General features: G+C 33.0%; 2 protein-coding genes across 3 annotated transcripts; both read right to left on the bottom strand.

Annotated features, from left to right (window-relative positions):
• Window positions 1-21,428: 21,428 nt before the first annotated feature.
• Window positions 21,429-87,738, bottom strand: LOC118184777 (nuclear factor NF-kappa-B p105 subunit-like). Of its 2 annotated transcripts, XM_085826130.1 has the most exons (5): window positions 87,386-87,738; window positions 77,449-77,626; window positions 56,937-57,128; window positions 33,285-33,529; window positions 21,429-22,232 (listed from the first exon to the last, which is right to left on the bottom strand). In XM_085826130.1, exons 2-5 carry the CDS (start codon window positions 77,465-77,467, stop codon window positions 21,540-21,542), a joined length of 1,149 nt encoding a protein of 382 aa, XP_085682256.1. In that variant the 5' UTR covers window positions 77,468-77,626; window positions 87,386-87,738; the 3' UTR covers window positions 21,429-21,539. The 2 variants fall into 2 exon arrangements, with proteins under 2 accessions (XP_085682256.1, XP_035210393.2); XM_035354502.2 differs by lacking the exons at window positions 56,937-57,128; window positions 77,449-77,626; window positions 87,386-87,738 and adding an exon at window positions 50,270-50,525.
• Window positions 77,510-101,613, bottom strand: LOC118191547 (zinc finger BED domain-containing protein 5-like). The gene is made up of 4 exons (XM_085825172.1): window positions 100,780-101,613; window positions 87,386-87,563; window positions 83,282-83,337; window positions 77,510-77,626 (listed from the first exon to the last, which is right to left on the bottom strand). Exons 1-4 carry the CDS (start codon window positions 101,611-101,613, stop codon window positions 77,510-77,512), a joined length of 1,185 nt encoding a protein of 394 aa, XP_085681298.1.
• Window positions 101,614-101,813: the final 200 nt, after the last annotated feature.

Raw genomic sequence — 101,813 nt, 5'->3', positions numbered from 1 at the left:
GTGGGGACAGAGCATAATCCACACAGACTATGAAAAATACAAATCTCAGCACTCACGTTTCGGGCAGCGTGGTGGAATACTATTCAAAATAACAATGTTGCTCTATCGAAACTACATGCTATCAATACCTACTGCGCTGCAAAAACGAAGTAACCTGGAACAGCTCTCATCACAGTCATTGCCCAAATAGCTAAATTACTGTTTCAGCTCCTGTATTATAAGTATTTAATTTATATATATATATATTATTTATCTTTTTTTTCTTTTCATATATGTAGTTATTTAACTCATTTGTTATAAAAATCTTTGTTCCATCGAATCAACTTCTTGACATATACAAATATTTGTACTCATCCGGTGTAATACATTGTTCATACAGTTATCTAACTTTCGTAATATAAGTGTTCATTCCAATATAGTAAATGTGCCAACCTAACACATGAAATACCAATAACAATGTTGCATAATGTCTATATATTTCTGTAGTGTAAAAATATTTCTTCCGCATTGATTGTCATCACTTTAATGTATCGCATTTGACTTATTTATACACCAAATGTTAGTATTCATTTAATGCACTGCCAAATGCATATATGTGTATACATACAATATAATTTCACTTATATACAGTATTGATTTATGTTATAAGAATGTTCATATGTAATACTGTGTTATTCAAAATATCTTGTAACAAAAGAAAATAATATGTACTGAATAGCAGGCCTTATATGCCAATGTAACTGATTTCCGCAGAAATGACGTTCAATTCCGTACGGCAAGAACAAGGACGGATGTCATCTTCGCGGTGTATAGTGTCGGCGTGGCATGGCGGCACTCTAAATAAGCGGCGAGCTTAAAGTTCTCTCGTGTGGATTGGTGGGAGGCCCCGGATCCCCCGGGGTGCTTTTCCTCAAAATTGGGGAGGGGTGGAAAATAGAAGTTCGATCTCTCTTCGGAGTAGGCTCTGGCAACTATTGTTCCATGTAATATGGACACACTTATTGGGAAATGCTCATGCTGCCATCTGTTGAGGAAAGAGTAAACTAAAAGATTGTGAGCTAGAGAAACCACTAATACTGTGGAATACATCAAGCTTAATGGAAGTTATATTTTTCTAAATACACTGCTCGACACTGAAAATGCAGCACCAAGAAGGAGTGGTCAGAAAGTGATGAAATTTGGAAAAAGACAGAGACAGCAAGCACCAATGAGTTATCTTTATTTCAAAATGATAGTCAGAATACAGAGCGAGAACGGCATCAGCTCAGTAGGATGTAGGACCACAGCGGACAGCGATGCACGAAGAAACACGTCTAAGCATAGAGTCAATAAGAGTGTCCTGAGGGATAGCTCTACATTCCCTTTCAACCATTTGCCACAGTTTGTCTTCTGAACGAGGCAAAGGCAGAGTCTGCAAATGGCATCCAATCACATCCCACACATGTTCGATTGGTGACAGGTCAGGAGAGTACGGTGGCCAGAGAAGCATCTGTATACCTTGCAGAGTATGTTGGCAGATGCGAGCACTGTGTGGTTGGGCGTGCGTTATCCTGCTGAAAAGTTGCATTAGGTAGCCCCTGAAGGTAGGGGATTGCCACCGGCCGCAGTACATTATCCAAGTATCGTTGGGCCGCCATAGTGCCCTGAATACAAACTAGAGGTGACCTGGAATCATAGGCAATAGCCCTCCAAACCATTATGCCACGTTATTGCGCGGTGAGGCGTTCCATAGTTACTGCAGGATTAGATCTGTCTCCACGTCGATGTCACACACGTATGCGGCGAGTGTCACCGGATAAACAGAAGCGTGACTCATCTGAGAACACGACGTTTCGCTATTCTGTCTTCCACATCGCTCCAGTCTGGCACCATTATAAACATTGGCATCTATGCTGTGGGGTCAGTGGCAGTCTTCTTAACGGACGCTGTGAGTGCAGGCCACGTTCAACCAATCGACGGGAGATTGTTCTGGTCGACACGGGAATATACAGGGTATCTTGCACATGCTGCAGAATCGCGGTACAAGTGACTTGCGGGACCGCCACAGCTTGTTGGCGGATGCGTCGATCCACGCGTGCTGACGTCACTCTGGCTGCACCTGCACCCCTCCTTGTTCCAACCATGTTCCCCATAGCCGATGCACCGTGCTCGCATCCATGTGGGTATCAGTTGTGATTTGATTTAGGATTTAGGATTTAGGAACAGGGAAGACGGGCACCACACCTTTACCATTTGGTTAATTGATTTAGCGCCGTCTCCCCACTACGTGATCCCAGCCGTTTATTGATAATTAGCAAACAGATACATAATTTGAAATGGATACAAAATTTGGAATGATACATTATTGAAATGAATACATAATTTGGAATGATACGTAGTTTAAAATGTAAAAAAAAAAAAAAAAAAAAAAAAAAAAAAAAAAAAAAAGTTTTTCTTCCTACAGACTGATTTAGTATTATTTTAGATGTTTAATAAAAGAAATAATTAATAGCTACTAAATTTTAAACTGTTGAAGGAAATTGCTTATTATGTTCAGATGAAAACACTTCGATTTATCTGCGTAGAACTTGTTAAGTTTTTGATATTATTCTTATAAATAACATATTCAGGCTGTAATAAAACTGTACTTTTTTAAAATATGTGATCTTAATATGAGACTTTGTGAAAATAAATAAAAGAAACAATTTAAAATAATACTTCTGATTTATGTCCCTAGATGATTGTCAACATAGATTTTCAAGCCTGAAATTGAATCGCTGATCAAGGGCAAAGAATATGTATTGACGTTCTTTGGCTGAAGGTTAAATTATAGATAACCGGGAAAAAAGGAATTAATCTGAAATTTCCGAATCTAATTTTCAGAATTTCGTTAAAGGGAATAAAATATGAAACGGAAGTTTCTATGAATATAGGAAAATTTTAAAAAATCATTTTATAACAAAACTAATCGCTAGGCGGCCAGCCTTCGTCTGGCTTTTAAACGTACCGGAAAAATGCCTAAGACACACTTGTGCCCGATGGTCACGTAAGTTCTTCCAGCTTTTTTCTCTTTGTTAAGATTCCAACCCTCCCTTGCATACGGCCCTGATGTATCTCCAGGAAAAGATATACATCTTGAATTTTTAGCAAACTGATTTGAGGTTAAGAACTTTGTTTCCTAAAAAAAATCACTCAAAACTTTTCAGTATCTTAAAAACAGTGAAATGAGCAATAAATAACATAAAAGAATACAAAAAACAAAAAATTCTGTAAAGCTAAGTATAATTAAGGATATTTTATCTTATATTTTCAAGAGAAAAAAATTACAATGAAATAAGCTATATCCCTTAATGCAAATATTATTTATCGTAATAAAAAAATCTGATGTGTACACCACATGACTTCATTGTACGGAATATTAAATTATACGCATTTTTTCTTGCGTTTCGTTTAAACTTATTCGATTGAATTAAATCTACTTCGTCGACAGCGCATAAACCACAATAAAATAATTGCATTCTTTAAAATTCACTCTATTTGTTTACCATAGCGAGACACTGGCGCTAGGTTCACTTAACAGTATTATATTTCGTTCATATTATAATTCAGAATGCACAAAATTTATATCATTTAAAGAATTATCTAATCGTTGCCACATGTTCTATTCAAATAGTATAATAAAGCTAGAACAATGTATAAAAGAAATTAAGCAAACAAAACAAAAAAGAAACAGTTTTTCACAAACAGTTCAGTATTTCTCATTCATATAATTCAGTTCTCACTTCGCGACAAGGCAAAAATACATAAAAACTCAAAATATCTGTATTAAAAATTACGAAGTAAATCTTAAACACCTATTTCTTAATTTATTCTGAAAAAATGATTTCATTCGCAATAATAAATGAAGGCATTATCTTTGTAGTTGCAAAGTTTAATCTCTTCTAGATTGGCAACAAATCTACTATTCTGCTGTTTCAAATGTAAACAAACATGTCCGCCATGTTACTTAAAGATTAGGCTTAACCGCACTTAAACAGCTTTTAAATTGTTCATTAATTCTACAAATACTCCTTGCAGATTTCCTAAATGCATACAAAATTTAACCAAAAGATAAGAACAACATAATTAAATCATTTTTAAAGCAAAAAATGTACAATTTACAAACATATAAGAGTAAAGAAACTGAGATCACTGAGTCGGGGAACAGAGGGGATACATATATAAATACATTTATATATGTTTGGCGCGGCCGATCGCAACCAAAATACGAGGTGCACATCTACATGCTATAGTAGTTCTATATACAAAATTTCAACGTTCTGAGGCTACTGGTTTTTGAGTTATGCGAGATACGTACCTACAGACGTCACAAAGAATTCTCTTCAAAATTCATTTTAAAGCAGTTTTATAATTTTTTTGCAGGAAAAGAGTCTTTTATTCTGTCCTTACGTACAGATAGCACGCAAAAACATTGTTAAATTGCATTTGAAAGCAGTCAAAATGGATATTTTCGTTGAAATATGCTGCCTGAAACTTTTCGCGATTACAATACTTCCTTTTTACTTCGTACAAGGAAGTAAAAATTAACCAACTTTCTGTTGAAGAAAAAAAATCATGCAAAACTTTTCAATATCTTACAAGCAGTGAAATAAGCAAAAAATAACATGAAAGAAACTCAAAAAACGAAAAATTCCGCACAGAATTTTTCTCTGCAAAACAACTTATCAAAAAAAAAAAAAAAAAAAAAAATCAAAAATGTATTATATATATAAAAAATCTGATGTGTACACCGCATGACTTCCTTGTACGGAATATTAAATTATATGCATTTTTTTTCTTGAATTTCATTTAAATTGATTGGATTGAATTAAATCTACTTCGTCGACAGCTCATAAACCACAATAGAATAAATGCACTCTTTAAAATTCACTATATTTGTTTACTATAACGACACTCTAAATGAACAAAATTTATATCATTTGAAGAATTATCGTTGCCACATGTTCTGTTCAAATACTATAATAAAGTTAAAACGATGTATGAAAGAAATTAAGCAAACAAAACAGAATAGAAACAGTTTTTCACACACGATTTAGTATTTCTCATTCAATTAATTCAGTTCTCACTTCGCTACAAGGCAAAAATACATAAAAACTCAAAATATCTGCATTAAAAATTACGAAGTAAATCTTAAACACTTATTTCCTCGAAAAAATTCCAGAAAGGATTAAGCATGATTTAATTCGCAATAATAAATGAACGCGTTAGTTTTGTGTTGCGAAGCTTAGTCTCTCTAGTTTGGCAAGAAATCTACAATTCTGCTGTTTCAAATGTAAACAAATATGTCCTCCATGTTATATAAAACTTAACACGCACTTAAACAGAATTTAAATTATTGATAATTGTACAAATATTGCTTCCAGAATTACGAAAGGCATAAAAACCTTAACCGGAAGATAAAAACAACATAATTCAATCATTTTTAAAGCAAAAAATGTACAATTTACAAACATATAAGAGTAAAGAAACTGAGATCACTGCGCCGGGTAACAGAGTGGATATATATATATAAATATATTTATATACGTTGGGTACGGCCGATTGCAACCAAAATACGAGGTGCACATCTACATGTTATAGCAGTCCTATATAGAAAATTTCAACGTTCTGAGGCTACTCGTTTTTGAGTTATGCGAGATACGTACGTACGTACGCACGTATGTACATACGTTCGTACAGACACCACGAAAAACTCTCGGTTAAAATGCAGTTTAGCCCACTGCTTGGCGATTGTTTTTCAATGGGCAATAAACGCGCCAACATGGCTAACCCGATGTGTTGAAGCTGTGTTGTTATTCTGTTGCCGCCACTACATGTTATCGCCCTGTGTTATATTTAAAGAAATTAAATATTGAAAAATCTGCATAAATGTTTCTCGCATTGTGATAAAACAACGGTACCTAGAGCCATCAAATTTTGAATGACATACGTTTCCAACCTAATATGGGCATCTGGAATCCCCAAACTTGGAATTTTTTTTTATTATCTGATTGATATTTTGTAAAACTTGAACGAAATTTTTATTAGCAAACTCAAAGATTTCAAAGTGAGCAACTGCAACACAGTACGGAAAAAAAAAAAAAAAAAAACCATTTGTATCTTCAGAGCGCAAAACTGTGTATCGGAAATTCTAAAGCTATGCTTATTTCAAAATTATTTTGCGATATTGCTGTTGAACTGAATTTTATGGTTTAAGTGTAAAGAACATTATATGATAAAGAAATGTAACACACAAAACGTTAAAAAAACGCCCCTTTGGGCGTAATGTAAAATCTAAAAGCTTTCATTATTATTTTTTATTTTTTTATTTATTAGTCCAAAGGGGCTTTGTCCCTGAAGGACTATTGTTTTCGTTTTGCGATTTTGCGTCGGACTCAAACGTCGGTTCACTTTTCAAACTGTTGCCACAAAATGTTAGAGTCCTGCATTATATTTGAAGAAATTAAATAATGAAAAATCTGCATAAATGATTGTCTATTTCTCGCATTGTGATAAAACAATGGTACATAGAGCCATCGAATTTTGAATGACGAAATCCTACTGCGAATATGGGCATCTGAAATCCCAAATTTAGAATTTGTTTTATTATAGATTTTATATTTTGTAAAACTTTAACGAATTTTTGATTTACAAACTCAGTGCTTTAAAAGCGAGAAATGGCAACGTTATATAGAAAAAAAATACTTTTATCTCCAGCTCGCGAGACTGTGCTTATATTAAGATATGCTTAATTTAACATTATTTTGCGATATTGCTCTTGAACTGAATTTTATGGTTTAAGTGCAAAGAACATGATATTTAATAAATAAAGGTAACACTCAAATGCGTTAAAAAAACGCCCCTTTGGACGTAATTTAAAATCTGAAACATTTCAGATTTTTTTTAATTTTATTTTATTTATTTATTATTATTATTATTTTTTTTTTTTTTTTTTTTTTTACTTGTTAATTCTGTGTCGGTTTGAATGTTCTTATGTGGTTTCTTTTTTTAATCGAGTGTTTTTCCCCTCTGTGGGTTTTAGCCTTTCGGTGCTACTTTGGTAGACGGTTGCACGGATTTTTGGCGATATACGTTGGCACAATTGTTGGCGCAATTTTTACAATCGTCAGCCATCTTGAAAAACGCTGTTTTTACACATCGTAAAGTATTCGAAACTTTAAAAAAAAAAAAAAAAAAAAAAAAAAAAAAATATCGTTAAAAGTAATTGATTAATTTTTTGTTGAAAATGTCGTTTTTTAAGATGGCAGGCAAGTGTAAATAAATACATTTACTATGAGTATAAAATACTAAAGTAAGGCTCTTATTACTTTCATATAGCAAAAAAGAGAATAAAAACACCGCTATAAAAACATTATGCCAACGTTTAATTAGATTAAAATATTACTGAAATTGAATATCGAATTAAAAACCATCCTACCAACATTTAAAAGAATTAGAATATTATTAATTTCAAATACTTTAAAATACGTTATATAAAATATAATTAACATTAAAACATATGTGACACTAATTATCTCAGCTATTTTTGAAAATAGTGTATTAATTTTTTTAACAAAAATTGAAGTATACAATTATAAAATAAAAGAAAAATATGTACTTACATTTTTTTGAGTAATTTAACCTCTTGTTTATTGATAAGTACCACAAAAAAATCGAAATCATAATTAAATCGGCTCTTTTAACCATCTTCATCTGTTATCCACATATCTCGCACTTCATTGAAGAAGCAATTAGCGAGGTTTCCTCCAAAAATTTGAAATAAATTTTCTCTGACGCTTTTAACAATTTATAAATAAATCTTTGATTAGGAAAGACAGGTTGGCCAAAATAAGGTCTCAAAGGGCAATTGTTTTATTCCAATACCAATAATTCTTGGTAATTACCAATAAAAACATTCATCTTCGAAACAGAGATATCCATTCCATTTGAAATCTGACGAATTCGAAGAGATGAATAATAAAATTTTAAAATGGCGCGGTAATGCACAAATATTCTGTAACCAATCAGGGAGCTGATTACATCACGCATTGAATTAAAATTATTTAAATAATCATTCATAATAAAATCATTTTTAAAACAAATGCAAAATTAAATTGTATTTTAATATTTAACAGCCATAAATAATGTTTAAAACATTAGATTAAATTTATAGATATTAATAAAACCAATTACTTTTTAAGTAAGGTGACGTCATTGATTACATCATCAACAGCATAAAATTATATAAAATATTATAAACAACAAAATTTTTATTTCAAATAAAAATGTAAAATTAAATTGATTTTTAATATTTAGAAGCCATAAATAATATTTAAAACACGGAAGTTATGCATAATAAAACGCATTATTTTTTTAATAAAATGACAACAAAGTATCGGTTACCATAAATAACTTATCCAGCAATGGGTTTACAATAAGTTGTATTACTCGCCAAAAGAAAAATCTCCAAAATCCGTGCAACCGTCTACCAAAGTAGTACCAGCCTTTTTTCTGTATATATTACGGAAACGGCATATAAACATTTGTAAATTTATTTAAAGATGAGGGGGGATCCAAAAGGGTTTCCCCCTGAAATAAATTCATATATAAAACCCCTCAAAAAGACTTTACATTTTTCTTGAAAAGGGTAAGTGAAAAAATTTTTCTTGTATGGTTCGTTTTAAAGTTGCTTATTTTAATATTTTGTATTTCTTTTTGGCTCAATCCTAGAAGATTGGAAAAGCTAAAGTTCTGCAATTCTCTGATTTTTTTAATAAAAATAGATCGATATGTACATGGGCAAAGCCAATGCAGTGCGCAATGCCGACGTTGTGCGCGATGCCGAGTTTGTGCAATTCTGAGATTTTTTTTTTAAGTGAAAATAGATCGATGTGCACATGGGCAAAGCCAATGTGGTGCGCAGTGCCGAGGTTGTGCAATTCTGGGATGTTTTATAAGTGAAAATAGATCGATGGGCACATGGGCAAAGCCAATGTGGTGCGCAATGCCGAGGTTGTGCGCGATGCCGAGTTTGTGCAATTCTGGGATGTTTTTTTAAGTGAAAATAGATCGATGTGCACATGGGCAAAAACCAATGTGGTGCGCAACGCCGAGTTTGTGCAATTCTGGGATGTTTTTTTAAGTGAAAATAGATCGACGTGCACATGGGCAAAGCCAATGTGGTGCGCAACGCCGAGGTTGTGCGCGATGCCGAGTTTGTGCAATTCTGGGATTTTTTTTAAGTGAAAATAGATCGACGTGCACATGAGCAAAGCCAATGTGATGCACAATGCCGAGGTTTTGCGCGATGCCGAGTTTGTGCAATTCTGGGATGTTTTTTTTAAGTGAGAGTAGATCGACGTGCACATGAGCAAAGCCAATGTGATGCACAATGCCGAGGTTTTGCGCGATGCCGAGTTTGTGCAATTCTGGGGGTTTTTTTAAGTGAAAATAGATCGATGTTCACATGGGCAAAGCCAATGTGGTGCGCAATGCCGAGGCTGTGCGCGATGCCGAGTTTGTGCAATTCTGGGATTTTTTTTAAGTGAAAATAGATCGATGTGTACATGGGAAAAGCCAACGTAGCCAATGTTTCAAATTGTGGCCAACAAATATTATCGCCCTGTATTATATTTAAAGGAATTAAACGATTAAAAATCTTCATAAATGTATGTATGTTTCCCGCATTTTGATAAAACAACGGTACCTAGAAACATCAAATTTAGAACAACGTCATCCTCCTGCGAATATGGGCATCTGGAAGCCCAAATTTGAAATTTGGAATTTGTTTTATTATCGTTTTCATATTTCGTAAAACTTTAACGAATTTTTGATTAACATACTGAGGAATTTCAAAGCAAGGAATTACAATGCTCTACGAATAAAAACATTTTTATCTCCAGCTCGCGAGACTGTGTATCGGAAAATCTAAAGATATGCTTATTTTAAAATTATTTTGTGATATTGCTGTTGAACTGAATTTTACGGTTTAAGTGCGAAGAACATGATATTTAATTAATAAAGGTAACACGCAAAGTGTTAAAAAACGCACCTTTGGGGCGTAATGTAAATAGATTTTATTTTGTTTTTTTAATTTTATTATATTTGTTGTCTTTTTTTAAATTTCCTATCCTTGACAATATTACCTATCGTAGCTTTAGGTATCGAAAAGCCATGGCTTTCACAGCGTTTTTTAATAACTATGTAGATACGAATAAATTTCTTCGGAGAGAGCACAAATGTCCGAAGACAAATTGTCAAGTAGCAGACGATAATTTATGCTTTCAAAACTATACTTGCAGTTAAAAAGAATTTCCAAGCAGACGATTTCTTTTGGAATTTTTACTTCGTAATTTGAGCAGTTAATTCATTTGCCGTTTGAATGTTCTTATGTGGTAGTTATCAATCGAGTGGTTTTTATCTGTGTGTTTTTGCCATTTTTCTTCATAAATTTCGTTAAACAATCGCTATGGATTTATCTGTGATGCTGAGAGAGGTGAGTGAATGTACATGTAAATTTATTACTTTATTGGAAATGTAAGGGAAACGTGCCGTCATTGTCAAAGAGACTTTTTATTTTCCTGAAAAGGGTAAGTGAAAATATTTTTTCTTTTTAAAATTGCTTATTTTTAATATTTTCTTTCATTGGGAGAATTTAGATTTTTTAAATTTATTAATGTGTAGAATTCTAATACGAAAGTATAGAACGTGGTTTAGGAATTTATGAAACATGGAAATGAAAGCTGTGTATGATGTTGATATTCAATAATAAATATTTTTCCTTTTTTTTATTAATGTAAAGCTTAAAAATTTTTAGAAAATAATGAATATTGTTTACTTACTAGTATGTAAGAGATGGTGTCGTTACGTAGCAATAAGGTAATTTTGTAAAGATGATAAAGTTAAAATGTTCCGCAATATGAAATTAAAATTTTAAGAAATCTGTTTTTATTTGTATAAATACTAAAGCTTAAAAATATTCACCTTGTATGAGAGACTGCGACGTTGTTTACAGTTTTAATAACTGTTACAATTCACTTACCGTATTTAATAGTTTGAAATACAAAAAATTTAGTATACTTATTTCTACATCTGTAGAGAATAAATTGTAACGTCACAATCTTAGTCCCACCCATTTATGAACGTCACATAGCTCCGCCTTCGCAACTTTGTTTTTTGTCTTCGCAACTTCGCAACGTTTACTGGCGATTTTCAAAAAATCGCCGCTACTGAAAATCGCCAAGCAGTGGGCTAAAGCACATTTTCACCAAATTCTCTTCGGAATTAATTTTAAAGCAGTTTTATAATTTTTTTTTTTGAAGGAAAAGAGTCCTTTATTCTGTCCTTACGTACAGATATCACGCAAAAACATCGTTAAATTGCATTCGATAGCGGTCAAAGCATATTTTCGTTGAAATATGTTGCCTGAAACTTTTCGCGATTACAATACTTCCTTTTTACTTCGTACAAGGAAGTAAAAAATGACAATGAAATATGCCAATCTCTTAAAAACAGTAACATAAGAACTAGGATGAAAAATTGTTGCCAAACCCATATTTCTAAAAGAATGAAACTATTCAAAATGAGGCGATTTCATTAAAAATCTATCAACAACAATAAGTGAGGAAAATTGTTGCCAAAATCACATTTTTAAAGATGTGAGAAGTGGAATCGGAAGCTTCATTAAAAAATTTTTTTTTAAATACAAAATATTATCATGTTTCCAAAATTCTTTTTGTAAAAGCAGTCGCAAGGATGAATGTTTAACGTGTCCAAAAATCAAAGAAAAATAAACTGTACATTTTTAAAAATAAACTTTTTTAGAAAAAATCCCGTTGAAAAGGTGTTAAGCTCATTTTGTTAAATAAATTCGTATTGAATCGATTTATTGAAACACGAAATTTATTTTAAGTTCGTAAAATAGCTAAGTGCCTACGTTTCATTCCTATAGCCTATTATGTCTCAAAATGACGCGATTTCGTCACAAAATATAAAATAAAAAAAATTCTAATTCGAATTTCGAAAAAATCGCTTCGAGGTGCACTGGCTCTTGTCTAGATGTACCTATATGTACCAAATTTCGAAGCCGTGGGTCTATTAGCTTACGCTCAGCGCGAACGAAAGACACACACACACAGATAAACTCTTTCTTTTATTATAGGTATAGAGATTAATAATTGATTATTAGTTTTGAATACTGTTGTAAATGGGACTTTCTTAATGAAAACTTCTTGCAGGCCTGAAAACCATAGAGATCACTACGTTTATTTGGCATGTCTGTGGTCGATACGTAATTTGAGCTTATGAATTCTGTTCAAAAATATTCATGATTAATTGTCCCAATTACGCTTATATGTGTGTGTACATGTTTGAAGATGTGCAAATAAACTATTAGCTCAACTAATTATTCCACTTTATAATAAACAGAACAAGTGACTTTAATTCCTCTAGAAATGTGAAAATATTAACAATTTCACTGTGTTCCAATGAACTGCACTTAGAGCTCAAATTGCCTGGCTCCGGTACTTCTCAGTTTCGAGGTAAATCGTAATTCTAGCCCGAGCACAACGGAACCCTAAGTAAAAGGACTAGTCCTTTTATGTAAGAGAAATACAGTTTCAGCACACAAATTTTATTTTAAAAGTAAATATACATTTAAAATTAATTATATCTTCCGAATTCATGCCTTTCTTTCTCTCGGTAACAAACACTCTGACGGAAGTTAAGACTTTTAAGGAAAGAAAAGCCCTCATGGGCATACCACATGCTGCAATTTGTGCAATAAATTAAAAAAAGCAGGTAAAATGGTTTGTTCCTGAAAGTACTTGTATTAACAGTGATTACCTTGGTCTTCCAATGCTAGTGACCTTCCACAACAGAGCTCCTGCACACTTGAATGAACTGTGCAATCAAATACAGAGTACAAAAATTGTCACCTTGCATTTGTTCTCATGTTGTCATCGGATTGGATTCGGGGGGGGGGATTTTTTTGCCCAGTCGTATTCTGCTTAACAGGTAGGGCATTCCGGTCAGAAAGTGTTGACTCTTCTGTGTTTGTTTCCGAAGCTTCAATTCTCTATTAAAATTTCTTTTCATGCTCTCATATTGTTTCTAGCATTCTCTCTATTTACATTAGTGAAGTTTTAATCGTTTTATGTTTTTCCACTGGTGTGCTGGAAAAAGAATTATTCCCTCCCCCTCCATTGAAATAGTATGCTATACTGTATATTTACGGTCTAAATACAGACTTAGGCCGGCTGAGCAATTCCTTAGTTTTTGTGTGAAATTGTCAGTCAGAGCCTCAAATAAGACGAGGTCCGATATTTTATTTCTTTTACTTAAATGTATCATTAATTTAATAATTTATTAAATTTTTATTTATAGCTTTACATTGAGTGAATTTTAATTTTAACTATTATTTGTTTTGTTTATTTATTTTCCTCCTTCTTCCTGACGGCCTTCCAGAGAGCTCCGACACTTCTGATTTTAGCCCTGAACGTAGCAAATTAAGCCCTGTACGTAGCAAAAGGAACTCCTAGATTTATTACAGTATATTCCTGCATACGCATACCTTTAGTACAAAAAATAAGATCGAAATTTACAGGTGCTCGTTTTATGCCAGATATAAAAATGATAGATTAAAAATAAGGAAAAACTCAGCATACAAAAATTAGATTATTTGTACCTAAATGCTGTTCTTTTTAAAGAAATGCCATAACTTATGAACTTAAAAAATATTAATTATCGGATAACACGACAATAAAAATATTAACTATCGGAAAACATGATAAGTTCATCTTCCTTTGTATCTCCAGGCACATCATCGAATACTTTTTCATCTTCACCATCATTGTTACTCTAATACACAAATAACTAATTATCATCATTTTCATCTTTCACCAACACCAAACATCCTTGTTGCAGCTTGATATCCATTTTCATTTGCAAACCGAATGACTTTGCATTTGAAATCAGCATTTCGTTTGGCAGGAGCCATATACTACTTGGAATTACTTAATTCTAAATATAACTACTGTCATTTATTAATACAGGAAATAACAGCTGCCGGTAAAATCTACAACTATAACATTCATTTCAGGAATGCTCATACACAAAATTTAATTGTAAGCTGAAGAATGTTAGAACAAGGCAAGGTTCATCATTGACGACTCAATGCGTTGACGGGCCGAGTGGTTAAGACCGCTGAATAATGTGTTCTAGCTGGCAATAGATCCCAGGCCAACGGGAGGGCTGCATAGTTGGATTTTGTGGTTTTTCTCATGTGTAACGTGAACACAAGCCAATTTTCCTCTTAGGCAGATCCCAAATGGGAGGCACTTGCCTGTAACGGCATGGTTACAGCAGAAAACATCGCGGCAAAACCTCACAGACGAAAACATCACGGAGAAAACAACGCAAGGCAAAAACGTTGCGGTACAAAACATCGTGGGAGAAAAAAAAAGCAAAGAGAAAAATACAAATACAAAATAAAGCGGTTAAAAAACTTCACAGTTAAAAAACATCGTCGTCGAAAATAGCATGGTAAAAAATAAAGTACCTACAAATCATCACATGACGATAACATCACACACATGCGCTTTTCATGTTTTAAAAGTTGTAAATGCATATTCACGAGAAGATTTGGAAGTACAAGAAATGTTAACGATACTTTAAGAATAAACGGAAATAAAACAAGATATAATTTTCACCAAAACAATATCAGATTAACAAACGTTGAAAGAAGATAATTAATTAACTAAACAATTTTTATAGAGATAACCTCATGTAGCTATTTATCTTCCTTTTTCTAAGCATTTTTAGGCTGTATTCTTCATGAAAAATTATGAGTAAAACTTTATAAAAAATTAATTTATTAATGACCTTTGTAAATTAACTATGTAAATTTAAAATTCTGTTAAATGCTGTAAGTTGCATTAATTTTCTACTCATTTTCAATTCTTATTCTTACTTTATTCAAAGCTTCATTCTTACTTTTTCAGCAAAAATTCATCAGTTCATTCAAAAATATAAAATATAAAAGTAAAAATATCCCTCTTTCCTTCTTGCGCTCCCAAATCATTATGTGAAAATGCATTTACAGCTTTTAATTTATTAGTTCATTCAAAAATATGAAATATAAAAGTAAAAATAAAAATATCCCTCTTTCATTCTTGCGCTCCCAAATCATTATGGGAAAATGCATTTACAGCTTTTAATACATAAAGAACGCGTGTGTGCGATGTTATCGTCAATGCGACGATTTGCAGGTACTTTATTTTTTATCACAATATTTCCTACGACGATGTTTTTAAGCCGCGAAGTTTTTGAACTGCTTTATTTGGACCCTGCTGTAGATCAGGAATGGACCAACTCCGGTCCGCCGGAAGGTTTCTAAGGCCCGCGGATAGAATTTTAATTTGCTGGTTCGAGGCAAATTAAAAGAAATATATATTTATATATCCATCTCCTTTTTTACTTTGTTTAAATATTACTAAAAGTGGAAGTTCTTTGTTATAGCTGTAGATTGGCGCTAACAAGTGTTGTCTCTTTCTCGGGGAGCAGACATATGGGAATCTAATATAGGTGAATTAGACTGCACATGTGGCAGACTGCGCATTTTAAGCTCCAGCCAGCGGCATTTTCTTTTGGCGCGACTTCTAATATTATTGATCACGTAGGGAAAGATTGTGGACATATAGCATCATTGTGAATAGTGATGAAATTATTAAAAGTATAGCGTAGCTAGTGCTTGTTTGTGTTATTCGTAAAATATTTCAACCCCAAAATGGCTACTAAAAGACGTAAAGTTGATTCAGAGTGCCATGCTTTCAATGATGAATGGACCTGGAAATATTTTTTTTTTACAGTTGTAAAAGATAAACCAGTGTGTCTGATCTGTAGTGAAGCTGCAGCATTCTTCAAAGAGCGTAATATTTCCAGACGTTTCACATCCAAGCATAAGAATTGCAGTTACGAAGCAATGTCCGAATATGAAAGAAAACGAAATGCGTAAAATCTTTGTAAAAAATTACCAGGCCGACAAAGTTTTTTCAAGAAGGTAAACAGTATCCAAGAAACAGCTACATATGCAAGTTACATTGTAGCGTACAATATTGCTAAAAATAATAAAGCTGTCAGTGATGGAGAATTCGTTAAACAATGCATGCTGCAAGTTTGTGATGTTTTATGTCCAGACAAGAAAAATAATTTTGAGATTGCAAGCTTATCTCGAAAAACGGTGACTTCTAGAATCGAAGACATCGATAAAAATTTGACATCACAATTAGAGTCAAAGATTACCCAGTTTAAATTTTGCTCCATAGCTATGGATGAAAGCACTGATATAAATGATACTGCTGCAATAAGTGTTATTTACAAGAGGTGTTGATGAGAACTTTGAAATTACCGAGGAACTGGCATGCATTCATTCTTTAAAGGGAACTGCAACGGGATGTAATACATTTTTGTGAATATAATTAAGGGCTTTTAACTTTGAAAGTGCCTATAACAAATATATGCAATATTACGACTGATGGAGCGCCAAATATGACAGGAAAAATATCTGGGTTTCTTGGACTCTTTAATCAAAACTATCCCGGGAATGATGTTGTTTTCTATAGTGTGTTATACATGAAGATGCTCTCTGTAAATCTGCATTGAATATGAAACCCAAGCTTGATGCAGTTGTGAAGCTTGTAAATGCTATTCGATCTCGTGGGCTTACTTACATGCAGGCAATTACGAGATTTTCTTAGTCCGTGCAATCTGAATACGTGTAAAATGGCACGCCATTTTACACCAAAGTAAAATGGCTTAGTGCAGGATATGTTTTCTAGTGAGTTTGGCAGCTGAAAGACTTAAATTCACAAAAATGTATTACATCCCGTTGCAGTTCCCTTTAAAGAATGAATGCATGCCAGTTCCTCGGTAATTTCAAAGTTCTCATCAACACCTCTTGTAAATAACACTTATTCCAGCAGTATCATTTATATCAGTGCTTTCATCCATAGCTATGGAGCAAAATTTAAACTGGGTAATCTTTGACTCTAATTGTGATGTCAAATTTTTATCGATGTCTTCGATTCTAGAAGTCACCGTTTTTCGAGATAAGTTTGTAATCTCAAAATTATTTTTCTTGTCTGGACATAAAACATCACAAACTTGCAGCATGCATTGTTTAACGAATTCTCCATCACTGACAGCTTTATTATTTTTAGCAATATTGTACGCTACAATGTAACTTGCATATGTAGCTGTTTCTGCACTGCGTCGTTCTTCCATGAGAAACAGTGTTCTGCGGAGTGCGAAATGTTAGAAGATGCGGAATGGCTTTCAGACTTTGCATTTTTCGCAGATCTTCTTTGTCATATGAGCAACTGGAATGTCAAGATGCAAGAGAAAAATCAGTTTAATGACAATATCTGGGCCTATCTCAAAGCTTTAAAACTAAAATACAGTTTGTTTGCTTGGCAGATAGCTAAGAACAACTTGTCTCATTTCCCGAGGTTAAATTCAATACCCTCAGTAAATGAAGAGAAGCTTAAGAATTATGAAGTTGGCTTGAAAAACCTGATTTTAAGTTCGAACGCAGATTTCAAGATGTCAGTGCCATTCAAACAGAATTGGATATTTTTATCATGCCTTTCAACGTAAATTGTGAAGCAGTAAGGTCAGATTTGCAGCTTGAATTAATTGAGTTGCAATCTAACTATCATCTCCACCATTTGTAACTAAATATGCCAAAGTTTGAGATTTACAAATCATTATTGAAAGTAAGTTTGACAAATCTTAACGCCCAGAAAATCAGTGCTATGTTTGCTTCATCTTATATATGTGAACAAGTGTTTTCAACTATGAGCCTTAGCCTTTTAGTCCTCTTTTTTACTTCCTTATAGGAAGTAAAGGAAGGATTGTAATCAACAAAAATTCCGGGCATAATATTTCAACGAAAATATCCATTTTGACCACTATCGAATGCATTTTAACGATGTTTTTGGGTAACACTTGTACGTAAGGACAGAATAAAGGACTTTTTTTTTCCATAAACGGATTATAAAATTGATTTAAAACAGATTCAGGCGAGACTTTTTCACGACATTTATACGTACATATGTATGTATTTCGCATAACTCAAAAACGAGTAGCTTCAGAACGTTGAAATTTTGTACATAAGACTGCTATAACATTTCCTTTTTTGCTTGCACTAGGCCGCACCAAAAGTATATAAATATCACACAAAAAGTATATAGTACATATGTTACCGTGAAAGACCGAAATTGGAGAATGTCGACTGTCACCGGAGAATGTCAACATTCACCAAATACGTCGGTGAAAGATCGAATATTTCTTTACATTCTTGTACATTCGGACCCTCACCGGTGTATGTCGACAATCACAGATATGCTCTGGTGTAGGTCGAAAAGAGAGGAGTATATGTGCACGCTGCCATTCCAAAAGGAAGTGTTCCACAAATAAATGCAGTTGTAAAAGCAAGGGCCTCTTGTGCAATTCAAAATGTCATACTAGTTTAAGTTGTTGCAATAAATAAGATTTGAATCACATAATTTGGTAAGTTTATAACTTCTATTATTTTCCTCTCTCATTTTGAATGTACTGTGTGTTTTAAGTTCTTATATTCTTAAGTTCTTATTCTGAGTCTCAAGTGCGTTTTTTCGCGAATGAATTACGGAGAAGGAAATATAATATTCTTATATGTTCAACATTCACCATTAGTACATGGTGAATGTCGACATTCACCGGTGTAAGTCAGAAATAAGAGTATTTGGAAAATATTTCGGACATACACCAAGCGACTATGTGAATGTTGACATTCACTGGTGAAAGTCGACATTCTCCAGATTTCGGTGTTTCACCGTACATTTACGCACAAAAAGAAAACATAATAATAGGCTAAAAAATAAAAGCAAAATTTTTAAACTCTTCCTGTGCTATAGCTGCAGGATTGAAGTAATATAAACTTAAAAGAATCTAAAGTTAAGAGTTAAATTGGAATCAAAGCAAAGCACAAGTAATATTAATAATTGCAACCGTGTATAAGAGGTTTAACAAAATATCTAAACATATCAAATTTAAAATAAAAATGTATTAGTAGAACAAACTCGAAAAATAAAATTGCGAAAACGGAAATATACGGAATGATACAAGTATAAAAATTAATCTCCTTTAACTGAAATTTCAATTCAGAACTCATCAATGGAAAATGAATTAAAGTTTCATAGAAGTCAATTAATACGTTTCGAAAATGTGTTTCGTTCTCCTGGTTCATATGAGATCAAAAACCGAAAAAAGAGTCAATTAATCTGCATGCAATTGTTGTAGAATTATCAACAATTTATAAGTTGTTAAAGTGCGGCTAAGCCTAATTTTTTTTACCATAGCAGCTATATTTGTTTACATTTGAAACTTAGCAGAATAGTGAATTAAGCCATTTTTTGCACCTTCAGGGTCTTTTTGCCAAGTGGGACCAAACGTAAACTTTCAGTTTTGTGCACCAAAAAATTTTCTTTATTGCTTGCTGGCCGAATTGCTTGCTTTTGCATAGAAACTCTTAATTTTAATTGTAAAAATTGTTTTTATTTAACTAATTGTCGTAACTGTATTTGGTGTTTTACGTTTTTCTACATTTTTCAATTTTTAATGAAGATATTTTGAAGTTTGATGCATTTTTGTTTTGCTGCAAAGTGATAACAGAACTAATTGAATGGGAGATATGTCTGGAATGGATTTAGAGGAAATAAGTTTAAATGAAAGCAGCAAAAAATGCGTATAATTTAATATTTCGCACAAGGAAGTCATGGTGTCTGCATCAGATTTTTTTTCAGCTTGAAAACCAAATCCTTTAATATTTATTATGTGTTATTGTGTATTTTAAGTAAATAAAGCTAATCATTCACTCTTGATAACATTTTTAAAATCGTCCGATTCAGTGCCGCACCCTGTCTGAGATGGAAAGTGTAATATTTCTTCCTGTCTGAAAATGCAAAATTATTAGAAATTAAAATGCATTACATCAGTAATAGAAATTATGTATATTTTTAAATGCATTCTATACCTTTCTAAAACCTCAAATCTTTCTAAATAGTGGAACATTTTGGACCAATGGAATTTATAATTTGTTGCATTAAATAATTAATTGAAAAAGCAAAATTTTTCAGTTATAAAAGAAGGAAACAGAATGAAGTTATTTTTAAAAACATTATTTTTAGCCCAAAGGAGCCATTTGCAAATTTATTTAGCATCAGATGTTTGATTAAGACACAATAACACGCCGAATAAATACTAATTCAGAAGTCAAACAACAAAAATCAGCGTTATATTTTCAAAATTTTCACAGGACTAGTTTCGATGGTTTTACCGAACCACCATCCTCAGCTGCAAAACCGCAAATGAACAAGATAGGAAATAATGATTAGATAAGATAAGAAAGCCTGGACAAGAATAAGCAAGTGGCGCCATCTGTTGGTGAAACCAGAACTAAAATATTTCTTTAAAGGCCGAAGGCAAAGATGGATTGGAATTAGGATCGTTAACTAGAACAGAAAGATTTTTTTGAATGTGTAAAACATACAATTCAAAAAAAAAATCTTTCTGTTGTTACGTTGTTAATCTGACCCACAAGCGATTTGATTCTGTAGCGTTGAGCGCTTCATTTTATTTTTTAAGTTCTAAGTTTATTTGAGTTAAGCCAGAAGTGTTCGCTAATGTAAGCCCGAATGAGGCCGAGAGTGAAGATCTTTGTGTTTGAATAATTTGTGTTTGTGTCTTATATAAACTTCTGAATTTTTGTTTGTATCCTAATCCTTGAAGGTAATTCCTAAACAGTCTTTCAAGAACCCTTTAGTGTATGCTTCCGAAACAAGTCACTCAATAGCTTCAATAATGAAAAAATCAGGACGGTTGGTCTGTCTGAAAGAGGGAAGTCCCTATTGAGGATTTTCCTGGAAATCGGACAGTAGTTTGGTTACTGCAATAGCTTTAAATCTAATTCTAAGGGAAAAGCTGTGAAATTTATAACACTATGTTAGATTTATTGCAGTTGGGTGCGACTTATGCTAATTTATATTTGCTTTAGAATCTCCAACGTTTGTTGTTCGGTGTGATATTTCAATGAATATTGAATCTGATAATCTTTTTATTGTTTTCGGTTGTGGTCAGTCAATACATGGAATAAGTTTTAAAAACTTGAATGATAATTCTAAAATGGATTAGGCATGTTTTAATTCACAATAATAAAATAAGATGTTAGGGTTACAACGTCAAAGCAAACTTTTTTACTTTCATATTTTTCTTGCTGCCAATCTAAAAAAACTAATCTTCGCAACAAATATCATAAAATACATCATATTTTGTTAGTGTAGTTGAAGAGAAGAAAATGCACGCTGATAATATTTTTCTCTTTTTATTAAATTTTATATCACAGAAATTTAATCATAATCAGAAATAACGTACAATCTTATGCTCAAGTGCAGTCTTATGCTCATAAATCATGTTACATAATTCTATCAATCTTTAAATAGTAGACGTTTTACCAATAATGATGGCATTCCAAGTTTAATGGCATTTCCCCCCACATTTCTAGTATTTTTTCTAATAATTATATTACACAGATTTTCTAAGGTTAGACACTGTTTCGACTGATAAATAATGTAATTTAACAGCTGACTATTTTTGTCATTTAATTCTTCCGATCTTCTCCACTCTCCGAGAGTAGCTTCCCAATCTTGGGTACGTAAATTAGCACCGGAAGCTATAAGCAAATCCACTAGTCTCTGGCTTCCCTGTAGGCATGCGTAGTTTAATGGAGCAAAACCATTACTGTCACGTCTGTCGATGTCACTTCCACGAATAAGGAGTTTCCGAACTAAAATTTCATTGTTTAGTCTTACTGCAACATGCAGAGCTGTTACACCATGAAACTTATCAGCAGCATTAATATCACATCCGCTGTCTAACAACAGCGTACAGAAATCTGCATATGGATAATTTTGATCCATAATGGGATCTCCTGCAGGTCGCTGTTCCAGAATGAACGGTATTACAAGAGGCATCAAAGGTGTTACCAAAAGTTCAGGTAGCCTGTTAAGCCACAGAAGATCATGTGATAAGTCTAGATCCGCAGTGGATGACATTTTCAGAGCAGACTGTAATATAGCAGCAATCAGCGGTGTTCCCAAATAAGGATGGGGATGGTTAATCTGCAGAAGAAAATACAGGTTAAAATTTCATATAAATTAAAATATTTGAAGACCAAGGGGATCCCAAATAACTAATGAACCAAAATTTCACATACTATATGCAAAAACATTTTTTATCTTATTCCCAATAAAGTTTTAATTATGAGTATGGAAGAAACGTCTGACATCTGTTGAATAAAATACTGAGACAACATTTCTCGAATTCATCATTATCTTCTATAATTCGTCTATTTATCATTATGATGTTTTTGAGATATTCATAGGTTTTCAAAGCGAATGATGAAATTTTATGAATGTTGAAAGTAGTTTTCTCCAGGGCCAATGCATTTCTATACACGAATTTTCCAAAGATTAAACGCCTCATCGATAAAAAAATTGCATTTATAGCCCCATCAAGCTCATCTTCGGAATGAAAACAACGTCCACGTAAATTCTTTTTTAGATTAAAAAGTGGCCAAAAGTCATAGATAGCTAGCTACATCAGGTGAATAGGGTGAAGTTCTATCACTCTGATGTGTTTTTGTTCAAGATACCCAACCATCAATCTTGCTGAATGAGAAGATGCATTCTCGAATTCTCTAACATTCACTTCTTGAAGAATTTCTGGAAGACACTTAGTGATGTACCAGTTAGCTGTGATTGTATTCTGTCCAGCTTGATGGCTTTGAACCTTTTTCTGAACGCGCGGAACTGTGTATCGGAAATTCTTAAGATATGGTTATTTTAAAATAATTTTGTAACATTGCTGTTGAACTGAATTTTATGGTTTAAGTAAACACGATATTTAATAAATAAAAGCAACACACAAAATGTTAAAACAACGCCCGTTTGGACGTAATTTAAAATTTGAAACCTTTCAGTGTTTTTTTCTGTGACTTATTATCAATGGTATTAATACACCTTTTTGTATTCCATGTAATAATGAATTTAAATTAGAGTTTTTAACTTAACGTACTTACAATTTAACCGAAGAATTTAAACTCCTTCCTTAACCCTGTAACACCCAGGGGGAAAATAAAACAATAAAAATTTTTGACTTGCAGAACTAAGTCGACATATCCGGCAACTTTCTTCAGCTCTATATCCTAGACACAACGTCGATGAGTCTTGCTATCGTTCCTTGCCATACAAGTAATTTTTTTCTCAACCTGGTTTCTTGGTATATATTGTTCCTCGGAGAAGAGTATCGAACCACGCAAAAGACACCAATGTAAATTAAGTTCGAAGCCGCACAGGTGACAGTTCTTTCAATGTAAATAATTGTTCTCAGCCGTCTTATAACTTAACTCTGTGAAAGTCGTCAAGGAAAAGCGCTGAGCCACATATTTGACGAGAACCTGGAGTTCCATTAGTATAATTTATATTAGCAGAAATTCGTCATCAGGAGCCCCGATGACCCAGCGCCTTAAAAATGATCAGACTAACGGAGAGGAAGCATACAATGTATTTTCCTGCAGAACAGAAAGAAGAAATTTCAGCCTATTTCACTGGGAGAGCTCGTCCAGGGCAAAAATGCGGGCTCTCAGCCCACTTACCCAGGCAAGCCCTCCGCAGGACAAATGCCCCAGAACTTTTGTTACCCTTTGATAATTTCAGACTAAACATAAAACTGATATTTAACTGCCACCCAAGACTCGAAGAAAACTCGGTTTCTCCACCCACCAAAATTCTACAGGCTGAAAGATAAACATAAAATTAAGCTTGACCTACAGGATGATCAAGCTGACCTTGCATCTTGTGCGTTGCTTGAATTTTCTCCTTTTGAAGAGGGAGAGGATTTTGGCAGTAATAGCGGCCATTTTGGCTAATTCTCGATCATTTGTAAGAATTTGTCGCTGGACGTTGAGAATACTTTCAATTTCATTAATTGAGCATTATTCAGAGGGGCCGATCCACGCTGAAGAAATCTCTTCTGCCTTTGAATGGCTTCTAATCTCATAAGTAGGAGCTTTCAGATCATAAAATTTGATGATCAGCTACATACGATTCAGGGTTTCAAGGTGGATGATTGGAAATACCCATATTATGTTGTGTAGAAGCACGCAAATGATCGTCCTCTTCGGTGTCCATACTCAGAATCCCAATAGGATGAATTTTCGTATTTTTATTTTTATCATCTTCAGCCTCCCCAAACGAATAGGAACACAAACTACTTCTTGACACCTGTAAATGAGTCACTCAAACACGTGAGATACAGAAATGTCTAATGCCCCTGCTAATGTCTAAGAACAACACGGAGGTAAGGTTGCTCCTGCCCTTTAAACTGCCACCCGAAAGAATTCACTTGATGCCCCTACGTTCAAAAATTCCATTTAGCCATCGTTTGCAACCTTCACAAAGTGTGTGTGTGTGGGGGGGGGGAAGACATCAGTTATTTCTCTTTTCCACACAGTAAATAAAGTCTCCTGTACCGACGATATTTGAACAGCTCTTTCTCATTGTAAATGCTATCCACAACCTGCCAATAGAATCTGTTTAGAGAACCCTGACAGTTTAAGAAGGTGTAACATAAACACAATCAAAATTTACGAATCAAGGCTTTCTTGACGTGTTGGAACGTCAAAAAATGGTATGTACGTTTCATCACCAGGTATGATTTTAGAAATAATCTTTAAGATGATGATTCTGTACTGATTCTAACACGCTCCTCTTTTGGGTGCTCAATTAAATTATGGGAAACCCAACGGCAAACTAATTTTCCCCCAGTTCTGTCTGTATCATTTGGCAGGTACAGCGATTATCATCGATTAACTTTTTCCGTATGGCAGACACGTAATCCGGGATGACTGTTGACAACGGCCTTCCTGTGTGTTCTTCATCCTGAAGAGAGTTGCGACCTCTGTGAAATTTTGTAACATTTTCTTTTTGATTTAACCCCACTTTAAAATCATAAAAAATCATACAGGCATAATGTTCTCGCGTCAGCTCCATTTTTCCTTCTGCCTAAAATTTATTCTACGTTGAATTACTTGCAATTGGACAATAAATATTCCTCTGCTAGGTTAAAATGGCTCATATTTTCAAAGCTAGCAGTTAATTTTTTCCTTGTAACTTATCGTCTGCGCGCATATATAAAAAATATCAGATTGACCTATATATATATATATATATATATATATATATGTATGTATATTTATTAAAGAAATATTGGTTATATTATCTCCTAATATAAATTTAGTAGAATGTATCAAAAAGAGTGAACTCAAAAGTAGGAAGTTTAATTCTGAAAATTGTTTTTTAAGGGAACTTGAAAGTAAATCATGAAAAAAACTTGTTAAGGGGACTTGAATTTAAATCATGAATAGAAAATTGCAAACTCTGAAAAAGAAATAAAAATATTAGAAAAACAAGTAATTATCGCTATTGATCGGAAATTAGTTGACTTTTCAAAGGGAACAAACTAATTCCCGTTCATTGAACAGTAATTAATAAATGCGAAGGTCTTTCGTCTTTTACTCAAGTAAGAATGATGATTCCAAACTGGTAAATTAAATTAGGCCGAAATTGTAGTTCCGTGAAGTGATGAGATTTATAGCCAAATTAGAGTACCAAAAAGCTCATGAAGTATTTTCGCTAATACAAGATTCTTTAGAAATTTTGAGTGAAAAGCCAATTTATGTAGTAAAATATTTACAAGATACTTGAGTAAATGTCCCTCGACACCTTCGCTTTTATGCATGTTAATTCAGTACTATTTTTTTAAAAATAAACATTAACAGTAGTAATCTTAACTGGAATTATGAAATAGAACTCAAAGCAATTGAAATAAACATGAGAAACATAACTATGTTATCTTTGCAAAAACAAATCAAATAAAAGTTGAAAAATTGAAATAAATATAATAAGAAATAATGAAATGTAAAATATACATGAAATATAAAAGGCCAGAAAATGTATTAATTAACTTACGTTCTTTCTAGTGGGATGTCGGTAAAGTGTTTTCTTCTGTGTCGTACTCAGAAGGAGTGTGTGTTCGAAATTTTGTTATCGGCAGTGGGGATACTTTGAATTATGACAGGCGGTGAACCTTTGAGAAGCTATTTTTGGTACATGGGAGAGACTAGGAATGTTTGAGGGGGGGTTGTTGCAGACTTCTTATGTGAGTGAAAACGTCTTAAATTTTGAATATACTAACTAGTGAATGGAAATTAATTAATTTCTGGTTAATTGTCATGTCGGAACAAGGAAGAAAAGAAGAAAAAAAGTAATTTTCACTGTCAACGAGCTATTTGACAGACTATAAAGTATGAAATAGGCTCATTTTTTTAGTAACAGCATAAGAAAAGTCTGAAAACAATGATATTTTACTTTATATACAATTTTGTAACTACACTATGTATATATTTTAATTTCTTTTTCAAAATAATTATATTCAAAAATATTAAATTCTTAATATTTTAAGTTCAAGTTCTTTTTCAAAGTTTGAAATTGCATGATTTAAATTCAAGCCCCCTTAACAAGTTTTTTTCATGATTTACATTTAAGTTCCCTTAAAAATTTTTTTGGAATTAAACTTCCTATTTATGAATTCACTCATTTTGATACATTCTACTAAATTTATATTAGGAGGTAATATAATCCATATTTCTTTAATAAATAAATTATTATTATCTTACTTTGCAGCTATTGCGCAAGTATTAGAAAAACTTGTTTTCGAATTCAATGAATTTTAATTCATTCAGTACGGCCCGCGAGTACATTTTACTATAAATAAATTTATGTTACTAAATTATTATTATTAATATTAAAATTATTTTACTATGTGAAAATTTAAATCTGATTTGAAATTAAAGTAGGTACTATTTAGTTTGTGTAACTTCACTTAACCCGGCTGAATACAGCAGCAATTCGTTTAACGTCTGATGATGGTTGGCTCAACGTTGGCGCCACATATTATATTTGTGGTTGATTGTTGTTTATCTATGGTATGCGCACACTACCCTGCGCTATTTGATTGATTCATGCAATCGTGCGAGTGCGGTCTTGTGTAGAATTTGTTGAGGGGTGACTGTGTTATAATACTATTAACTTAATTTCATATTTATTTATTAATTAAAATAATTATTGAATATGAATGCTACTAATAAAAGAAAAATAGACCTCGAAAATCGAGGATTTCAAGATCGCTGGGTGACAGATTATTTATTTATTCTGAACAAGAATGGTAAACCACAGTATTATAACTATAAACACAGTAATTAACATAAACTGACTTTTCATTTATCAATCTTCTTGGCCCCCGAAATGTTTGGTGAAGAATATGGCCCGCGGGCTATGATAAGTTGGACAGCGCTGCTCTATACGAATAGAGAATATTTGTTAAATTCTAAATTACATATATATATATATATATATATATATATATATATATATATATCAAAAAGTAAATGTTGGAACAAAATTGAATAAAATTTTGTTCCTTCATATGGAGGTCTAACCTTTCTTCTTCGAGTAAAATACCAAATTCAATAAACGTAAATTAATGAAACTTTCAAAACGTAATCTTTAACTAAAAATTTATATGAGCAAAGAGAAACTTTTATAAAAGATTACAGAACATTATACATAACAAAACAAAATATCCTTTTTATTAACCTCCTTTGTTTAACGCTTCCAACAGAACTTGTCAAGTGAAAAGTGTTTTGAAGCCCTTAACCAAGTTGATTATTGAATTCCGAATACATATTTCGTTCCTCTCCATCATTTGAGATTCAAACCGCTTTTTTTGTATCAAATCTTCATTTTAAAACAACTTGCTCGTACAGTACAAAGTCTTTAATCCGGACTCGTCGGGTCCATTTAAATCTGGTAAAATGGCATGCAGAAATTATAAAATTAAAAACATGAAACCGTAATTTATGAAATAAAGAGCAATTGTGATCTAAAAGGTATCAAAATTTACAACAAAAAAATCTTAATATTTATTTGTTTACTTTATTAAACATTTCTTTCAATGTAAGTTGTTAAAGTTGCTTCGTTTTATGTGCTAATACTTTCTCTTTAATTATATAAACAGACATAATTTCTTGTTCAGTTACAAAATTCCGTTGTTCAAGTCCTTTATCCATTTTTTTGCAGCAATTCCACTTTTTATTTGATGGACATTGAAACATGCTTTCGCTTTGTAGATCCTTTGGCAGCTTCAGAATCGGAAACTCTTTTTGACATAATCGAAAGTTCAAGCTTACTTTTTATAAAATTGCTCTAACAGTTTGCAAAAAATAATAAGCCGGATCCAATTCGAAGATTAAGGAATAACGCAATCTGCAACATTAACTGAAATAGATAATTAGATAATTTGAGCCTAGCTTATACCGTCCGTTATACATTAAACGCGCATGCGTAAACGTATTATGCACATGCGTAAAGGTATGCGCATGCGTAAATGCTATGCATGCACAGAAAGTTTGTAGCTTTGAGTTCCGGATTATGGACGTTCGGATTAAAGACTTTGTACTGTAGTTCAGATATTTTCCCTACGTGCCTTCGTACTCAAATGAGGCCGAAAATTATTTACAAAAGCTAAATAATAGTAATATATATGTAATAAAGACATATATAAAAGGAGAGAAAAGTTTAAAAAATTAGGTAACAAATTATTTTTCTTCAAATGACAAAAATCTCTCAAATTTCAAAAATTGAGCAAAGATGATTAGTTAAGTGACGCTTGATGAAATGAGAATAATTATTAGAAGCAATCCATGCAAAGAAAGTTAACCCGCTTGAAATTTAAAAAGTAGGCAAAATTCTGCTCAAGCAAGGGACTGATACTGTTACTTATTTTTATTAGCACCAGGCCTATTAAGAGTCTTTTGCAGTCAATTTCCATCACCATGTACTACTTTTAAAGATATTAAATAATAATAAATCCATATGTGTGCAGGGTGTATCTGAAATGCTTCAACAAACTTAGAGGGATGATAGTACTCATCAAGACGAACAAAAAAATGAAACGGAACATGGGGTCAAAAATGACATTTAAAGGGTGAAAATCTAGAAAATGCATTTGGAGATGGGCAAACTGAGACAAGATATCAGGACTGCTATTCCTTCTTATCTGCTTTGTGAACATGAAGTGTCCTGATGAGACAATGAGTCTGATTACAAACTATGTCTTATGGAGTGTTAAAGAGACGACAAGATGAGAAGGGTTTAATTAGCCTTTATTTTCCACCATATTACAGGAGCTCCCGCACTCTGCGATACAAAAACCAACCACTTGGGGTATGAACGTAAAAATATGAGAACTACTAACTAAATAAATTTAAATAAGAGCTAAACTTGAATACTTTAAACAGATCGGTAACACTAAGGTTGGCCATTTAGTTTATTACGTATGTAGAATGTAAACTGCGGAAAACGACAATACGTTTAAATACCGAGAGGACTAAACCTCTGGCCTTAAAGGCGGACAGCAAAACCTTGCGTGGAATACAGTGGCAAGGAGGCTCACTAACTCTCCATGCTTACGCGCATGTTTACGTTATTTATTAAATATCATGTTCATGGCGCTTATGCACATGTTCATGGTGTTTGTGATTTTACTGTTGAACATTCATTCCATTCAACAGTAAAATCGCAAAGTATTTGAAAACAGCATATCTTCAGAATTCCCGATAGATAGTCGTGCGCGCTGGAGATAAAAATGCTTTATTCCGTACAGTGTTGACCCTGCTCGTTTTGAAATTGCAGAATTTGTTAATTAAAAATTTGTTTTTGTTGGATAATGATTTTCCTCACCCAGAATTTGATGACTGGGTCACATAAAAACCACAGTCGCGCTTTAAGGGGGAGTATATAAGGTATTTCTCCCGCCGCCTTGGTGTGGTGATCTGCACGCTCGGCGCGTAATTGACAGGTCTGTGGTTTGATTCTTGGCGAAGGCGTTGCATATTTTTCATCTTGCATGTTTCCAAAAAATAACTAATGTCTCTACAAGATAATAAAATGAATTTGAAATTTAAAATTCGTGCTTCCAGGAGCCCATGCTCGGGCGGAAAACTATGCTATTCAAAATTTGATGGCTGTAGGTATCGTCGTTTTTTCACAGTGCGTAAAACATACATACATTCATGCAGATTCTTTATTATTTAATTTCTTTAAACACCATACATGGCGATAATATTTAGTGGTAACAGTTTGAAAAGTGATTTGGACTTATAGAGTGAATCAACGTAAAATGACGTTGAGACTAATATCTTATTCAGGACTAACAATTGAGTTTCTGCATCTATTGGAGTACTTCTTTCTTTGTCATGAGGATGCTTCTTTTGCTCTTGAAATATTCTGAATGAAGGACAGAAACTTCAAAAACTGTTGTAATTCTGAGAAGCTGTATAATGTCACTTTATTAAATAATTATACTTGCATTACACATTACTTTCGTTTAGTATCAAATTAATTAAGGGCAGACTATTTTATCTGCATAAAGATATTCATATAGTAGGTAAGTTAGAATTAAAACTTACTATTTACTTGCTTTAAGTATTTTTTAAAAATTTTTTCTGTAGTATTTAAGTATTTTCTAAATATGAAATTATATTTTAAATATATATTTGTTTTTTAAAAATTGTATTAGTTCTTTTTGTTTCTTATTGGTTTTTATGGATTATGTATAGTTCTTTTTTAGTTTCTTTTTATTGATATGCATATTCGTGTCGGGAAGGTTTCTGTAGACAAGTGTTTCTAAAATACATTGGTTTCTAGATTATTTTTTATAAATTTTTTTTTTAAATTTAATTTTTTTTAAAAAGTTTAATTTAATACTTGACTTTAATTGCTTGTTTCTCAAAAGATTTCATTAGTATTTTCCTTTTAGAACTTTAATTCTTAAATGCTAATTTCTAAGGGTACCACTTTATTGGTAATTCTTTTTACTTTTGGTTTTGACTTTTACCCTTGCCTGCATGAATGAATGACGAAACACGAATTTAATGAATGAAGAGTTAGGTTTGGAGGCAACTTCCCCTTGATAAGTCTGTCTCCTGCCTACTCAACGGTCATTCACTTATGCATTTAAAAAAAAATTGTTTGGTTTAATTTTAATTTGCTAAATTAGTGAATTTATTTTCATGGATCGGTTTTGCACTTGATTTGCTTATGCTTCTGAATTTAAATGATATTGTAGATTAGTTCGAGAGTTAAATCTTTTATTTAGGCTTTTATTTTGGCTTATTTTGACTTTTTTTTTCTTTATTTTGGCTTTAAATTTGCTTTTTACTTTTATACGTGTTTGTTAAAATTTAAATTTAAATTTGTTTAAATTTAAATTTAATTCCTTGCAGCAATGGCGCAAAGAATATTTAACTATATTTAACTAAATTTGTATTTAAATTGAATTTAATTAAATTCAATTTATTCTTATGAAAAAGATATTTTTACTTATATAAATTTTGTTATTATTATTAAAATTTTTAACTTTTAACTAAATATGTTAACTATCACTGAATCCTCAGAAACATTCCTCAAAATTTACTAATTTTCCTCTAAATTCTATTGCGTATTGTTTTTAATGTAAATATAGAATAAACAATTAAATTTGTAAATAAAAGTAACATTTTAATTAAAAATTCTAAACTAAAACTGCCTAATTTAAAAATCATTTTTGAAACATGCATAAAGATAAAGGATTCATTTTCCAATTCTTAGCCAAAGTAATTTTGTTTCTAAAACACGAGTAGGTTCACCCAATAGTTCTTTACACTGAATTCCATAAGAACTAAAATGTTATACCTTCCTAAGGCTTAGACAACATTTATGCCACGATGATATGACTAAAAGCTGAGTATTCTTTGCCGTGTAGAGTGTTTTATGACTGACGATTATAATTTCATTAAAATAAAGAATGTTTAAAAATTTTATTTTAAAATCCTGAAACTAAGTTTATTATTCTTTGCTATTCCTTCTAAAAATAAAAATCCGTGAACTGGTAAAATGCATACTAGAGAAGTAAAATATTGCATTTATTTTGAAAAATATTTTTTATTCATTAGCAAGAAAACGTTAGCTGTTCTTGCTGTGAATATGATTTGGCTTACGCGTCAAAATATAAATTTTCATTTGTATTGCAGTCTCCGGAAAAATATATATAGTCAAAAGTCGTTAATCCGGACACAAATAATCCGGAATGTTCTATAATCCGGACACAAATAATCCGGAATAATCTAAATTCCGGACCTCAAAGCTACAAACTTACTGCGCATGCGTCAGCGCATAAGCGCGTAATACCGTTACGCATGCGCGTTTAATGCATAACGGACGGTATAAGCTAAACTAAAATTATCTAATTATCTATTTCAGTTAATGTTACAGATTGCGTTGTTCCTTAATCTTGGAGTTGGATCCGGCTTATTATTTTTGCTGACTGTTAGAGCAATTTTATAAAAATAAGTTGGAACTTTCGATTATGTCAAATAGAATTTCCGATGCTGGAGCTGCAAAAGGATCTACAAAGAGAAAGCATGTTTCGATGTCCATCAAACAAAAAGTGGAATTGCTGAAAAAAATGGATAAAGGCATATCTTTTGTTTCGATAACCATTCCGAAATCTGTTTATCAATTTCACGCTGCTCTGCGCGGAGGGGGGGGGGACGTCGCGGCGCGCAATGAACTGGAAGTTGATCTGTCAGCACTATCCTTATCTTCAGGACAGATGTTTTTATTTTATTCGGCTTATAATTCCTTACTAAATGTAATCTCGATGTACTCCGTCTTTCATATGATTTAAATCAAATTCCTCTTCATTATAAGTATCACGAATACACATCAAATAGTTTTCTGGTTCCAATTTTCAAATTTCGACTATGCGTAATGTATGCTTTACGCATTAGTGCGTTGAAAGAAATGTTTAATAAAGTAAACAAATATTAAGCTTTTTTTTTTTTTTTTTTTTTTGTAAATTTTGATACCCTTTAGATCATAATTGCTCTGCTTATCATAATTGCTCGCCGAAGTCCCGACGAGTCCGGATTAAAGACTTTTGAATGTTTATTGTTTAACAATTAATACTAAATGTTTACTATTTCAAAACAGTTATTTGATTTTGTTACTTACGTTTGCTCCAGCGTCTAAAAGCACAGATGCTATTGCAGTTCCATATTGTCGGTCATTATATAGAGCACACAGTAGAGGACAACGTAGGGAGTCTTTTACAACCACACTGCAGCCTATTGATAAAAGGAATTGAACTGTTTCTGGTCTGCCGAATGAACAAGCCAGTTCCAAAGGAGTCTCACAATAAAGATTACGTGTGTCAAAAATAGATGCCGGCGATTTCTCAGCTATCAACTTAAAAATTTCTGGAAAAAAAAAAAAAAACTGAAATGTTTCAGATTTTAAATTACGTCCAAAGGGGCGTTTTTTAACATTTTGTGTGTTACCTTTCTTTATTAAATATCATGTTCCTCGCACTTAAACCATAAGATCCAGTGCAACAGCAATATCGCAAAATAGTTTTAAAACGAGCATATCTTTAGAATTTCCGATACAGAGACTCACGCTCTGGAGATTAAAATGTTCTTTCTGCACAACGTTGCCATTGCTCGCTTTGAAATCCTTGAGTTTGTTAATCAAAAATTCGTCAAAGTTTTAAAAAATAGGAAATCGATCATAAAACAAATTTCAAATTTCAAATTTGGTCTTCCACATGCTCATATTCGTTGGAGGATTACGTTATTCAAAATTTGATGACTCTATGTACCGTTGTTTTATCACAATACGAGAAATATACATACATTTATGCAGATTTTTCATTATTTAATTTCTTCAAATATAATGCAGGACTCTAACATTTTGTGGCAACAGTTTGAAAAGTGAACCGACATTTATGAGTCTGACGCAAAATGCCAAAACGAAACTAATAGTCCTTCGGGATTCAAATCCCTTTGGACTAAAAAAAGCACACATCAGCTTTAGGCATACATCTTATATAATAAATTCAAAAACAAGAAAGAACACCAGCGGCCGAGCAGTAAAGTCGTTGAACACTAGTAGTTCGGTTTGAATCCCGCCTACGGGCTGGGTGCATGGGCGGTTTCGTGGTTTTTCCCATTTTTAACGTTTATATGAGCCATTTTCCATTAGAAAGTACTCCATGAAGGCATCCCTTCCCATAGGCAGATAGCCCTTGAGGCTTTGCCGTAATCACAATCGAAAACAAGAAAATGATTATCGATATTACTTATTTATCGGATTATCGGATATTACTTATTGTATTATATTATTATCGGATTAAGTTTTATGGAATACCAGTACAGAAGCTCTCAGAAATACTTTCTCAGTGTGTGCAGTTAAAATTAGCCATTGAGGAATCTGTGGAATAGAAACTATGATTTACATGTTAAAAACGAAATCACTTATGTATTGATTTTAAGAGACGGCCAGACGGTATGGTGGTTAGCATCGCTGACCGCCGTGCCCAAAAGCCCGGTTAGGAATCCCGGAGAAATCATGGATATTTGTAAATGTATAATGTCGATGCGGCATTGTGGCACTCTAAATATCTGGCAAGCTGAAAGTTTTCTCGTGTGGTTTGGTGGAAGACCCTCGGACCCATCCTCGGGGTGCTCTATATCAAAATTGAACTGAGCTAAATTGCACTGTCACCTGTAAGATGCTCAAGGCTGTTGCTAACGACAGGCATATCTTGCTCTCCTTGCCACGAGGGATTCTGTGGGCTTGGGCTGAATGTGTCAGTCAAGTGACTATAAGGAATAACAACATGATTTTAAGAAGAAAAAGCACCGCCCAACCGGTTGGTGGTTAGCGACGCTGACTGCCGTACCAATGGGCCTGGGTTCAAATCCCGGATTAGACATGAATGTTTGTAAATGTATAGTTTCAATGCGGCATGGGGGCACTCTAAATATGCTGCAGCATTATAAGCATACGGTATCACGTCACGCGCATAGGAAAAAATCCGTACTTGTGATTGGACATACTTTCCGATGACATCATTTTTACTTCCTTGTACGAAGTAAAAAGGAAGTATTGTAATCGCGGAAAGCTTCAGGCAGCATATTTCAACGAAAATATCCATTTTGACCGCTATCGAATGCAATTTAACGATGTTTCTGCGTGACATCTGTATGCAAGGACAGAATAAAAGACGCTTTTCCTCCAAAAAAATTATAAAACTGCTTTAAAATAAATTCTGAAGAGAAGTTTTCGTGGCGTCTGTACGAACGTATCTCGCATAACTCAAAAACGAGTACCCTCAGAACGTTGAAATTTTATATATAGGACTGCTAATACATGTAGATGTGCACCTCGTATTTTAGTTGCAATCGGCGGCACCAAACGTATATATCTTTTATATGTTTGCACATTTTTTTAATTATTTTAACTTTAAATTTACTTTTTTACGTATATACATGTTTGTTAAAATTTAAATATATTTATATATACACTGAAGTGACAAAAGTCATGGGATAGCAATAGGCAAGTATACAGATGGCAGTAGTATCGCGTAGAAAATGTATAAATGCGAAGTGCTTTGGCAGGGCTTTCATTTGTGTTCAAGTTATTCATGTGAAGAGGCTTTGACGTGATTATGGCCGCACGACGAGAATTAACAGACTTTGAACGCGGAATGGTAGTTGGAGCTAGACGCATGGGTCATTCCATTTCGGATATCGTTAGGGAATTCTACATTCCGAGATCCACAGTGTCAAGAGCGTGCCGAGAGTATCTAATTTCAGGCATAAAATCCCACCATGGACAGCGCAGTGGCCGACCACCTGCACTTAACGACCGAGACCAGCGACGTCTGCGTAGAGTTGTCAATGTTCACAGACAAGCAACACTGCGTCAAATAACTGCAGAAATCAATGTGGGACGTACGAGGGACGTGTCCGATAGGACAGTGCGGCGAAATGTGTCTTCCTTGGGCTATGCCACCAGAAGACCGACTCGAGTGCCTTTACTGACAGCACGACATCGCCTGCAGCGACTCTCGTGGGCTCGTGAGCATATCGGTTGGTCCCTAAACGAATGGAAAACCGTGGCTTGGTCAGATGAGTCACGATTTCAGTTGGTAAGAGCTGATGGTAGGGTTCGAGTGTGGCGCAGACCCCACGAAGCCATGGACCAAAGTTGTCAACAAGGCACTGTTCAAGCTGGTGGTGGTTCCATAACGGTCTGGACTGTTTTTACATGGCATGGACTCGGTCCTCTGGTGCAACTGAACAGATCATTGACTGGAAATGGATACCTTCAGCTACTTGGAGATCACTTACAGCCATTCATGGACTTCACGTACTCAAACAACGATGGGATTTTTATGGATGACAATGCGCCATGTCACCGGGCCACAATTGTTCGCGATTGGTTAGAAGAACATTCTGAACAGTTCCAGCGAATGATCTGGCCACCTTGATCGCCCGACATGAATTCCATCGAACATTTATGGGACATCATCGAGAGATCAGTTCGTGCCCAAAACCCTGCACCGTCAACACTTTCACAATTATGGACGTCTATAGAGGTATCATGGCTCAAAATTCCTGCAGGGGACTTCCAACGACTTGTTGAGTCCATGCCACGTCGAGTTGCTGCACTTCCCCGGGCAAAAGAAGGACCGACAAAATATTAGGAGGCATTCCATGACTTTTGTCACTTCAGTGTATATCCACTCTGTTACCCGGCTCAGTGATCTCAGTTTCTTTACTCTTATATGTTCGTAAATTGTACATTTTTTGCTTTAAAATGATTGAATTATGTTTTTCTTATCACCCGGTTAAGATTTTTATGCCTTTCGTAAATCTGGAAGCATAATTTGTACAATTATCAACAATTTAAAAGCTGTTAAAGTGCGGTTAGGTTTTAAATAACGTGGTGGACATATTTGTTTACATTTGAAACAGCAGAATAGTAGACTTGTTGCCAATCTAGAGAGACTAAGCTTCCCAACAACAAAGATAACGCCTTCATTTATTATTGCGACTTATATCATGCTTAATCCTTTCTGGAATTTTTTCGAGGAAATAAGGGTTTAAGATTTACTTCGTAATTTTTAATACAGATATTTTGAGTTTTTATGTATTTTTGCCTTGTCGCGAAGTGAGAACTGAATTAATTGAATGAGAAATACTGAATCGTTTGTGAAAAACTGTTTCTTTTTTGTTTTTGCTTAATTTCTTTTATACATCATTCTAGCTTTATTATAGTATTTGAATAGAACGTGTGGCAACGATAAGATAATTCTTCAAATGATATAAATTTTGTGCATTGTGAGTTATAATATGAACGAAATATTAAGTGAACTTAACGCCAATGTCGTTATGGTAAACAAATATAGTGAATTTTAAAGAGTGCATATTCTATTGTGGTTTATGCGCTGTCGACGAAGTAGATTTAATTCAATCAATAAGTTTAAATGAAATGCAAGAAAAAATGCGTATAATTTAATATTCCTTACAAAGAAGTCAAGTGGCGTACAAATCAGATTTTTTTCTTAAAGTAATGACGTTTAGAAGGGATTCTTATGATTTTATTTTCGATGAATGACACGGAAGCGTAAAAATTATCGTTTTCTTTGAAACAAAAACATTTAGCTACAGCGTTCTGCAGATGGCTTCCTTTTTCATGGAATTTTAAAACCTTTTAAAGATACTGTTAATATCAAAAGCAATCTTAAGCGCTTGTATTATAAAAGCATGTAGGCACAATGCATGTAGATTAGATTTTATTTAGGTGCCCATACATGTGTTTTTTGTGATATAAAATTGTAGATGATTTGTATAAAGAGTCTTATGTAACCCCTCATTAACTTCTCATATTAGTGTATAATAAATTATTAGCCTAAACGGGCGTTAACGCAGAAAGGCTATTAGTCTCGAAACGGCATTTTGTGTTGAATCACTCAAACGCGATGTATCACTTTTCAAATTGTTGCCACCAAACATTATCGCCCTGTATTAATTACATGTAAAGAAACTAAATACTGAAGAATTTGCATGAAGTATGTATGTTTCTTGCATTGTGAAAAATAACAGTACCTCATTAAATTTTGAATAACATAGTTCTGCACAGGAACATGCGCCCTTATTTTGTAAATTCATATTTCCTTCATATTTTGTAAAACTTAGAAAGAAATTATGATTAAAAAACTGAACAATTTCAAACGAGAAGTTGCAACATGTAGGGAACAAAACATTTTTATCTTAAACGCACGGAACTGTTTACCGGAGATTTTAAAGATATGCTGTTTTTAAATATTTTTAGCCCAAATCCTCTCGAAAGGTACATGTGTCTGTAAATGAAACAAACATCTGAAAACTTTCAGATTATATATTACACCCAAACGTTGAAAGCTTTCAGATACGATTTTATTTCTTTAAAATATTATATTTGTTCTTGATTAAAATTTTTTAATTCATTATTTATTATGATTTTATGGCTTTAAATAAAGAATTAAAAAAAAGCTTCATTTTTATGTTTATTTATTTACTAGCGGAAGTACCCGATGCCAGTCAAGTTAGATTGAGAGTAACGCATCTAACAACAGAGAGAACGATACTACTGTAATCCTTCTGTAATAACGATGCAAAAAATAATGATTCATAGTCATACATTATTCAGTCTCCTGCGATATGGAACCCATATAAAAAATTTCCATAGAAAAATAAACTAATTCCCTCTCATTATATCAGCAGCAATGGCACGCAATTTTTGATGATTTTCGTCTTTCTAATCAAAGGGTTGTAAAAGCTCCAGTTGAATCCAATATTTAAGCTTGAGAAACAATTAAAAATTTATCATTTTGGATTGTAATGAATGGTTCTTGGCCTTTTGACAGTATGTTTAATAGTTGGGTCATAGTTTACAAGTTCTCTTATATGGTGTATTCTGAATTTTTCATTTTTTAGAAAAAGTTATGGTAAGTAGAAAATATTTTATCATGTGTGGAATCGACTTTCATTTAAGTGTTTGCTCGTTTCAAACATATCCAGGGGACATTCAAAACTATCCTTAGTAGTTTATTTTGTAAAACTTCTAATTTTTACTTCCTTGTACGAAGTAAAGGAAGTATCGTAATAGCGAAAAGTTTCAGGCGGCATATTTCAACGAAAATATCCATTTTGAGCGCTATCGAATGCAATTTAACGATGTTTTTGCGTGATATCTGTACGTAAGAACAGAATAAAATACACTTTTCCTTCAAAAAAATTATAAAACTGCTTTAAAATGAATTTTGAAGAGAATTTTTCGTGGCGTCTGTACGAACGTATGTACAGTGGATGGACAAAAATATGGAAACACCTTGTGAAATGCATGTTTGAAAAGAAAGATTGATTTTAATGAAATATGTAGGTGGCGCTGGCGTTTTCGACTACTGACGCCACCTATACAACTTCGTAAATGTGCTAAACAGTTCAGTTGTTGTCGGAGTACTGTTATGTGAGGTTGTCATTGCATTATGTCAGAGTTAAGAGACTTCGAACGTGGGCAAAGTGTTGGAGCACGTATGGTAGGTGCTTCCGTAAGCAAAGTAGCCGAGGTGTTTAGTGTTTCAAGAGGTACTGTATCGAAGATTTATTCCGCATATTTGAAAAGCGGAAAAACATCATCTGCTAAATCACAGCGCGGACGAAAGTGTGTCCTAAGTGATCGTGACAGACGATCATTAAGGGCAATTGTGACGAAAAATAAGAAGACCACAGCTGCAAAAGTTACTGCTGAAATGAATGTTGTGTTACCGAACCCTGCGAGTACCAAAACAATTAGAAGGGAGCTTCATAAACAGGAAATTGCTGGTCGTGCTGCAATTGAGAAGCCACTCATCAGTGATGCTAATGCCCGTAACAGGAAAAGGTGGTGTTTAAGTCATAAAGCCTGGACTATAGAGCAGTGGAAGCGAGTAATATGGTCTGACGAGTCTTCTTTCACATTGTTTCCCACTTCTGGCCGAGTTTACGTCTGGAGAACGCCATCTCAAGCCTATAATACAGACTGCTTGTTGCCAAGAGTGAAACATGGCGGGGGTTCTGTTATGGTTTGGGCAGCCATATCGTGGTTCTCTGCTAGCCCCATGATAACTGTGTCAGGACACATGACTGCCAAGACTTATGTGAACATTTTGGCCGATCAAGTTCATCCCATGGTACAAACTTTGTTCCCCGATGGTGATGGTGTTTTCCAAGACGACAAAGCCCTTGTTCACACAGCTCACATTGTCCAGGACTGGTTTTCTGAGCACGAGGATGAGTTGTCCCATCTCCCCTGGCCACCACAGTCACCAGACCTGAATATTATCGAACCTTTGTGGTCTACATTGGAACGGAAAGTGCGTTCTCGTTATCCACCGAACAACATCGTTATCTGAACTTGCCACCGTTTTGCAGGAAGAATGGTATAATATTCCCTTGGTAAACATACAGGAATTGTATTTATCCATTCCGAGAAGACTGCAAGCTGTTTTGGATGCCAACGGGTTTCCTACACCATATTAAGCAAAGAAACGTTTTTTTTAAAGGTGTTTCCATATTTTTGTCCAACCCCTGTACATACGTACGTATCTCGCATAACTCAAAACCGAGTAGCCTCAGAACGTTGAAATTTTGTATATTGGACTGCCATAATATGTAGATGTGCACCTCGTATTTTGGTTGCAATCGGCAGCGCCAAACGTATACAAATATATTTATATATATATCCACTCTGTTACCCGGCTCAGTGATCACAGTTTCTTTACTCTTATATGTTTGTAAATTGTACATTTTTTGCTTTAAAAATGATTTAATTATGTTGTTTTTATCTTCCGGTTAAGGTTTTTATGCCTTTAGTAAATATGTATGAAATATTTTTAGAATTATTAACAATTTTAAAGTTGTCTAAGTGCCGCTAAGCCTTTTTTTATTGCGGCCATTGATGTTTACATTTGAAACAGTAAAGTAGTGGATGCCAATCTAGAGAAACTTAGCTTCGCAACAAAAAAGATAACGCATTCATTTATTATTGCCAATTAAATCATGCTTAATTCTCTCTGGAATTTTTTCGAGGAAATAAGTGTTTGAGATTTACTTCGTAATTTTTAATACAGATATTTTGAGTTTTTATGTATTTTTGCCTTGTCGCAAAGTGAGAACTGAATTAATTGAATGAGAAATACTAAATCGTCTGTGAAAAACTGCTACTTTTTTGTTTTGTTTGCTTAATTTCTTTTATACATCATTCTAGCTTTATTATAGTATTTGAATAGAACATGTGGCAACGATTAGATAATTCTATTCTTTAAATGATAGAAATTTTGTGCATTATGAGTTATAATATGAACGAAATATATAAGTTAACCGTTATATAATTATTGGATTATATAGCAGTCAACTTAGTTTCCGTTATATAATTATTGGATTATATAGCAGTCAACTTAGTTTCCGTTATATAATTATTATATAAGTTAACTGTTATATAATTATTAATACTGTTAAGTGAATCTAGCGCCAGAGTGTCGCTATGGTAAACAAATACTAGAGTGAATTTTAAAGAATGCATTTATTCTATTGTGGTTTATGCGCTGTCCGCGAAGTAGATTTAATTCAATCCAATATGTTTAAATGAAATGCAAGAAAAAATGCGTATAATTTAATATTCCGTACAAGGAAGTCATGTGGTGTACACATCAGATTTTTTACTATAGGTTTTAGCAGCATTGCTCCAGGCAGGAATACCGTATAGTAAAATGGATAAAATTTTACTTAAATAAAACACAGATAAAAAAATTTAAAAAGCAAATAATTTTTACTATTGAAATTACAGTTTCTAAGCAAAAGCAAGCGATTCAGCTAGCGGGCAAGAAGACAGATTTTTCGGTGCACAAAACTGAAAGTTTACTTTCGGTCTCACTCTGGGATAAAGGCCACTGAAGGCATAGAAACTGATGTAATTTGTTGTGGACGCTATGCTGAGTCAATATATGGGATAGTTAAATAAATGATAATTGCAGAGTATATTAAGCCCAATTTCATTCGCAATAAAAAAAAAAGACTTTACATTTTTGTTGCGAAGTTTAAATTTTCTAGATTGGCGACAAATTCATTATTCAGCTGAGTTCCAAATACAAACAATTTACAAACATACAAGAATAAAGAAACTGAGTTCACTGAGCCAAGTACAGAGTGGATATACATATACGTATATTTATATGCTTTTGGTGCGCTCGATTGCAACCAAAAAGGGAGGCGCACATCTACATGTTATAGCCAATCCCACATACAAAATTTCAACGTTCTGAGGCTATTCGTTTTTTAGTTATGAGAGATACATACGTACAGTCGCCACGAAAAAAATCTGCTCTGGATCCATTTTAAATCAGTTTTATAATTCGCGGGGGGGGGAAGAGTCCTTCATTGTGCCTTTACGTCCAGATATCACGCAGAAACATCGTTAAATTGCATTCGATAGCGGTCAAAATGGATATTTTTGTTGAAATATGATACCCGAAAATTTTCAGGATTACAATACTTTGTTTTTACTTCGGACAAGGAAGTAAAAGTGCAGTATTTATGCCATTTCACAAATAAGATCCCATGTGAAAAGGCTGAACTAATGCACAGTTCTGTGGATATCTACTGAAGAGATTTCAATAATTTTGAAAAATAATTTTGGCAATATCGAGAACTTATCGAGAAACATATCACTAGTAAGCAAATAATATGTAGGCAAATATAATTAGAGAATTTTTAACGAGGGAAGAAAATACCAAAACTTTAAATGAAGAAAGAAATTCTGAAAGTGAAAGCCATCTCATTCCACCAAAACAATATTCTCGGTTGATTATACTGAGCAGTGACAACAAAGAAATTTATTAAACTAAAGTTAAAAAAAAATTAAATTGATATCTCAGAAAAAAAAATAACGAAATTTAAAAAAATAAGAAATGTAGGATGTTAATCTTTAATACTACTACTGTAATATTTCTTACTACCTGTTAAAAAGAGGTTGACTGTTATGGCATTTTGAATAAAGTAGATCAACTGATTTGCACAAACACATTTTCGTCGTACACTTCTTTGAACGGTGTCGACTCAAATGTGGTCAAGAAAGGGAGGCGTTAATGGCGAAGAGAAAAATCTCCGAAATTTTCTCCAGCGAAGAGAAAATTTATCATCTTTCCTGCTTCCGGTCTGCAAGCTGGCCGCGTATTCCAGAAGTCCGTGGTTCGATTCCCGGCGAAAGCGTTGCAAATTTTTCATCTTTCTTGCTTTCAAATAAATCCTAATGTCTCTACAGTGTTTGTTATTATTTTGATGTCTTCAAAGTTTTAAAATTGCTAGAACAAGTTTATAAGGTATGTATTATTACATAAAATTGTTATTATACAGTTGCTTTAACTTTTTTTTTTTCCCCCGGAGCTTCTTGGTTCGATTCCTATCGAAGGCGTTGCAAATTTTTCAAGACTCCAGCTTCCAGAAAGTACCCAATGTCTCTACAAAGGTAAACTTTTCTTGTGTGCAACGATTTTAATTTAGCAAACTTAGTACCAAGAACATAAAACTGGTCCCCTTTAATATCCGTAATAACCGCTATTACTGATTTTGGATCCATCAATATCAGATACTTTTATTTAACATTTTATCCGAGAGAGTAGGTTTCGGAAATTTTGAGTATACCCAATCTTCATCTTCTTTGCCTGCTTCTAAAGTCCTTCCTTAGCTGTCTTTTGAAACACTCGTATTTTGAATTTTTTTTTACAATCGCATTCGTTGTGTCAGAATATATATATCTAATTCTTTTTTTTTTCTCCCAATTTGAACTTCAGTGTCTACTTCCATCGAGTCATTCTTTTTGATGTGTATTATTATCATCTTGCGATACTAAATCAACTTTGGATTCGAGATTAGCGACACACCCTTCCGCTGAAATAAGCCGAAAATTCAAAGGGAGCTGCAAACCTGTCTAGCTCCATATCGAGAAATTTACATTGACCCAGTAAGAACTAGTAAGCAGATAAAATTAGAGAATTTTTAAAGAGGGAAGAAAATACCAGAACTTTAAATGAAGAAAGAAATTCTGAAAGCCATCTCATTTCACCAAAACAAGCCCACCAGTGACCGAGCGTTAAAGACCCTGAACACTGGTAGTTCGGTCCGAGGTTCGAATCCCGCGAACGGGCTGGCTGCATGGGCGTTTTCGTGGTTTTCCCATGTGTAACGTGTATACGAGCCAGTTTCCCTTAGAAAGTCGTCCACGAAAGCATCCCTCCCTTTAGGCAGATAGCCCTCGTGTGCTTTGCCATAACTGAATAACCCAACCCATCCATCAAAATAATATTCTCGGTTGATTATAATGAGCGGTGACAACAAAGAAATTTATTAAACTAATGTTGCGTTAAATATGTAATATTTTTGTTTTTTGTTGTACATACATATATTAGTTTAATAAAAATTAAGTTGTTTATGTAGAATGAGAAAAAAATTGTTTTTGGTAAGTTTTCGGAACGTAACCCCCCTTTTTATACACCACGGTTTCACACAACTCGGCATTTTCTAGGAACCTATCTACTGTGTTATACAAGGGGCACCTGTATTGTAATCGTGAAAAACTTCAGGCATCATATTTCAACGAAAATATCCATTTTGACAGCTATCGAATGCAATTTAACGATATTTTTGTGTGACATCCGTACGCAAGGACAGAATAAAAGGCTCTTTCCTCTCCCAAAACAATTATAAGGCTGATTTAAAACGAATTCTGAAGAAAAATTTTCGTGGTGCCTGTTAGCGGATGGAAAGTAGACTCAAACGTTCGTTACTGCGTTTATTAGACTGTGTGAAGAACAAGTTCGTACAATAGATATACAAGTAGTTCGGCGCTCGCAGGCGCCCTCTTGCAGGGAACAAAATCAAAATTTACATAAGGCGCGAACATGCCGCCCACCTTGAAATACTATTTCAACATTTAGTGGTTAAAATTCAGTAAATTTAAAACACAATACAATATTAAAATTATGATATAATACTTAATTTATAATACATGAATTAAAACTCAAATTGGTAATGGACACAATTTTGTAATATTTCTTTTAACCATGCCATCTGAAGTCTTAATAGTCACAACCCTAACAACACTATCAAGACCAGGATGTCACTGAGTAATTCTACCCATTTTCCATTTAGTTGGAGGTAAGTTATCCTCCTTTATGAGACACAGGTCATTAACTTGAAGATTTTTAGTTGGCAAAAGCCATTTTGGTCTTTGTTGTAATCGACACAGATATTCTTTGTGCCAACGCTTCCAAAATTGTTGAACCATTTTTTGAATATGTTGCCATCTAGTGAGATGGGAAACTTCAATGTAATTTGGTTCAGGAATGCTTGTTAATGATCTACCAATAAGAAAATGACCAGGCGTTAATGCTGACAAGTCATTTGGATCATTAGACAAACTTGTTAAAGGTCGCGAATTAAGACAAGCTTCTATTTGTGTGAAAAATGTTTCAAATTCTTCATATGTCAATCTCGCCTCACCAACTACTCGTTTTAAATGGTATTTTGTTGATTTTATGCCAGCTTCCCAGAGTCCACCCATATGTGGCGCACCTGGAACGTTTAGATGCCATTTAATGCCATTATCAACCAAATATCTGCTAACATTTTGGTTATAAGTTGCAGACCTAGCAAGCTTTTCAAATTCCATCAGTTTGCGTTTTGCTCCAACAAAATTGGAACCACAATCGCTATATATATCACTGCTTTTGCCTCTGCGGGAAATGAACCTCTTAAGAGCTGCAATAAAAGCATCTGCTGAAAGATCAGTCACTAATTCTAGGTGAATAGCTCTTGTCGTAAAACAAACAAATAGAGCTATATATGCCTTGAATGACTTAGAGCCTCGACCCTTATTTGCTTTAATTTGAAAAGGACCTGCGTAATCCACTCCACAGCGCAAAAACGCAGGAGCAGGCGAAACGCGACTAGACGGCAAATCGCTCATCAATTGATTAGTGACAGATGCTCTAATTTTGCAACACTTTATACATTTCCTAACTAAATCTCTGATAACAGCTCTACCATTTATGATCCAATATTGTTCTTGAATGCAAGATTGCATAAGTTGTGGACCTGCATGCAAAAGTCTTTCATGGTAATGTCTAACAATGAGATGAGTTAAAATGTGCTTCTTTGGAAGCAAAATTGGATGCCTAAAACCATATGCAAGGTTTGCATGTCGCAAGCGACCGCCCACCCTGAGAATACCTAAATTATCTAAAAATGGATTCAAAGATAAAATTTTGCTTGTACCAGATAATGATTGATTTCTGCCTAAAGTGTTAATTTCATTCTTAAATTCAACATATTGCATTAATTTAATTAACACATGCATACCTTTAGTTAATTCACTTGTTTTTAGAAATCCACTAACCTGATCTTCTGAATTTTTACAGTTATTTACAAATCTCAGACATAATGCTACAACACGTTTAAGTTTAGTGAGAGAGGAATATTTATAAAATAAATCATGAGCGTCTGTCAAGTGACTGGCAGCAGTTGTTGACTGAAAAACACATCTTTGCTCTGGCACAGAATCATTCAATAGTGGTGCAGACAATGCTTGCTGAAAAGGAAATAAATTATACAATAAATCTGGACCACGTAACCACAATGAAGTAACCAGTGCAGATGATGACACACCACGGGTTGCAAGATCAGCAGGATTAGCATTTCCACTCACATGATGCCACTGGACAGGAGAGGATAAAGTCTGGATCTTTGCTACTCTGTTGGCGACGAAGGTCTTCCATCGGCTTGCATGAGATCTTATCCAGGCTAATACAATAGTGGAATCAGTATGAAAATAAACTTGCGATATAGGAGTATTTAAAGCCCTACAGGTGAAATCCATTAATTTAGTCAACAGTAATGCTCCACAAAGTTCCAATCGGGGAAGTGATATGGTTTTTAGTGGTGCAACTCTTGTTTTGGCTATCACTAACTGAACATTAATTTGTCCAGTATCTAACACAGAACGATAATAAATTGCAGCGGCGTAGGCCTTCTCTGAGGCGTCACAAAACCCGTGCAGTTGAAACTGGTTATCTGATTCAACCAACAAGAATCGTGAAATTTTGATACTTTTAATGAATAACAAATCTTCTGTAAGTTGTTTCCACTCACATTCAATATCTGGAGGAACCTTTTCATCCCACTGAAACTGATGTTTCCACAATCTTTGCATAATCAATTTATACCGAACCGTGATCGGTGCCAACCATCCAAGAGGGTCAAAGGTCTTTGCGATTATTGAAAGTAATGTTCGTTTGGTTAAGACTTCAGGATATGATGAATTGACTTTGAATAAAAACATATCTGAAGCTGTATGCCACAGGATACCTAACGTTTTTACAGTATCATCATTGTCTATGTTCAAAGAAACATTTGATAAGCACAAATCTGGATTAATTGAATTCAAGACTTCTTTGCTGTTAGAAGCCCATTTTCTTAGAATAAATCCTGCACGTGACAACATCTGATTCAATTGCATTTGTAATTCTATAGCTTCAGTAACTGAATTGGCTCCGGACATCAAATCATCAACGTAGAAGTCCCTAAGAGATGTCTTGGAAGCCAAAGGAAAATTAGTTGCTTCATCTATGGCTAACTGCTGTAAACATCTTACCGCAAGGTACGAAGCTGATGCAGTACCGTAAGCAATCCTAGTTAATCGAAAATCCTGAATTGGTTTATAAAGTGAATCGCGCCAGACTATTCTCTGAAAGTCTGCATCTTTTAGTATAATTTGTCTGTACATTTTCTCTATATCTGCAGTTATAGCTATTCTGTGAATTCTGAAACGAATAATTAATGTTGTCAGATCAGTCTGCAACTGTGGACCAACCATCAATTTCTCATTAAGAGAAATACCGCTAGAAGATTTTGCAGAACCATCAAATACGACTCGAAATTTATCACCATTTTTATATGGAACTGAATGGTGCGGAAGGTAAAAACTAGAATTAGCTGGAACATTAATTTCATTTTCTGGAATCAATTCCATATGACCAAGTTGTTGATAGTCCTCCATAAATTTGTGATATTGACTGGAAAGAGATTTATTCTTAATAAATTGACGTTCAATGCTTTGTAAACGATGTACAGCAACATCCCTTGATGACCCAAGTTCATTTCCCGATCTACGAAATGGAAACTTAACAACAAATCTACCTGTTGAATCACGAGAAAAATTCCGCTTGAAATGATTTTCACATTCAATTTCCTCTTCTGTGTAATGCTTTATCTCCGAAATTTCTTCCAATTTCCAAAATTTTTCAAGCTGGAGCTGAACATTGGTACAACTAGCATGATTAGATACAATTGTTTGTGATACGCTTTTAGTCTTTCCGATAATGACCCAGCCGAATATTGATTCCAAGGCTGTTAACGAATGACCCGGAACAGTTAAACGTCCATGAAGCATTATCTCGCCAAATACTTCTGCGCCCAAAAGAATATCTATTGGGCCAGGCTGGAAACAATTTGTATCTGCCAACCACAAATGTTTGAAAGATGTCAAAACAGATCTATCAACTTGATATTGAGGAAGGTCACACGTGATCTTGGGTATAATTAATGCATTAACTGAAATGCTTGCGTTTTTATAAAATGGAGATGTTACTTGTAATTGAACTGAACCTGAAACCTTTCCAATTTTTTGCGAGCTCAGGCCATTTACACTTACGTTTGCACTAGTGCGCTTTAGCTGCAGTAAATTTACACAGTGCTCTCGAATAAATGAGCCCTGGCTACCTGAATCAATTAGCATCCTGCATTTTTGTAAATCGCCATTAATATCTTTAACATAAACAACCGCAGTAGGCAATAAAACTGCTTGCGCAACAGGCACCGTGGCGTTATTGCTACTAATAGCAGAAGTTCCGTGTTCCATGGGTATATGACATTTTTCATCATTTGAATTTTTCGAACATAACACTGTATTATGTGGCTTTGAACAATATTTACACATTCCTGCACGACATTTAAAAATGGGATGCGTTTTACTATCTTTCAAACAATTAGCACATAATTTATTCCTTTTAATAATATCCCATTTTTCTTTGATAGGGAGTTCTAAAAAACTATCACATTTAAATAACTGAGAATGAGAATTACTCTTACAATGAACGCACATATTAGCCACAAGTTGGGACGAAAAAGCATATCTGCTACCTGAACCGCGAGTTTTAATTTCAGAAGGCAAAGCTGCCTTCTCCCTCTGGCACTTCGCCAAAGAGGCAATAGCATTCGCTCTGTTTAAAATAAAACGCTTGAATTCAGCGAAAGCAGAAATTTTCTTGTTCGAATTCTCCATCGTCCACTCTTTTAGTGTTTCATGATCAAGTTTCCCTTTTAACAGAAAAATAATCATAGTATCCCAATGCTCTACCGGCTGTTTAAGGATTTTTAATGTATCAATACACTGTTGTGTTGTATCAATTAATCTCCGCAAACCTGAAGCTGATTCATGTTTTAGAACAGGCTGTGAAGTTAATTTATTTAATGCTGCGTTTATTATTTCTATTTCGTTTTCATAACGTTCAGTAAGCGCTTCCCATGCCTTTTCATAATTCGCGTTTGAAATTTGAACTGACTGTAGTAAAACAGCAGCTTCACCTTTCACAGAAAGCTTAAGATATTGCAATTTTTGACTGTCACTTAATGTACTATTATTTCCAACACTGGCAAGAAATAAATCCCTGAATGATATCCAATCAACATAATTAGAAGTAAACACTGGCAATTCCACGCGAGGAAGTTTCAAGCCGTTTGCATTAGCATTTATTATATCTTTGCCTGAATTTCTAAGTTTTCTTGATTCTTCCTTTAAAGTAATTTTTAAAGCATCTAATTTGGAAAATAATTCATTCATTTCTATTTCATATTTACTAAACTCTGCGTCAGAACAAGTACCAAGAATGTTATCGTTTAAACAGTTCACTTCAACACTTAATGCACTAACATCATTTTCGTACACTTCAATGGCAGAAAAAGAATTTTCTTGATTTTGTAAAGTATTTATTTGTGAAATTAAACGAGTCAACTTACCCTTAATGATACGCTTTTGCTTTAAAATTGACTCCATATTCCTGCCGCTGTTTTCACAATCCAGACAAAATATAAATCCGTTTTCCTGCACGAAATGTCCTTCTATACCAGAACGTTAAAAATTGTCTTGACACATCATCCAAAGAAATGCGCTGGCTCACGACGGACCATGTTAGCGGATGGAAAGTAGACTCAAACGTTCGTTACTGCGTTTATTAGACTGTGTGAAGAACAAGTTCGTACAATAGATATACAAGTAGTTCGGCGCTCGCAGGCGCCCTCTTGCAGGGAACAAAATCAAAATTTACATAAGGCGCGAACAGTGCCTGACTAGCCGACTAGCCTCAGAACGTTGAAATTTTGTATATAGGACTGCTATAACATGTAGATGTGCACCTCGTATTTTGGTTGCAATCGGCCGCACCAAACGTATATAAATATATTTATATATATATCCACTCTGTTACTCGGCTCAGTGAGCTCAGTTTCTATATTCTTATATGTTTGTAAATTGTGCATTTTTTGCTTTAAAACTGACTGAATTATGAATTATGTTGTTAATTAACCTGCATGCAATAATTGTGGAATTATCAACAATTTTAAAAGTTTTTAATTGCGGTAAAAGTTTTGATTACCATGGCTGCCATGTTTGTTTACATTTCAAACTTACAGAATAGTGGATTTGTTACCAATCTAGAGAAACTAAGCTTCGCAACAACAAAGTAACATCATCTTTTATCATTGCGAATTAAATTATGCTTAACTCATTCTGGAATTATTATTTAAGTTATTAGCTTGTTTTTGCGTTGAAACTGTAATTTTAATTGTAAAAATTGTTTTTTTTTTTTTTTTTTTTTTTTTTTTTTGAATGTTTTAGTTATACTTGGTGTTTTATGTTTTTCTGTATCTTTCAAATTTTAATGAAAATATTTTGAATTTCTATGTATTTTTGCCTTGACGCGAAGTGAATTAATCAGTAGCGCATGCGCATTAGGTAAGCGGCGCTGAATCGTCTGCGAAGAACTGTTTTATTTATTTCTTGAATTTCTTTTATATATCGTTTTATATTTATTATAGTATTTGAATAGAACTTGTGGTAATTCTTCAGATGATGTAATTTTTGTGCACTCTGAGGTATAAAATGAATGAAATGTAATACTGTTAAATGAACCTAGCGCCGAAGTGTCCCTATGGTAATTAAATATAGTGAACTTTATGCGCTATCCACGAAGTAGATTTGATTCAATATTTGTTAACTGTTAATCCAATAGGTGTAAATGACATGCAGGAAAATTGCATATAATTTAATATTCTGTACAAGGAAGTCATGTGGTGTACACATCAGATATTTTTTTTTTTTTTTTTCTGATATGGTTCACGACATGGTTCAAATACGTTGTAGGGATTTATATTGTTATGGTTTTTCTCTTTCATTTGCTATTTTTAGTAGAATTAAAATTAAAATTATTTTATATCCCCGTGCAATGCAGCACGAGGCTTATCCCTTATATGAAGAGAAAGCTACGCCAGAAAAGTAAAAGTATGGGAGCACGCGCATTTAACATTTAATACAGAGGCTGTTCGCACATTTTTAAGACGATTTTGGTAAGCAGTAATAAAAATCTTTTGCTGCAAAAGAAGTAATTGCAATTGTACTATGTTTTTAAAAGTCAAAATTATCGTCTGTGGCTTGAAAGTTTTGTTTTTATTCAAAATGGCGAATTTAACAAAGCAGTGGCTCAAAGACTACATTTACGCTCTTTCCGAAGAGAAATATGCATACTCCGTTATCCAAAAACGATATGAGAGTCATGGTTTTGTGATATCTAAAGCGTCGATAGGTAATATCATCAACAAGAAAGGAAAAAAACGTCAAATTGGAGCCTCAAGTGGGACAAAAATTCCAAACAAGTATCCAAGGAAAAAACGGACATCTTCGACTATTGAAAAGGTACGTTGTTTAATGTTAAAAGAAAATCCCCCTAGTCAAAGGACAGTTGCGAAATCATTAAAATGCTCGGTGTCCACTGTAAACAAAATGATAAACGTTGATTTAAATCTTAAGAAAGCGAAACAATGTAATGTGCATCGTCTTCTTCCAAAGCATATCGCTCAACGCAGGACACGCTGCAAAATTCTATATGAGAAACACTTATCCAAAGAAAAATGGAAAACAATTGTCACAATAGATGAAGCATGGGTGTATTTAAATGATTGTAAAAGGGGAGGAAAAAATTTAAGTACATGGTTCAAAGAATCGAACGAAAGTTTTTCTAAGGGATTCATGATTGTTGCTGGTTTTTCTTATAATGGCAAGTTAAAAATAAAGAGAGTGCAAAAAAATGTCAAGGTTAACTCCAAATACTATCAGAAACATATTTTATCGCCAATTTTTCTGAATGAAATACCATCGCTTTACCCACAGTGCCATCCATCTGTGAGACTTCATCAGGACAAAGCTAGCAGTCACACATCAAAATCCACTGTAAATTTCCTAAAAGAAATGGAACAAAAAACTGGTATCAAGGCCATACCCTTCACTGATATTCCTACTAAATCTCCCGATGTGTCACCTATGGATTTTTGTGCTTTCGGACTTTTAAAAACTGCATTATCCAAACGTTGTCCCAAAACCCTAACAGTACTCTGGAAAGCTGTTCGGGAGGAATGGGATAGAATACCTCTTCTGCTACTTCAAAAGGCATCCTGGAAATTGCGAAGTCGAAAGATAGTTCAGAATAAGGGATGTCAAATAGAATATTTAAAACACAAGAATTTTATGTAATTTAGTTTTGTGAATACAATATACGTCGTCTAAAAAATGTGTGAACAGCCTCTATAAATAATAGATATCTCGTAATTGTACTCTTTTGCTTTCCAGAAACCTCGAGAAAATACCAGAATGTTCTCGTGCAAGATAAAAAAACTCACAAAAGCTGAATTAAAACATCTCAGTTCAGTTGTTTTCTTTGTGCTGTTATTGATTGTAGCGAATTCACGGGGAGATCAAATTAGTTTTCTCTGTGTTTTGAATTGAGTTCTATTGAACGTTTTAGTAGTTGAAAATGTCACCACTGTGAGATATTGCACGAATATCTCCTAAGAAATTTCGGCATTTTGTTTTATTTCTTGGGATAAGAATAAGTTTTATTAACTTTTTATCGACTTGTGCATTCAATCTATTACGAACCCGTACGCATGCAATAATATTTATTTTAAGTAACCAATTTAGTTAATTTTAAGTTCTTTCCTATAAGCCTTCATTCTTCTAACTATCAATGATTTAAGTTTGGTAGCGCGCATGAATGAATGCAAATTCTACTTTGAGGTGAAAAAGTTTAAATACCGAGATTCAGAAGGAAAGTGTTACTTTGCTGCTAGTTAGATTTCCACGTGGTTTTAAGGAAGATTTTTAGTTTAGTTCTTGTTATTTCAGTTACTGCCCGAGTGAACCAGGTTCAAATTCCATAATCGGGGTAAGCGCCAAGCTCGGCGAGAGTTTTTTATTTGGCGCGATTTTAATTTGGTTGTGGTTTCCGGCTGTATGTTTTCTTGTGGCAAACCTATAGCTTTATTTCGGTAACTGCAAGAGCGCGAATTCAGTGTAGCCAGATTTTTTTTAAAAATTTAATTTTGAAATACTGTGTTTGTTTTTAAAAGTTTTACTGTTTAATATTATTGTTATATGTATGTTTAATATTATATTTATATAAATATTTGCAGAAGGTTAAGCTGTTGTTGGTGGGAGAATGCTGAATTTCATATGACATGAAGTTTATAATTTATGAATATTTTCATTTAATTTTATTTAGTTAATTTTTTTTTTAGTTTTGTTTCTTGCATGTGGCAATCGAAAGATGTGGAATATTTAAAGCTTTGAACGAAAGCTGTTTAGTGTGTTAAATTCCACGACGATACTAACTTGAATATTTTAGTTAGTTTACGATGCTGAATACGCATAATTTGCTATTCTGTTTACGTTTAAAATTGACTTCGCAGTGCTCTGATCTGATAAGTGTATACATTTATTTACAAGAATTGTTTATTCTACTATTTTATGATGAATTACATATATATAGAACTATGCTTTTACTTGCAAAGCTGTTGAACTTTGCAATCTCATCTAGTATAGTTTTACTCATCTAGTATTTTATCATCTCATTTTACTATTCTGTTTACGTAAAATAACGGCGTTTAACTACTGTTAAACTTAAAAGTTACTATTCTGTTTACGTTTAAAAATCGCATTTTAGTGCTTTCATTTAGTGCGCCTAAAAAATTTGCCAAATGTTGAAGGCCAAAATAGTTTGGCGCCAACTTACCCCGCTTATGGAATTTTAGCAGTATATTAGCATCGAGTCGACGTACTGTGAATTTTTAAAAGAGTTTAATAAAGGGTACTTTTAACCCTTCTCCTGTGTAGTTCCTACACATACAGTTGTAACTTAGAAAAGATAAGCAAGTGGTTCTTACAACGTGACGATAGATACTACTGTTACATTCTTGTACTTGCGATTCAGTTTCTTAATCATGCAAGCTCTGCCACCATGGCCAAATGCGATATGAGAGTCGCGTGTGATGTTGAAGACTTCATCAATTGTAACATAATGGGTGCTACTTTGGTAGACAGTTGCACGGATTTTTGGCGATTTACGTTGGCGCAATTGTTGGCGCGATTTTTGCAATCGTTAGCCATCTTGAAAAACGCTGTTTTTACGCATAGTAAAATATTCGAAACTAAAAAAAAAAAAAAAAAAAAAAAAAAATATATAAATAAATAAATAAATAACGTTAAAAGTAATGGAATCATTTTTTGTTGAAAATGTCGTTTTTTAAGATGGCAGGCAAGTGTAAATAAGTACATTTACTATGAGTATAAAATACTAAAGTAAGGTTATTAATACTTTCATATAGCAAAAAAGAGAATAAAAACACCGCTATAAAAACATTGTACCAACGTTTAATTAGATTAAAATATTACTGAAATTGAATATCGAATTAAAAACCATCATACCACCATTTAAAAGAATTAGAATATTATTAAATTCAAATACTTTAAAATACGTTATATAGAATATAATTAACATTAAAACATATGTGACAATAATTATCTCAGCAATTTTTGAAAATAGTGTATTAATTTTTTTAACAAAAATTGAAGTATACAATTATAAAATAAAAGAAAAATATGTACTTACATTTTTTTGAGTAATTTAACCTGTTGTTTATTGATAAGTACCACAAAAAAAATTGGAATCATAATTGAATAGGTTCTTTTAAGCATCTACATCTCTCGCACTTCATTGAAGAAGCAACTAGCGAGGTTTCCTCCAAAAATTTAAAATAAATTTCCTCTGACGCTATTAACAATTTATAAATAAACCTTTGATTAGGAAAGACAGATTGGCCAAAATAAGGTCTCGAAAGGGCAATTTTTTTATTCCAATACCAATAATTCCCAATAACAACATTCATCTTCCAAACGGAGATATCCATTCCATTTGAAATCTGAGGAATTCGAAGAGATGAATAATAAAATTTTAAAATGGCGCGGTAATGCACAAATATTGAGTAACCAATCAGGGAGCTGATTACATCACATATAGAACTAAAATTATTCAAATAATCATTCATAATAAATCATTTTTTAAAAAAATGCAAAATTAAATTGTATTTTAATATTTAACAGCCATAAATAATGTTTAAAACATTAGATTAAATTTATAGATCTTAAAACTAATTACTTTTAAAATAAGGTGACGTCATTGATTACATCATCCACAAAATAAAATTTCATAAAGTATCATAAACAATAAAATTTTTATTTCAAATAAAAATGCAAAATTAAATTGGTTTTTAATATTTAGAAGCCATAAATAATATTTAAAACACTGAATTTATGCATAATAAAACTCCTTATTTTTTATATAAAATGACAACAAAGTATCGGTTACCATAAATAACTTGTCCAGCAATGGGTTTACCATAAGTCGTATTATTCTCCAAAAGAAAAATCGCCAAAATCCGTGCAACCGTCTACCAAAGTAGCACAACATAATACAGCATTTTCTGCAGATAGTGGCGCCAGAAGTTTCTCCGTTAGTCCTCATATGTTTAGAATAGCACAGCGTTTCAACCTTCTGTAATCAAATTTGTTTTTCGTTTACACATTTTGCTGTTTTCGCTTCATGTATTGAAGAAGTGTACGTCTCATTTGCTACATGAGCGCTGTTATCGCTCATGTTACATATTCAGACAAAATCTAGAACTTTTTCCGCATAACATCACTCATTTCCTTCCAGCAAAATACATTAAAATGGAAACAAACTGCTATTTTAGATCTTTGCCGCTTACACATGTTTGAATTCGCTTGAAGCTAGACTGCAAATGGACATTCAGACAATCGTGCCCAGCCAAAAGACGAAATAACGAGACGGTTTCTTACTTGCAGACTAGGAATAAAACTAAGTAAACTGTAATCTCTTCTTCATGTAAGTATAAAGATAATTGTATAACAGTTCACAAATTTCATTATTAGTGCATTTACTACTCTCTTAGTTACGAGTCAATATTTGGTACATTGATTCTTTTTCGAACGTATAAGTTACTTCATTATGTAAATGAGGAAAATGAAACATAAACATATACAAAATATTTTTAACATTACCTAAAGAGTCTTTCGTGCAAGCAGTATGCAAAACTGTTTGTTGAAATCCTTGTATACTTGTAACATCGGCTCCCTTTTGTAGAAGTAATCTAGTTAACTCATAATCTGAAACAATGGCCGCCAAATGTAGAAGAATATTGCACAAGGCATCCTCATAATTGTAACACCAATTAGGAGGATATGAGGAGCTTTCTGAAAATAAAAATTGCTTAAATTAAAAACTTCTAGAAGGAAAGTAGATATGAATTCATGCGTGACTGATTAAAATGATTTTAAAGACGTTTTTATTACAGAGTATGTATAACAATCACCAGGACTTAATGTCTAAAACCAGAAGTGCGTGAGCTCTCTGGGGAAAAATAAATAAATCAAATGACTAATAATTAAAATTAAATAAATATTAAGAGATAAATGAAAAGTTTTTAAAATATTAAATTAATTATAAGCAGTTAAATAACAGAAATAAAATATCGGACCGCGTCTTATTTGAGGCTCTGATCGGACTTACAATTTCATACAAAACCTAAGATCAGCCGGCCTCCGCTGACTTTAGACCCTAAATATACAGTATAGCATACCATTTTAAGGAGGTAGGGGAGGTATTCCTTTTCCAGCACACCAGTGGAAAAAAGTAAAACGATTAATAGCCAATAATAAAAACAGAGAGAATGCTAGGAACAATATGAGAGTATGCAAAGAAATTTTAATGGATAATTGTACCGTCGAAAACAAACATAGAGGAGGCCAACACTTTCTGACCACGATGCCCTACCGATATAATTCTAGCTGTCAAGCAGAACTGGCCAAAAAATTTCCTCCAGAATCCGATTCGATGATAGCATTGGAACAAATGTAAGGTCTGCATCAGTGACAATTTTTGTCTCCCGTATTTGGTTACTTAGTTCAAGTCTTCAAGAGCTGTGCGGTGAGTGTTCGCTAGCACCGGAAGTGGGACACCAAGTAATCACTGTTAATTCTTTCGGGAACAAAACATTGTTCGCATGCAATTAGTGATGGAGTGCGCCAATAACGCGATAAATAGTGTAATCTGGACACCCTGCAAAAGATTTAATTGTGTAACTCACTTTTCTTAGTCCTTTTAGAAAGGGCAGTGATATGTATGATACTCTCTGTTATATAACTCCCTTTCGATATGTATTTGATACTAACGAATCTTAATCTATTTTCATGTATCAATAAAATGTGTTTGTGATCTTCCCATTTCCGTCTACAAGAACATTTTTGGATTAAGTTACTTGGCTAAACAAGACAGTACATTTTAAAAGGAAATGCTTGCGTGAGGTAAAAGCAGTAAACAGAGGATTACAGCTTTAGTTTGTGCTAATATGGGTGGGAGCAAAAAGCTTAAATTATTAGTGATTGAGAAGTTAAAGAATATACCAGGGTTCGTAGCGGTCCTTATAATTTGAAAATAAAGTATAAAGGCCCTTATAGGTGCTTACTTTTTCTTTAAAGCCCTTATTTTTTTGCTTTTAGTGCTTTTTTTTTTTTTTTTTGTCACTTTCCAATCTGGATTGAATAGGACTAAAAGTTCTGCGGTCTACCAACCCAAGCGAAGAATGATTCTATTCCGGAAATTTAACGCCGTCTGTTGCAAATTAGAATGAAAAACACTCCAGTTATTTACTTCTTTATTCGCCCAATAACCGCAGCTGTTGATTCCGATTGCGTAATATAACATAGGGAAGAATTATGGCGGACTTATTGCGCAATAACGTTTGTGATATTTTGCAGAGATAATTAATTTTGATGTTCTGTCTGAGATTTGTTTATGAACACTTAAAAGAGTTTTATTGTGCTTGCTAAGCAGTATATTTTTCAGTTCCATTGGTTTATTTTTATATGATGCACATGTCGAAATGTCAAAAGCATTTATTTAGCAGAAAAATCTAAAGTGCGGCTACAGTCTACCCCCCCCCCCCTCCGCTCCTCTTTTTCAAGTTAGGCTCGACTGTTCGAACATTCGCCAATTTCCAAGTATGCGGGTTAGTTAAGCTTTTACTGTTAAAGGATGACTGCATGAAGCAAATTTCTGTCTTCTGATTTCAGAAATGTTCTTCTTTTTTACTTAAATTACTTTGCTTGCAATATCTATTAAGGGAAAACTGATATACAATGAAAATTTAGAAAATGTTCAAAATTTAGATTTAAATTATTTAAATATCAATATGAGTGGAAAAATAAATTGTATTTATTATTAGGTTCCAAGCGAATACAATAAATATGCCTTATTATTTATTTTCTCTGTTTTGAACTGAAATTTCATCATTAAATTTTGTAATATAGTTTAGTTCTGCATAGTTTTTTTTTCTCTCATTGTAAACTAGTTCTGTAAATTGAACTGTTATTTAAAATTAAAAAAAAAAAAAAAGTAATTATTTTCCATGGTTGAGGTAATGCTTATTCTCTCTTAATAAATACTGCATTTTTCATATTTTAAATTACACGTCTAATTTTTAAGGTTATGCAGTTGTGTATAATGTAATTAGACAGATGCTTACATTTTTTCTTAAAATGTGCTTGAAAAGTGCTTATAGGTGCTTATTTTTTTAACTAAAATGTGGCTCTAAATCCTGTATACTGTGTTTTAAAGGAATTTGAACAGTGCTTGTGTGTTTAAAACTGTGTTTTAAAGGAAAACACTTGAACACTGTGTTTTAAAGGAATTTGATTACATATCCAATACAAAAGCATGGATGACGCGATAAACAGTTTTCTCTGGAAAACTGTAAAATTCTTTCATCTGTGGATAACGCAACCTGACACAATAACCTTCCAGAACTGATTTCCATACATGTTGGAACATTTGCCACTAAACATGACTTCGAAGCTGCAACCAATGGATTAAAAAAATCATCTAGAGTCTTAAAACAAATTACCTTAAGAGACTTAACAACAGATCATTGTTTCTTTAGATTGTGGTGATAACTACGACATTACTTTGCTGACAACTAGTCTATTCGCCGAAGGGGATGCTTTTAAAGAAAACGTAATTAGTAATTGCTTTTGTCATGCTAAATTCATGCACGCCGATGAGAACAATAGTAACGAAGCATGCGATGATATTGATACGGCTTTTCTTGAATTAGAAAAATTTGAATCTGGTTACGATATAAGGTATTGCTCCCGCCTTCTTAGTATGCCTTCGTGGTGTAGTGATCTGCACAATCAGCGCGTATTCGAAAGGTCCGTGGTTCGAGTCCCGGCGAGGGCATCGCACATTGCTCATGTCACCTGCTTCGAAGTAACCTAATGTCTTTACAACGTTGCTTTTCCTGATTATGTAAGGGTAGATGGAGACTTGGAAGTCTGTGGAAAATTGAGCGATGATGACATAATAAAAACTACACGAGAAGATTAAAAAGGAAGAGACATCGGATTCAGAAGAGAATGCAGAGCGTCCTAATAATCAAGGTATTATGGACTCTTAAAAGCTCTGAAAGCCTTTGTTCAGGATGAACTTTCCTCTGAAAATGAATTGAAATGCTTACTTCAAATCAAGAAGCTGGCTGAAAAATGTGGGCATAATAAACAAAACCAAACATCAATTTTAAAGTTTTTCCCAAGAGTGTAATTCAAATTTTGAATTAAAGTTTACCTTCCGCTGCATATCTTCTGCTTCAGTTTATGATTAAGGTAAGTGTTTATTGCTTTTTAATATGTTTAATTTTAGATAGCATAGTATAATACATTTTCTGGGGTTATGCATATTTTTTAATTGAAGCAAAATCCGAAATTTGAGCTTTAGTTTTTTAAAACAAATTATTTTTTTATTAAAATGATGTAGAAGCAATTAATTTAATAAAAATATCTTCACCCAAGTTTACTGAAACAGCAAAAATCACTCCTCTTTTTAATGAACTCTTCTACTGTACATCACTATAGTATAACAAAATTTTTTGCTTCCCAGACAGCATGGTGGTTAGGGCAGCTGATTGCAACGCTGAAGGGCCCGCGTTCAAATCCCGGAGAAGGCATGGACGTAAAATTATGTGTCCCCTCACAGGAAGTAAGAATAAAAGGAGGGACCAATTCGCACTACAAGTGAAGCACGAGTGTCAGGCTTTGGTCTCCAGATGGGGTATTTTTTGTTTACATCCAGAGCTACCTTGACAGTGCTTTAATAGTATTTCCATACACGACAGTTCCATACAAATAGAAAAGCATAAAAGAAATATTCATTGTTTGTTAGATAATAGAAATTTGTATAGTTTAGTGACATTTACGCAAAAATCACATCTTGGTTATTTTTCGATAACTTACGGTACCTTTAAAATTGTATACATCTTTTGATACCCTTGATAGAGTATTCACTACTTTTATTTTGTGTTCCAAGCACCAAAGTGTTTTAAATGAAAGACATACATACATTCATACAATAACATGATAATATGTCATCCGCATATTATCATTTTATCTTTATATAATTGAAAAACAATCACTTTACTACTAAAAAATAAAAAAAAAATAAAGTTCTGTCTCTCTTTCTTAAAATTTTGTTTGGCAGCATGTTTAATGGATGACTAAATGTAATAGAAAATTATAAATGAAAACTTTTGTCATTCAGTGCATATGCTTGAGTAGTGGTCTGCTATTTTCGAAAGAGTTTCAAGACATGGAAAAAAAAAAAAAAAAAAAAAAAAACATCATCATCAATGTTATTAGTCGGTATATCAATATACTTTGCATTTGAATCTTCTGGATTACCTCGCAGTATGAAAATTTCAGGTATATTTGTAAATTTAGATCAATTAGTTGTTTCAACTTTTTTTAAAAAAATCAAGCAATATTATGCACATTTCACTGGATTAGATTAAATTTATAGATATTAAAACCAATTACCTTTAAAGCAAGGTGACGTCACTGATTACATCATCCACAACTTAAATTATACAGAATATCATAAACAATAAAATTTTTATTTCAAATAAAAATGCAAAATTAAATTGATTTTTAATATTTAGAAGCCAGAAATAATATTTAAAACACGGAATTTATGCATAATAAAACGCATTATTTTTTAAATAAAATGATAACAAAGTATCGGTTTCAAAAAAAAAAAAAAAAAAAAAAAAATTATATGTACTTACATTTTTTTTAGTATTTAACTTGTCGTATATTGATAAGTACCACCAAAAAAAATCGGAAATCAATGAAAAGAATTTGAAAAATGTAATATAATTTTAAAAATGTAATCTAAAGAGAAAAATTTGAAAAATGTAATCTCTCGAATTCCTTAATTCGAAGAGATAAATAATAAAATTTTAAAATGGCGCGGTAATGCACAAATACTCAGTAACCAATCAGGCAGCTGATTACAGCTCGTTAACGCACAAATATTCTGCAACCAATCAGGGAGCGATTACATCATGAATAGAATTAAAATTATTTAAATAATCATACATAATAAAATCATTTAAAAAATGCAAAATTAGATTGTATTTTAGGCACAACTTCAGTATAGCCCACCCAGAATTTTAACTAAAAAATATCGCCAAGAGCGGCGATAAATGATATGATGTGGTAACCCATACTATTCGCCAAACGCAATGTAAACAAGAGGATGGAATTACGGTTACAGCTAATATAGTAGTCAGTTATATTTATTCAATTTCAATACAAATTACCAAGATATCCATCCATTTGCTCATAGTTAAATGCACGTGTCAATGTATTCTTACTTTTCTGGCATAGTTCCTCTTAAAATTTATCTCGCGCTGTATTGCACGCCGAAATACAACATTTTAAAATTAGAACTTCGCTAAAATTAACTAGCTGCACAAAATTCGTAACACTATTTTCGGCGATTTTTGCATTTAGTTATGGATTGCTCTAAATTTGCTCTTAGTAATGTATTTAATTAAGTATCGAGAGATTTTAAAGGAAAATTTAAGGTGGGAGTTTTCAAACAAGCGTAAAAGTTTGGGAAAGCCAGGCATTCCAAACAGATATTTTATGTATGAATTAACAAGAGAGTATGAACTGTTTAGAGCAGTGTTTCTTAACCTTTCTAGCGAGTCGCACCCCATTGAATCTGAAAATATATCTCCGCACCCCACTGAAAAATGTGTTTTAATTTTTTTAGTCTAGAAAAATACATTTTTTGCGAAACTTATTGTTTATTGAAAAACATTGTACATTTTATATAAATATAAAACAATATTATTTTTATTAATGACTAATCTGTTGTTGTTTGTTTATTATGATACTGGCGAAGCGAGGTTCCTTTTTTGAAAGATATACGCGTAAGTCATCATTTGCATTTAAGCGATTTCTCGCTTTAGTTTTTATATGCAAAAGCGATGAAAATCCCATTTTGCACAAGTAGGTGGTAGCAAAGGGTAAGAGTAACTGCAGTGCTCCGTTCGCCAACTCTGGATAACGTTGTAACTGTGAACACCAGAATTGTTGCAATTCTACTTGTTCGAATTCCATTTGAACATGTCCACTTGCTCCCATTTCAGTACGTTGATCTTTTTTCAGATCACTATCATCCATCAAATTTAAGTCAAATAGAAATGGATCCAGTATCCCTCTCTGAGTTTTGGTAATATTTCCGGTAGAAAAATATCCATTGAATGATTCGCTCGATCTTCTCAAATGTATTACAATGTCGGGTATAATTGTATTCTTTTCATTTTTCGCAATAACAGAATCAAGCAAGGGAAAGTTTGCAAAATTCCCTTTTTCTGCTCGACGTACCAAATTTCTAGTTTTGCGATAAATGAAGATAATTTTACACTGAATATTATTATATTTATACCAAATCCTTGCATTGATAGATTCAATTCATTTAAATGGCTAAATATGTCTGCTAAGTAGGTCAGCATCAGCATTGCATCATTACTCTTAAAATCTTTTACTAAATAACAGTTTTGACTAGTCAGTAATTGAATAATTTCCTCACGCAATTCAAAAACTCTGTTAAGCATGTGACCCTTAGATAACCATCGTATTTCGGTGTGATATAGGAGCATGGTATGATCAGCACCGATTTCTTCTCAAAATGCACGAAAAATGCGATGATTAAGCGCTCGCCTTCGGATGTATTTTACTACATTTACTGCTGTAGTTAGATGTTGTTTTAAACTTTCTGGCAATGCTTTCGATGCAAGTGCATGACGATGCAACATGCAATGCGTTATTATAACTTTCGGTAATTCTCTTTTCATGTGAGGAAAAAATCCTGAATTTTTGCCTAACATTGCTGGGGCTCCATCAGTGCATATTGAGCCAATCACATTCATTGGTAATTGATATTTAATAAAAAAAATCTTTCATGCGATTGAAACCATCAATTCCTCTCGTATTCACCTCCAGGGACTCACAAAATAGAAATTCTTCTATCACCTCTTTTTCCTTCACATACCTGACAAATACCAAAAGTTGGACTGATTTTTATGTCTTCAATTACTTGCATTAAAATATCTTCACTAAGATCGTGTATTCGCGATGGTATAATATCATTCGATAATGGAATCTGTTGGATTTTTTTATGTGCTTCCGAATCTAAAACTGTTTTAGAAATAATTAAAGCAGAAGGTTTAATCAACTCTTCAGCGATCGTGCGAGGTTTCTTTCTTCTTCTTCTTCTTTTTTTTTTTTTTTTTTACATAAATATGCCACTTGATATGCGCTTTTAATAAAGGTTTTTAAATTGCTGGTCCGCACAATTTTAGGATATTTCCACTGGTATCAAACCGAGCCTTCTTTGACTTCAAGCTGTTCATGCTATGCGCTTTTTCGCCACCATGCAGATTGTTGAAATGCTCTAATAACTTTGATGGTTTGAGATTGCTGTTTGAAAATATTTTGGAACACAAGATGCATTACGGTCGTTGCGTGCCATCTTTTTCGGTTGTGCAGGTAAATCCATAACCAGCATACTTATCGTTCCATTGTCGTTTTTTTGACATAGTGGAGTTCACTATAATCGATTTAATTATTTAGAAATAATGTAAGATAATATATATAATGTTCTTACGTTTGTAATATCACTGAATCCTATTCGGTGTGAACGGGCAATTAAGAATGTATTAGTCTCAAGAGGTTTCTGGACAAGTCAGAATACACAATACACATGTCGCAGACACAATAGTTGACTCAACACAGGCACAATAGATGCAGATACAAATCTGTGAATCCGTAGATTACATTGGAATAGCACATATTGAACTCAGCGCATGCGCAAGCTAGGATAACGTTCTCCACTTGTATTCCCACAAACTGTTTTTTTTTTTTTCTTTTCTCCTTCACCTAGCTGCCTGTTCGTGTTCGTTTGTAGCGTTTCATGCCTTTTCGTAGCGTAGTGTATACGCCCATCGGCACCGGCTCTTTCCTGTGTCTTTTGCCGATAAGTGAGCTAGGTGCTACCAATTTTTATGATCTTTAATATTGGGTACACTATTGCAGATTTCAAATATTTTATTATAAGAAATTTAATAAATGATATTTAATAATTTTTATGGTTAGGTAGGGGCTTCTCCCGCACCCCCAAAAATACATTCCCGCCACCTGCACCCCCTGTTAAGAACCACTGGTTTAGAGGATTTTTGGTGCTACTTTGGTAGACGACTTTTTTTATTTTGGCGACTTTTTGGCGATTTGCCTTTTGGCGAGTAATACAACTTATGGTAAACCCATTGCTGGATAAGTTATTTATGGTAACCGATACTTTGTTGTCATTTTATTAAAAAAATGCGTTTTATTATGCATAACTTCCGTGTTTTAAATATTATTTATGGCTTCTAAATATTAAAAATTAATTTAATTTTACACTTTTATTTGAAATAAAAATTTTGTTTATAATATTTTATATAATTTTATGTTGTGGATGATGTATTCAATTACGTCACCTTACTTAAAAAGTAATTGGTTTTATTAATATCTATAAATTTAATTTAATGTTTTAAACATTATTTATGGCTGTTAAGTATTAAAATAAAATTTAATTTTGCATTTGTTTTAAAAATGATTTTATTATGTATGATTATTTAAATAATTTTAATTCTATGCGTGACGTAATCAGCTCCCTGATTGGTTATTGAATATTTGTGCATTACCGCGCCATTTTAAAATTTTATTCATCTCTTCGAATTCCTCGGATTTCAAATGGAATGGATATCTCCGTTTCGAAGACGAATGTTGTTATTGGTAATTACCAAGAATTATTGGTATTGCAATAAAAAAATTGCCCTTTGAGACTTTATTTTGGCCAACCTGTCTTTCCTAATCAAAGATTTATTTATAAATTGTTAATAGCGTCAGAGGAAATTTTGGAGGAAACCTCGCTAATTGCTTCTTCAATGAAGTGCGAGATATTTGGATAACAGATGAAGATGGTTAAAAGATCCGATTCAATTATGATTTCGATTTTTTTTGTGGTACTTATCAATAAACAAGAGATTAAATTACTCAAAAAAAATGTAAGTACATATTTTTCTTTTATTTTATAATTGTATACTTCAATTTTTGTTAAAAAAATTAATACACTGTTTTCAAAAATTGCTGAGATAATTATTGTCACATATGTTTTAATGTTAATTATATTTTATATAACGTATTTTAAAGTATTTGAATTTAATAATATTCTAATTCTTTTAAATGTTGGTAGGATGGTTTTTAATTCGATATTCAATTTCAGTAATATTTTAATCTAATTAAACGTTGGCACAATGTTTTTATAGCGGTGTTTTTATTCTCTTTTTTGCTATATGAAAGTAATAAGAGCCTTACTTTAGTATTTTATACTCATAGTAAATGTATTTATTTACACTTGCCTGCCATCTTAAAAAAAGACATTTTCAACAAAAAATTAATCCATTACTTTTAACGATATTTATTATTATTATTTTTTTTTTTTTTAAAGTTTTGAATACTTTACTATGCGTAAAAACAGCGTTTTTCAAGATGGCTGACGATTGTAAAAATCGTGCCAACAATTGCGCCAACGTAAATCGCCAAAAATCCGTGCAACCGTCTACCAAAGTAGCACCGGATTTTTGATGGATTGTGGATTATTGAAGGATAAAACTTGGTGTGAAAAATGTAAGATACCATGCAAAGGTATCTTACATTTGGGAAAGCCAAGCAAAGGTGAGATTTTTCCGGCATTGCTTTTAAAATTACATCCTTTTAACCGTAATCATTTTCATTAATCGTTCCTTAATATTTCTTTCTTTTAAAATCGTGTATAATAGTCGTAAATTTATTTCTATTATCCACGATATCTGGTGAAATCAAGATGGCCGCCATTTTTGAAACACGAAGTTTCGTCGAAAAATCTTGATGGCAACCATTTTTCAAAATAACGTATTTCGTGTGCTTTGGGGGCCCACCAGCGGCCGAGCGGTAAAGTCGCTGAACACTGGTAGTTCGGTCCGAGGTTCGAATCCCGCGAACGGGCTGGCTGCATGGGTGTTTTCGTGGTTTTCCCCATGTGTAACGTGTATACGAGCCAGTTTCCCTTAGAAAGTCCTCCACGAAAGGCATCCCTCCTCTTAGGCAGATAGCCCTAGTGTGCTTTGCCATAATTAAATACACCACCACACCGTGTGCTTTGGCGCCAAAACAAATTCGCCAAACTTTAAAGGTGGGCTATGCTGCAGCTGTTCCGTATTTTAATGTTTAACAGCCATAAATAATGTTTAAAACATTAGATTAAATTTATAGATATTAAAACCAATTACTTTTAAAGTAATGTGACGTTATTCATTACATCATCCACAACATACAATTAAATAAAATATCATAAACAATAACATTTTCATTTCAAATAAAAATGCAAAATTAAATTGATTTTTAATATTTAGAAGCCAGAAATAATATTTAAAACACGGAATTTATGCATAATAAAACGCTTTATTTTTTAAATAAAATGACAACAAAGTATCGGTTACCATAAATAACTTATCTAGCAATGGATCTTCTGTAAGTCGTATCGCTCGCCAAAAAAAAATCGCCGAAATTCATGCAACCGCCTACCATAGTAGCACCTAAAAAATTCTGGTATATGTTAAATTATTGTAAATTACTTTACTCGAAAAAGATAGTGATTGCGCAGAAGTTAAAGATTTGCACACGCTGAAAATGAAAAATATTAAATGTATATGGGTATTTATGCATATGCTTGCAAAAAGCATGTATCTGCCTTTAAAAAATGTATAAATGTTTATTAAATTATTTGTAAATGTATTTGACAAAGAACGATTTATTTAAACTCCTGTGAATAACATTTAACTGTAAACATAAATTGAAATTATATTGACAAATACATTTATAAAACTATTTAAGCAAGAAGATTTAATAAGATAATAATTTTCTGAAATATTGTTCGTAATGGAAAGCATTCTGTTAAAAGGTATAGTAAAGCAAATTCTATAGGATGCATACTTAAGGAAGTAGCAAACAAGGGTTTTAGAATACTGTTGCGTGCGTACGGGTTCGTTACGAAACGAATGCACAAGTCCGATGAAAAATGAACAAATTTATTATTATCACAACAAAAGTGTTTTAATTTCCTCAAATATTCTTGCAGTATTACAATATATCACAGTAGTTATCTTTTAACTACTCAAACGTTCAAAAGAACTGAATTACTCGTATAAACAGCTAAAGAAAGCTAATCCGCGAATTCCCTACAGTCAACAAGAACAGTTTTCTAAACAACAACAAACTAAGTAATTACTACGAACTGAGATATTTTCCTCCTTTTATAAGATTTTAAAATCACGCGCGAGAATTTTCTAGTACTTTCTCGAAATCAAAAAGAGATATTTATTAAATGTGAAATGTACGCGCTCTTGTATTTTCAATTTTCCGGCTTAGCTTTCTTTTAATATTCGTCACGCGCTGCATTGCGCGGGAAATAAAACCATTTAATTTATAATTCAACTAACATTAGCTATTTAAATACCAAATCCGTAACACTGCCCTCTTCCCAAGGACTGCACGTCCCGGGCAGTACAATCCCTGGAAAGGAAGCCAAACTTATAACTGAGGCATAAATGCAACTGAGGCATAAACATTACATTACAATAACAAACAACATGAACAATAAATGCAGTAAATAAAACAAATCAAATGCCATCAAATACTAAATACACATTTAGAAACAAAAAGGACCATGGTCTTACACTATTTACAATTATTTACACTACGTACTATGGCCATAGTAATCAGCTAATCTGTCGTAATGAACGACTTTAGGTTTAGAGTTCGAAGACTTACGGATCCGAACCACGACGTCATTCAGCCTGTTTAGGACCATGTACGGACCATCCCAAGGTGACTGTAATTTAGGATTAACTCCTTTTTGTCGTATCGGGTTCCACAACCACACCTTGTCTCCTTTGTTGGATCATGTCCAGTAGCTCTCATGTTGTATCTGGACTTCACTTTCTCCGTCGCCAAGTTCATTCGCTTTCGTGCGGAACGGTGCATCACTTCAAAACGGGCCTGGACATCTTGAATGTGTTCCTCAGGCGATGAAGGCGCATCCGTATGGCGATCAAACAGGCGGTCACAAGGCAGACGAAGGTCTCGACCGAAGAGCATCTGAGATGGAGAATAGCTGGTAGTCTTGTGTTTCTTTTCGCCCCTAGTATGATTTCGGCAGCTTACCGAGCTGGGTCTTTTGGACAAGGCGTCAACATTTCCAGGCGAGGATCCCTATTGAGAATGGATAGTCATGTCATCAGATGCTGAAAGCAGTTTGTTGTTTTTGAAGTCTAAGGAAAAATTGTATTTCCTTAAAAAGTCCAATCCGAGTATGCATGGATCTGTAATATCCGCCACATATGCCGTGTGATAGTAGGCGGCACTTCCAAACGTAATGTTCACGTTTAACTTCCCAGCTATGTCGATCTTGTCACCAGACGCAGTCTGAAGGGTAACACAGGATGGCGTCCAAATAAGTTTATCTTTAAACTGTTCAGCTAAATCTTTCCTAATGATGGTAATATTAGCTCCTGTGTCAATGATCATATTGCAAGGAATTCCATCGATATTCCCATTGATGGCCAATCCGTTACTGTTGCCACTCACTGTAGAAATCTTGAGTGCTTTAAAACAAGGTTTTTCATTATCTGGCAACCTCCGTTCCTTGATATGGTCATTAATTTGTTTCCTGCGTCGTTGCTGAGAAATGATCTTATTTTCCGTACTCTGGGGTGTTCTGCAATTCTTTCGTACGTGGCCTTCATCTCCATAGTACCAGCTCTTTGGTTTCTTGTCAATCCTTTTCCTTCCTATGGTATTTAATTGTCTGTTTAAATGGTATGCCTTATTTTCCGTGCTCTGGCGTGTTCTGCAGTTCCTTCGTAGGTTCGTAGGTTCGCAGTTCCTTCGTAGGTTGTTTGCAGTTCCTTCAACACCATAGTTCCAGCACTTTAGGGTCGGTTTCTTTTCACCACTATTCCGTTTCAAGGCATTCACTGGTCTTGTCAACTCATCCGTTTCATTATCCGTGCCCTGGGGTGTTCTGCAATGCCGTCGTATGTTCCCTTCAGTACCACATTTCCAACATCTTAGAGATACTCTGTTCTCGCCCCTTCTCCGTATCAAAGCATTGACTTCTCTAGCTAAATCATCTAAACGAGCCATCAGTTGATCCACTGGCTCGTGGACTCGCACAGCTCTGACTGGGTAGCGGTCTCTATGAGTTGCTTGCTGGGCTGCCTGGAATTTCATGGCCTACAACAGAGCGCTTTTTATGTCCTTCACATCCGCCATTCGCAATGCTTTCTGTATTTCAGGGTCCCGGATGCCATCGATGAAATATTGCAACGACAGGATTTCCCTCGTTTCTCTCGGGCACTCCGTAAAGGCGAGGTGGGACAGCCTTTCAACATCCGTGGCGAGTTCCTGGAGTGATTCGGTGGGCTTCTGTTGACAGGATTTTAATTGAAGCCTGCTGTAGTCTTTTAAACATTTCTCGCCAAAGCGCAGCTTCAAAGCGCCGGACAGAGCTTCGAATTCTAGCCTTTGATTTTCGGGAAGCGTCTGCAGGATATCCGCTGTGTCTGTTCTCAGAGAAGCGGCGAGATGACAGGCCATAGCTTGGGAATCCCATCCATTCGCATCCGCAACGATAGAAAATTGTGTCTCATACACTTGCCAGGAGGTCTTCCCATCATTTTTAGATAGTTTCAGAACGAAATCGTCCCGTTCTGAAACTATCTAAAAATGATGGGAAGACCTCCTGGCAAGTGTATGAGACACAATTTTCTATCGTTTCGGATGCGAATGGATGGGATTTTCATCGATAAAAATTTGAAACCTTCAGAATTGTTTGCTGCCGTTGCTATGCATTTCTTTAGGCTGTCAACTTCTTTGGCGACGGCAGCAGAAACCCTATCATCAATTTGTTGTTCGACGGCAAAAACTCTCTCTTCTATATGTTCTTTTACAGTAGAAATTCTTTCTTCTACTTGTTCTTTTACCGAAGAAACTCTTTCTTCTATTTGTTCAACTTTAGTTTCAACAGTGTCAATTCTGCCTTCCATAGCCTCGAATTGGCTTTCTATTATGCAGGCAATTTCTCTTTTCATTTCGTCTTGACCTTCTTCAATCTTTACTTGTACAGCTTCCAACTTTTCCTGAACGGATTCTTGTCCCGCTTTCATCTCTTGTTGGCCCGTTTTCATTTCCTCTAACTTTATAATAAACAGCTAAAGAAAGCTAATCAGTGAATTCGTTACAATCAACAAGAGCAGTTTTCTAAACAACAACAAAATAAGTAACTACTACGAACTGAGAGGTTTTCCTCCTTTTATAAGATTTTAAAATCGCGCGCGAGAATTTTCTAGTACTTTCTCGAAACCAAAAAGAGATATTTATTAAATGTTAAATGCACGCGCTCTTGTATTTTCAATTTTCCGGCTTAGCTTTCTTTGAATATTCGTCAGCGCTGCACTGCGCGAGAAATAAAATCATTTAATTTATAATTCAACTAACATTAGCTGTTTAAATACCAAATCCGTAACAATATGTACTCTTATATTTAAAAAAATATCCTATTTTATTCCCTTTCAGAAATATTGATAGAAAGTTACGTACATGGAGATCAGCACCAATATTTAACGTATTTCACTATTAAAATAAAAATTGCTCTAATTAGAAATGAACCAAACAGAGCATTAATTATAAATTGACTCAGATTTTCGCTTTAAAAGATGCCTCGGAAGCTAAAAATTCATCGCATGTTTGAGAAAATATTTTAGGAAGAAGCTTCTGTAAATAGAAAAGAAATAATGCGTAATTTAATATTAATAACACAACTTTGATCTTAAATTTTGTAATCCTTAACCGAATAAAATCGAATTACCTTAAAAGTTTTTTCTAATGTAATTACGAAAACTTGTGAAAATATTTCATTAAAATTAAACCGTTCTGAGCAAACTGTTCTGGAAAAAGTACAGAGTTTAATTCCGTTCAGAATTAAATATTGTTTAAAAATGCAGAACTCTAAAATATCGTAGAAAAAGAAAATATATACATTTATGCGTATATTTACGACGTAATTATAAAATGTTTATATCTGATCATGTCAAAACGCATTGATCCCCCCATAATGATAAGTCACTGAATATTTTTGTCTCCACGAAGGAATCGCCACTGCGAATGGGGAAAAGCAGTTAGGGCCTTTCCTCTTCCTACGTCGATAAAGATGAAGATGGGTCTATTTATGTTGAAGATAAGGTTCGACATTCAATTTAAAAAAAAAAATCTGATGTGTACACCACATGACTTCCTTGTACGGAATATTAAATTATACGCATTTTTTCTTGCATTTCATTTAAACTTATTGGATTGAATTAAATCTACTTCGCCGACAGCGCATAAACCACAATACAATAAATGCATTCTTTAACCCTTTGAGGGGCGGTATATAAAATAATTTAAACTGTGGTAAAATTTTGCATGAACTATAACTTATGGACCCTAAGCACACAAAATTGAGACAAAAAAAATCTAGAGCGAAATCCTGAATTTTGAGAGCCGGTATATATTTTATACCGGAGCCCCTCTAGGACATTTTTTTTCCAGGTAGCTGCCAACTGTTAATCTTTGTTTTTAAAATTAATTTTGCCTACTTTTAATGTGCGTCTGTAGTGATGAGTGCTTGAATATAGTTGTGTAAGTCTAAAGACATTTTTTTAAATTTCGGCAGAAATTTAAAATTTTTAAAATAAAATTTATGTTTTTATACAAAATTGATGATGCAAACCAGCTGAACATACTTATGTAAAATATGGGTAAAAAGCTTTTCAACTTGATTTAAATTCAATATTATTTTATAAAAAAATTTAGCAAATATAACACTGCATGTGTAAATCGTATCATGCTGTAACTGAACTAGTATAATATTACAAGCAGATGTAACTCAGCCGAAAATTAAAAAAATTGAAAAATGAAGCACTACGACCGGCTCAGCTGAGAAAGTATGTTGCATTTTTGAAGTTGTATTTTATGCTTTAGATAATATGTGAACAAAACCATGCTTCATACAGTATACGAAGAATCCCCCCCCCCTCCACGCACACACACTTTAGATCATCGAGGGCCGTAAGGGTCCCTTTTTTATTTTTTGTATAGTTTGTAATATATCTTTTTTTTTTTTTTTTTTTTCTCAGGAAGAAACGCCAATAACAATTTTATTATTTGATACACCTCAAAGCTCTTATTCTGATTTTCAATCCCTTTGGCTTCATAGGGGCTCCTTTTCAACTTTTGGATACATTTTAGTTTGCATCTAAAACGGGCCTCAGAAATATTTTTCCTCCTTTCACTAACTGTGAAAATTTATTTCGGAAACAACCTATTTGTATCAACCAGAGCGCAAATTTCGCTTGTGTTCTCTAGTCTTTCATCTGAAATTAACAAAGAATTAAAAAGAATTTCCCTAAAGAATAAAAGCTTTCAAACCAGGAGTTTTTGTGATTACACTATGAGATGTACATTTCCATTTTAAGTGAGCTTTCCCTTTGTGTGATCTTATCACACCTCACAAAGGGAAGAAGGCGTGACTCCCGAATGACAAATTAGTTGTCAATCACCTCTTTCATTTTCCTTGCATTCTAGGATTTTGGAAAACACGAAGCAACGGGTGTCTTTTGGGGGCTAACATGCCACATTTAACCCCCACAATTGTGTAAAGTTTTAACCCCAGATGGCAATTTTGAAATCGATGAGTCTTTCTCTTGGAAAGGGATAAGTGCTGAAATAAAAATTTTAGCTACACACAGACGAATGAAACTCGAGCTGAGTACACAAAGAATAAATGAAACTAATGTACTTGTATTCAGTCCTAGCGCAGGGTCAGTAAACACCCCATTCCTCCATGAACATAATATTGAATCCCAAACGACTTATAAATTAATCATGAAAAATTATTACATCATAAACTGTTATAATAATAAAGAAATTCTGTCATGTCACAGAGTAGAAAAGGAGAAAACTGGTGCTGCCATCTATTGGCGTGTTACCCTCAGTGTGGGCGCATATACCGGTTTTAAAATCGTATAAATAATCTTCTGTTAATTATCAATTCTGACAAAAATGAAGTAAATATATAAGATTCAGCATGCGTACGTCAAATATTTGCAGATTTTGAATTTTTTCTTTCCCTCCAATAGAATTTATGAATCTTCCAACATGATACCTTGCAAAGAGGTATATTAATTTCACAACTGCAAAATATTGAGCATTCATAGGGTGATACTACCATTTAGAATTGAAAGAAAACACTAGACACTTACGATTGTAGCTTTTGGTGTAGAAAAATTAGCATTTTTACGGAGGTTAAAAAATTGACAAACAACCGGTATATATTATATACCGGTGCCCTTCAAAGGGTTAAAATTCACTTTGTTTACTATAGCGACACTCTGGAGCTAGGTTTACTTAACAGTATTATATTTCGTTCATATTATAACTCAGAATGCACAAAATTTATATCACTAAAAGAATTATCTAATCGTTGCCACATGTTCTATTCAAATACTATAATAAAGCTAGAATGATGTATAAAAGAAATTAAGAAAAAAAAAAAAAAAAAAACAGTTTTTCACAGACGATTGAGTATTTTTCCTTCAATTAATTCAGTTCTCACTTCTCGAGAAGGCAAAAATACATAAAAATTCAAAATATCTATATTAAAAATAACAAAGTAAATCTTAAACACTTATTTCCTCTTAAAAATTCCAGAAAGAATTAAGCATGATTTAATTGGCAATAATAAATGAATGCGTTATCTTTGTTGTTGCGAAGCTTAGTTTCTCTAGATTGGCAACAAATCCACTAGTCTCCTGTTTCAAATGTAAACATCAATGGCCGCCATAAAAAAAGGCTTAGCGGCACTTAGACAACTTTAAAATTGTTGATAAGTCTAAAAATATTGCACACAGATTTACTAAAGGCATAAAAATCTTAACCGGAAGATAAAAACAACATAATACAATCATTTTTAAAGCAAAAAATGTACAATTTACAAACATATAAGAGTAAAGAACCTGAGATCACTGAGCCGGGTAACAGAGTGGATATATATATAAATATATTTATATACGTTTTGTGCGGCCGATTGCAACCAAAATACGATGTGCACATCTACATGTTATAGCAGTCTTATATACAAAATTTCAACGTTCTGAGGCTAATCGTTTTTGAGTTATGCGAGATACGTACGTACGCACGTACGTACATACGCTCGTACAGACGCCACGAAAAATTCTCTTCAGAATTAATTTTAAAGCCGTTTTATAATTTTTTTGAAGGAAAAGAGTATTTTATTCTGTCCTTACGTACAGATATCACGCAAAAACATCGTTAAATTGCATTCGATAGCGATCAAAATGGATATTTTCGTTGAAATATGCTGCCTGAAACTTTTCGCGATTACAATACTTCCTTTTTACTTCGTACAAGGAAGTAAAAAGGAACATTTTGTGTTAATCAACTATTATTATTAACTTAAGCAACGGTTCTACTTTGGTAGATGGTTGCACGGATTTTGGCGATTTTTCTTTTGGCGAGTAATACGACTTATGGTAAACCCACTGCAGGATAAGTTATTTATGGTAACCGATATTTTGTTGTCATTTTATTTAAAAAATAATGCATTTTATTATGCATAAATTCCGTGTTTTAAATATTATTAATGGCTTCTAAATATTAAAAATCAATTTAATTTTGCATTTTTATTTGAAATAAAAATTTTATTGTTTATGATATTTTATACTGTGGATGATGTAATCAATGACCTCACCTTACTTTAAAAGTAATTAGTTTTAATATTTATAAATTTAATCTAATGTTTTAAACATTATTTATGGCTGTTAAATATTAAAGTACAGTTTAATTTTGCATTTTTTAAATGATTTTATTATGTATGATTATTTAAATAATTTTAATTCTAGGCGTGATGTAATCAGATCTCTGATTGGTTATAGAATATTTGTGCATTAACGATCTGTAATCAGCTCCCTGATTGGTTACTGAAAATTTGTGCATTACCGCGCCATTTTAAAATTTAATTTCATATCTTCGAATTCCTACAAAGATGTCTGTTTCGAAAATGAATGTTGTTATTGGTAAGTACCAATAATTATTGGTATCGGAATAAAAAAAATGCCCTTTGTACTTCAGGGAGGGGCGGTAAAGGATCTTCGAAATCTTAAAAACAATACCTATTGTTTTAGGGTTTTTTGTTTTTCAATTTTGTTTTGTTATTTTTAATCTTTATGATCCATTAGTTTAGCTCTAAATTGCTTTATCTACTTATAATTTTTTAAAATTTTTTTTATTCCTGCCCTTGATATTACATTTTTCAAATTTTTTTCATTGATATCTAAATTATGATTCCGTTTTTTTTTGTGGTACTTATCAATAAACGACAGGTTAAATGACTCAAAAAAATGTAAGTACATATTTTTCTTTTACTTTATAATTGTATACTTCAATTTTTGTGTAACAAATTAATACACTATTTTCAAAAATTGCTGAGATAATTATTGTCACATATGTTTTAATGTTAATTATATTCTATATAACGTATTTTTAGTAATATTCTTTTAAATGTTGTTGTAAGGTTTTTAATTCGATATTCAATTTAAGTAATATTTTAATCTAATTAAACGTTGGCACCATGTTTTTATAGCGGTGTTTTTATTCTCTTCTTTGCTATATGTAAGTAAGGGACTTTTTTAATGATATTTATTTATTTATTTTTTTTTTTTTAAGTTTCGAATACTTTACTTTGCGTAAAAACAGCGTTTTTCAAGATGGTTGACGATTGTAAAAACCGCGCCAACGTAAATCGCCAAAAATCCGTGCAACCGTCTACCAAAGTAGTACCTAAGCAACAAATATACTTTTCATTTCAATAGTTTACAATTATAATTAACAATAAATTCAATTAATCTTTAAATTGCATAGTTTATTTTACAATCAGAAAACACTCTAAACCTATGTTCAAATCATTTAAAATTACCTAGTACTAAATCATCCATTCCAGAAAATACATCCAGAGCAGATAGCCGGAAACGACCATCTTACACCGAAGGGAATATATAATCCGCATAGGAGCCTTGTTTTAAATAGCGTTTAATAGCTCCAGTTTTACCTTTCGTCAAAGCTTTCACGACAGCAACAACAAGATCTCTTTTATCCTGCAAAGAAATGCGCTTTAAAAAAATATTCATATACGTTAACCGAAAAATAATTTTAGATAGAGATAAAATAATACTTACTTGATAATAATATTACTAATAATATTAGATATTAATAATACTTAGAGATAATAAACATTACATAGATTGAATTTTGAACAAAATGAAATGAACGACCGCATCGTTATGCATGCGGAAGGACACTGTTTATCTTACCTCGTTTTATGCTTTAAAACCCATATTTCTTTTAGTAAGCTTCAAAATTAAATTTAATATTTCACACATATTAATGAGCATATCGCTGTTGCTTGCGTACGGGTTCGTGTTAGATTGAACGCACAAGTCCGATAAAAAGTTAATAAAATTTATTCTTATCAAAAGAAATATAACAACACGATTGAATTTTCCTCGGAGATATTTGTGCAAATGTTCGCAATATCACGCAGTATAATCAGTAGTGGTGCTACTTTGGTAGATGGTTACACGGATTTTGGCGATTTTTCTTTTGGCGAGTAATACGACTTATGGTAAACCAATTGCTGGATAAGTTATTTATGTTAACCGATATTTTGTTGTCATTTTATTTAAAAAATAATGCGTTTTATTATGCATAAATTCCTTGTTTTAAATATTATTAATGGCTTCTAAATATTAAAAATCAATTTAATTTTGCATTTTTATTTGAAATAAAAATTTTATTGTTTATGATATTTTATACTGTGGATGATGTAATCAATGACGTCACCTTACTTTAAAAGTAATTAATTTTAATATCTATAAATTTAATCTAATGTTTTAAACATTATTTATGGCTGTTAAATATTAAAGTACAGTTTAATTTTGCATTTTTTTAAATGATTCTATTATGTATGATTATTTAAATAATTTTAATTCTAGGCGTGATGTAATCAGCTCTCTGATTCGTTATAGAATATTTGTGCATTAACGAGCTGTAATCAGCTCCTTGATTGGTTACTGAAAATTTGTGCATTACCGAGCCATTTTAAAATTTAATTCATATCTTCGAATTCCTACAAAGATGTCTGTTTCGAAAATGAATGTTGTTATTGGTAAGTACCAAGAATTATTGGTATCGGAATCAAAAAATTGTCCTTTGTACTTCAGGAAGAGGTGGTTAAAAGATCTTCGAAATCTTAAAAACAATACCTATAATTGTATTTTTTTCAATTTTTTTATATTTTTAATCTTCATGATCCATTAATTTGGCTCTAAATTGCTTTATCTATTTATAATTTTTTTTTAAAATTTTTTATTTCTGCCCTTGATATTACATTTCTCAAATTTTTTTCATTGATATCTCAATTATGATTCGGATTTTTTTTTTTGGTACTTATCAATAAACGACAGGTTAAATGACCCCCAAAAAATTTATATATTTTTCTTTTTCAAAGTACATATTTTTCTTTTACTTTATAATTGTATACTTCAACACTATTTAAAAAAACTGCTGAGATAATTATTGTCACATATGTTTTAATGTTAATTTTATTTTATATAACGTATTTTAAAGTATTTGAATTTAGTAATATTTTAATTCTTTTAAATGTTGGTATAAGATTTTTAATTCGATATTCAATTTAAGTAATATTTTAATCTAATTAAACGTTGGCACAATGTTTTTATAGCGGTGTTTTTATTCTCTTCTTTGCTATATGAAAGTAATAATACCTTACTTTAGTATTTTATACTCATAGTAAATGTATTTATTTACACTTGCCTGCCATCTTAAAAAACGACATTTTCAACAAAAAATTAATCTATTACTTTTAACGATGTTTATTTATTATTATTATTATTATTATTATTATTATTATTATTATTTTAAGTTTCGAATACTATTTACTATGCGTAAAAACAGCGTTTTTGAAGATGGTTGTCGATTGTAAAAACCGCGCCAACGTAAATCGCGAAAAATCCGTGCAACCGTGTATCAAAGTAGCACCTCAGTGGTTATACTTCAGACTACTAAAAGTAAAAAGTTAGAATACAAAGCAATGCAAAGAGAAAAGAAAAATCTAAAGATAAAGTTAATTCAGATATCTCAGTTCCCGCGGAACTAAAGAAATCGCATGGACAGTAACTAAGCAACTCAAGTGAGATGAGATATGACTATTATGCCGCGCTGAACTGAGATGTTTTTTCTCTAGCTTTTAATCGGCCGCGAGAAACTTCTGGTAATTACTTTGCTTCTCAAGATTTCTGGAAAACGAAAGAGTAGAATTACGGTTACAGCCAACATAGTAGTCAATTACATTTATTGAAATTAAATATAAATTAACGAGATAAACTTTTATTGTATTTTTACTGTACCGGTATAGCTTCCTTTTTAAAATTTTCATGCTACATTAATTAAAAAAACCTGATGTGTACACCACATGACTTCCTTGCACGGAATATTAAATTATACACATTTTTTCTTGCATTTTATTTAAACATATTGGATTGAACTAAATCTTCTTCGTTTGGTTTTGGTTTATTGAGATTACGGCAAAGCACACTAGAACTATGTGCCTAAGAGGAGGGATGCCTTCGTGGAGGACTTTTTAAGGGAAACTGGCTCGTATACACGTTACACATGGAGAAAACGACGAAAATGCCCATGCAGCCAGCCCGTTCGCAGGATTCGAACCTCGGACCGAACTACCAGTGTTCAGTGACTTTACCGCTCGGCCACTTGTGAGCCTAAATCTACTTCGTCGATAGCGCATAAACCACAATAGAATAAATACAATCTTTAAAATTCACTATATTTATTTACCACAGAGAATTCAAACACTTATTTCTTCGAATAAATTCCAGAATGGATTAAACATGATTTAATTCACAATAATAAAAGAAGACGTTATCTTTGTTGTTGCGAAGCTTAGTTTCTCTAGATTGGCAACACATCCGCTATTCTGCCAAGTTTGAAATGTAAACAAACATGCCCGCTATCGCAAAATTCATTAGGTTTAGCTGCAATTAAACAACTTTTTAATTGTTGATAAGTCCACAAGTATTGCATGCAGATTTACTAAAGGCATAAGAAACCTCAACCTAAAGATAAGAACAACATAATTCAATCATTTTTAAAGAGTACGCAAAGAAACTGAAATCATGGAGCCGGTTAACAGAGTGGATATATACCCTCTTAGATTAAAAAAGACGATGCACTATGAAGAGTTATCCGAATGGGACGAAAATCGGTAGAAATGATGTAGTACATGTACAGAAAAGCAAATGATTACAGTTTGAGAAAAATTTGATGATTTATTGATGTGATAGAGCTTCACAAAGTGAAAAAGTCAGTCACGCGTTTGTCCACCTCTGACCCTTATGCAAGATTCGGCTTGGCATCGATTGATAGAGGTTGCGGATGTTCTCTTGAGGGATATCGTGCCAAATTCTGTCCAATTGGCGCGTTACATCGTTAACATCCCGAGCTTGTTGGAGGACCCTGCCCATAAAGCTCAAACCGTGCTCAATAGGAGAGAGATCCGGCGACCATGCTGGCCAAGGTAATGTTCGGCAAGCAGTAGAAACATGTGCAGTGTGGTGGCAGGCATTATCTTGCTGAAATGTAAGCCCAGGGTGGCATGACATGAAGGGCAACACAACGGGCCTTAGAACTTCGTCGATGTACCGCTGTGCTGTAAGGTTGCGACGGATTACAACCAAAAGGATAAAATGACTATGAATACTATGAAATGAAATGGCACCCCAGACCATCACTCCTGGTTGTCTGCCGGAAGACCGTGAGGTTGGTTTTCACACCGCCGGGCGTCTCCAGCATAGACTTCCAGACTGGCCTTCGCTGGTCATCGGGGCTCAGTTCAAAGCGGGACTCATGACTGAAGACGATTCTACTCCAGTCAATGACATTCTAGTGCGAATGAGCAGGACACCACTGCAAACGGGCTTGACGTTGTACAGAGGTCAATGGTAGTCGGCGCAAGGGGGGTCGTGATCTCAGCCCCCTTTCTGTGATCCGTCTATGAATGGTCCTTGCGGTCACTGAAGCACTAGTTGCACGTACAATGGATGATAATGGTGCATCTGGGGCTGTGAATGCCTCTCTGACGATTGCTCGGTCTTCACGTTCTGTCGTTTCTCTAAGCCTACCGCTTCCTTCTTGACGCTGTGTGCGGCCATGGTTCACCCATTCCTCCCAACATTGTCTAACGGTGGCGTCGCTCCTGCTCAAATGTCGAGCTATTCGCCGATAAGACCAACCGACTTCTTTGACCCCAACTACACTACCTCTCCCAAATTCTGACATCTGCGCATATTGTCGTGGCCTTCGAGATAACATGGCCTGGTTAGCTACTAGTGACGTCACGAAAGGCGTCCGATTCTTCCGTGACTTTCTTTGCTTCAGATTTAAATGCGAGCGTTTCGTTCGATGTTTAGAGTGTTTTGTTTTTAATAATGCATAATAATTAAATTTCCAGAGACTTGAAAACGTATATAAAAGGTCGTATATTCATTTGCAGTTAAAATTAATAACTTAATGAATATTATTTTTTAAGAAATATTCACGAAATTTTCTATGCCATGTTTTAGGTTATCTTGTGCATTTTTTTTACACTGTATTGTAATAATTTGTTAGGATACATTCAAAAAAGAAAGTATTGAAATAAGTAAATAAAAAGGCTGTTATTTATTAACATAAAAAATGTCTTTACAGTTTGAGAAGGAGAGGAATGAAAGGAATGAAAAGATTTAGAAATATAAATAATTCACTAACAAATGTAAATATAATTTAGCAAATTAAAAGACATAAAAAATAATTTTTCCTTAAAACTATAAATATTTCAGAGCTTCCAAACATTATGCAAATGTATTTTTAATTCATTTAAATTACTATCTAATAAAATGAACAGAAAAGCCACAGAAAAAATTTAAATCTCAAAACTTCGTAAATTAAATAAATTACAATTTTGCTGCAACATTACAGAAAACGAATAATTTTTACATATTTATATGTTATCTAAAGCAATAATTATAAGAATATTTACATCATTTAATAATATTTACATTATTAGTTATATGTAGATGCATAATAAATAATACATTTACAAATAAAAGCCATCCATATAATGTTTCACAAAAGCGTAAAATCAATAAATTTGCCAACGAAAACCTCAAAACAACTATACATAGAACAGACCATCATTTCTGTCTAATTAGAAAATACTGTGCAAGTTGTACTAGTATACTGAAGCAATAATTAGTCGCAATTGATAATTTATTTTGAAAAATTATGTAGTATTATCAAATAATAAGGAAACAGCAAAAGGATTAATAAATTTAAATGTAAAAGATACATTATTGAAAATATATTTGAACTGCATCATATTTAGTACACTATTTTTAAAAAATAAAACAATGCCATTTACATACGCATATCTTTTCATCACGTATTCTTAATTTTTTAAAGTTTCCTTTCATCGATTTTTGTATGCATATTATTTTGAAGAACTTTAGTATAATTGTTTAAACAAATATTTGAAACGGTGCTCATTATTTTTTTAAATCTGCTAGAAAAGGGAATTCCACACATTAAACAAGTTTCATGAACATCAAACATGTTAATGTTTTGTACATATATCTCGGTAAGTTTGACCAGTAAAGAATGCTGTTCAACTTCTTTACTGGTTCTTCTTTACTTTCAACTGGAACAACTTTATCTCCTAGATAATCTGCTACATCTATATGAAGCGATACAAAGATACTTTTTTAATTTTAGGATATGGATGAAAACTGAGCAATAGAATATAAATACCAGCAACAGATTTGTGTAAAATAATATTTGAAGTATTTGAAATATTTAATTTATTTGGTAACGTAGAAGAAAAATCCTCAAATGATGCTATGTTGTCCTTTCTCAAAAATTCATTAAAAATATGCTTCTCCATCTTAGCTCTTTTTTTTCCTCCCTGCTCATCCTCTGAGAGGTTGGACTTTCAGATAAGTATTTTCGACAACCAGAAAAAATGCATGGGTAAGCATCGTTATTTAATTTAGGATGCCCTCTACACATCTGAATAAAAGTACCTTCGTTTGTTGGTAAATAATCATAGCGAATAATATCATCTTTTCGAAATGTTTTTCACATTGAATTCATCTGCGATCACTTGAAATAAAATTTTTCCTTGGAATTTTTTTGATCCATAAATCCCGTTTTACTGTAAAAATATACAGCACGCAATCAACGTAATAAGAAGTCTTCGCTTGCAGTGTCCACACAATGCAGTGCGAAGGGTGAAAGTTCAGACGCCTTACGTGACGTCAAATCACGTGATTCTGCAGCTGACCAGGCCATCTAATCTCGAAGGCCACGATATTGTTCGCGCACCTGTATGCAACGCAAAGTTACTGTGTACCAGACTACACGGAATGAAATTCGTGAAGAATTTATGACATGGAATCGTCATTTCTCCTCTTAAATATCCTGCCAGTTGCGCAGATCAGATGTGCTGTAGGACAACCGTTCATTCATTGGCAACCAAAATGTAAAATTTTTCACTTTCCGTCAAAACTTGTATGCATATCAATTTGTGTCCAGTTTGCTTTATATCTTCTCAGAGAGTCTTTTTTTTTTTTTTTTTTTTTTGTCTAAGAGTGTAGTTACCGTGAAAGCCGAAATTGGAGAATGTCGACTTTCACCGGAGAATATCAACATTCACCAAACACGTCGGTGAAAGACCGAATATTTCACTACATTCTTGTATATTCGAACCCTCACCGGTGTCGGTGTATGTCGACAATCACAGATATGCTGTGGTGAAAGTCGAAAAGAGAGGTCATAAAGTGCCATAATAGTTCAAGTTGTTGCAATAAATAAGATTTGAATCACATAATTTAGTAAGTTTTTTATTACTGTTTTATTTTCTCATTTAGAACGTACTGTTGCGTGCGTACGGGTTCGTTATGAAATGAATGCACAAGTCCGATGAAAAATGAACAAAAATTTATTATTATCACAACAGAAATGCTTAAATTTTCTCAAATTATCATGCAGTATCACAATATCTCACAGTAGTTATCTTTTAACTACTTAAATGTACAATAGAACGTAATTCAAAACAGCTAAAGAACGCTAATCCGGGAATTCGCTATAATCAACAACGGCAGTTTTCTAAACAACAACAAACTAAGCAACTCTACATAACATTAGCTTTTTAAATATCAAATTCGTAACAGTACTGTATAATTAAGTAAGTTTTTAACTTCTATTATTTTCTTTTCTCATTTTGAATGTATTGTGTATTTTAGGTTCTCATGTTCTTAAGTTATTATTTCAAGTCTCAAGTGCGTTTTTTTTCGCGACTGAATGACGGAGAAGAAAATATAATATTGTTATATGTTCAACATTCACCATTAGTACATGGTGAATGTCGACATTGACCTGTGTAAGTCAGAAATAACAGTATTTGAAAAATATTTCGGACATACACCAAGAGACTATGTGAATGTTGACATTCATCGGTGAAAGTCGACATTCTCCAGATTTCGGTGTTTCACCGTAACATATATGCATATATTTATATACGTTTGGTGTGGCCGATTGCAACCAAAATACGAGGTGCACATCTACATGTTATAGCAGTCCTATATACAAAATTTCAATGTTCTGAGGCTACTCGTTTTTGAGTTATGCGAAATACGTAAGTATGTACGTAAAGACGCCACGAAAAATTCTCTTCAGAATTAATTTTAAACCATTTTTTTTGGAAGAAAAGAGTCTTTTATTCTTACGTACAGATGTCACGCAAAAATCACTGAGAAGGGTAACAGAGTGGATATATATATAAATATATTTATATACGTTTTGTGCGGCCGATTGCAACCAAAATACGATGTGCACATCTACATGTTATAGCAGTCTTATATACAAAATTTCAACGTTCTGAGGCTAATCGTTTTTGAGTTATGCGAGATACGTACGTACGCACGTACGTACATACATACGCTCGTACAGACGCCACGAAAAATTCTCTTCAGAATTAATTTTAAAGCCGTTTTATAATTTTTTTGAAGGAAAAGAGTATTTTATTCTGTCCTTACGTTCAGATATCACGCAAAAACATCGTTAAATTGCATTCGATAGCGATCAAAATGGATATTTTCGTTGAAATATGCTGCCTGAAACTTTTCGCGATTACAATACTTCCTTTTTACTTCGTACAAGGAAGTAAAAAGGAACATTTTGCGTTAATCAACTATTATTATTAACTTAAGCAACGGTTCTAGTTTGGTAGATGGTTGCACGGATTTTGGCGATTTTTCTTTTGGCGAGTAATACGACTTATGGTAAACCCACTGCGGGATAAGTTATTTATGGTAACCGATATTTTGTTGTCATTTTATTTAAAAAATAATGCATTTTATTATGCATAAATTCCGTGTTTTAAATATTATTAATGGCTTCTAAATATTAAAAATCAATTTAATTTTGCATTTTTATTTGAAATAAAAATTTTATTGTTTATGATATTTTATACTGTGGATGATGTAATCAATGACCTCACCTTACTTTAAAAGTAATTAGTTTTAATATTTATAAATTTAATCTAATGTTTTAAACATTATTTATGGCTGTTAAATATTAAAGTACAGTTTAATTTTGCATTTTTTAAATGATTTTATTATGTATGATTATTTAAATAATTTTAATTCTAGGCGTGATGTAATCAGATCTCTGATTGGTTATAGAATATTTGTGCATTAACGATCTGTAATCAGCTCCCTGATTGGTTACTGAAAATTTGTGCATTACCGCGCCATTTTAAAATTTAATTTCATATCTTCGAATTCCTACAAAGATGTCTGTTTCGAAAATGAATGTTGTTATTGGTAAATACCAATAATTATTGGTATCGGAATAAAAAAAATGCCCTTTGTACTTCAGGGAGGGGCGGTAAAGGATCTTCGAAATCTTAAAAACAATACCTATTGTTTTAGGGTTTTTTGTTTTTCAATTTTGTTTTGTTATTTTTAATCTTTATGATCCATTAGTTTAGCTCTAAATTGCTTTATCTACTTATAATTTTTTTAAATTTTTTTTATTCCTGCCCTTGATATTACATTTTTCAAATTTTTTTCATTGATATCTAAATTATGATTCCGTTTTTTTTTGTGGTACTTATCAATAAACGACAGGTTAAATGACTCAAAAAAATGTAAGTACATATTTTTCTTTTACTTTATAATTGTATACTTCAATTTTTGTGTAACAAATTAATACACTATTTTCAAAAATTGCTGAGATAATTATTGTCACATATGTTTTAATGTTAATTATATTCTATATAACGTATTTTTAGTAATATTCTTTTAAATGTTGTTGTAAGGTTTTTAATTCGATATTCAATTTAAGTAATATTTTAATCTAATTAAACGTTGGCACCATGTTTTTATAGCGGTGTTTTTATTCTCTTCTTTGCTATATGTAAGTAAGGGACTTTTTTAATGATATTTATTTATTTATTTTTTTTTTTTTTAAGTTTCGAATACTTTACTTTGCGTAAAAACAGCGTTTTTCAAGATGGTTGACGATTGTAAAAACCGCGCCAACGTAAATCGCCAAAAATCCGTGCAACCGTCTACCAAAGTAGTACCTAAGCAACAAATATACTTTTCATTTCAATAGTTTACAATTATAATTAACAATAAATTCAATTAATCTTTAAATTGCATAGTTTATTTTACAATCAGAAAACACTCTAAACCTATGTTCAAATCATTTAAAATTACCTAGTACTAAATCATCCATTCCAGAAAATACATCCAGAGCAGATAGCCGGAAACGACCATCTTCCACCGAAGGGAATATATAATCCGCATAGGAGCCTTGTTTTAAATAGCGTTTAATAGCTCCAGTTTTACCTTTCGTCAAAGCTTTCACGACAGCAACAACAAGATCTCTTTTATCCTGCAAAGAAATGCGCTTTAAAAAAATATTCATATACGTTAACCGAAAAATAATTTTAGATAGAGATAAAATAATACTTACTTGATAATAATATTACTAATAATATTAGATATTAATAATACTTAGAGATAATAAACATTACATAGATTGAATTTTGAACAAAATGAAATGAACGACCGCATCGTTATGCATGCGGAAGGACACTGTTTATCTTACCTCGTTTTATGCTTTAAAACCCATATTTCTTTTAGTAAGCTTCAAAATTAAATTTAATATTTCACACATATTAATGAGCATATCGCTGTTGCTTGCGTACGGGTTCGTGTTAGATTGAAAGCACAAGTCCGATAAAAAGTTAATAAAATTTATTCTTATCAAAAGAAATATAACAACACGATTGAATTTTCCTCGGAGATATTTGTGCAAATGTTCGCAATATCACGCAGTATAATCAGTAGTGGTGCTACTTTGGTAGATGGTTACACGGATTTTGGCGATTTTTCTTTTGGCGAGTAATACGACTTATGGTAAACCAATTGCTGGATAAGTTATTTATGTTAACCGATATTTTGTTGTCATTTTATTTAAAAAATAATGCGTTTTATTATGCATAAATTCCTTGTTTTAAATATTATTAATGGCTTCTAAATATTAAAAATCAATTTAATTTTGCATTTTTATTTGAAATAAAAATTTTATTGTTTATGATATTTTATACTGTGGATGATGTAATCAATGACGTCACCTTACTTTAAAAGTAATTAATTTTAATATCTATAAATTTAATCTAATGTTTTAAACATTATTTATGGCTGTTAAATATTAAAGTACAGTTTAATTTTGCATTTTTTTAAATGATTCTATTATGTATGATTATTTAAATAATTTTAATTCTAGGCGTGATGTAATCAGCTCTCTGATTCGTTATAGAATATTTGTGCATTAACGAGCTGTAATCAGCTCCTTGATTGGTTACTGAAAATTTGTGCATTACCGAGCCATTTTAAAATTTAATTCATATCTTCGAATTCCTACGAAGATGTCTGTTTCGAAAATGAATGTTGTTATTGGTAAGTACCAAGAATTATTGGTATCGGAATCAAAAAATTGTCCTCTGTACTTCAGGAAGAGGTGGTTAAAAGATCTTCGAAATCTTAAAAACAATACCTATAATTGTATTTTTTTCAATTTTTTTATATTTTTAATCTTCATGATCCATTAATTTGGCTCTAAATTGCTTTATCTATTTATAATTTTTTTTTAAAATTTTTTATTTCTGCCTTGATATTACATTTCTCAAATTTTTTCATTGATATCTCAATTATGATTCGGATTTTTTTTTTGGTACTTATCAATAAACGACAGGTTAAATGACCCCCCAAAAAATTTATATATTTTTCTTTTTCAAAGTACATATTTTTCTTTTACTTTATAATTGTATACTTCAACACTATTTAAAAAAACTGCTGAGATAATTATTGTCACATATGTTTTAATGTTAATTTTATTTTATATAACGTATTTTAAAGTATTTGAATTTAGTAATATTTTAATTCTTTTAAATGTTGGTATAAGATTTTTAATTCGATATTCAATTTCAGTAATATTTTAATCTAATTAAACGTTGGCACAATGTTTTTATAGCGGTATTTTTATTCTCTTCTTTGCTATATGAAAGTAATAATACCTTACTTTAGTATTTTATACTCATAGTAAATGTATTTATTTACACTTGCCTGCCATCTTAAAAAACGACATTTTCAACAAAAAATTAATCTATTACTCTTAACGATGTTTATTTATTATTATTATTATTATTATTATTATTATTATTATTTTAAGTTTCGAATACTATTTACTATGCGTAAAAACAGCGTTTTTGAAGATGGTTGACGATTGTAAAAACCGCGCCAACGTAAATCGCGAAAAATCCGTGCAACCGTGTATCAAAGTAGCACCTCAGTGGTTATACTTCAGACTACTAAAAGTAAAAAGTTAGAATACAAAGCAATGCAAAGAGAAAAGAAAAATCTAAAGATAAAGTTAATTCAGATATCTCAGTTCCCGCGGAACTAAAGAAATCGCATGGACAGTAACTAAACAACTCAAGTGAGATGAGATATGACTATTATGCCGCGCTGAACTGAGATGTTTTTTCTCTAGCTTTTAATCGGCCGCGAGAAACTTCTGGTAATTACTTTGCTTCTCAAGATTTCTGGAAAACGAAAGAGTAGAATTACGGTTACAGCCAACATAGTAGTCAATTACATTTATTGAAATTAAATATAAATTAACGAGATAAACTTTTATTGTATTTCTACTCTACCGGTATAGCTTCCTTTTTAAAATTTTCATGCTACATTAATTAAAAAAACCTGATGTGTACACCACATGACTTCCTTGCACGGAATATTAAATTATACACATTTTTTCTTGCATTTTATTTAAACATATTGGATTGAACTAAATCTTCTTCGTTTGGTTTTGGTTTATTGAGATTACGGCAAAGCACACTAGAACTATGTGCCTAAGAGGAGGGATGCCTTCGTGGAGGACTTTTTAAGGGAAACTGGCTCGTATACACGTTACACATGGAGAAAACGACGAAAATGCCCATGCAGCCAGCCCGTTCGCAGGATTCGAACCTCGGACCGAACTACCAGTGTTCAGTGACTTTACCGCTCGGCCACTTGTGAGCCTAAATCTACTTCGTCGATAGCGCATAAACCACAATAGAATAAATACAATCTTTAAAATTCACTATATTTATTTACCACAGAGAATTCAAACACTTATTTCTTCGAATAAATTCCAGAATGGATTAAACATGATTTAATTCACAATAATAAAAGAAGACGTTATCTTTGTTGTTGCGAAGCTTAGTTTCTCTAGATTGGCAACACATCCGCTATTCTGCCAAGTTTGAAATGTAAACAAACATGCCCGCTATCGCAAAATTCATTAGGTTTAGCTGCAATTAAACAACTTTTTAATTGTTGATAAGTCCACAAGTATTGCATGCAGATTTACTAAAGGCATAAGAAACCTCAACCTAAAGATAAGAACAACATAATTCAATCATTTTTAAAGAGTACGTAAAGAAACTGAGATCATGGAGCCGGTTAACAGAGTGGATATATACCCTCTTAGATTAAAAAAGACGATGCACTATGAAGAGTTATCCGAATGGGACGAAAATCGGTAGAAATGATGTAGTACATGTACAGAAAAGCAAATGATTACAGTTTGAGAAAAATTTGATGATTTATTGATGTGATAGAGCTTCACAAAGTGAAAAAGTCAGTCACGCGTTTGTCCACCTCTGACCCTTATGCAAGATTCGGCTTGGCATCGATTGATAGAGGTTGCGGATGTTCTCTTGAGGGATATCGTGCCAAATTCTGTCCAATTGGCGCGTTACATCGTTAACATCCCGAGCTTGTTGGAGGACCCTGCCCATAAAGCTCAAACCGTGCTCAATAGGAGAGAGATCCGGCGACCATGCTGGCCAAGGTAATGTTCGGCAAGCAGTAGAAACATGTGCAGTGTGGTGGCAGGCATTATCTTGCTGAAATGTAAGCCCAGGGTGGCATGACATGAAGGGCAACACAACGGGCCTTAGAACTTCGTCGATGTACCGCTGTGCTGTAAGGTTGCGACGGATTACAACCAAAAGGATAAAATGACTATGAATACTATGAAATGAAATGGCACCCCAGACCATCACTCCTGGTTGTCTGCCGGAAGACCGTGAGGTTGGTTTTCACACCGCCGGGCGTCTCCAGCATAGACTTCCAGACTGGCCTTCGCTGGTCATCGGGGCTCAGTTCAAAGCGGGACTCATGACTGAAGACGATTCTACTCCAGTCAATGACATTCTAGTGCGAATGAGCAGGACACCACTGCAAACGGGCTTGACGTTGTACAGAGGTCAATGGTAGTCGGCGCAAGGGGGGTCGTGATCTCAGCCCCCTTTCTGTGATCCGTCTATGAATGGTCCTTGCGGTCACTGAAGCACTAGTTGCACGTACAATGGATGATAATGGTGCATCTGGGGCTGTGAATGCCTCTCTGACGATTGCTCGGTCTTCACGTTCTGTCGTTTCTCTAAGCCTACCGCTTCCTTCTTGACGCTGTGTGCGGCCATGGTTCACCCATTCCTCCCAACATTGTCTAACGGTGGCGTCGCTCCTGCTCAAATGTCGAGCTATTCGCCGATAAGACCAACCGACTTCTTTGACCCCAACTACACTACCTCTCCCAAATTCTGACATCTGCGCATATTGTCGTGGCCTTCGAGATAACATGGCCTGGTTAGCTACTAGTGACGTCACGAAAGGCGTCCGATTCTTCCGTGACTTTCTTTGCTTCAGATTTAAATGCGAGCGTTTCGTTCGATGTTTAGAGTGTTTTGTTTTTAATAATGCATAATAATTAAATTTCCAGAGACTTGAAAACGTATATAAAAGGTCGTATATTCATTTGCAGTTAAAATTAATAACTTAATGAATATTATTTTTTAAGAAATATTCACGAAATTTTCTATGCCATGTTTTAGGTTATCTTGTGCATTTTTTTTACACTGTATTGTAATAATTTGTTAGGATACATTCAAAAAAGAAAGTATTGAAATAAGTAAATAAAAAGGCTGTTATTTATTAACATAAAAAATGTCTTTACAGTTTGAGAAGGAGAGGAATGAAAGGAATGAAAAGATTTAGAAATATAAATAATTCACTAACAAATGTAAATATAATTTAGCAAATTAAAAGACATAAAAAATAATTTTTCCTTAAAACTATAAATATTTCAGAGCTTCCAAACATTATGCAAATGTATTTTTAATTCATTTAAATTACTATCTAATAAAATGAACAGAAAAGCCACAGAAAAAATTTAAATCTCAAAACTTCGTAAATTAAATAAATTACAATTTTGCTGCAACATTACAGAAAACGAATAATTTTTACATATTTATATGTTATCTAAAGCAATAATTATAAGAATATTTACATCATTTAATAATATTTACATTATTAGTTATATGTAGATGCATAATAAATAATACATTTACAAATAAAAGCCATCCATATAATGTTTCACAAAAGCGTAAAATCAATAAATTTGCCAACGAAAACCTCAAAACAACTATACATAGAACAGACCATCATTTCTGTCTAATTAGAAAATACTGTGCAAGTTGTACTAGTATACTGAAGCAATAATTAGTCGCAATTGATAATTTATTTTGAAAAATTATGTAGTATTATCAAATAATAAGGAAACAGCAAAAGGATTAATAAATTTAAATGTAAAAGATACATTATTGAAAATATATTTGAACTGCATCATATTTAGTACACTATTTTTAAAAAATAAAACAATGCCATTTACATACGCATATCTTTTCATCACGTATTCTTAATTTTTTAAAGTTTCCTTTCATCGATTTTTGTATGCATATTATTTTGAAGAACTTTAGTATAATTGTTTAAACAAATATTTGAAACGGTGCTCATTATTTTTTTAAATCTGCTAGAAAAGGGAATTCCACACATTAAACAAGTTTCATGAACATCAAACATGTTAATGTTTTGTACATATATCTCGGTAAGTTTGACCAGTAAAGAATGCTGTTCAACTTCTTTACTGGTTCTTCTTTACTTTCAACTGGAACAACTTTATCTCCTAGATAATCTGCTACATCTATATGAAGCGATACAAAGATACTTTTTTAATTTTAGGATATGGATGAAAACTGAGCAATAGAATATAAATACCAGCAACAGATTTGTGTAAAATAATATTTGAAGTATTTGAAATATTTAATTTATTTGGTAACGTAGAAGAAAAATCCTCAAATGATGCTATGTTGTCCTTTCTCAAAAATTCATTAAAAATATGCTTCTCCATCTTAGCTCTTTTTTTTCCTCCCTGCTCATCCTCTGAGAGGTTGGACTTTCAGATAAGTATTTTCGACAACCAGAAAAAATGCATGGGTAAGCATCGTTATTTAATTTAGGATGCCCTCTACACATCTGAATAAAAGTACCTTCGTTTGTTGGTAAATAATCATAGCGAATAATATCATCTTTTCGAAATGTTTTTCACATTGAATTCATCTGCGATCACTTGAAATAAAATTTTTCCTTGGAATTTTTTTGATCCATAAATCCCGTTTTACTGTAAAAATATACAGCACGCAATCAACGTAATAAGAAGTCTTCGCTTGCAGTGTCCACACAATGCAGTGCGAAGGGTGAAAGTTCAGACGCCTTACGTGACGTCAAATCACGTGATTCTGCAGCTGACCAGGCCATCTAATCTCGAAGGCCACGATATTGTTCGCGCACCTGTATGCAACGCAAAGTTACTGTGTACCAGACTACACGGAATGAAATTCGTGAAGAATTTATGACATGGAATCGTCATTTCTCCTCTTAAATATCCTGCCAGTTGCGCAGATCAGATGTGCTGTAGGACAACCGTTCATTCATTGGCAACCAAAATGTAAAATTTTTCACTTTCCGTCAAAACTTGTATGCATATCAATTTGTGTCCAGTTTGCTTTATATCTTCTCAGAGAGTCTTTTTTTTTTTTTTTTTTTTTTGTCTAAGAGTGTAGTTACCGTGAAAGCCGAAATTGGAGAATGTCGACTTTCACCGGAGAATATCAACATTCACCAAACACGTCGGTGAAAGACCGAATATTTCACTACATTCTTGTATATTCGAACCCTCACCGGTGTCGGTGTATGTCGACAATCACAGATATGCTGTGGTGAAAGTCGAAAAGAGAGGTCATAAAGTGCCATAATAGTTCAAGTTGTTGCAATAAATAAGATTTGAATCACATAATTTAGTAAGTTTTTTATTACTGTTTTATTTTCTCATTTAGAACGTACTGTTGCGTGCGTACGGGTTCGTTATGAAATGAATGCACAAGTCCGATGAAAAATGAACAAAAATTTATTATTATCACAACAGAAATGCTTAAATTTTCTCAAATTATCATGCAGTATCACAATATCTCACAGTAGTTATCTTTTAACTACTTAAATGTACAATAGAACGTAATTCAAAACAGCTAAAGAACGCTAATCCGGGAATTCGCTATAATCAACAACGGCAGTTTTCTAAACAACAACAAACTAAGCAACTCTACATAACATTAGCTTTTTAAATATCAAATTCGTAACAGTACTGTATAATTAAGTAAGTTTTTAACTTCTATTATTTTCTTTTCTCATTTTGAATGTATTGTGTATTTTAGGTTCTCATGTTCTTAAGTTATTATTTCAAGTCTCAAGTGCGTTTATTCGCGACTGAATGACGGAGAAGAAAATATAATATTGTTATATGTTCAACATTCACCATTAGTACATGGTGAATGTCGACATTGACCTGTGTAAGTCAGAAATAACAGTATTTGAAAAATATTTCGGACATACACCAAGAGACTATGTGAATGTTGACATTCATCGGTGAAAGTCGACATTCTCCAGATTTCGGTGTTTCACCGTAACATATATGCATATATTTATATACGTTTGGTGTGGCCGATTGCAACCAAAATACGAGGTGCACATCTACATGTTATAGCAGTCCTATATACAAAATTTCAATGTTCTGAGGCTACTCGTTTTTGAGTTATGCGAAATACGTAAGTATGTACGTAAAGACGCCACGAAGCCACGAAAAATTCTCTTCAGAATTAATTTTAAACCATTTTTTTTTTTGGAAGAAAAGAGTCTTTTATTCTTACGTACAGATGTCACGCAAAAACATCGTTAAATTCCATTCGTTAGCGGTCAATATGGATATTATCGTTGAAATATGATGCCTGATAATTTTCGCGATCACAATACTTCCTTTTTACTTCGTACAGGGAAGTAAAAAGAAACAGACATTTAACACACAATATTTTCCCTCAAAACTCGGCTCGCGCTGCATTGCACGGGGGAGTAAAAGAATATTAATTATAATTCTGTTAACATTAGCTATCTAAATACAAAATTCATATTAGTATTTAATTACTAATACACTAATTTGAAGTCATAAAAAATGAAACATTTCTGTGATCTGAAATAAAATTTTATTTCAGGTAATTTCTTTGCCTACATTTAGCACGAGTAGAACGCACGGCTTGGTTTTGTTTTTCTAAGATCACGTACACATGTGATATAGGGACATTTAGCCGACAGAACATTCAATCCACAGTACGTATAGCAGACAACGCGTAAATGCAGGCAAAAAAAAAAAAAAAAAAAAAAATCTGAAATGTTTCAGATTTTAAATTACGTCCAAAGGGGCGTTTTTTTAACGTTTTGAGTGTTACCTTTATTTATTAAATATCATGTTCTTTGCACTTAAACCATAAAATTCAGTTCAAGAGCAATATCGCAAAATAATGTTAAATTAAGCATATCTTTAGAATTTCCGATATACACAGTCTCGCGAGCTGGAGATAAAAGTATTTTTTTTCTATATAACGTTGCCATTTCTCGCTTTTAAAGCACTGAGTTTGTAAATCAAAAATTCGTTAAAGTTTTACAAAATATAAAATCTATAATAAAACAAATTCTAAATTTGGGATTTCAGATGCCCATATTCGCAGTAGGATTTCGTCATTCAAAATTCGATGGCTCTATGTACCATTGTTTTATCACAATGCGAGAAATAGACAATCATTTATGCAGATTTTTCATTATTTAATTTCTTCAAATATAATGCAGGACTCTAACATTTTGTGGCAACAGTTTGAAAAGTGAACCGACGTTTATGAGTCCGACGCAAAATCGCAAAACGAAAACAATAGTCCTTCAGGGAGAAAGCCCCTTTGGACTAAAAAACGTGCTACAAATGTTTCAGTAAAATTTGTCCACATTAATCTGATAAAGGGCTATTTCTAGCGTACATGACGAGAAAGTTTATGGATAAATACCCCACTTTTGTTACTTGTAGGAAGTAAAAGAAGTATTGTAATTGCTAAAATTTTCGGGTATCATATTTTTTTTTTTTTTAAAAGTCCATTTTGACTGTAAGGACAGAATAAAAGACTTTTTCCCAAAAGGCATTCTAAAATGGATTCAAAAGAGATTTTTTCGAGATGTTTGTATGTACCTATGTATTTCGCATGACTCAAAAACGAGTAGCCTCAGACCGGTCAAATTTTGTATATGCTATAACATGCAAATTGTGCACCTTCCTTTTTGGTTGTCATCGGCCGTCTCAAAAGTGTATATATATGTAACCCAATTTGTTAATTGGCTTGGCGAGCTCAGTTTTTTTACTTCCTTGTACGAAGTAAAAAAGAAGTATTGTAATCCCGAAAAGTTTCAGGCAGCATATTTCAACGAAAATATCCATTTTGACCGCTTTCGAATAAAATTTAACGATGTTTTTGCGTGATATCTGTACGTAAGGACAGAATAAGACTCTTTTCCTCCAAAAAAATTATAAAACTGCTTTAAAATGAATTCTGAAGAAAATTTTTCGTGGCGTCTGTACGAATGTATGTACGTACGTATCTCCCATAACTCAAGAACGAGTAGCCTCAGAACGTTGAAATTTTGTACATAGGACTACTATAACATGTAGATGTGCACCTCGTATTTTGGTTGCAATCGGCCGCGCCAAACGTATATAAATATATTTATATATATATCCACTCTGTTACCCGGCTCAGTGATCACAGTTTCTTTACTCTTATATGTTTGTAAATTGTACATTTTTTGCTTTAAAAATGATTGAATTATGTTGTTTTTGTCTTCCGGTTAAGGTTTTTATGCCTTTAGTAAATCTGTATGCAGTATTTTTAGAATTATCAACAATTTTAAAGTTGTTTAAGTGCCGCTAAGCCTAATAATTTTTTTGATGGCGGCCATTGCTTGTTTACATTTGAAACAGCAGAGTAATGCATTTGTTGCCAATCTAGAGAAACGTAGCTTCGAAAAAACAAAGATAACGCCTTCATTTATTATTGCGAATTAAATCATGCTTAATCCTTTCTGGAATTTTTTCGAGGAAATAAGTGTTTGAGAGATTTACTTTGTAATTTTTAATACAGATATTTTGAGTTTTTATGTATTTTTGCCTTGTCGCGAAGTGAGAACTGAATTAATTGAATGAGAAATACTCAATCGTCTGTGAAAGCTGTTTCTTTTTTTTTGTTTTGTTTGCTTAATTTCTTTTATACATCGTTCTAGCTTTATTATAGTATTTGAACAGAACGTGTGGCAACGATTAGATAATTCTTTAAATGATATATATTTTGTGCATTCTGAGTTATAATATGAACGAAATATAATACTGTTAAGTGAACCTAATGCCAGAGTGTCGCTATGGTAAACAAATAGCGTGAATTTTAAAGAATGCATTTATTCTATTGTGGTTTATGCACTCTCGGCGAAGTAAATCTAATTCAATCCAATAAGTTTTAACGAAATGCAAGAAAAAATGCGTATAATTTAATATTTCGTACAAGGAAGTCATGTGTTGTACACTTTAGATTTTTATTCTTTTATGTTGGTAAATTGTGCATATTTTGCTTTCAAAGGCATTGAATTATGTTGTTCTTATGTTCCGGTTAAGGTCTTTACGGCTTTAGTTAATCTGCATGCAATAGTTGTATTTTATTAAGAATTTAAAAGTTGTTTAGTGTAACTAAATCTAATAGAACAGCCTACATTTGAAACTTTTGTCATACACAAATGTGAATTCGCACCTTCAGTTATCATTTTGCCGAGTAAAATGTCAGTTTTGTGCACTGGCAAATCTGCCTTCTTGTTCGCTGGGCGATTGTTTTGGGGTAGAATAATTTTAATTGTAGGAATTTATTTATTTTAATTGTTTTAACTGTATTTTCTTCTTTATGCTTTTCTATGTTCTTCAATTTTTTAATGATTATATTTTAAGTTTATATGTATATCTGTCTTGCCTCGAAGTGAGAACTGATTTAATTGAATGAGAATGAAATTCGAGAAAATAAATTTAAATGAACTGCAGCAAAAAAAAATGTGTGTAATTTAATAGGCCGAGTCATGTGGTATCAGAATTTTTTTTTTTTTTATTTAATGCTAAAGATACTATAAATTTTCTAGGAAAGCAATCATATTTTGGCGAAAATTTTGAAATGAGTTTCGAGAGCTGTCGGACATAGGAGTGAAACAATCTGATATGGATAGAAATGAGTAAGGCGAAAAAAATTTAGCCTGTCAAGGAAAATAATAATGAAACGGGAAAAAATTAAAATTAAAATTTTGAAAGCGTTGAAAAAGGATGCCATTAGTTAACGTTAAAAGGTTCATACAGCTAAATACAGTCTACTAAGTAAAGAAGTTCTACAGATTACCTTTTATACATCGAAAATCAAAATTGGGATTAAATGTCAAATTATGATTAACTACTAAAAATTTATTTATTTCTTTTTCCAAACGAACGATTCATATTCCCTAACGAGAAATTTCAATTCTCTTAGTTTGGGGAATATATGTCAAACCACATTGCCATGTTAGGCTAATATTCAGCAAGAATTAAAATCAAAGATGAGGTTTTAAAGAATTGAACCTCTGAGAACTAACAGGAATACTAACTTATTAGCATTTCAAAGTCTGATTATCATTTTATTGCATTTTTAATAATTATATTTGAATATAAATTTGATTATGAGGGGTTAAAACACTGCTTTTGGGATACAGGGTATCTTTCAGCGGCTGAAGGGGGCTCCCGAGGGGGAATGTTTCTTTTACTCATACATAACAAAGCGCCCATCTCCTGACCCTGCTGAAAAGACTTCTTTTAACTCACAAGGTAGTGACCCTCGAGGGTGCAACCGGAATCATTAACAAAGGCACAGGATTTCACCACTGATGAAATTTACTGCACTCTGAAATCACTCATCCTAGACAATGAACCTTTATGCCATCTTATCACAGTAGCATATGCCTCGTATTTCATTCAATTCATCATGTGTTGAGCTGCCCTCATATATCACTAAAACATTTTATAGCTTATTACTTAAAAAACTATTTACACAGACTTATCAACATTACATTTCATCGTCTTATAGGTATATTTCCATTATGAATTCCTTTCTGAGTATTTACCGTATTTTCCGGCGTATAAGACGCATCCCCCTTTTTATGCACATTTTTTTAAAGATAAAACTTTGAATACTGATCATTATAATGAACTTACTGTATTTTAAATATAAAGTAATACAAATACACATAATTTCTGCAAATATACAATCTGTCTGGGAAATAACACCTTTTAGTCTCCTTCGTCAAAACCCAGACACTGATGTCCAGAGCTGAATGAAGAGTCACTTTAAATATCTCCTAAATCAGCATCTGAGTCCTCATACAACAAATTGTTCTCTATACCAGTGTTTCCCAACCTTTTTTTCCTCGCGAACCAAAAGGAAGGTCCGAAAAAATTTGACGAACCCCCTATGTAGTCGTTAATGACAGGTTAAAAAAAAAAAGCAATAAAATTTGATAGAATATATATTTTTCATATTGCAGAATAACTGATTATATTAATCGTGAAACATTTAAATAAAACATTAATAAGACTAAAATGATGGCTATAAAAGTTGAAAACAAGATAAATTTAACAAACTGGTTCTTATGTTTTACATTTGGAAAAACTCTTAATGGGATATTTGTGGCTGTTTGATAGAACAAAGCAATTCAAAGTTAGGCTCAATATCTGACAATTTCAGTCTTAGATCAGGTTCTGCATTTAACCTGTTTCTGTATTTATCTTTCAGATAAGTATATGTTGAAAATCCTTTCTCGCACAGATATGTTGTGCAAAAATGGTAATAGAACTTCAATTGCTTTTTTTGACAGAACAGGATATTCATTTTGTATACTGAGCCAGAAGTCAATTAAAGACTGATCTTTAAAAATTGCTTCTAGAGAACTGTCACAAGATAACGTTATGAATTTTTTTTTTTTCCAGTATATTTAGAGAGGTTTTTTGAAATTACATTTCCTTGAAATGGATTACGTATCCAGTTGTTTGAGATGGATATAGTGCATCTGTTGGGAAAATAGTCATCGAAAGTTAATCGAAGATAGTTCAGATGTTCACATATACTCCTTTTAATGTTTTCGTCAAGTTTAATTGAATTTTCTGATGAAAAAGTGCTGACAGAATCGAAACATCCATACTCATTCATCTGCAGGCATTGAATCCAAAAACTGACCTTTTTCAACATAGCCTCAATTCTATCATATACACTGAAAATGGTAACACCCTCGCCTTGTAAAGATATATTTAATTCATTCAGGTTACAAAAAATGTCAGCTAAATACGCAAGCTTTTGCAGCCAAAGAACATCTGATATACCAGAAGACAAATTAAACGGATGATCAATTTCAGACTTCAATTCAAACAAACGCGTCAAAACTTTACCACGGGAAAGCCATCTAACTTCTGTGTGAAGTAGTAAAGAAATATGGAAACTTCCAAAATCCTCACAAAGCGTACGGAATAGACGGCAATTTGTAGCACGCGATTTTATAAAGTTCACAATCTTCACAGCAACACTTAAAGTAGTAGATAACTCTGCAGGAATACGCTTACATACTAAAGCTTGTCTATGAATACAACAATGAGTCCATTGAATTTTCTCGTTGATCTTCTTCACCCGTGCCACAAAAGCAGAAAATTTTCCTGTCATTGATTTTGCACCATCTGTACACACACCCACACAATAAGACCAGTTTATTCCATTCTTTTCAAAATACCCATTGATCATGTCGAAAATCGCTTCTCCAGTTGTGTAGGTTTTCAAAGGTTTTGCAAATAGTACATCTTCTTGAACAATATTTGTAAAAAGATATCTAACGTAGACAAGCAAGACTGCTGCATTTGTTACATCCGTCGATTCGTCAAGTTGAATTGCAAAATAATTCAATTTTATTCTTTTTAGAAGTTCGTTCTCCACATAATTAGCCAAGTCATTAATTCTACGCGACACCGTGTGGTTTGATAAGGGAACTAGCTCAATTTTCTTTGCTGCCGTTTCCCCAAGCATACATTTGGCGATATCTTTCGCACATGGTCCAATTAAATTTTCTGCTATTGTATGCGCTTGTCCAAATCTTGCAATTCTATAACTTACTCAAAATGATGTTTCAAGGGCCATTTTACTATCTTCGTTTGAAGTCAAGGAAGAAGAAAGGGCTACACTTTTTGATATCTGCTAATTTTCTTTTGAAATATTCAAGAGGTTTA

This window comes from Stegodyphus dumicola, chromosome 10 (assembly GCF_044657685.1).
Source record: "Stegodyphus dumicola isolate Sdum_Otavi_A_Nest chromosome 10, ASM4465768v1".
In the NCBI taxonomy this organism is placed as follows: domain Eukaryota; kingdom Metazoa; phylum Arthropoda; class Arachnida; order Araneae; family Eresidae; genus Stegodyphus; species Stegodyphus dumicola.
This window is presented reverse-complemented; position numbering and strand designations above follow the sequence as displayed.

What these genes read in the sequence shown, in the direction of transcription:
- LOC118184777 (XM_085826130.1), bottom strand. An exon ending in TTGCACGAAAGACTCTTTAG is followed by an intron (nt 33,530 to 56,936) that starts GTAATGTTAAAA and finishes TTTTTTTTCCAG; the next exon opens with AAATTTTTAAGTTGATAGCT. An exon ending in TTTTAGACGCTGGAGCAAAC is followed by an intron (nt 22,233 to 33,284) that starts GTAAGTAACAAA and finishes TTTCTTCTGCAG; the next exon opens with ATTAACCATCCCCATCCTTA.
- LOC118191547 (XM_085825172.1), bottom strand. Translation starts at nt 101,613, where the DNA reads ATGCTTGGGGAAACGGCAGCAAAGAAAATTGAGCTAGTTCCCTTATCA. An exon ending in TTGAGGCTATGTTGAAAAAG is followed by an intron (nt 87,564 to 100,779) that starts GTCAGTTTTTGG and finishes ATTTCTTTGCAG; the next exon opens with GATAAAAGAGATCTTGTTGT. An exon ending in TTGAAAGTAAAGAAGAACCA is followed by an intron (nt 77,627 to 83,281) that starts GTAAAGAAGTTG and finishes ATTTCTTTGCAG; the next exon opens with GATAAAAGAGATCTTGTTGT.